Source organism: Carassius auratus, chromosome 28 (assembly GCF_003368295.1).
Source record: "Carassius auratus strain Wakin chromosome 28, ASM336829v1, whole genome shotgun sequence".
NCBI classification, from domain to species: domain Eukaryota; kingdom Metazoa; phylum Chordata; class Actinopteri; order Cypriniformes; family Cyprinidae; genus Carassius; species Carassius auratus.
In genome coordinates, this window is record NC_039270.1 from 22701963 (window position 1) to 22830426 (window position 128464).

General features: G+C 39.2%; 3 protein-coding genes across 10 annotated transcripts in view; 1 reads left to right on the forward strand and 2 right to left on the reverse strand.

Annotated features, from left to right (window-relative positions):
• The first annotated feature begins 11429 nt into the window (after positions 1-11429).
• On the forward strand, positions 11430-17213 carry LOC113047209 (apoptosis regulator BAX-like). Its single transcript, XM_026208545.1, has 6 exons — positions 11430-11633; positions 11738-11768; positions 12035-12190; positions 15948-16080; positions 16243-16335; positions 16415-17213. The coding sequence occupies exons 1-6, from the start codon at positions 11597-11599 to the stop codon at positions 16562-16564; spliced, it is 600 nt and encodes a 199-aa protein (XP_026064330.1). The 5' UTR covers positions 11430-11596; the 3' UTR covers positions 16565-17213.
• Positions 17214-58336: 41123 nt separating this feature from the next.
• On the reverse strand, positions 58337-120843 carry LOC113047187 (potassium voltage-gated channel subfamily C member 1-like). Of its 8 annotated transcripts, XM_026208504.1 has the most exons (7): positions 119854-120843; positions 113334-114018; positions 85371-86355; positions 82708-82914; positions 66567-68500; positions 64106-64985; positions 63796-63939 (listed from the first exon to the last, which is right to left on the reverse strand). In XM_026208504.1, the coding sequence occupies exons 1-5, from the start codon at positions 119913-119915 to the stop codon at positions 68337-68339; spliced, it is 2103 nt and encodes a 700-aa protein (XP_026064289.1). In that variant the 5' UTR covers positions 119916-120843; the 3' UTR covers positions 63796-63939; positions 64106-64985; positions 66567-68336. The 8 variants fall into 8 exon arrangements, with proteins under 8 accessions (XP_026064296.1, XP_026064291.1, XP_026064293.1 ...); XM_026208506.1 differs by lacking the exons at positions 63796-63939; positions 64106-64985 and adding an exon at positions 62724-62804; XM_026208508.1 differs by lacking the exons at positions 63796-63939; positions 64106-64985; positions 66567-68500 and adding exons at positions 62739-62804; positions 81334-81459.
• A 4360-nt stretch (positions 120844-125203) lies between these two features.
• LOC113047207 (protein lin-7 homolog B) overlaps positions 125204-128464 on the reverse strand; it is a 4282-nt gene continuing 1021 nt past the window's right edge. The window contains exons 3-6 of the mRNA XM_026208543.1: positions 127442-127513; positions 127149-127358; positions 126866-127029; positions 125204-125926 (exon numbers count right to left, since the gene is read on the reverse strand). Coding sequence (XP_026064328.1) covers positions 125905-125926; positions 126866-127029; positions 127149-127358; positions 127442-127513 — 468 coding nt within the window. The 3' untranslated portion in view covers positions 125204-125904. The remainder of the gene's footprint in view (positions 125927-126865; positions 127030-127148; positions 127359-127441; positions 127514-128464) is intronic.

A 128464-nucleotide genomic window follows, 5' to 3' on the forward strand; every position in this document is an offset into this window, starting at 1 on the left:
ACTGTATTTTAAATAGTTATTTTTTTGTTGTTGTTGCTAATTGTGCTGTTATCATTACATCTTAAGAAATATCTTAGGCCTTATCCTTTTCTGACAGTTTCAGGGATTAAAAAAAATCCTAAAAAACCTTATTTGTGCTGCAAATAATAATTTCAAACTCATTTGATACTGACCTCTGTCACCCTGTGACATGACATTTATTTGAATTTACATAATCTCAAGGATGTAACAGTAAAACTGTTCAGCTCACAGATGAAGACTAAGCTTTAATGCAAGCAGAACTATTTCACAAATGCTTATAGGTTAATGAAATCATAACAAAACACTTTTAAATTATTTAAGGATTTGGTAACACTTTAAAATAATGTCTCAATTGTTAACATTAGTAAATGCATTGGTAACACTTCATAATAGCTGCAATTCTTAGCTAAGCATTAGTAAATAGTCAGTTCATGCTTTATATAGCCTTCTCCCAAAATTAATATTTTAGTAAGCATTTTATAAATACAGCTATAATTAAATTGTTCATGGTTTATATGCACATTTATTTTGAGGAGATTAAAGGCTGTAATCTCCCTAAAAAAATGTAAAATAAAAAATAAAATAAATAAAATAAACAAACACAGAACTCATAAATATTTATTTCAAGATGCAATAAAAGAAAACTGTACACTTGAATTTATATATATATATAAATATATATATATATATATATATATATATATATATATATATATATATATATATATATATATATATAAATATATATATATATATATATATATATATATATATAAATATATATATATATATATATATATATATATATATATATATATATATATATATATATATATATATATATATATATATATATATACACACACACAATTGCATAAGTTTATATTTAAAAATGTTTAGCAAGTGTACAGCTAATAATAATAATAATGCATTTTATTTAGTTTTAGCTACAGACACCAAACTCGGTACTTAAATTGTTCTTATCAAGACGGACAACTTTCTAATTCACAGTCATAAGCTACGATCAACAGGAAGTCAGCTATTTTGATTTGAATGTGTATTTTTGAGATTTTACAGTTGTGAATTAATGCATACTCCTCACATGGGAAGTACACTATACACACCAAACTTTGACTACATGAAGAAACAACATCGAGGAACTTAAATTGCGAACGGATTTTGGTTAGCTTGAACGGTTTTGACGTGGTGATTTTTTGAAATGACAGTAAGAAGGGAAACATTAATTGTATTGTATGTCTAAATTGCAGCTTCCAAACACTTCAAGGCATGTTTTCATACAGAGATCAAATCATTATGAGGAAATATGCTTAGTTTCATGACTTTACAACACTGTATGGATAAAAGAAAAGAAAAAACTGTCAGACTTCTCAACTGACATGATCTCACTCTGGCCACTCCGTCTGTGTGAGGAAAGGGAGGGGGAGAGGGAGGGGGAGTGTGAGTGTGAGGGGGTTGGTGACTGTGAATCTTTGGTGACTGACAGTGTGTGTGGATTGTAGGGAGGGGCTGTCTGGCAGAGAGAGAGAGAGAGAGAGAGAGAGAGACCTAATCATTCCTTTAATAATCAGGAAAAAAAATCTATATTTTAAATTGTTATTGTTTTTGTTGTTGCTAATGGTGGTGTTTTTTTCCTTTCATTACAGGTTAAGAAATCTCTTAGGCCTTATCCTTTTCTGACAGTTTTTGGGAATTAAAAACATCCTAAGAAGCCTTATTTGTGCTGCAAGTTATAATTTCAAACTCATTTGATACTGACCTATGACAACCTGTGACATGACATGACATTTATTAATCTCATGGATGTAACAGTAAAACTCTTCAACTGACAGATTAAGCTGCAATGCAAGCAAAACTATTTCACAAATGCTTATAGGTCATTAAAATCATTACAAAACACTAATAAATTATTAAAGGGTTTGGTAACACTGTATAATAATGTCTAATTTGTTAACATTAGTAAATGCATTGGTAACACTTTATAATAACTGCACTCATTAGCTAAGCATTAGTAAATAGTTCATGATTATAAAGCCTTTTCCCTTAATAATAGTCATTATTAAGCAGGAATACATCTCTAATTACATTGTTCTTGGTTTAAAAGCACATATATTACAAAGGAGATTAAAGTTTCAGTTGTCTTATAAAATAAATCAATAAACACAACCCAGTTTGATTCAGAATTCAGAAATATTTATTTCAAGATGCAATAAAAGGAAACTGTACACTTGAAAAGGTTTTGAGCGATTCTTGAAGGACTAGCATCACCTTCACTTGTACGATGGTTTGAGGAATATATCTTCCAGATAGTACCGCCGCTCCCTATATGCAGAGTATGCAGTCTTCGTAGAGCACCAACTCCCAGAGGGGGCACCAGTTGCTCAAAAAAAACAAAACAAATATGCGCCATTCTCCCATCCGCGTTCGCGACCACTCAATAGCATTTGAGAAGAAAGACTTGTAGTCACAAAACAATTGTAATGTGTTCATATAGGTGTCAGCTACAATGCACACCTTATACATTTTTTATACATTTTAAAATAAAGTGTTACTAAAGTTATATATATTGTTCTGTGTATGTGATTTCAAAGTCTAGATTGGTCGGATTAACCCTTTAACTGCCACATCCCTTAAAACTTGATTGTCAGAGGGTTACTGTAAATGCTTATGCCCGCTGGGCACAGTTTTCCCGATGCCACCAGGGTGGCGTTGCACTGATGGCTTGAGCCCGACATCGCTGCTTGCAGCTATATTTCCTAATTATTTTGCAATTCTTTTTGTCAGTTCTTCTTGACCTGTTTTTTTCTTCTTCTTTTCTGACCTCATGACCCAGTCAGCATTTTTTGTACAATGGCCAAAACTTATCAATTTCTGTATTGCATTTGTGTTTGATATTTCTCACAGGCTTTACAGAGTTAAAACTCTTTTTTTAGCGCATTTCATCTGTAAAAGAAAACATGCCCAATAATTCTGCACACATGAAAATAAGGAATTTTTCTCTTCCAGCTTTCCTGGACTATTGTATAGCAATCATAAATGATTAAATAAAAAATAATGGTAGTTATTAAGATTGATATGGTTTGGAATTGGTAAAATGTGCTTGGAAAAAAATCACAATAAAACAATGTTTTAATGTTTAAGTTTGGAATATTAACTGACATGAATGAATGCTATATAAATATTGTTCATGTTAACATAATGTTTAGAAATGAAATATTATTGTAAAGTGTCACTAAAGTTATATATATTGTTCTGTGAATGTGATTTTAAAGTCTTGATGATTCGGATTAACCCTTTAACTGCCATATCCTTTAAAACCTCACTGCCAGAGGGATATTGTGAATGCATGTGCCCGCTGGGCACAGTTTACCTGATGCCACCGGGGTGGCGATGGCATTGGTGGCTTGAGCCCGCCATCGCTGCTTGCAGCTATATTTTTTATTTTTTATTAAACCTTCCGGGGGTTTTTGGGGGCCTTAACATGCTCAAAAACTCTTGAAAATTGGCACACACATTGGAATCTGCGGCCATCAGGACGCCGCAGAGGCTGGGACCCGGGCGTGGCACAGGGACTCTACAGCGCCCCCTGGAACACAGTCAGAAATCTTGAACCATAGCTCACACACACTAGCATGTATTTATATGAAACTCGGTACACTTATAGATCTCATTGAGCCGAACAACTTTCACACTTTATGTCATAGGCTCCGCCCAACAGGAAGTCAGCTATTCAGGGCTGTTTAAAAAAAGCATGCTCTGGAATTTGAAATACTCCTCTGAGGTTTTCAACCCGTTCGCCACGAAACTCTGTGAACATGATCTCAAGACATTGGGGATGAAAAATTGCGAGGGGATTTTTGATATCTCGAACGGTTTGCCCGTGGCGAGGCGTGGAAATTATGGCTAGAAATGAGAAACAGGAAATGTCTAATAACATCCACATACATTTCCTGAATTTGATCAAACTTCATTGGTTTGTTCGTTGTATGATACCGATCATATATATGTGACTATTAAGAGTCAACATTATAGCGCCACCAACTGGCAGCAGGAAGTGAGTCATTTTCCAAATGCTTTGAATTCAGCATCTTATTTTTACTCTATTTACTTAAAGCTTCATCAGAATAATGACAAAACACGGCCAATGTAAATCTGTTGTGGGGATATTGATATCTGATATAGTGTTGCCATAGCAACGTGTCAAACTTGAATGTTCTGTTATCGTGAGTTTGAGGCAGACAACAAGCTCAGATTTACATGAAACTCAAAACACATATCAGTATTAGTGACAGCTAGACAATGGCAAAAGCTTTTAAAAGGGCGTGAAGGAGGCACTCTATAGCGCCACCTTTTGTCAAAAGTGGGGGGGTTAGTTTTAGCTACAGACACCAAACTTGGTACATAAATTGTTCTTTTCAAGACGGACAACTTTCTAATTCACAGTCATCAGCTACGACCAACAGGAAGTCGGCTATTTTGATTTGAATATTTAAATTGAGCTCTGATTTAATGCATACTCCTCACAGGAAATGTTCACTATACTCACCAAACTTTGTCTACATGTTGAAAAAACATTGAGGAACTTAAATTGCGAACAGATTTTGTTTAGCTTGAACGGTTTTGTCGTGGTGATTTTTTGAAATGATAGTAAAAAGGGAATCATTAATTGTCTTGTATTTTTAAATTGCAGCTTCCAAACACTTAAAAAAAATTCATACAGAGATCAAATCATTCTGAGGACATATGCATAGTTTCATGACTTTACAACACTGTATGATTAAAAGAAAATTAAAAAACTGTCAGACATCTCAACTCACTCTGTCCCTCTGTTTGAGGAATGTATGTGTGCTGACTGAGTGTGTGCGTGTGTGTGTGTGTGTGTCTGTGAGTGGGGGATGGGCATGAGCTGAGTGGCAGACACAATGAGAGACAGAAAGAGAGAGAGAGAGAAAGAGAGAGAGAGAGAGACTTAATCATCTCTTTAATCACCAGAAAAAAAATGTATTTTAAATTGTTATTTTTTGTTGCTGTTGCTAACATTGCTGTTTTCATTACAGCTTAAGAAATCTCTTAGGCCTTATCCTTTTCTGACAGTTTCAGGAATTAAAAACAAAATTCTAAAAATACTTATTTGTGCTGCAAATAATAATTTCAAACTAATTTGATACTGACATATTCCATCCTGTGACATGACATGTATCTACATTTTTAAAATCTCATGGATGTAACAGTAAAACTGTTCAGTTCACAGATCAAGACTAAGCTTCTTTCACAAATGCTTATAAGTCATTAAAGGATTTTATAACACTGTAAAATAATGTCTAATTTGTTAACATTAGTAAATGCATTGGTAACACTTTATAATAACTGCACTCATTAGTAAATAGTCAGTTCATGCTTTATAAAGTCTTGTCCCAACTTAAATAGTCATTAATAAGCAGCTTATAAATACAGCTATAAATAGCTTGATCTTGGTTTATAAGCACATTTATTAAAAAGGAGAGTAAAGGGTCAGTTATCTTCCTATGAAAAATAAAAAAATGAAAATAAACAAACAAAAACACAGATTGATACAGAACTCAGAAATTTTATTGTGGATTTATGATCAAATCAGCCTGTAAATGAATCATACTCCTCCAAGAAAACACAAGTAGTTCACACCAAACTTTTTCAACATGATGCCAGTATACTGAAGATGTTAAATTGCGAATGGGTTTAAGATACCTTAAATGGTGTGGCCATACCGATTTATTAAAGTAACATAAAAAAATACAATAGTTATTTTACTATATCTTTAACATTCTTCATTCCAACTCTTCATAATTTTTTATATACGTAGAAGTCATCATTTGAAGGAAGCACAGTAAGTTTCATAGCTTTATCATGTCCAGGAGCCACCATAAAATTAAAACTATCATAACATATAAATCAAGCTTGCAATTCTTAGTACCAATCATGGCCACCAGATAGAGCTATAGGATTACTTTTAAATAATTATTGTAGAAACGAATATGATTTAAATCATTTATAGAAATCTTTCAAAGAAAAATATGTATTTTACTGATAAAATGACCCTCACTTAATTAGAATAATATGCTGAAGTATTGTGAAATACTGTCTATTAAGAATAATTCTTTATAGGCTTTATGGACAGATAAGTTTGGAGTGACTCTTGAAGGATCAGCACCACATCCTCTTTTACCACTGTTTAAAGAATTTATCTTACAGAACAGGTGCGAATGAATTTTGGATAGCTTGAATGGTTTTGTCATGGTGATTTTTTGAAATAACAGTAAAAAAGGAACCAGTAAATGTCTTTTATTTTTTTAAGTGCAGCTTCTAAACACTTCAACAAAATGTACACATAGAAGACAAGTCATGCTGAGGAAATATGCATAGTTTCATGACTATACAACACTATATGGATGAGAGAAAATTAAAAAACTACCATACATCTGATGTCACTCTGTCCCTCTGTCACTGTGGGTAATGTGTGTGTGTGTTTGTGTGTTAAGTGTGTGTGTGTTAAGTGTGTGTGCTGAGTTTGTGTGAATGTGTGAGAGAGGGGATGGGCTTGGTGTCAGAGAGAGAGAGAGAGAGAGAGAGAGAGAGAGAGAGAGAGGGAGGGAGACTTAATCATCTCTTTAATCACCAGCAGAAAAAAAAAACAATTTTGTGTTGTTGTTGTTGTTGTTGTTTTCATCATTACAGCTTAAGAAATATCTTAGGCCTCAATATCAACTGTTGCTGCTTCATATAGCCTTCTCCCAAAATTAATAGTCATTAGTAAGCATTTTATAAATACAGCTATAATTAAATTGTTCATGGTTTATATGCACATTTATTTTGAGGAGATTAAATGCTGTAATCTTCCTAAAAAAAATAAAAAAAATAAACACAGAACTCAGAAACACTTATTTCTAGATGCAATAAAAGAAAACTGTACACTAATATATATATATATATATATATATATATATATATATATATATATATATATATACAATTGCATAAGTTTATATATTTTTTTTTTTTATCAAGTCAAAAATAACAGCAAATAACAATGTCAATAAAAAAACGCAATAATATTAGAATAGCACAACATATTGTGGAATACTATATTAAGACTTTATATATAGGCTTTATGAACAGATAGGTTTTGAGAGATTCTTGAAGTACTAGCATCACCTCCTCTTGTACGACGGCTTGAGGAATATATCTTCCAGATAGTACCGCCGCTCCCTATATGCAGAATACGCAGTCTTCGTAGGGCACCAACTCCCAGAGGGGGCACCATCCCAGTAGCTCAAAATAAATAAAACATGCGCCATTCTCCCATCCGCGCTCGCGACCGCTCGGACATTTGCGGATGAATGTTCGTAATTGATGGATGGACATCTATGCCCGGGTAAAAGACATCAGCAATGCGGCACAGAGAAAAGAAAAATAAAGTAAAAAACAAAACAAAAACAGGCATAAAGTTGGCTTGACATTGGACATTCGAGAGTCTCAAATTTAGGGACCTTCTCTAAAGTTACATGTGATATTGTTATACACTTTTCTAACGTCAGTAGCATTTGAAGAGAATGACTTACAGTCATAAAACAACTGTAATTGTCCATCTAGGTGACAGCTATAATGCACCATTAAATTGAATGTTTGATATTTATTAAAACAAACTGTAAGTCATATGTAAATTATGCTACTTTTTCACATGGGCTCAAACGCAAATTTGAAGCTCAATAGCATTTGAGGAAAAAGACTTGCAGTCATAAAACAATTGTAATGTGTTCATTTAGGTGTCAGCTACGATGCACACCTTATACATTTTTTATATATATTAAAATAAAGTGTTACTAAAGTTATATATATCGTTCTGTGTATGTGATTTCAAAGTCTAGATGGGTCGGATTAACCCTTTAACTGCCATATCCCTTAAAATTTGATTGCCAGAGGGTTACTGTAAATGCTTATGCCCGCTGGGCACAGTTTTCCCGATGCCACCGGGGTGGCGTTGCACTGATGGCTTGAGCCCGCCATCGCTGCTTGCAGCTATATTTATTATTATTTTTATTTTATTTATTTATTTATTATTTATTTTTATTTTTTCCCTAAAATCCTGTCAAATGTGCACAAACTACTAGCTACTACTGAATATTGTAGAAACATAATTTTCTGTAAAGTTGCTTTGTAACCATTTGTTTTGTAAAAAGCGCTATACAAATAAACTTGAATTGAATTGAATTGAATGTAGCTGAAAGTCACCAGAAGTTACCTGCTGTAATAAAAATATCTATGAACCTTTACAATGTCACCTGACATTACCTGCTGTAAATAGTTTTTATTTATCTTAATTTTATCTTTAATCTCTGATTTGAAGGAATAAGTCATGTCAAGTTTGCAAGTTAATTCCATCTTGGTTTATTAAATATGGAAATTAAATGAAGTTTTTACAGGATGGTCAGTAGGAGGTGTCTCTTGCTTCCTGAAAACAACAAACACTGATCAACAAATCACAAATGATTTTATACAACTTATATTAAATTATCCATGTTCTAAAAAACAAATCACAGTCTGTCTCTTGTTTAAAACAACTGATTTAAAACAACTTATTTCATATAGTTAGTCTTCACCCACATCCTCTACATCACATCCCAATTACCTAATATCCTATTCTTAACCTAATTATTCTCATTCCTGCTACTTACAAAGCTGCAAGTATCTTGTGGAAAGCAGCAGGTAGCCTGCCTGAACTCATTTGAAAAGAAGATCAGGAAGCATACACTTAAAATAAAAGGTTTTTAGTCTAGCTACAGTCTTGGCACAGACTCGCTCATTGTGTGGCACATGTAACAGAACTTGCTGTGATGGAACCCAGATGAGCAGCTTACAGGTCCTCAGCCCTGTACAGAACATGGCAAACCTAAAATACATTTCAAAGATTTTACAGTTTTCTTATTTCAGAATCATTCATTATTATGATTACACTTGACATTTACCTACATTATTCATTGATCAGACTTAATGTACCCCTACCAAATCTTACCTTTACCTTACCTTTTGCATATACACTGCAGAATTAAGAGGCAAGTTGATTTTCTTATTCATATTTTTGTGGTAAAATTTACCAATTCCAAACCACACCAATCTTAACTATTAATTGTGCATTTAATCTTTTATAAGTGATATATAATATTTTTTGGCTTGATTTATTTGTAAAATAAAATCTGCCTAATCATTATGCATACCTGGAAAGCGTTTTTCACTTCCAAATTCCAGCCTCCTCCTTTTCTAATGTGTAATTGATAAACGTTCACTCCACTGTAAGGAAATTATTAAACAAAATACTTAGTCTGATGATGGTCATCAAAAACGTTAATATACTTTTAAACATTTATAACTTCATGTATGTTAACATCACACACACACAAAACTATCCAGCACCATGCTGAGAGGTTAGACTGCTCGACTGGCTGTTTGCACGTTCAATTTTAAAAAGACGAAAAAACCCTCGCTGTGTAACAGTACACGACCCACTGTCTCACTATGTAAATACTGGTAAGCCTCGGTACAGTTGTAAAAAATTAATTTTTCCTTGTTGCTCCATCAACTCCTTCTGACAGCGCAGTTAAATATATAGGTTAAATCTGGCCACTTCTTCATATCGTCTAACATTACCCACGTTAACAGCGTCGATGGATGGGACAATTTGAGGCCATTTGATCGTCGTAAGACGTTTTCATCGTGCTCCCAGTTTATAACGTAACGTTCTTTGTCATTTCGCCACAGTTACAGCTAGCTATAAACAATTGTACAACTACTATACTAGTAACCGGATGTGCCGTATCGGTTTAGCGGAAGTCGGATGACAAAATGCGGAAATGCGAAGTATTAAAAGTGGGTGGGGCGGAATAAGGTGAATAGGATGTTAAAGTTTTTTTTTTTGTTAATTATGACATCCCAGTGTGATCACACCTCAGCCCAGTTGATGGTGTAATGCACAATGATTGTAAACTACCAATAAAATTTACAGAAGAAGAAGACGTGCACTCTGTGCAACCAAAACAGCGTTTTTTAAGCCGTCATATGGCAAGAAGAATGGCGTAAAAAATGGCGTTTTTCATGTGCACTAAAACGCCGTCAAATACGGCGGTTGGCTGCAAACGCGATTAATCTATAGCATTGAGAATGAGGAGTTGTCATCATAGCACAAAGCCTCTCCCTCGATATCACAGTCTCCGCCATGTTGGCAGGATACCGGCGGCGAAACGGGATTGTAATTACATTGCATTTAGAATGCACTGCTTGACCAAAATGACAAAGAAATTAACTGCGACTGTTTCGTAAACACTAGATTGTAACGAGATGTTCAATGTATATGAACGTTTCCAACATGTTTTGATGTAGGCTAAAGCTGTGTATGTTTAGTTATGATTTGATTTTAACCCAATGACACATACTGTACCAGGTTTTTGTGTTGGGGGCTGCAAAGTGGACAAACCAGTTCTGGGTTGGCTAGGGTAATTAAATGTGTGATTGTACGATGTAAATGTCCTGGTTAGATTAAAACTATCAACACCGTGAATGCAAGGTGAATTACATCGTAAACAATATATTTCCCAATGTCCATATTTGTGCACAGAAGTAAATTGTTCAGGTCTCTGTCCTGCTGCAGGGAGCTTGTATGGGTCGATATTTTGGATGCCTGAGAGCTTCTCCAAACACCGCTGTTTTGCGCTTGGTGTGAGCTTATACCTGTAAGGTCCCCTTTCTTTCGGCTTATGTTTTTGCATTGCTTTACTTTCTTCCTTTTCTTTCTCGTATTTGTAGATCCATCTCAATCTGTTCCACCGACAAAATACATGCGCAAAAATTAAAGATCTCTGAAATGTTTAGTCGCGCCTCTGTGAAGTTCTGAAGGCATTGCCCCTGGCAACCGATAGCATATCATGCCATCATAGCCAACCGGCTCAGACCCCTCCCAAATCAACCCAAATCAGCACGTGACTCCTCACTCTCAATAGCGTAGATGAACCTTTTGGCTTGCCATACTCGCGCATTGTATTAATGTGCTTTCGCGCTACAATAATTCGTTCTCGACATTTGTAAAATAACGCCATAATATTGACTTTGTTAGCAACAGACGTAATAGATTGTGCAGGCGCATTTTTTCCAATTAAGTGGCATTTTTGCCACAAGTAAGTCTTCCCCAGCCTGTTTAACAGCATTAGTTGAGATTTTTTTTTTTCTTGTGAAAATTTGGCAAATCCAATCGAAAGCTTGTGAATGAGAATCGAATAATGAAATTTGTGTCAAAACCCAACCCATTTTGCTCCGCCCACACTGTCCAAGCCGTCTGCTTGTTTCACTTTTCATTTTTCTCAAGCCAGTGTGACGATGGCAGTAAATACGCGGAAGTGATTATTTTTTTAAACAGTAGCAGACAAAGCAGGACTTAATAAACCAGACGTTCAGGCATCTCATTGATGTAAAAGCCTACACATAGACTACAGTTTCATTGTGTTTTATTAAGTGGTCGTCAAAACTAGGAACAAGGATGAACACAGAAAAAAAAGAAGCGCTCATGTCATCAGGTAATTAACGCTAGCCTAAGTAGGAAACCTGCCTTTACCATTTCTTCTTTACGCAAACCACCACAAAATACAGTATAGTCTTTTTTTTTTCTTCTTTTTTTAAGATTACGAGTTTTCAAAGAATCTTGTACTTAGGTAAGTTTCACATATTGTCTACATGTCTACATCATACTTAAAACGAGTTAAATAGGCCTAAAAATGTTTTGCAATGTTGAACAACCTAATTTTTCATTAAAAAAATCATCTGTAATGTCACTTTACAACCAAAAGATACCTGGATTGTCATATCAGTGTTATTCGTTGTTCTATGCCTTAATAGCTGAATTATGTTTTTAGGTTACCATTAGTTTCGTTTCTTTAGAACTGAAATCAAGGATGGTTTCATAGCATGATTTTCTCAGGTCACTGAAGGATCAGGTACAGAGGGCGGGAATAGAAGCATCATCTCTTCCTGAACCACAGCCAATGAATGATGACCAGGAGCAGCTCCTTGACCAGGTTGCCACCTTAACTAGAGACATCGGCGACATTCTCGATCGGAATACATATTTCAATAAGTTAGTATCAAAAGGTCTTATTGGTTTGCAAGTGTATTGTATTGCTGTATGTAACAATTATGGAAATGCCTGTGTACACCCAAAGCAAATATAGGCCTATTAATGTGATGTGAAGTTGTTTAAGTTGTGAGACATAAATCAGAATCTAAAACTAAACTAAAGGAGCAATTTTATAATATAAAGTCAAAATTGAACGTTGCAATTACGATAAATAAAGTGAAAATGTGACAAAGTTGTAATACTTTTAAAGGGGTCCTATTATGCTCTTTTACAAAGTCTTGATTTTGTTTTGGGGGTGTACTAGAACAGGCTCTCACACTATGATGTTCGAAAAACACATTATTTTTCACATATTTTACATTATTACAACACCTCTTTGCCCAGCCTACAGAATGGTCCTGTATTAAGTGAAGGTCTGCCTTCTCACAATTTTGGTATTGTGACACGCAGATATGCTTTACAGTCATAAATGCATTCAGGATTAATTTGAGACATATTTCCAAAAGAAAACCAATTAGAGCTTTATCAAAAAAGTTGTAATGTCTCTAGAACAGACATAAGTCAAAATAATCACTATAGTAAAGGTGTAACAAAATTTATATACTTGTGGCAAAAAAATATAAATAAATAAATCCCGTGTGTTCATAGAGCTCATTAATTGTAGCGGTGCCTCAGGTGTTGAAATAAATTTGCTATACATTATACAGGTTCATGTAGGCCTACTCCGTCTGTAGTACGTATACAGTATGTGTATGCGGTCAGCAGCGAGAGCACATTAATGTAACGCGAAAGCACATTAAAATAATGCACGAGCGTGGATCTCTCTGTTCGCAAGCAGATTTCCTTTGCTCTGTCACAAAACCAGACGTGCTTGCTCAGATACACGCTGTTCTCGCACGGACAGAGTGCAAGCACTTAAAATGTATCTCCTCTCACTCAAACTGCGTCCTGTGCACTCACAACTCTCTCTATGCTCATGTGCTAGATATTAATTATTTTTGCACGTTTTTATTTCTTGCCTTTTACCACGTGCAGTGTGAATGCTCTGATCCATTAACATGGGCTCTGAAAAAAGGCGCATCACAGACAGTTTGTGAGCCTGGAGTTAGGCATATGCCCAGTCTCTGTTCTCGCGCTAGGCACGCTGCATTCTGATTGGATCTGATTGCATACTGCGGGAGGTCAGGGCTGCTGAAAATGGTGCTATAAAGCGATTTAGAAATCGCGCACGCTCAAATCGTGAGTTTTTGACGATTTCTATAATCACACAACCCTAGAATGGACTGGAAATTAATAGAAAATAGCTCTGGCTGGTACCGCTCAGCAAAACGGGAAAACCGGATCCAGGCAGAGCTTGGCAGTGGGTATACAGTCCCAGGGCCCACCTGCAATACCACCGCAGACCACAGGTTGAAAACCACTGCACTATATATCTGTGCATATATACGAAAGACATGCGGTTACATAGAAACTATTTGCTTAAACCACGCTTCTGTTTCCAAATGAACTAAACTTCCAGTTGCACTGAAATGATTCCAGACAATTAAAAATGTTTATGCTGTCCCAAACGCGAGAATGTTTGAAAGTGCAGTCTTTGTGCAGGTACAACAGTAGCCTACGTTACTGTAATGATAGGACACAGGAGACGAGAGATCCAAAAGCAGTATGTTTAATGGGTAATCCAATTTCTTGTTATATACGGCATGTATTTGTGAAAATGATTAGGCAGCCGCAGTACACACCACACAGTATAACACTGCACATTTCAAGGCACTTCAGTGGACCTGTTTTGTCAATGTTACAAATATTTTTAAAATATCAATAATAAAGTACCACAGGCTTTACTCAAGTCTTTATCACTTTATTAAAATTAAGCAAAACAAAATGTCAGATGTTTACTTTTCACAAGCCATATATCGTTCTTGTATAGGCTTGTAGTAAGCTTTTTCTTTCTCCATTAGGTTACAGAAAATGTCAGGAAACGACACCTTTGTCCATTCTTTTGGGTCGTTTGTCAGGTCACAGATACCTTACAGACAGTTCGATCCAAAATGGCTCAGTTTTTATACGTATGTTCCTCTGTCGAGTGGCAGAAATTATTTAATGTAGGCCTTCCTGAGTCTACACCATGCTTTTACAATGAGGGGAAAAGGACTGTTATCCCCCACGCTGACTCCGCCCAAACAGCTATGACACAACACCGAACAAGTCAAAGGCTTTGTGCAAATCTAAAAATATAGCACCGACTGTTCCACCTTTGTCAAGTTAAGATTTTATTTGTTCTGTTAAATGTAAAGTAGCTGTTTCAGTAGAATGATTTGCTCTGAAACCAAATTGCATAAAGTGTAAACCAACCTTAGCTGTATTAAGATACCTTTTCTGCAACCTTTGAGACTACTGGTAGACTAGTGATTGGTATATATTTGCTTACCTCAAAATTATCCCAAGATTTACAAATAGCAGAAACAATGGCTTGCTTCCATGGAGTAGGAAAAACACTATGTTCAAATGATAAATTAATTAGGTGAGAGATAACAGGAGCTAAAGTATCTTTATGAGTTTTGAGAACTTTGTGTCAAATAGATGAACATCCCTACATTTAGTATTTCTTAATGAGCTGATAACTTTATTAACCTGTGTTTCGTTAAACATGGCTAGGTTAAAACCTTGGCTATCATTGTCAGACGGTAAAATATTTCTTTGCATTTTTCCCCAGTTAATTAACACAATTAATTTTAAAAAAATATTTAAAACAGTAGTGATGGAACAATCATCTAGAATAAAATTAACTATTTTCCAAATCATTTTACTGTTTCCTTTTGCCTTTATAAAAAAAAGATCATATTAAAAAGATAATAATTTGATTGATCTACTCTAAGCTCTCGAACAACTTTATTCCACAGTCCTTTATAACAAAGCCTGTCAATATCCCTTCCTGTCTTAATAGCCATCTTTAATACAGAGTCCATGTTCTTCATCAGCTTCCATAAACTGTCGTTGAACCAAGGTATATTATTTTTATGACAGATTTTTTTCTGAACTTCTGTATTGAATTTGTCCTTTGCAGAGTTGGTCCTGTTGAGATTGTTAGAACCATACTCTACGTCCTGAGATTATAATATGTCATCTCATCCCACTTTAAACTAGCTGTTTCCTCATTGAACTCTACTAGCTTTCCTTTAGATATACAACAGAAAACATTATTATAAGTTGTTAGGTTTTAAAACCTATTTTTGGTCAGTTTCCGTGCAACCAAGGTTAAATTGTGATTAGATAACCCATTGATAAAATTATAACTCTTGATTATGCTTTCAGGTTTGTTTCTGAATATTAGGTCTAACTGTGTCTTAGAAGATTTAGCAATTCTTGTGGGTCCTTTAATTATCTGACTTAAAATAAATTTATCTGCAATAGTTTTGAGTTGTTTCCTCTTTACTTTGTCCTCCCAGTTCAAGTTAAAGTCACCCATAAGAATTATTTCTTAGTTATGATTACATTCCTTTACATTTTCTGTAAGTTGTTTATAAAATGTATCATTTACTGAGGGGGGTTTATACACACAAAGGACAAATAACAAATACCATGGTTGAACTAGTGTAGCCAAACCATGGTCAATTTATGGTTACCATGCTTTAGCTTTAGTAACCATGTTTTGTTGTTGTTGTTTTATAGTAAAATCAAAACTAATTTTGGTAGGGGAATACTTGGGTGGCGGGTGTCAGAATAAAATTTGTTGTTTTATTGTGCTTAATTTCAGGATGGTTGGTAAGCTTGCAGATGTGGCAGATATACGGAGTTTCCAGAAACTTGTAGAAAAAGTGTTTGTTGACGGCATCACCTGGGGGAAAATTATTACTCTAATCTGTGTTATTGGTAAAGCAGTTGCAAAGGTATGCATAGCTAGTTTTTTTTTCTTTGAGTCAAAAACAGTATAAAATTATAAAAGTACTGGGCACATTAAAACATTTTTGTGTTTTAGTGCTCAAACAAAAATGTATTATCTGAAGTTACACTTTGATGTATGTACGCTTGTTTTTGTTGTTCATGGAAAGATTCTTGCAAATTCAGCCCCAACCATTGTGTCTTGGACACTGGACTACTTCAGGAATTACCTACAGAACTGGATCTGCAGTAGGGGAGGATGGGTATGATTTGATAAATATGATAGCACATGTATTAACACATCAGTAATACTTATTGATTAAACCTTTTAAATACTTGCAGGTCAACAGTATCTATACTTTGGCTCGTTCCTCTTATGAGCTAGATTTTGGTTCCTCATCCAACCCAATCCCCCTTTCTTCTGGAGTAATCTTCCTCAGCGGAGCACTACTGGGTGGCTTTGTTGTCTGGAGATTAAAGAGAGGTGCCTGAGGAGGAGGAAGTGGAGGGCCGATAAAGTGAGAAAAGGAGGAATGCTGGGATTTACACATGCTACGGACCAAAACAAAGATACTTTGGTGACCAAATAAAAGAGAAATTAGGCTGTTTAGGAATATTATGCAAAATGAGAGTGGATGTGAAATATTGTGATTTTTCTTTCACCTCTGAGTCCATGTGACAAAGATGAAGAATGAGGGCACTTACAATTCATCACATCCAGAATGGGACATAGTGTAGCAATAACCAGCAATATTTCAAATATCCTAGATCTGTGCCACGATGACTGTTCACTGTCATTTTAGAGACACTGATATTAACCTCTACCTCATTTTTACTTGTGCCATTGTTTTAACTCATTGTACTCATTAACTACATTCTGTTGTCAGACTAACCCCTCTTTCACACCGCAAGTGTGAGAGATGCGCGAGCAGCGCGTCCACGCAACTACCTCGTCACTGTAGAAGCAGACTCTCGCGAGTATTCACACTGGAAGCGTCTAAGTACAGCATCACAGCAGCGGCTTCAAAGCGTGTTCGGCAGATAGTATAAACATTTCAAACAATGGGTATAATTCTTTCAACATTTGTTTTTATAACAATACACCATACTTTCACCCAAAACGATAAATTAAAAAAAGTTTAAATGGGTAAATACTAGGGGTGTAACGATACGCGTATTCGTATTGAACCGTTCGGTACGACGCTTTTGGTTCGGTACGCGGTACGCATTATGTATACCGAATGGTTCGTTGGAGTAATTAATTATATTTGGAAAAAAAAAAAAAAAAAAGAGAGAGATAGAAATATAATGATATGCGTTCAACAAGGTAGCCCAATAACCCAAACAACGTAACAGGCAACGCCCCTGACACTCCCGAAGAAGAAAAAAACACCATCTTATATGTTTATGTTAGGCTACTCAGCAGGCGCTCGCTCACTCAGTACGCGCTGAAGGCTCGTTGCAAAATAGCCAATGCGTTTAACAGACTAGAAATGAGAAGATCCCCCAATAACCAACAGGTCTGGTGTTTGGGTGCACTTTGGATTCCCTTTAAGCTATAATGGTGATGGCAAGAGAGTGGTGGATAAAAAAACAACGGTATGTCGCATCTGCAACATGACAGGGTACACCAGCGGGAATACAAAAAAAAAAAAAAAAAAAAAAAAAAAAAACACCAGCGGGAATATCTGGGATATATGCGTCAGTACTATCTGGGAAAAGACGAAAAAAAGGAGAAACATGCACGCAGCAAACTATCCCTGCAGCATTTAGACACTATAGCTTACAGGGAATCCAACCCAAACACCAGACCTGTTGGTTATTTTAGGATCTTATATTTCTGGTCTGTTAAATGCATTAGACATTTTGCAACGAGCCTTCAGCGCGTGCTGAGTGAGCGAGCGTCTTAGGGGCCGTTCACATATCGCTCCTAAAAACGCGTGGAAAACGCTAAGCACGTCTTTCTCCTCCTTTCCAAAGCGCTCGGGCAGAAGCGCTCATGAGGCGTCTGTCTTTGCTAAGCAACAATGACGTGCTCTCTCCATGAGACGCGGAAATTTCAGCGAAGGATAAATGGATTTGCAGCTCTAAAAATCGCTTGCAGTAGCTCTGCTACTAAATTTATTTCAAAATTGCAATCCATATACAACTATGATCAGCTGTTCCTTCATCTTGGCTGAGCTCTCAACCTTGTTACGGGAAAGGATGAAGCTGATTGGTTAGTTCTTGTCACATGACCCGCGGTGCGCTTGCGGCATTCTGAAAAGTTGAGATGTTTTTACATTTTGCTGTATCTAAAACGTATCGAACCGAACCGAACCGAACCGTGACATCAGTGTATCGTATCGAACCGAACCGTGAATTTTGTGAACCGTTACACCCCTAGTAAATACATAGTTGTTATACTTAATTTTGTTTTCTGGCATAATTCCCAGCCAGCAATGACATCTGGGGCCCAGATGAGGGCTTCATGGGCTGCAAATGTGGGCCCAATTATGGGCTTGCACCTGGGATCCATATTGGGGCAAGCCGGTGAAGCCCAGACGTACTAAAAATGGGACCTGTAAGGGTACTGCATGCGTCTTAATTGGGCAATTCATGTCAGAGCCACTTGTGCCCCACCTGCCTAAAGGGGTTTAAAGCTTGCACCAGGATTCAACCATGAATGCCCCTCTGGGCTTTAAGTGGGCTCTGTAAGGATCTTTAAACCGATACCGATATTTACTGATATTTAATTTTAAAGCCAATATCGGCTGATAATATCGAGCATCCTTAGTTGTCTAAATATGTGTTTCTGCCCCAAGGGACAGGTGCCTGGCACTGGACTATTATTTGTCCAGTAAGTGTTACGGTAGGCCTGCAACCTTTCTGAGTGTCCACTAATCAGCATAATTCAATACAGCTTAAACTTTGACCTATTTTGATGTTTTTTACATTTTTCATTTTCTGCACGACTAACAAAAGTGACTGATGGATTGTTTTGACAAAATATCTACATATATGCAATGTTTGTTCTTTGCTGACTAGCGTGACTTGAAATGTATTGAGTTACAATTACTCAATCTCAACATGCTTGATTAGCCTACATGTAGAGTTGCTACAAGTTACTAAAAATTGTACAGTAAGTAATTACATAACTCAATAGGCCTACATAGTTGCTTTGCGCCTTTGCCATGCAGGACCCATGTGTTCCCAGTTCAAATCCAACTTAGTACATAAATATGCCATGCAGGACCCATATATGCATTCCCAGATCAAACCCATGCCCAGTTCGTCCATGGCTATCCCTTATGGGGTCCATGTAATCAGCTCATATGTGCTTCCTATGTGGAACCCATACTTAACCCATCTGTGCCCCACTTGTCATTGCTGGCTGGGTTGTTAAAACAATAGACATTGGCATTGTTGTTTAAACTCTTAACATGCTTATTCTGTGCTTTTTGAGCACGTTTTGTGTTAAATCACATTTATTTTGTCCATCAAAAGTGTGCTTTCACTTTAACTGAGCGTGACCAGCACAGCAAAAATAGACCGGACGCCGAAACCCCCGCTGCACTGCTGTTCACGGGCTGCTCCCCACTGTCTATGGCTGCTCCTGGTCTCGGTGTGAATGCACTCATTGATTAACATGGACGCCGAAAAAAATACGCGCTGCCCGCGCACCGCTCACGCTTGCGGTGTGAAAGAGGGGTTTTACTCTTTGAATAAAACAAACTATAGAATTGTTGTGGGTCAGTGCACAATACTTTATAAACACTCTAATTAGACAAAACAATTTACTGGAAATATACAAAAAATATATAGTTAAATTTATTTACAATTAAATTCTTTACTTTCTCAATAATGTAGATTAAGAAAGCCCAATAGGAAGGGCCTGTGTTAAATAAAGTCATTCCGCCATAAAGGTACAGGAAAATTAAGATGAGCATTTGTGGTTAAAAGTATACATTTAATATATATTAAAGAATATATATATATATATATATATATATATATATATATATATATATATATATATATATATATATATATATATATATATATATTCTTGAAAATGACAGCTCTTTTCACTAGATAAGATCATTATTCCTTGGTTGGGATTGTGTAGAGTCCTTTAAAGCTGCACTTAAACGGCAACCCTTGAAGGGCTCTCATTGAAGTCCACTATTCAATGTTTTCCTTAAAAAAAAAAAAGTTATTTCTTTTCAGCTGAAGAAAGAAAGACATGAACATCTTAGATGACATGGGGGTTTGTTTTCCGTTCTGGAAGTAATCTAATCCTTTAACCCCCATAACTGTCACCCCCGTTTTTAACTTAAATAGTTGTAATTCGTGAAGTCTTTGGAATATAAACATAAGTATGGTCTCTTTTGAAAGAAGAACTTTTGATTGCTGAACTTTAATATTTTAAATATATGATTTTGAGTTTATTGTAATGAAAATGTACTAAAATTGTTGTACTCTAATAAATTCACAAAAATTAAAAAATATGTTTTAGCCTAAACATGCAAAAAAGGAAAACCCATAAGTCTAACAAAGTTCTCTTTCAAATTTCATAGTGATTTCTAAAAAAAACTGGTTTCTGTTGGACTTTTTATTGCTTTAACACAAAAAGCCACTAGTAGTCACTGATGCTCCTCTTGTGACCCCGAAAGGTCATTTAGTTACTTGAACTGAAATCTGACACCACAAAATACACTGAGACTATTTTTTTTTTTTTTGTACTTTTGTACAAACTATTCACATATGTTTAGACTTTTCTATACATAGGAAAAATGGAGCTTATGAATAAGAAAAAAAAATAATAATAGAAAACGCAATCTCAAACTATTTAGAGCTTTTCAATTATTTACAAACTTTTCACAACTTTTTAAAGCTTTTCACAACCCCTCATTCCTAAATTACAAATTGTGCTCGTCATGCCAGGAGTAGAAGTAGTCTCTTGTTGCCTGGAGACACAGGTATGCATTGCCTACACAGGTAGTGTTTTTTGGTGGCACATTCTGCATCTCCTCCTTGAATCATCACCGATTTCTGTGATGTATTTAGGCCCATGGCATGCATTGCCCAAGGGTCCTCCTGTAATTTGAGCTGCAGCAGTAGGGGCAGAAGGAGCAGGGTCATTACAGTCAGCAAGCTCCAGAACCAGGTCTTCACGGAACTCTTTTTTTTTTTGGTTCTGTGCTAGAGCCATCTGCTGATGAATGATGAACACATTCACCACCACGATATCAATGAAGTGGTAGAATAGGGCATTGTGGCGAGTGGGGCGGGGCCGAGAGGCGTGGGAACGAGGAGTGAGGCCAAGTGTAGTGATTGAAGATGAGCTGCACCTGCGCCCCACCGCCAGTATCGAGTCCCACGTAGGAGATGGAAGGATATAAAACTGGAGCGACGACCGTGAAGGACGAGAGAGGACCAGGCCTGGGACATTATTTTATGTGTTTGCTTTTTATTTTGTGCGCACCAGTCGTCCTTGAGGGGCTGGTGCGCTGGTTTGTGTTTATTTTTGAATTATTAAAGTGTTTTGATTGTGCGCCGGTTCCCGCCTCCTTCTTCCCGATGAGTACTAAGGTTATATCGTTACAGGCATGATACCACTTCCTGGTCTTTCGGAGAACAGTGTAATAGCCGATGAGGGCATCGGAGAGATCAACTCCTCCCATGTTCCTGTGTGAAAAATAATAGGACATATTTAAAATCTAAAGTCAAACATAGACAAGTAAATAAAATGTGAACACATTTACATATTTTTTTATACAACATCACTGAGTAAATTCAACTCACTTGTTATAGTCAGCCACTGCAGCAGGTATAGGAACAGTCAGCTCCGTCTATTCTTCACTTCTCGTCCTCATCCTCCTCTGTACTGTGCAGTCTCCATTTGATGAATGAACGAACAGTGTCATTTATCCACCTCATACTCCCACATGGAGGATTTCAGGAAGCCTATTTGGTGGCTGCAAATTGTCCCACAGTCCCAGATGCCCTCCTGGAGGAGGTCTCTGAACAGTGATAGGCTGGTGTAGAAATTGTTTACATTCATCTTGTAGCATGTTCCTAAGATCTTCTCATCCACCAGTGTCATCACTGAGTCCTTTACTTTGTTCTCCTTGTGTCACAAGGTATTTGCCCTCATAGATAAAAAAAAAAAAATCCCATGTGTAGCCATATGTGGAATCAGCTAAAACTAAAAGTTTGTACCCCCATTTTGTTGGCTTTTCCTTCACGTATTGTTTTGCCCAATCCTCCTCACCTTGATGCCACCATCCGTTCGTCTACCACAATGTTCTGATGAGGTTGGAAGATGGTCTTGCAGGCATCACGTATCTGCTGATAGACCAGCTTCAGTTTGCTAAGGCGATCATGGCAGGTGTTCCTTTTTTTCATGTTCTCAGCATCCTTTATTGGATCACTGAGATGCAGTGCGAGAATTTCCTGCCTGAAATGACACTTGCTGGAAAGCCAATTCTGTAGAGTCTTTACCCATTCCAGTAACCTGTCAGAGCAGGAACTTTTACCAGACCCATGTACTGTAGATTACTACTGAGAGATAGGAGTATAGATCCTTTACAGACATGTCCTGCCATGGCTTTCTTGCAGCATCTTGATTTTGTTCTGCATAGGCATTCGAATTCTGAATAACCGTCTGGCATAATGAGGGTGAAAGATACAGCTGAAATAGTTCTAGAGCACTGTACGACTCCATAGGTATCAGCTGAGACCCTGGAGTTCTAGCTGGTCGAAGCACTGTCACAGGTGGTGGATGTCTGGTTCATCTGAGGTGTGCCATTTTGCTGATGTGCCCAAAGAAACAACAGATTGTGTTTGTCTCCCTCTTCCTCTGTCGCACCCTCTGCTTGGCCCTCTTCCTCTCCCTCTTTCTCTCCTTTTTCCCCTCCCGCTCCCATTTTCTCTATCTTGATGGTTGAGGTATGTCCTCAGAGAGGATAAAGTATACCATGTGTCAAAAATTTGATTGATGAGGGTCATAAAAGCCATCTGTTCTGGACACCTGTTTGTACACCCCCTCCCCTCCCTGTACACCCCGGTGACCTAGATATGAACTTACGACCCTGAGAAGGAATTTCGGTGAGGGAGGGGTAAAATGTGTTGGGATCTATGTGCTTTTTTGTTAAACTGTGGAAAGGGGATGAAATCATGAAAATGGTATAAGGGAAGTTTTTATTAAGGTTTTAAGTACACAGTGCATTTCAAGAAAAAAGGTTATAAACACATACGAAATGGAAACGATGTAATGATTGTTTTCGTAGTTGGAAAAGTGTAAAACGTTGTTAAAGTTGTAACAAATAAAAAAGAAAAAAAAATAGGTTACTGGTTATCTAAAACAACTAAACAAGTCAAAACTATCAGATGTGTTTTCGTTAAGCAACACATGAAAAGATGTGAGAGCTTGTAAAAATTTAAAAAGATGTTTTGTTACCAGCTAGAAAAGAAAGCATTTAGCATTTGTACCTTACCTCAAACTGAAAAAGAAATGAATGTAAAGCGGCGATACAAACCAGAAAACTTGGTGTTTGTCACGATGTTATAAAAAGTTAAAAACAAAAGAAAAAAGATGGTAGGCATTACGCGGATCAAAAATAAAATCCATCAGACAAGATACTTCAAATCAAATCTATGTTGTACTTTACCACTAACTACAACTTTAAAAATCTAGACTATTACTGACAGAGAGTTAGACGAAAGAAAAAAAGATCTCACAGCAAAGTGTCAAGGCATCTCCCTTGAGCGATACTGACATCATCGCAGACACACTTAGAATGAGGCTCGGGGGAATGCTCCGGAAAAAAAACCACGCCTCCAGCGCTAGAGACTGCCCCCGCTGTAGGCGTGATAGCAGCGTCAAATAGATTTAAATGTTAAAATAATTAAACTAAGTAGTTTTTAATAAATAGACATCAGTCCTTAATTAGTGAAAACTTTAAATCCGTTTAAACATAAGATCAATTTGTACTTTTTAAATGATGTAGCTTTATGCGATTTTTATTTACTTTTAGTCTTAAAAAATACAAAATAAAAAATAATAATAAAAAACAGCATTGAAAAAGCATTATTTGTTTTTAATGTATTAAGTTAATTACTCTAATATATGACTAGTCTAAATTTAGACTATTGCCTTCTATATATCTTTTATTTTTGTCAAGCTTAATTTCTCAAGCTATGACAATTAACACACGCACAAACACACTTTACTTCTGTCCAGTTTGTAAGTTTGTGTCGCATTATCTAGCAGATAAAACAGACATATGTAGTTAAAAGTAGTCGGTTTAACAATATGACAGGGAAGAGATGTCATCTCAACATCGAAACGTGACCGTGCCGGGCATCTGGTGTCTGTGTGATTACTGGTGCCTGCATATCAGTTAGACATCAAACGACTGGTTGCCACTCAACTGTAATCTAATTAGTTTTCCGGGGTTATGGTGTTGTAAATGGTGCGCTACAGGTCAGCTAAAGTTTAAAAAATTGTATCTATTCACTGATCAAAGGGTGACAATTTAAACTTTATGGCTTAGGCCTGTGATCGTGAGGTTATCTGACATTTCATTTACTGGTCAAAAGGACGTGAAATCTTTTAACAAGTCAGACCATATAGGAATATGTAGTTTAATTCGAGTTAATTTAGTTTATTTTAGTTACATTTATAATTTTTATTAACCCCTAGATCTTTCAACCTCAACATAAATGTACCGAGAATGCAAACAAGTACACAAACACAACCACACACACACACTCTCACACACACACACTCACACACACACACACACTCACATACACACACACACACACCCACACTTTCCTTCTGCCGAGTTTGTGTCGTGTTATCTAGTAATTAAACCAGACATATGTAGTTAAAAGTAGTCGGTTGTAAGGGAAACAGGTCAATTTAGCTCAAAGGGAATCATTTAAGATTTTAAAGGGAATTTGAACAGAATCACTGTTTCACGGCTGTTCACGGAGACGCGCCTGCGGTTCAGTGAACAAGCCGTTTAACATAAAATCTGCGCTGGATACTAATATCCAAACTATAGTGAAAACACTATCAGTTAGCACAGTAACAAGATCGGCAGTTTAAGACATTAACTTGTAAGCACAAAACACAAGATACTTCTCTTTTCAATATGAATAAGGCTTTATTAGATAAATCTAAGACATATAAACTAATCTAACACATAAACACACGCACACACACATTCACACAAGTTGCAGGAAGGTCGAAAGTTAGGGAAAGATGAGTTTAAGAGAATGGAAATATGGAATCCCAAGTTAACAGCAATACGTTAAATTGCATAGACATGAACAACCATCAATCACGTAATTAGCGCTCGCATTGAGTTCCTCAATGGGGTTAAAATTATATTAGATACACCAGCACAACAAATATCTGGGAATACGTTGCCTTCGTTTGCTGTGAAAGGGACTCCAGTTGAAAGGGGTATCCCGGTGTCGCTGATTGGCTGGAAGTTCAGTAGTGAAGTGATGTCTTGGGAAGCCCGTGGTTGTTGAGCGTTGGCTGAAAGTGCAGAGTCGTGTTCGCTGGTTGAAGTTGAATGGACGTTACAAAACTTAACTCAGAACACGAAACTCTCAAACGGAAAAGAAAAGAAATAAAGTATGACGAGACTAGGTTGTTTTCTTTCTCATCGTGGCATAGTAGCAGCAGGCAGGCACGCTGGAACCGCGCTCAAAGAACATTGATGACTAACCGCATGGCTAGATGCTACAAGCTAAAGCTACAAGCTAAAAGCTAAGAGCAGGCATGACTGATAGCACGAGCAAGGCTGGAACTAAAAGCCGACATGGCTAATAGCAGCAGCTAGGGACTAAAAGCAGACTAAAAGCAAGGCATGACTGATAGCACAAGCAATGCTAGAACTAAAGCCGACATGGCTAATAAGAGCAGCTAGACTAGAACTAAAAGCAAAAATTTAATCGTATCCAAAGTATTTAAACTTTCTTGTTGGCCACCCCTCAAATGTTGCCTTGACCAATCAGATATGTTCTTGGGGTGGGTATCATAAATCATTTGTTTATCTTACCAAGCATGTGGTTCTTGCCTCACAGGGTCTAATTTTGGACATGATTCCTATAACATGATTATGATATATTTTACAAATAAATGATTGTCAGGACAATATCAAGCAAGAAAATGCGATTATTTCAATACTAGACATGACTATGTATCCTATAGTTATCAAAAGACATACACAATAAGTGATTATACATGATAGTCAAATGTGTGGGTTACACGTAAATGAATATGGAGTTAAGCAATGGAATGATTCATTCATAAGTCTTTTTTGAGTTCATTCTGGTCCATATATAATGTATAAAAAGGGTTTCTTTGCCATTCTCTGGCAAAGGACTTTTCTGTGAAGACAAAGGTTTAAAGCCCTTCCCCCTTAGGAATTTCAGTCTGGTTCTTCTGGGTGGGGGGAAGTCAATGCAAGTATTTAACTTGATCTCCTGGGTTTACATGTGATGTCCAGTGTTGCATTTCAATCACGAACAATAAATTTGACAATCTCTTCTTCGAATTCAAATTGTTAATAATTGTTCTATTGGTGTTAATGTTGAAAGCTGTTGTGTGAACAAGTTGGTTGGTTTGTTATCTTGCTTGGTTCTTGTGGCACTAGAACTGATTTATGACTTCCTGAGGAATTCAGCTCATGTTTCAATGCACACAGCTCTGATAGACTCTTTGATTTGTCTGATTCGACTCATTTCTGCTACATATATTAACGATATGACAGGTAAGAAATATCTCGTCTCAGATCGTGCATCGAAACGTGACCGTGTCAGCATCTGGAGGCTGTGTCATTTAACTGCCAAAACCCTGGCCGCTCATACATCCCGATGTTAGGATTATTATATATATTTTAATATATAAATATAGGACGATTCAAATTTATTGTAATTACATTTATTTTCAAGCATCAATGCAGGGGCTCAACACACACACACACACACACACACACACACACACTTATGAGATTTTTAATTTAAGACTTTGACTTATTAAGATCTTTGATTTCCAATGTAAAATGAAATAACTTTTAAACGCAAACGATACACAATACTTTGTGGGAGAAACACTACACAGATATCAAAGCACTGATTTCGGGTTTGTTAAAAATCTTTGCATTTCAAACAAATGAAGTTAATACCGTATCTACTCCCGTCGAGATGAAAGGGCGTCTTTACGCACCAGGATATGTGATAAAGGTCAGACGTTGTCTGCTGCAGATCAAGCCGGTAACAGATACATTCAGTCAAGTTGTAAAACCATATAGGCATAAATAAATCAACGTGTATGAGTATTAAAGATTTATGTTATTAGGGTCTCCTCTACTGAAGTTTATTATATTTTAGAGGCGTTCTCAAGAGACGCCCACACGGGATACCCAGGCTTTAAAAACTAAAAGTTTTTACATACTGATTAACTGCAAATTATCTTCAAGCCGTGCTACGTCACAATCCAACAATAACGAAACAATGGCACACAACTACCAGGGTGAGTTTTTTATTTTTATTTTATTCATTTTATTTTTATACAAATGATTTAAATATATTTTAAAGTGAATATTTGTTTAACGTATCGTAGATGATTTCTAGGTGGTTTTGAGAATCAGGACTTCGATGAAGGTTTGGATCAGATCCTTGAAGAGTTATGTAAGTATTCAGGAGAGGTGTTCAAAAAGCAACTAGCATTGTACTGTAAGAATGACGTTGTTTTGCTACGTGAAGGCTGTATTAAATACAGAAAAGAGTTTATAGAATGTACCAACGTAAATCCTTTCGGATGTATAGCATTAGCTGGCTGTGCTATGAAAGTGTTCAAAACGCTTTTTTTAACCAAAGACACAATTGCCTTAACGCCCAAAAATGCTTACATCAATCAGTACAAAGCTTACTCAAACCCTTCCATACAATGGTTGGAATACATTAAAGCCAGCAGAAACGTTGATGTTCATCACGCCTTAAATTATGGCGAAGTCAAATTTGGACCGTATCATGTGGACGGCTATTATGAGGCTGATAATGGAGATAAAATAGCTTTGGAATTTCTCGGATGTTTCTGGCACGGGCATTGTTGTTGTTTTAATCCTAACGATTTGAATCCTGTGTCAAAAACACCTTTTGGCCTGCTCAGAAGACAATCTGACAATAAGCTGAACGTTTTGCGTAATACCTACAATCTCAAGGTGCACAAGATTTGGGAATGTCAGTGGGAGGCTGCTAAACAAAACGATCCCAATGTCATTGCATTTATGAGTAATTATAATGCACCAGTGAGACTGAATCCTAGAGAAGCACTTTACGGCGGACGCACGAATGCACACCGCTTGTACCACGAGACCGTCGAGGGCGAACGCGTGTCATATCTGGATTTCACATCTCTATATCCGTATGTACAGTCGTGTAAAACCTACTCTATCGGGCACCCTGAGATCATTTTAAAAGATTTTGAACCGGTCAAATCTTATTTCGGTCTCATTAAATGCAGTGTACTGCCCCCACGTAAACTACTGCATCCAATATTACCTGCAAAATCCTCTCAGGGGAAACTACTATTTGCAGTGTGTCGCACCTGTGCTGAGACGCAGTATCAGGGTCAGTGTCAGCACAGTGATGACGAAAGAATCATTTCAGGAGTTTGGACCTCTGTCGAGCTCTCCAGGGCTATTGATAAAGGTTATTCGGTAGTCAGAATTGAGGAAGTCTGGCATTTTCCGCAGACATCAGACACTTTATTCAGCGGTTATGTTAAGACGTTTCTCAAATTCAAACAAGAGGCTTCAGGATTTCCATCACACGTAGTGAAAGATGATGAAAAGGAGTCTTACGTCAGAGATTATTTTGAGAAGGAGGGAGTTCAGCTCTACCTTGACAAAATAGCACTTAACCCCGCACGCAGAATCTATAAATAAATATTTATTGAATTCGCTTTGGGGTAGATTCGGTCTTAGGTGTAATCAAGCTACAGCGGAGCTTTTAAAGACCCTGAAGATTTCGCCCGCTATATCTTTGGAAACGGACGCGCATAACACACAATGGGCCCGAAGACATACAGTAATAATAGCAGTACAATGTGACTAACCAGAATAATCAAGGTTTTTAGTATATTTTTTATTGCTACGTGGCAAACAAGTTACCAGTAGGTTCAGTATATCTTTGGAAAACGCGTCATTAAAACACTTCTCATTCATGTCGGACACAGTGGTTTTAGTTTCAATGGTGCTATGCCGATGAAGACCCCGCCCCCGCGAGTGATGTTAATGTATTCATCGCAGCATTTACCACAGCTTACGGCTGTCTGGAGTTATATGAGCTCATGGATCAGTTAGGACCCAGTGTTTTTTATGTAGATACAGACAGCGTTATCTTTGTATCGAAAGATGGAGATTGGATGCCTAAAACAGGTGCATATCTTGGTGAGTTGACGGATGAACTTGATGATGGAGATTTCATAAGTACTTTCGCGTCAATGGGCCGAAGACATACAGTATTGTTCAAAATAATAGCAGTACAATGTGACTAACCAGAATAATCAAGGTTTTTAGTATATTTTTTATTGCTACGTGGCAAACAAGTTACCAGTAGGTTCAGTAGATTGTCAGAAAACAAACAAGACCCAGCATTCATGATATGCACGCTCTTAAGGCTGTGCAATTGGGCAATTAGTTGAAAGGGGTGTGTTAAAAAAAATAGCAGTGTCTACCTTTGACTGTACAAACTCAAAACTATTTTGTACAAACATTTTTTTTTCTGGGATTTAGCAATCCTGTGAATCACTAAACTAATATTTAGTTGTATGACCACAGTTTTTTTAAAACTGCTTGACATCTGTGTGGCATGGAGTCAACCAACTTGTGGCACCTCTCAGCTGTTATTCCACTCCATGATTATTTAACAACATTCCACAATTCATTCACATTTCTTGGTTTTGCTTCAGAAACAGCATTTTTGATATCACCCCACAAGTTCTCAATTGGATTAAGGTCTGGAGATTGGGCTGGCTACTCCATAACATTAATTTTGTTGGTTTGGAACCAAGACTTTGCCCGTTTACTAGTGTGTTTTGGGTCATTGTCTTGTTGAAACAACCATTTCAAGGGCATGTCCTCTTCAGCATAGGGCAACATGACCTCTTCAAGTATTTTAACATATGCAAACTGATCCATGATCCCTGGTATGCGATAAATAGGCCCAACACCATAGTAGGAGACACATGCCCATATCATGATGCTTGCACCTCCATGCTTCACTGTCTTCACTGTGTACTGTGGCTTGAATTCAGAGTTTGGGGGTCGTCTCACAAACTGCCTGTGGCCCTTGGACCCAAAAAGAACAATTTTACTCTCATCAGTCCACAAAATGTTCCTCCATTTCTCTTTAGGCCAGTTGATGTGTTCTTTGGCAAATTGTAACCTCTTCTGCACATGCCTTTTTTTTAACAGAGGGACTTTGCGGGGGATTCTTGAAAATAGATTAGCTTCACACAGACGTCTTCTAACTAACACAGTATTTACAGGTAACTCCAGACTGTCTTTGATCATCCTGGAGGTGATCATTGGCTGAGCCTTTGCCATTCTGGTTATTCTTCTATCCATTTTGATGGTTGTCTTCCGTTTTCTTCCACGTCTCTCTGGTTTTGCTCTCCATTTTAAGGCATTGGAGATCATTTTAGCTGAACAGCCTATCATTTTTTGCACCTCTTTATAGGTTTTCCCCTCTCTAATCAACTTTTTAATCAAAGTACGCTGTTCTTCTGAACAATGTCTTGAACGACCCATTTTCCTCAGCTTTCAAATGCATGTTCAACAAGTGTTGGCTTCATCCTTAAATAGGGGCCACCTGATTCACACCTGTTTCTTCACAAAATTGATGACCTCAGTGATTGAATGCCACACTGCTATTTTTCTGAACACACCCCTTTCAACTAATTCAACTAATTGCCCAATTGCACAGCCTTAAGAGCGTGCATATCATGAATGCTGGGTCTCATTTGTTTTCTGAGAATCTACTGAACCTACTGGTAACTTGTTTGCCACGTAGCAATAAAAAAATATACGAAAAACCTTGATTATTCTGGTTAGTCACATTGTACTGCTATTATTTTGAACAATACTGTATATCCTTTAAAACCACAAAAAATAAAGTAACTCTTAAAGCTAAAGGGGTCACGCTGCATTCTGCTAATGTGAAAATTGTAACTCTAGAAAGCATGATATGTCTGATACAGGGTTATGTAACATCACGTGACACTAGCCACCTGCTCACGCGCACAGAGACCAATGTGCGGAATAAAAAGAAGTTCACTTTGCATAATACAGCAGTATTGAAAAAGATTCAAAGTGGTTTATGACAAACGTGTGCTACTTCCTGATTACACCACACTTCCTTATGGCTACTAAGGGTATTTCTAACGCACAAAATGTGTATGTTGAAGAGGATTTTGACTTTCGTTTAGAATATCCATTCTCAGTCTTGGTGTCTGGCCCGTCAGGAAGCGGAAAGACTGTTTTTGTAAAGAATTTATTGCGTAATGCATACAAGTTGATGAATGTAAAAATTGACAGTATTGTATTTTTATACAGTTGTTGGCAACCTTTGTATGATGAACTGTTTGTCATTGTATGATATCAAATTTATTGAAGGTATTCCAAACTCTTTAACCGATGAAACTTTAATTAAGCCTATGTCCAAGTACTTATTATATGTGACGATCTGATGTGTGAAGCATTTTCAAACGCTGAACTCTCACGAGCATTGTCACACACATATGTGCATCATATACCATTTTCTATCATACTTAAATAACCCAGAATCTTGTTTTTCACGGTTAAAACCAGTAGGACTATATCGGCACTCATACTCACTATCTTATTTTGTACAACGAGTCCGAGGAGACTCGATTCAAAATAATGACATTTAGCGACGACAGGATTTACCCTGGAAATACAAAATTCCTTTATGGAGTGTTTATAAGGTATAGCCTGCCAATCAGCCCTTACGGATTCCTTTTGGATTGACTTTATTGAATTGTGCTCGTGGAGACAATTCAAAAAACTGTGGGAAGGCTAAACTTTATTCCAGCGTCTTACAGAGGTTTTTAACTATAGTAAAACAAAGTGATTTGGAGAGCAGTACTTTAACTCTTTCACTACCGAAAACGGACGCTATTCATCCCGATGAACCTGCTAATATACCTGCTACTGCACCTGCCACTGCACCTGTTAGTGCACCTGCTGCTGCACCGTCGCATGATGATGATGAAGGCGAGGATCAGCTTGTCAATGAAATCTTAAACAACGTGCCGCAAAGAAGTTTAAAAAAACATCAAACTCATTCTGAATAAAATGTCTAATGCCAAACAAGTGTCTTCATGGACAACTTCTGGGGAGTTTGTATATAAAGGGAATGTAATTGTAGGTTCACACATGTTGGATTTGGTTAAAAGTATAATGGCACCTCACACGCTCCGTGATGAATACAGACCGCGCGGTTGGGATGAATTTCTGGATGCTTTTGCAACTTTAAATATACCATTTTCCACTATCACGAATCCGCAGGTTAAACGCACGGTTGAAACCCTTAAAAGGAAATCGCCTAACCCAATGAAAAAAGGCGGTCGTAAAAAGCACACGTCAAAGACTATACCCGATCTACTGCCGCTGTTGGACAGTTGTTTAATTCACCCTCACTCGATGCTACTGCCTGGTTATCTTTTTAGTTTTTAATTTTTAATTTATTTTTGTGTGTGTGTGTGTGTGTAAATATGTTTTTAAATAATTGTTTTGTGTTATGTATTAAGATTTTGATGTTAATAAAAAAATGAAAAAAAGATGTCTGTCTATACATTGTCTTTATTTATACAGTACAAACATATTGTTGACATTCAAGATTACATAGCATTTTTATTTATTAAACATAAAATAATAACACAGTTCTAGGCGTACTAAAGGCACCTTTTACAATTTTGTACACAGTTAATACAATTAAATGTATCGCAGAGAGAAGGTTTCATTCTCTTTACAAATCGTGCAACCATATTATCATTTTTAATCAGATCATCATGGTACAGTTTAACAACGTTTTCATAATCATAACCCTTTGACATGTGATACAGAAAAAACACACAATGTTGTCCACAAGTATCGGATGTGAAGTCTTGAACCTGTTTGTTAGAGTATTGTACACAGATAGAGTTGTTTTTTAAAAAGGTTTGTATAGTCTTTGGAAAACGGGGGTCTTTTGGAGATCCTCCAAAGGTATCAAAAAAGCAGCTCACGCCATCCTCGGTTATGTAAATTGCTAACCAATGCAACCCCGGTTTTGTGGAGGGGTCAGAGTTAAAAATAAGCATAGACAGGGTTTTCTTTACGGTCACTTTGGGTAGATAATCGCTGGGGAGCACTACTAAAAAACGGTATTGTGATCAATCTTTTCCATAACAGATGTTAGTTGTACCGTATTCATTTTCCTTCCTCCTCAGTAATAATCCACTAACACCTGTCTTCGATTGGATATTTCAACAATTGAATCAAAAATCGCATATACGATAATGGTTATGGATTGTCTGAGAGGTTGTCTGAATTGTGCTTCTAGTCTAATATTTCCCGATTTAATTAGTGAAACATGATTCGAACAATCTTCATCAGGGGTCAAATTAAACGCGTAGAGCGTGTATCCGTTTAGAAAATCCTGACGATCTATTACAAGAGGTTGATTTTTAAGATGTCTTCCGGTAGCCGTCACGAGTTGATAAAAGTCCCTAACGGCTGATCCGCTCTCATATTCCGGTTTAAACGGTTTGGACGGAATTTGGACGCCGTCTTGATATAAAGCCAAAAACTCCAGGTTAAAATGTTTAAAAGCAAATGGGTTTTCATCATACGCCCCTGAAAAGGCTGAATCTTCGGTCATTGCTAAAATTATTGATTTTGGTAGTGTCCCGAGAAAAATATTTTCTTGATTAGATACGTGAGAACCGGCTGGGATAGAAAAATTCTTCACACACACGCGGTCTATGGGGTATTTAGCAGTAGTACCTAGAAGCGCCTGAGCATGCCCCAACCGGACGCCTGGTGAAACAGTAACCTTTTTGACAAAAAGAGATGCTGACACAATATTGAGTCTATAAGCAACTGCGTCATCGCGCATTAGACAGAACTCATCTTTAGCTCTTGTCATTCTTATTTTTATATCTACACCGTTCAACATTAATTTTTCTTGAAAGAAAATGTCACTATGAATGGGTGCTAGTAATTCTATCACATTACTAGCATTGGTAAATGCAGCTCTCTTCATTAACTCTGTATTTTCTCCAGCGGGGTCAGTAGCATCCATGTGCCCCGGTGTATCTTTGTAGAACAAACCGGCTGAAAAGACACTTTCGAGTGTATCTGTTCCAAAATTAATCAGAGCTTCAATCAAACATCTGTAGGGGTAGGTACTGGAACTCTGGGTTATCAGACGATCCCCCAGAGAGACATCCACCTGTGAGAATATACATGGGTGGGTGAAGTGACATGGCAGTTTTGCTGTCTTCAGTGTCAAACATGTATGAATGCAAAATATATTTGCCAAAAACCTTCTCAATATTGTGCAGAACATTATGCTTTATGTGAACATATTCAATATTAAAACGGTTCATAACTAATTTTTTCAGAATTTTCAACCAAACATAACAAAACTCATATGCTGTGACTGTCCGGCACTTGTTTCTCAAAGTGAGAACTTGAATAAAACAAAAAAAAAATAAATGCAAAAATTCTCAAAAAAATACAGACAAATAATACAGATGTCTATTTGTGAGCCTACTCTTTTCAAAATCCAAGCATAATGTTTTGAGTCAGTTCTAATCAAAAAGATTTTGTCACACAAATCAAATTCATATGGTGTGACACTATTTTGGGATATTTGAACGGACAACTGTTTTTGACACCCTTGGGAAGGAGAGGACCTTCTTCAGCAATGTTGTACAGAACTAGCAGTGTATTTCTACTGTTCAACCTGAGGTGAGTCATCATTTTTATTTTTACAATAAATCAGATCTTGTTGGCACTCTGACAAAAGTCCCACTTCCAGATGTCTTTTGGTGTGACACATTTTTTTTATAAAAATGCAAAAGAAATGTTATTATTTTGTCATAATTATATGTAAATCTATGCTGCTTTGTTATAGCTAGCATGTTGTTAGTATGCTAATGTGTAGCTACAAGACTCAAGGTTGTGCTAATGGTTCATATAATATTAAAACAATGTTTGTTTTATTGTTAAATATCAAATAAATCAATAAAATTTGAATATTGCCTTGCAGCATTTAAGAGTGGTTAAATATTTCCTGCCATATGAGTGATCAGTACTCACCAATAAGTAGGATAATACATGGTTTGCATTGACACATGGCGACATTATCATATGGTGTGACACTATATCATTTGGTGCGACATTCCAAATTGTGAAAATAACATACCTTTATTAATGATAAAACCTGAAAATGTTCATGGAATACATAGAAAATAGTATCAGCAAGAGTCACAAATATTTTTATAATTTTCTAGCAAGGTTTGTCACAATAAATAGAAAAAATGTTGAAAGACCGACGGCATAGGTCTCACATTGAGCAATGTTTTAAAAAATAATACACAAATTTAATTAATTTTCACAAAACTATAATGGATCACAGTTTAGTTATGATAAATGACTTTTGATAAAGTGAGTAACTTAAGAAAGATATAATCCATTTTCAGTTTATATACAATTATTTTCATGTCACACCATATGACGATTGTAAGCACTAATACAACAAATTGTCACATAAATTCTGATTCCAATTGAAAATTTTGAAACAACATATGCTACTATAAAGATGAGAGTTAGTAGAACAAAAGTCAACCATTTTTATGCCTGTTATTTGAATTTTTTGAAAAAACACTTTTTTATGGTACATGTCACTGACCCACATGCTCCCGGATTGTTTATTAAACCGACAGGTGATCCATCTGGTATATTAGAACCGTCGGGTCCGGTTATTTTGAGTCTAGTGTATAAAAGAGTGTTATTAAGATCCAAATAATCCTCTCCCGTGCCAGCGATAAAAAATTCTAACGGTGATGAATCGGTTATTGCGGATAGAGGTGGTATTTTGATGTAAGTATTTTTTTCAATGGACGTCTGTGTCATGGGGATCGTAATTAAGTCTAACTCTGATTTAATACACTCCTCGGACATGCGATGGAATAGAGCCATGATTAGAAAATAGTGTTCAGAAGTCTTTTGGTACGGACGGTTTTCTTTACACGTTTAGTGTGGGGACGCCTGCTACGTTTTGGGGCAACACGTTTGTTACTGCGACGTTTAGCTTTCTTCACACGGCCACTCCCCCTACGTAGACGCTCACCCGGTGGTTTAAAAGAACCTCGTGACATCACCATTAACCCGTTGCCATTTTGTCCATTATTATTATTATTGTCGTTATACGATCTTGATAGAGTGCTGGTCACAACATCGCTAGCTATATTTCTAGCAGCAGTTTTTAGATGTGGTTTTACTATACTATACTAAAACCTCTTTTCAACAGTGGTTGTGCCGTCCTAAAAAGAGATTTGAAGATGCCACCTATGCCTGCTCCGTACATAACAGAACCGCCTGCATATCCTGGTAACCCGTTACCCGCCTGGTTCCTGTAGTATGTAACATATCGCTCAGGGTCCATAGCTGCGTAATAGTTTTGCTAAAACTAAAACTTATTTCACCGGTCTGAAGTGAAGTTTAGCAACAACATTACCATAAGTGAAACGCACATGTTTGTTCTGATCGTCTTTAACCTCAATGCAGATATCTGTAATATTAGATTTATTCACAGGTACGTAATGCGGCTTGTCGAATCTAACACTGACGCTGTCGTTAGATGTACCGTCTATATGTACAGTTCTCAGTAGCGGCACGTACGAATCACCTACTGGTTGATATTCGATCATATCACTGTATATGTACATGCTATAAAATGCACCTCTTATGTCAGCTTGATGCGGTGCGTATGTGACGACAGGTACACCGTCAGAACTATTTTCGGGTGGTTGCTTTGTAGTTCCTAGAGACACACCAGAGTTTAATCCTAGAATAATAGCCAACTTCTCATAAAATATCAAAGATGTATTTGTCGGTTGTGGCAGGGGGAGGCGTGGTTTAGCGAAGTCTGCAGCGGGAGAGAGGATCAAGAGACGAGCGGTAAGTGAGTGGTTTGGGCAGAAATTATTATCACCTGTTTCTTGTTCTAGTAATTGGCGTGGAGAGGGTATAAAACGCCAGGAGAGACGGAAGCAAGTGAGAGAGAGTGGGTTCCCTATCATAGGTCACTTCGATGCTGCGGTGACGTCACCACGTATGGGAACACCTCCGGTGTGACGAATGTCTGAAGCCCTATACCATCCCGCCAATCCTATTGGCCAAATGGCGCATAGCACCACCCTACGCATGCGCACGCATGATATACCTGGGTGCAGCGCGCCATTTCGCTCAGATTTCATTCCTTCAGGAATAGCGAATCATCTGTGCCCTATCATCTCACGTTCTCCAGCGATCTCTTCGAGCAGTGTTAACTCCTCTTCGCGGACGCGATGAGTTTTCGCAAATGCAAGGAGCCATGTACCAGGTACATCACGGCGGGGGACACTCATGACAGGTGCGTAGTATGTCTTGGTTTACATCACGCACAGGCGGCGCTTAGCGGCCTTTCTTCCTGTCCCCATTGTGATGGCCTGCGGCTCAGAGTACTGCGCTCTAGGGTGGAAGTATTCTCTAATGTCGCCCTCGAGTCTAACCCCCGTCAGGTCACCTCTGCGACTGCCGAGGCACCGCACGAGGCGAGGGCCTGGGGTGACACGTGCGACATGGACTTCGTGGACAGCGCAGCGCTGGAATATTCTCCACATCGCTCGCTCTCCCCTACCCTGCTGCAGAATAAAACTTATACTGAGCCTGTCGTCTTCTCTAATGAGGATTTACTTCCCACACCGGAGGCATGCGCCGCCATCTCCTTCGGTTGTGGACGCTATGACGACGATGTTTTATCCACCGCGGCCTCGGGGTCTGAGGACTTCGCGACCGACACTAGCCCTCTTCCTCCTAGCGGACAGGAGAGGCGTGTTTCCCCCTCCTACATTGAGCTGTTGGATGTGGTTTCTCGTGCGGTGGGTAAATTGGGGCTAGACTGGGAGGTTGACAAGGCCGAGGCCCAACCTTCTTCTAAGCTGGACGACCGTTTTCTAACTAGTCGGACACCCACACAGCCCCGGAGGCCTTTACCTTTTTTCCCGGACCTCCACCAGGAGGTTTCGAGGTCCTGGAAACAGCCGTTTTCGGCGCGGATCACTAATGCTGCGGCCACGGATTTCGCCACCGTTTCTGATATGGCGAACCAGGGCTACACTATGATGCCCCCGGTGGAAGAGACTCTCGCCGAACACCTTGCGCCTAGTTCGGCCGCGGCATGGAAGTCTCGCCCCATTCTTCCTTCGAAGGCGTGTCGAGTCACGTCTAGTTTGGTGGGTAAATCCTACATGGCGGCTGGTCAAGCGGCTGCTTCACTCCACTCTATGGCGGTCCTTCAGGCCTACCAAGCGGAGTTATTGAAGGAATTGGATGAAGGTGAGGGCATCACACCGGAGGCAGTGAAAGAACTTCGCAGAGCTACGGATTTGGCGCTACGTGCTACCAAACATACCGCTCGTGCAGTGGGCCGTACTATGGCCGGTTTGATTTCGGTTGAGCGCCACCTCTGGCTTAATCTCACCGATATTAAGGAGAAGGATAAATCTTTCCTTATGGATGCCCCTGTCTCCAGGGATGGGTTGTTCGGTGAGGCTGTCACGTCAGTAGTGGAGAAGTTCAGGGCAGCGAAACAGCAATCAGCCGCTTTCCGCCAGCTGATTCCCCGCAGACCCAGGGAGGTTGAACGCCGGCAAGCGCCCGCGCGTTCTCGCTCAACCTCCTCTCACCGCCAGCGAGTAGCCTCTCGAGAGGAACCCACACCTATGGCGCCTCCTCGTAAGGATTGGGGCCCTAGGGTTTTTCCTCCGGCGCACCAGCGTCAACGTAAACGATTGAACCTGACCTCGACGGCTAAAGCCTCTCGTTCTCGGGTACCGAATAGCAGCTCCTGATCTTTTTGCTGCTTGCCAGGGACTGTGCCCTCCGCTAGAGAGCGCTGTCGGACCGCTTTCGCGCATCCTACACTCTCATTGCAGTCCCCATGCTCAAACATTGACTGTCTCGCCGCAAACAGCGCCTCGAGCAACATTGGATCGAGCTGTAATGACAGACGCTCCCTCAGACACTCTGCGCAATCCTGCTTTCGGAGTTCGAGGGACGACTCAAGGACCCTACACAAACGACCCGTTTATGATGGCTCGCCCAGCCGCCGCTTTTTCGCTAGCGGCAGAGCCCGATGTTCCATCTGTTGGCCTAATTCCTGCCGTGGACACGTTTCAGGATTATACTCAACGGAACGCAACGACTCTGGCGCATACGCTTCCCCGGTGCACGAACACCACAGGTTTTTCGTGTCCGGTCGTTTTAACGCGTATGACAGCGTTGCAGGGAGCGGAAGTTTTGAAACCGCTAATATTGTTTCGGGCCGCGTGGGAACGCTTGCCCGGCATTTCTCAATGGGTGTTACGCACAGTTTGTCACGGATACACCATTCAGTTTCGGAAAGGCCCGCCTCCTTTCCGCGGAATTCTTTCCACTACGGTGAAGTCTACGGAAATGGCGGTGCTGCGACAGGAAATGTCAGCTCTGCTGAGCAAAGGGGCTATAGAAGAAGTACACCCCTCTCAGATGGAGACAGGTTTTTACAGCCGTTATTTCGTGGTACCGAAAAAAGACGGCGGATTACGGCCCATTCTGGATTTACGCCGTCTGAATCTTGCACTCAGACCGAGCAAATTCAAGATGTTGACGGTGAAATCTATTCTGTCTCAGATCCGACTAAACGATTGGTTTATTACGATCGATCTGAAGGATGCGTATTTCCATATTCAGATCGTCAAAAGACACAGGAAGTTCCTCAGATTCGCTTTAGAGGGCAAAGCGTATCAGTACCGCGTTCTTCCCTGTGGCTTGGCTTTAGCGCCCCGTACTTTCTCAAAATGCATGGACGCAGCTCTGGCCCCGTTGCGGCTCCAGGGCGTTCGTGTGTTGAATTATTTGGACGATTGGCTGGTGCTAGCGCAATCGCGGACTCAAGCACACTCTCACCGAGATCTTGTGCTGAATCATTTAAACAGCCTGGGCTTACGAACAAATTTCAAGAAAAGTGTTTTAACTCCCTCTCAACGGATAACTTTTCTGGGAATAGATCTGGACTCTCGCGCGATGACAGCGAAGCTTTCTCTCCCGCGCGCTCAGTCGATTGCGTCATGCGTGCGGCACTTCAAAGCGGGTCGCACGGTGACCGTGAGATTGTGCCTCAGGCTCTTGGGTCTAATGGCAGCAGCATCCCCCGTGATTCGTCTGGGATTGCTTCAAATGCGCCCCTTTCAGTGGTGGACAAAAAGGCGGAATATTTCACCCCGTTGTCTCCCGCATCGCACGATTTCGGTGACACGGCGGTGTGTGATGTCGCTAAAATTTTGGATGTCAACCGAATTTCTCCTGTCAGGAGTTCGACTGGGAATGTATGCTTTCCGAGAGACTGTCACGACGGACGCGTCTTTGACTGGTTGGGGAGCTGTGTGTCGAGGGCGACCAGCCCACGGAGTATGGACAGCGCGGCTGGCACATAAACAGACTGGAATTACTGGCAGTTTTTCTGGCTCTCCAGTATTTCACGGATCTGCTGATCGGCCGTCATGTTTTGCTCAGATCAGACAACACAGCGGTTGTGTCTTATCTGAACCATCAAGGAGGATTGCACTCTCGCCCCCTGTGCAGGCTGGCGAGGCATGTTCTTCTGTGGTCTCGGGACAAATTTCTGTCGATTCGGGCCATTCATGTCCACGGACGATTGAATTTCGGAGCGGACTTGCTATCCAGACAGGCTCTGGAACAGGGAGAATGGCGATTACACCCCCAGACGGTGGATCTTTTATGGCGGATATTCGGCAAAGCGAAAGTGGATTTATTTGCGTCGAGCATGACTACGCATTGCCCGCTATGGTTCTCCCTACGCTCCCCATCGCCCCTGGGCGTGGATGCGTTAGCTCACAGCTGGCCCAGGACCAGTCTGTATGCTTTTCCTCCGATTCGTTTGATCCCAGCGGTATTATGCAGAATACGGCGGGACAGAGTGGAACAGCTGCTGCTGGTGGCTCCGCGATGGCACACGCAGCCGTGGTTTGCGGATCTGATCAGTCTGCTAGCGGGCTCTCCGTGGGAGATTCCCCTCAGACAGGATTTATTATCACAAGCACAGGGGCTGATTTGGCACCCGAGGCCAGATCTGTGGAAACTGTGGGCGTGGCCATTGAGCGGAGTGCATTAGTATGTCCCGGTCTTTCTGTTGAAACCACTGAGACTATGTTGATTTCTAGAGCAGCTTCTACGAGACGCTTATATGCTTTCAAGTGGAGACTGTTTACAGCCTGGTGTGGCAATCATAATGTGGATCCAGTTTACTGCCCAGTGGTTTCAGTGCTGGAGTTCCTCCAGGAGCGTTTTTCGGATGGCGTTACACCAGCCACTTTAAAGGTTTACGTGGCAGCCATTTCAGCTTACCACGAATACATAGGCGGTGCCTCTGTGGGGCGTCATCCATTAGTTTCTCGTTTCATACAGGGTGCGCGACGGCTGAGGCCTTTCCACCCTGTGCGAGTTCCTTCATGGGATTTATCCATTGTGTTGCTAGGTTTATCAGGGCATCCGTTTGAGCCCTTGGAGACCGTATCGGATAAATTCCTGACACTGAAGACACTTCTTCTCATGGCTTTATCCTCCCTCAAGAGAGTTGGGGATTTACAGGCTCTTTCTGTTTCACCCTCATGCATGGAATTTGGACGATTGAATTTCGGAGCGGACTTGCTATCCAGACAGGCTCTGGAACAGGGAGAATGGCGATTACACCCCCAGACGGTGGATCTTTTATGGCGGATATTCGGCAAAGCGAAAGTGGATTTATTTGCGTCGAGCATGACTACGCATTGCCCGCTATGGTTCTCCCTACGCTCCCCATCGCCCCTGGGCGTGGATGCGTTAGCTCACAGCTGGCCCAGGACCAGTCTGTATGCTTTTCCTCCGATTCGTTTGATCCCAGCGGTATTATGCAGAATACGGCGGGACAGAGTGGAACAGCTGCTGCTGGTGGCTCCGCGATGGCACACGCAGCCGTGGTTTGCGGATCTGATCAGTCTGCTAGCGGGCTCTCCGTGGGAGATTCCCCTCAGACAGGATTTATTATCACAAGCACAGGGGCTGATTTGGCACCCGAGGCCAGATCTGTGGAAACTGTGGGCGTGGCCATTGAGCGGAGTGCATTAGTATGTCCCGGTCTTTCTGTTGAAACCACTGAGACTATGTTGATTTCTAGAGCAGCTTCTACGAGACGCTTATATGCTTTCAAGTGGAGACTGTTTACAGCCTGGTGTGGCAATCATAATGTGGATCCAGTTTACTGCCCAGTGGTTTCAGTGCTGGAGTTCCTCCAGGAGCGTTTTTCGGATGGCGTTACACCAGCCACTTTAAAGGTTTACGTGGCAGCCATTTCAGCTTACCACGAATACATAGGCGGTGCCTCTGTGGGGCGTCATCCATTAGTTTCTCGTTTCATACAGGGTGCGCGACGGCTGAGGCCTTTCCACCCTGTGCGAGTTCCTTCATGGGATTTATCCATTGTGTTGCTAGGTTTATCAGGGCATCCGTTTGAGCCCTTGGAGACCGTATCGGATAAATTCCTGACACTGAAGACACTTCTTCTCATGGCTTTATCCTCCCTCAAGAGAGTTGGGGATTTACAGGCTCTTTCTGTTTCACCCTCATGCATGGAATTTGCACCGGGCTCTGTGAAGGTGCTGCTGCGGCCCAGGCCTAACTATGTTCCTAAGGTCGCATCTAACCCCTTTCGCTTTCAGCAAGTGGTTCTGGAGGCTTTTTCACCTGCTGAGGCTGGGTCAGGAGATCTAAGTCTTTGCCCTGTGAGAGCTTTAAAGACTTATGTGGATCGTACAGCCCCTTGGCGTGAATCTGACCAGCTGTTTGTCTGCTTTGGACATAAAAGTAAGGGCCATGCGGTTACAAAGCAGCGCATGTCCCATTGGCTGGTGGAGGCAATTTCTTTGGCCTATGAGGCGCGCGGACTCGCTTCGCCCTTAGGAATTAAGGCTCATTCCACTCGAGCTGTGGCTTCTTCTCAAGCTTTTCTCAGTGGCTCTTCTATGGATGATATCTGTGCTGCGGCAGGATGGTCCTCACCGAGCACTTTTATCAAGTCCTACAGTCTGGATGTGAGGATGGCCCCTGGCTCCCGGGTTCTCTCCGCTTGAGCAGATGCTTCCTCGGATCTCAGTTATCAGGTACGTCAGGCGTTTTGGTATATCGTTCCCATACGTGGTGACGTCACCGCAGCATCGAAGTGACCTATGATAGGGAACATCTCGGTTACGTATGTAACCTTGGTTCCCTGAATAGGGAACGAGATGCTGCGGTTCTGGCCGTTCCGTACCTTGATAATTCTTCATCTTCAGTCATGAAATCTGAGCGAAATGGCGCGCTGCACCCAGGTATATCATGCGTGCGCATGCGTAGGGTGGTGCTATGCGCCATTTGGCCAATAGGATTGGCGGGATGGTATAGGGCTTCAGACATTCGTCACACCGGAGGTGTTCCCATACGTGGTGACGTCACCGCAGCATCTCGTTCCCTATTCAGGGAACCAAGGTTACATACGTAACCGAGATGACTGCTGACGGAAACCGAGACCGGAAACCGGAAACCGGAAGCCGGAAAGCGAAAGCACCGAGTGAACGCAGCAAAATAGAAGTCACCATATGGTGTTAGAAAACGTTTGTTTTATTTTATGTTAAATAAATATACGTCAGAAGTCCAGCCGACCCCTTGTCCTCTTCCTTACCCACACGAACTCACAACATCGGTGCTTTTAGAAATATCCTGTTTTTGATGTGATCGTAACCAAGTGTGACTTTTGGTGGAAGGTTGGCGTTGATTTCTCTAGCCAGAAATAGTACATCTTCATAATAACCCGGCTTTAACTTATTGCACACTTTAGATACATTTTGTAGATTTTTTTCTTTAATGTAGATAATCACATCACTGTCCTCTTTGTAATGTCTCTCATCATATCCCAGTATATTAGGGTCGGTGTTAATAATAAATGCGGCATCCTCCTCATTAAAAGTGTACCAGGAAAGAGGATAATAAAATTCAATTAAACCGACTTCCCATTGGCCCTTGAGGTTCATACTTCTTGCTAGTCTCGTTTTGTAATTTGAGATACGATTGTCAGGGTAAACATCCATAGATGCATTACAAGGTAGCGTGATATAAAAGCCGCCCTCACTCATGGTGTAGTTTTTCACAAATGCTACTTATGACTCCTCGGGTTGTTACTTTAATGGATTCTGTATGTCCACGATCTCCTTTTCTGGTAACCATGAGGAAAACTTAGTAGGCCAGCCCAACCACTTGACAAGACAAAGCACTTGGCGACCACTATTTTTTCGATCTAAAATCTTTTCTATTTTAAATGATTTGTCTTGGTTCACAATGATTTTTTGTAATTCCTTTTCATAAAAGCAACCGTCGATAACATCGCCGTCATAATCTTGTAGTCTGTACACTGGAGGGTTTCGTGGTATACGAGCGGCTATAGTGAAATATTCCTCGGTGTAATTCTGTTCATAACCCTTCGAAAATACACCTCTAACTTTTGAAACTCTAACTACATCTCCTATTTTATACTTAAAGATAGGTGTTCCTTTACGTAACTTTCCATACAGATTATTGAACACATCTGTCTCATTTTCTTTATTAACGTCCAACGGTCGCATTTTAATACTTTTGTGATAACTGGCGTTATATCCTTCTATAAGATCTTATAAGATATTGTAGTAATGCTTTGAATTGATAGCCGTTAAAAACCGTGCCATTTTCGACTGAAATCGCTCAACACAAGACGCTTTCACATCACTTGCCGTAGCAAAATGATGTATGTTATACTTTTTCATCAGTTGTTGGAAATGTTTGTTGAAAAATTCTGTACCTTTATCAGTCTGTAATTTTTGAGGTATACGGTATATGAGTATAGAGGCGAATGCTTTCGTCACCTCTACACCTGACTTATTCTTCACCGGACGCACACAAGCATACTTGCTAAAAACATCTATACAAGTCAGTAAAAATTTTATATCGTCGTTTTCTTTTGAAAAAGCAGACATGTCGACAAGATCTGCTTGAAACTGTACATCTTTTCCGTACACTATCACTCTATTCCATTTGTATTTGATAGGTGCTGTCTTGTGTAATGTATAAGTGTCCTGAGATGATAGCCAATCTGATATTTCTTTATCCTTCAGAGTTACCCCGTATTCCTGTAGTACACCGCGTTTTAATCGTTCTTTACCTCCCAAAGAACCAGGGTGTGCTGGGTTGTAGTACACTTTTTTCATTAATTCAGACATCTTACCACCACTACTGTTTACACAAAACAATGACAGAGTTATTAGGTCAAAAGCTTTTTATTTACAATCGTTGCAGAAGACGAATACAAGTTCAATTTGATTGGTCCTACATTGTCTAATTATACATCATCTAGATATTGAAGGAATTTCACACACATTAAAACATTTTTCTCTATTATATGTTCAACTAGCATGTCAATAATTTTATATACATTTCTTGACAACAACATTACACACACATCGGTTACATAAGTACAAAGACATAAAATGTTACCTATTTTAAGACTTTCTTCACATTCAGGCATAAGTTCAAGAATATTTTTAACAGTCATGCGTGGGTTATACGTGTTTGTGATGCACTGAGTTGTCATAACAAACCACTCCTCCGACATACCCCTCACAGCTAACATTTGTTTTTTTAATTTCGTTAAACGTTTATTGTCCACATAACATTCACTCTCATCATCTATAATCTTATACAATAAAAAAGTTATTTCACTCTTAATTCTTTGTTTAAATATGAGTTTTTCCAGACAGTTTGTGCTGCAGAGGCTACCCATGTCCCCGCGGTTAATCAGAATCAGCAGGTGTACTCTTCTTCCAGCTTTCAACAGCGTCGTAAATGGCCTGCTCGCAAGTTTCATCCACAAGTTTCGTCCGGAGTTCGGCCACACCTTCCACTATGTACATCTCATCTCTGAGCTCACACAGAACGCCGTCGACAACCCCCTGAATTCTTTGCTGATGCGGTGTTAAACCAAACAGTTTAAAGGTTTGTGCCAGAATGAGTTTCAGATCAGGTTTACACAATTTATGCGAGAGTTGTTCAAAACATCCCAGAAAATAGTACGCAGGTGCCTCGTAGAGACATGAATGTTGTGTTTGCGAAGGATGATCGACCTGACATCCGTAACAATCTTTCTTCAGCTGCTTGTCAACCAGATGTTCCAGAATTATGGCAACCACAGCTTTAATGATATTATGTCCAATCACCCCGATGCAACCGTCGACGGTGTCCGAGACGTTTTCAGGATTCTCCGTGTCAGATGGACCAGCGTGGGGAGGTGGCGGATTGTACTTTGCGAGGAAGGCGAGGTTATGGTATCCGAGTTCTGTACAGAATTTGTTCAGCCAGGCGTCATTGTCCGTCGTTGACCACGGGGGTGATGTGTTGTCATCGCATACAAAGTGTGGTGGTGGCAAAGTATTTTCTTGAGTCATGTTGATGGTGGTGATGTCGCTCAAAGTCTATTTCCACACAGGTCCCTGACGTGCGTATTTAATGATTATAGATGGTAGGCGGGGCCACATGAATCCCTCTCCGGCTGGTCACACACCATTCAGGGTGAAACAGTTTCACTTTTATGTTGTTGTATCTGTCAAACGCCTCGCACCACATAAACATTTTGTCTATCTTTCCAAATATCTCCTCTAACGCAGGCACGTCTTTCCACTGAAACAAAAATTTAATCTTATAGTATTTAAGATGGTCCGCTTCAGATATCGGCCATGCGCGTTCAGGTAAATCCAGGAGGCGGTCGCTGCAAAGAATATATATATAATCATCAGCGTACTTGTTAATGTGATCCCCAAGCACTTTGTAACGCATTCCTGGAGTGACACCGTTCCATTCGCCTATGAATAGAGGATCATCGCCTCCATCTTTTAAATCCCGCCAGACATAATTGTAAAATAAACACCAATCTTTTACTGTGAAAAACAGATCAGGATCCTCGCTCGTGTCGTACATGACCCTTTCATCACTATCCACGGTGCTCAGTCTGACCTCGCGGTTGCTCTTGTCAAAATCGTAACTACAGATACGATTGCCGGATATATGAAACTCACGCTTAACATTGTCCAAAGGTTCGTGGAGGAAATTGGCCAGACACGGACCATGTTTTACCTTCCTCGGGGCCATCATTAGCTGTTCCATATCTAACTCGAGACTCTTCTCAGGAGTTTTAGGTAATGATGTCGTAGCCATTGTTACAGATTAGCTGTCCAATTTTTCAAATCACAAAAAACACCTTTCGTATTTTACCACTAGGTACGGATAAATTTGCTTCAACAAAATCCTCTTTTTAAACACTTGTCACACCCAAATTGACGCTGCTATCACGCCTACAGTGGGGGCAGTCTCTAGCGCTGGAGGCGTGGTTTTTTTTCCGGAGCATTCCCCCGAGCCTCATTCTAAGTGTGTCTGCAATGCTGTCAGGATCGCTCAACGGAGATGCCTTAACACTTTGCTGTGAGATCTTTTTTTCTTTCGTCTAACTCTCTGTCAGTAATAGTCTAGATTTTTAAAGTTGTAGTTAGTGGTAAAGTACAACATAGATTTGATTTGAAGTATCTTGTCTGATGGATTTTATATTTGATCCGCGTAAAACCTACCATCTTTTTTCTTTTGTTTTTAACTTTTTATAACATCGTGACAAACACCAAGTTTTCTGGTTTGTATCGCCGCTTTACATTCATTTCTTTTTCAGTTTGAGGTAAGGTACAAATGCTAAATGCTTTCTTTTCTTTATGGTAACAAAACATCTTTTTTAATTTTTACAAGCTCTCACATCTTTTCAGGTGTTGCTTAACAAAAACACATCTGCTAGTTTTGACTTGTTTAGTTGTTTTAGATAACCAGTAACCTATTTTTTTTCTTTTTTATTTGTTACAACTTTAACAACGTTTTACACTTTTCCAACTACGAAAACAATCATTACATCGTTTCCATTTCGTATGTGTTTATAACCTTTTTTCTTGAAATGCACTGTGTACTTAAAACCTTAAAAAAAACTTCCCTTATACCATTTTCACGATTTCATCCCCTTTCCACAGTTTAACAAAAAAGCACATAGATCCCAACACATTTTACCCCTCCCTCACCGAAATTCCTTCTCAGGGTCGTAAGTTCATATCTAGGTCACCGGGGTGTACAGGGAGGGGAGGGGGTGTACAAACAGGTGTCCAGAACAGATGGCTTTTATGACCCTCATCAATCAAATTTTTGACACATGGTATACTTTATTCTCTCTTTCCTCGTCTTCATCAACTAAACACCTATTGCAACAAAATAGTATATACTAAACTGAATATACAACAATGTAGTACAATCTGAATATAGTATAAAACTAATATTGTATGTGTAACAATATATACAAATTGAATAAAGTATAAAATATATATTAAAAAAAATGCACAATTCAATGCATCATACATTTAAATATATAATTAACACATAATTAGGGCACATTTGCACATAGATGGATAAAGGTTGTATAAAGAAAAAATATGCATAAACTCACCAATCTAGGGCTGAATCTGAAATTTCTTCAGGCAGAAGCATGTCTGGTTCATCATCACTTGATGGATGATTTCCCTTACGAAAGGAAAATATATTTACCAATATATTTCTTAAAATATATTGTGATATATTTGAATATATTATTTTACCTTTTTATTTTCTAATATATTATATATTTGAATACATTTAATAATATATTGATGACACATATATTATATAATATATTGCAAAATATACAAATTATTGCCGCTTTCAATATATTGCAATATATTGGAAAAAATAAATATATAAAATAATATATGCCTAATATATTACATGATATTTCCCAATATACTGCAATATATTTTTGTTTCATAAGGGTTTGTTCATCTAAACTTTTGCAAAGTTCCTCAACTTCAGCTTCTATCAATGTATAATGCCTTTTAGGTCATCGTGGATCCAACTTGTAAATGTGAGGTGAAAAATGACAGTGTAGTCTGTGTTCTGGCTTTCTACTCTGCAGATTTACAAACATTCACCAGGTTTTCCAAACAGACTTCTGAGCATGATTGGGACATGTTTGCAATCAACCATAAACTAGCTTTCTATTGGATAAAGTTTATCTTGTCATCAGTGTTCAAAGAGGTCATTTGTCAACTGATATGTTGAAATCGAAGGAGCCCTAGTGACAGCTGTAGCTCCTCTGTTTGGCTACTGCCTTGCTGTTATCATAGACAGTAAAAGAAATGGACACAGCGACCCCATTGGATTCAACGGAGAAAAATGAAGTCAATTAGAAGCATGCACTTCCTGGGGGTCGGGCATACTGTGCAGACTCAAATTGAGCTTGATGACGTAAATGTCACGTGAGCAACATGTAAGTCTTCTAATCGCGGTGCCAAGAGAAATCTGAATCACCCACCGAATCTTCCAGAGAAGGTGAGCGTAACCAGGAGCAAATTTTGGTAAGTATTCTGATTAATTATCTCCCTTGACTTTATACCAGACTAAGAACAGTTCACAAAACCCCTTATGGCAAAATTTAAATCAAGGACCGTGACTTCGCCCGGCATGGCGCAGCCGGGGCCCCACCCTGGAGCCAGGCCCGAGGTTGGGGCTCGTATGCGAGCGCCTGGTGGCCAGGCCTTCCCCCATGGGGTCCGGCCGGGCTCAGCCCGAAGGAGTGACGTGGGGCCGCCCTCCCGTGGGCTCACCACCTGCAGGAGGGAGCGTAAGGGGCCGGTGCATAGTGGATCGGGCGACAGTCATAGGCGAGACCCCCGACGACCTGATCTCTGGACACGGAATCTGGCTTTAGGGACGTGGAATGTCACCTCGTTGGCGGGGAAGGAGCCTGAGCTTGTGCGGGAGGTCGAGAGGTACCGACTAGAGATAGTCGGGCTCACCTCAACGCACAGCTTGGGCTCTGGAACCACACTTCTTGAGAGAGGCTGGACTCTCTACCACTCTGGAGTTGCCCATGGTGAGAGGCAGAGGGCTGGAGTGGGTTTGCTAATAGCCCCCCAGCTCAGCCGCCATGTGTTGGAGTTTACCCCGGTGAACGAGAGGGTTGCTTCCCTGTGCTTTCGAGTCAGGGATAGGTCTCTCACTGTCGTTTGTGCCTACGGGCCGAACGGCAGTGCGGACTACCCGGCCTTCTTGGAGTCTCTGGGAGGGGTGCTGGAAAGTGCTCCGACTGGAGACTCTGTCGTTCTACTGGGGGACTTCAACGCTCACGTGGGCAGTGACAGTGACACCTGGAGGGGCGTGATTGGGAGGAACGGCCCCACTGACCTGAACACGAGCGGTGTTCTGTTATTGGATTTCTGTGCTAACCACGGTTTGTCCATAATGAACACCATGTTCAAGCATAAGGGTGTCCATCAGTGCACGTGGCACCAGGACACCCTAAGCCGGAGGTCGATGGATGGATGGACACTCGGGTGAAGAGAGGGGCGGAGCTGTCAACTGATCACCACCTGGTGGTGAGTTGGATCCGATGGCAGGGGAGGAAGCTGGACAGACTCGGCAGACCCAAACGTACTGTGAGGGTCTGTTGGGAACGTTTGGCCGAGCCCCCTGTCAGAGAGATCTTCAACTCCCACCTCCGGCAGAGCTTCGACCGGATCCCGTGGGAGTCTGGAGATATTGAGTCCGAGTGGACCATGTTCTCCACCTCCATTGTCGCTGCGGCTCCTCTGAGCTGTGGCCGTAAGGTCTCCGGTGCCTGTCGAGACGGCAATCCCCGAACCCGGTGGTGGACACCGGAAGTAAGGGATGCTGTCAAGCTGAAGAAGGAGTCCTATCGGGCCTGGATGGCTTGTGGGACTCCGGAGGCAGCTGACAGGTACCGGCAGGCCAAGCGGACTGCAGCCCGGGTAGTCGTGGAGGCAAAAACTCGGGCCTGGGAGGAGTTCGGTGAGGCCATGGAGAAAGACTATCGGTTGGCCTCGAAGAGATTCTGGCAAACTGTTCGACGCCTCAGGAGGGGGAAGCAGTGCCCTACCAACACTGTTTACAGTAGAGATGGGCACCTGTTGACCTCAACTGGGGATATCGTCGGGAGGTGGAAGGAATACTTCGAGGATCTCCTCAATCCCACCGACTTGTGTTCCTGCCTGGGAAAGTCTATGCCAGGGTACTGGAGAGGAGAATTCGGCCGATAGTGGAACCTCGGATTCAGGAGGAACAGTGTGGTTTTCGTCCCAGTCGTGGAACACTGGACAAGCTCTATACCCTTTCCAGGGTGCTGGAGGGTTCATGGGTGTAACACTAATGAGCTGATGGTATTTCAGTCATCTGTCCATACTAGTGAATTCCTGACTCTTAACACGTTCGGAGCAAAAGACCAGAACGTGAGTAAACAAGGACCTTCGTTGTTTACATAATTCACCATTTTGGCCGCCCTGAAGTCGGCCACATCCTGCTTTACGTGACAGTTGTTTACGACAAGAAATTCCAGAGTCACGTGGACTGGCCTCAAAGGAGACACTAAACCAACCACATTCCAACATACACAAAAGGAAACCTTTCGTAAAGTTCCTTACTTTTGTAAGTACTTATTAATATGTATTTTAAATATGTTTATGGATTGCATAAAATGGTTAATCCTTGTTATGTGAAGAGTATAAGTTGCTAGCTTATACTTTAGGAAATGTTCTCCTCAGCCTGGCTCTTTCTCAAATAGTCATGTGTATGTAACCCCCACCTTTGCAGGTCGTAAAACTTTACGACCTCCCTGGACAACAGGAGAGGAGAGAAGCCAAATCTTCTCCCCAATGCATTCTATGGAATGAATTCATTACCTTTTTGTTTTTATGTTTTATAAATGTATTACGTATTCCCTTTTGGTACATTTAGATGTTTCCCATATAAATTGGGACTATCTGCAGTGTTATCATGTGTTAAGCAAATCTTTAAATATGTGTAATTCTGCATTTGAATGTAACTTCATGTTTTGATCATTTATATATATATTATGTTTAGTATTGTTCTAATCGTCATGCTCTGACAGACCCATTTATCTAGAGCAAAGTAATGAAAAATGTATGTAATCTGAATTACAAACTTGCTAGAATAATCCCTGGAATTTGGACAAGCCCTAGATCTCCAGGGGGTTGTCTCCACAGAGACAAAGGAACTTTTCCCTTCGCTTCAGATCGCGGACTTTCATTGGCTGTTTACGCGAAAAAGGGGCGTGAACCATTTCAAGCCATAAGAACGACCGAACAAGGTCCGCCCTCTTCCTCTTCTTCTCCTTCTCCGTTCTCGGACACGCTGCTCTCCTGTGCGACCAACGTTGCTTCCGCGCGGCCTTAGGACTATTCGCCTCTCCACGCCAGAGATGGGGACTCGAGTTTGAGACTCGGACTCGAGTGCGACTTAAGTCGCACAAACAGTGACTTCAGACTCGACTTGAGACTCGTCCTCGAAAGACTTCAGACTCGACTCGGACTCGAGCTCCGGGACTCGTGAACAATGTTAATTTTTAGTAAACGTAAGATGAGCTCGCTGTTAGAGTTGTGACGTTCGCGAACGAACCGATTCTTTTGAACGGCTCATAAACATGAACGATGGGAGCCGAGTCACGGCTGGAGGGGAGCCGTTCTTTCTGTCGCTCTTTTTTCCTATGCGTGTTTCAGAGCGCGTTTCACACAGATGCACACAAATGAGCTCCTCCGCGAGACAGAACAGTTATAGGGGGAGGGGCGCACCCAGCGCAGGCCAACCCTTTATAACGTGATGATATTAGTTATTAGTTGTGCACGCATCCTTCACGTGAGTACTCCAGTGGAAAAAAACCTGAGTGCCTCTGTCATTGGGTAGGAGCGGAGCCATGACGTTTTGCACAGATATTCATTGCAGCCCACTTTGTTATTGTTCATTGACTTGAAGGGGCTGATGTCCTATTTGCAAAGTTTACAGTAGTAATAGTATGTAGACATTTCCATTTTATTTATTCTAATTTTATCTACTTTAAATATTTTTGGTTCTCTATCAAAATGTTCTTGTGTGATAACAATGTTCTTGTGTGGAAGTGTTTGTAGTAAAAGCTGTTTTGCACAGAAATTCATTGCAGCCGGCTTTGTTTTTGATGTTTATTTGTGAGTAGGTATTGTATGAATAACATAAGTCAGCGTAGCTTTGTTCATTCTTAAGCCAGACAAGAGGTGTGCAGCTATACAGCCAGGACAGACAGAAGGCCATTACTGAATCCATAAATGCAAAATACAGATATTAACTTAAAAGTAAAGCATTCTTGGTGTTTTTGTCATGTTGCAATAGCCTGTTTACACTGATTATATACCAAAATCAAAGTTGATATTGTATGCTAATAGATAGAGTTGTCATAACATATTACATGCTTTGAATTCCTTATATATAGCTATGCAGTGTTCTAAGCAGCTTGGATGGGTCGCTGTACGTGATGCAACATTTATTATAACCAGAGACTTAATATAATAAAGAGACTTGAGACTTGACTTGGACTCTAGCTCAGAGACTTGAGACTTGACTTGGACTCTAGCTCAGAGACTTGAGACTTGACTTGGACTCTAGCTCAGAGACTTGAGACTTGACTTGGACTCTAGCTCAGAGACTTGTGAGCATCTCTGCTCCACGCAAGGAAGACGAATTCTGGAACATTGTTTGTTGAACCTTTCAAATACCGCGCGAGGACAGAACAAAGGACCATGTGCTCCACACTCACGCCAAGATCAAGCGCAGCGTGCACACGCGTCACATGGCCTCCGGCACACGCCCGCTGTTTTCAAAAGGACAAGCGCGCAAAGCTCACAAGCTCGACGCCGATCTCACGCCACGCACATTGGACACTTTGCAAGTATCACTTTCTCTATGGAGATTTAAATGCTGCTTTAAATTGTTTCTATGATCTGATCGTTGTTGGCTTCCAAAAGTTACTGACTATGATTTCCATACCTGAGCTCCTTATGTGATCTCATTCTATTTTCTCTCTCTCTCTCTATCTCTCTCTCTCTCTCTCTCTCTCTCTCTCTTTTATTTGGATTCCGTTATGTCTTGTATAAAGCTTACTGTTTGTATTGTCGTACGCATATTTACTCTGTGTGATTTGTAATTTGATGTATATAAAACAGTTCGTTAGATAATGGACAAGGAAGACAGGGGTGGCGAAAAATGCTCTTTATTAAATCAAAATAAAACAGGATAAACAAAAGTAAACTGCGGCTCGGCTCTCTGCCTTTAAACATATATTTTCCGCGCACACACACACTGCTCAGCTCAGCTCTCTCATAGATCCAGCCTCTCCGGTCTGCTCGGCGCTTATAAATTCTCTCTCACCAATCACTGGAATTACAAACAGGTGTTAATCATTAATCATTTGACCTCCTTATTACCGCTCGTCCCCACATTCTTTCTCCCGCTGCAGTATTTTCGGCTTCCCACGCCCACCTCGCCACATACCCCCACCGCCCGACTCAGGCCGGGAAGCACTCCGGCCTGCAGCAGCCCCCCCCCCACTCCTGGAGAGGAAGTCGGCCACCGCCATCTGGGCCCCCGGCCTGTGGATCACCTTGAATTTAAAAGGCTGTAAAGCGAGATACCAACGGGTGATCCGCGCGTTGGTATCCTTCATGCGGTGGAGCCACTGGAGGGGCGCGTGGTCCGAACAGAGAGTGAATTCCGGTCCCAGAAGGTAATAGCGCAGAGTGAGGACAGCCCATCGAATGGCTAAACATTCTTTTTCAATGGTGCTGTATCTAGTCTCTCTCTTTGAGAGCTTTCGACTTAGATACAGCACCGGCCGCTCCTCTCCTGCGACCACCTGAGACAGGACCGCACCCAACCCCCTGTCTGACGCGTCCGTCTGCAACAAAAACGGGAGATTAAAGTTAGGAGAGTGCAAGAGCGGCCCGCCGCACAGGGCAGCTTTTACCTTGGTTAGGGCCTGTTGGCACGGCTCCGTCCACTGGACCGGATCGGGTGCTTCCTTTTTGGTGAGATCAGTCAGCGGGCTGGTGAGGTCCGAATAATTAGGAATAAACCTTCTATAATATCCCGCCAGCCCCAGGAACTGTCTCACCTCCTTTTTGGTCTTGGGGCTTGGGCAAGCTGCAATTGCTGCGGTCTTGTCAATTTGGGGACGCACCTGCCCATGACCCAAGTGGAAGCCCAGATACCGTACCTCCACCCGCCCAATTGCACACTTCCGTGGGTTCGCCGTGAGTCCAGCCACCCTTAAGGATCTCAGGACCGCACGCAGATGTTCCATATGCCGCTGCCAATCATTACTGTGTATAATGATGTCGTCGAGATAGGCAGCGGCGTACGCGCAATGGGGCCGGAGAATCTTGTCCATAAGACGCTGAAAGGTGGCGGGAGCCCCGAATAACCCAAACGGAAGGGTGACAAATTGGTGCAACCCAATCGGCGTGGTGAAGGCCGTTTTTTCTTTGGATAATGGCGACAAGGGGATCTGCCAATACCCTTTTGTTAAATCCAGTGTCGAATAAAAGCGAGCCGAACCTAACCGATCAAGCAGCTCATCAACTCGGGGCATTGGATAAGCGTCGAATTTCGACACTGCATTCACCTTTCGGTAATCAACACAGAAACGGACCGAGCCATCTGTTTTAGGGACTAAAACTATCGGGCTCGCCCAGTCGCTATGCGATTCTTCTATTACTCCCAACTCCAGCATGGCCGTTAATTCATCTTGAACCACCTTTTTTTTGTGTTCCGGTAAACGATAGGGACGGCTGCGCGCCACTTCCCCGGGGACCGTTTCGATATGGTGCTGTATGAGATTCGTGCGACCCGGCAGGGGTGAAAACACGTCCGCAAAATCTGCTTGCAACTTGGCTACCTCGGCAAGCTGCCGTGGCGAGAGGTGATCTCCCCCCGGGACCAGAGCGAGCGGGTTGGTTTTGACAGCTGCTTCTGGTCCGAGATCATCCTCTGAAAATTGTCTTGCGAGTGTGTGCAAAGATACTTCCGGTTGTGCTAAATGTCAGTGGAGAGAACCGGAGAAATTCAAATATTACATTCTATATGTTTACAGGATTTATAATATCACTTCAAATGCAAATAATATATACACTGCTACTATAAATGTTACCTGAGCCAGTTCATTTGAAACATATGTTTGGGTACGGTGAATTAATTAAATACACTACTGTTCACAAAATGAAAGTTGAACTCATGGTGTGTATACACAGCTACATAATGTATTTTTATCTTAACAATTATGTAAATGTACAAATAAAAAAATTCTCGAAAATGTTTGTATTACATTGATTTTTTTTAAAATAAAATATTTACCTTGTGAGATGTGGACCGCAAATTATCTTCATAATTATCAATTTCTCAATTGTGCACATACATCAGTTTGTTTCATCATTATTTTCACAACATATTTTATTATTTTATACAGTAAAGTAATACATGACTAATTTTTATATCTGTTTATCTGATAATTAATGCAAAAGAATAACAATATGCGCTGTTCATAGACAGAAGATTCATGCTGCAGGTCTTTCACAAAACAAACATTGATAAAAACACATGAATGCAAACAGCGACCTTTTAATTAATGCAAACCTACTATAATTACAAATAAAGTTAATAAAACATGCTTTTATCAGAAATATCTGTGCATCTCGTTTGACAGTCAGAAACATTGACCTAACAGTCGGAAAAAAATCATCTTTTCGAAAATGTAAAGTATTGCATATTTAAGTGGGGTGTGTTTGAAAGAAGAAATCCCTGTCGACTGATTAACCTGACGTCGACGCTGATCCGCATAATCAACAGAAGAATAAAGCAATCTCTGTGTTGTATCTTGATGAATTTCCACACAAAGGTACGCAAAAATGTAGGGACGATGTTTCCCCATGTCTTTGATATACCACTACCCGCTGTTAAATTTGAAAATCATTAATTATATACATCAAGCCAAGTTTCATATGTAAGTTTCCCTTACAGTAAATGCGAGCATTGCAAGACCGGAAGTAGGTATGCACATTGCACACACTCGCGTCGCTTAAGGTCACCAGCGCCATCTTGTCCACCTAGCCCATTGAACATAAATTTGTGAAGGCAAGCTCAAAGACTCTACTCAGGGGCGCTGCACAAGATTCTGGGCAGTCCTAATGGAACTGCCCAGAATCTTGCCACCCTGAAAATATATATTCCACACTTTACAAGGGCCCTCTCTTCCTTTGGGGCCCTGGTAATCAGTACTGGTTTTACCCCCAGTCCGACGCCCCTGACTCTACCAACACAGCAATTAGTATATCATGCAAAACCACTCAAAAAAATTACATTTTATTACAAAATTAACATTATAATTCTCATTCAACACAGTATATATGAAATATGAATATACATATCATGTACATGTAAATATTATTTTATTAATATTTTTGGACAAAAATTAGAATGGATGTTTTATAATAAACCTTCAGCATGAAAAAAAAACCCAAAGGTTACAACCGCAGTTATGATGTAGCTTTTTTTGAGGTGCACTCTTGTCATAAATTACTCTATTACGGTCTATTGCTAATTGTTTTCACAAAACAGAGGATATCTATTCAGGAGCCTTAGACTTTTCCAACGATATATAGTTTGTCATGACATCAGGATTTAAAATATAGTTAAGTAAACGAAGCCATCCCATATACGAATGGTGACAGTTAAGATTAAGTAGCATTGTATAAAATGCATTGAAAAATAAATTGAAAAGGTAAAACCAGAAGTGTTAAAAAAGGGCAAGCACACTAATTGACATGTAAATGTGCTCTCAGATCTCAGACTAACAAGGAGAAATCACAATAAACATTTGAAGAATCACACAGGACACATGTTGAAAATTTTGGCATGAGGTTTTAACATTTTTATTGATTTTATTGAACTTTTTCTTTTTAAATTGGATTTCATTTTTCTAATTGTTTTTATTTTATTTTTTCCCTATCTGTAATGGAGAAGATTTTAATCAGGTAGGTTAGCATTCACGTTCAAACGTCCATACTTTTAATAATATAACATTTTTAAGTCTCAGTGTTCACAAACTCTGTTAAATTATTACAGTTTATTAATTTTTTTTCTTTATACATTTCAAAAATATAAAAGGTAAATAATAAACATTCCATTGAAATATATTTTATACAGTTCTTGATATTTTTTTCCCCTTTTTTGTATGACAATAAAATTGTATCCAGCATCAATCTTAGTAGCATAGAACTCATCCATTTCTTTTAGGAACCTTCTCTTTCTCACTGGCCTCTCTTTCTAACTCTCTCTCTCTTTCTCTCTTTCTTAACTTAGGGGGGTGTATGGTTAGGCTTGCGCTCAGCAGTAGACACAGCCGCTCCATTAGCTGTGATAGTGCAATGAATCCCCCCTTTAAACAAGCTACATTAAATAACTAAAGTAGAAAAGGACACGTAGTGCATATTGGGTCAAACTATACAAGAATAAATGCACAGACACATGCAGTGAAAACTGAGTTCCTGCAGGCTGTTTTTTGTCGACATCTGCTGCATCTGTTCAGCTCTGAGTCTGTGGAAGCTCTGATGAATATTCAATACAGATATATACAGATAAATATAATCTTTAAAACAATATATAAATATATAAATAAAACACAGAGTATTTCGGAATGGCTAGAGTACAGCCTTAATTTATATTTGGCATGGCTACATTTTGGAGAAATAGGGATGTGAGGGAAACCAGGAACAACATATGCTCTTTCTTCCTCTCTAATGATCTCAGAAAGAGAAGTTGCAGAGTAGAGAGCCCAGGTGAAAGAGATGATTACCTCATTCTGGCCATTCATAAATTATTCACAAGTTATGTCCTCATTGTATTCCATGCATGCAAAACAAGTCAACTTCAAACAATATGATAGAAAAACACAAGAACAAGGGATGCAAAAAAAAAGCTTCTTCCTTAAAAATAGAGAAGGAGAGGGAACAGATGAGGGGGGTGGAATGCAAACAGGAAGTTGAGAAAGCGTGAAGACTGATTCTGGCTTTGTTCTGCTCCTCTCTGATATGTTTTACATTTGGGTTTCAAGTAAAGGTATGTTGAGCTGTCAGCCATCTGGAGGGGTTGCAGTCTCATTCACGCCAAGACAAACTCTCATGGGAAGCATTTGCAGAGAGAGCATCTTCAATTGATGTGGCCGGTTTGCGTACACATTCAGGGAACAGTTTCAGGCACACAGGATTTCTTATTAGGGATGAGATGAACATGTCCTCCAATTCCTAATGACGACAATGAGGAAAGAGTGGCCCTCTAGCATTATTGCTCCAAAACACCATCCAATCGGATTTATAAACGAACAGAGAGGTACACATCATCTTAACCGGTCAGCAAATGCAATCTGGAACTGAATAGCACATATGAAACAATTCGGGTGTCCTGCAAACCCTTTGAGATGAGCGTATGCTTACATATAAACGTATAGGTTAACTCTAAAAGTGCATGAGTGTCTTCGTGCACCATGAGAAGCATGCAGAAAAGACATTGCAAATAACAAAAAACAGGCCTGATGTATTAATCGAGAAGATAGTGCACCACTAAAGAAAGCGACATGGCTACTACAGCTGCACACATCGGTCGCACCTTCAAGCTACTCTGACCAGCTGCTAACATATGAAGTAAAACTACACGGTCAGCAGATAATGCTGGCTCTTGTGGTGATGGAGCTGCATCTATGTCATTTTCCCTCCCAGGACACACAGCACCGGTAAACAGACACCAGCCAGCTGGCCTGAGCACATGGCATGTGTGTGTGTGTGTGTGTGTTTGTGTGTGTGAGCTGCTAAGGTCTTGCTTAGGTGTTGCATAGGTAGTTACTAAACTAAGCTTACATCTGACTCTGAACGATGAGCGCTGACTGAACACAGTCATGGTGTTTCAAGACAGCAAATTACACTTTAAATCAACGTAAACAACACCTAACCAGACTAACCAACTTTTGTAAAGTAACCAATGCTTGGTATGTTGTTGAAGACACCAAAAGTTTTAAACAGTCAAACAGTTACTCACACGTGTAATCTACGAGTTAAAAGCGACACTGGTGGAATCATGGCCTCCTCTCACACAGGCTAATGCTAATACTGATGCTAATATCAGAAGTCTGCTGCTAAGTTAATAAGGAAGTCCATTTTGGTATGGCATGGCTGGTTTTAGTGGGTGCTCAGCATATGCAAATCTTAAAAACTTATAAAATAAAACAAATATTAAGTGAATATAACAAAATCTTGTGGAAACCTTGCAATGCTATGTACCACCAGAAAATGAACTACAGAATAAATGTCAATATTTTCAACAAACTCAACACAACTTAAGAACTACAAAACCATGTTCAGGTTTCTGAATCAACACGGTCTCCTGAGCACCTTTGAGCTCATATGGTGGCGCTACTCTCACATTATGGCTTCCTGATTGAATAATAGTGCTTTGCGATGTACAGTAAGTGCTCAGGGTCTCGTGACACAGCAGTTCACACAACGCTAATATTCATTAGACTGATATTAAGTGGATGCAAACTCACTTTTGATGGATAAAGCTTTGATTTACCCGTGGAATGTGGATGAAATAAAAAGCGCAAACATCACAAAGCAAGCCAAAACTTTCCATCAGGATTAAACTTAAAAAGACAACTTCACCCACAGTCTTAAAATCCCCTTCCACCTTGCTTTTCAGACCCATAACCATCAAAAGAAAAGAGCCCTGTCGGAGGTCTCCAGAGGAGCTGTCGCGCCACTGCTGGAGGCTGCCATGACTGAGGGAGACTGTGAAGGGCAGAGCAAAGAGCCAGGAAAGTTCAAGTAAAGGGTGAAATGATGGACAAAGAGAAGGGAAGATGTGTGATTCGAAACCATTGAGGGAGCAGTCGTAGTTGAAGGAGTTCGTTCTAGATCACTCAGCTAGACTGAGTGGGGTTTGTTCCTCTTTTACCCAACAAAACTGTGTGAATCTTGCAATCTTATATATTTTTACATTATTCTTTTTTTTTATTATTCAAAAAAAAAATAAAGAGCCTCTCTTTTTTTAAATATATTCTTTTTTTTCATAATTTAGAAGCATTTAGCATAAAATGTTATTGTTTCCATTTGATTTCGGCATTTAGTGATTTCAAGCCCTCTAATTTGGGGTTCAGGGCTTGCAAAGTCATGCAGTTTAGTCATGCTGGTAAACAAAGTGAGAAAAAAAATGCATTTGTTTTTCCATTTTCTCTTTTTTTTCAGCTTTTGTTCAAAGTCCACCCAGTCCACTTAAAAACCCCTCTGTCCTTCAACAGGTATCATGCACTTGTTGTATTTTCTGTTCCCCACGTGAAGGTGAAGAAAGTGACCCCATCCACTGATCCATAGTCACCCATTTTTTACTGTGCAAACAAAGTGGTCCTGTCTACAGTTTCCTCTTGTTCCTCTCAGCATGATCTCTATCATCTTTCTCTCTGTTTTTTTTTATTTTATTTTTTTATTCATGCCATGCAGTTCATCTACAGTTGAACAGAAATGCTGAGACGCAGAGAGCTGAACTAAGAGAGAGAGAGAAAAGAGAGAGGCTAATGCTCTTTTCTTCATAGTGGACAAAGTCACCTTTCTGTGAGCCCTGAGAAGGACACTCTGAACAAGATTTCCAATTGGATGAATGGGGAAACTGTACGGTATAGGAATGTGGCAGGCCAATGGCGGCACTGTCTATTTTCATTTAAAGCACGTGCAAGATCTCCAAAAGGTAAAGGAGCGGAAAAAGTTTGGCTGATAAACTGTTCGATTGAAGCGTTTGATGAAACTGACTGTCAATGTGTGTTTGAATTGCATAGCGTTGAAGGGTATGATGGGTGTTTTTTCCACACATTATGTGTATCTGAGACTGGATCGAGGGTTTTTGGTCCACTTTCAGATGCAATTATCATGGTGGATCGCCCCACAAAAATAAATCACTTCAAAATTGCATCCATTTCCATCAGATCGAGCCAGGACGTACTACAGTTTGTATGACGAATCCCACCCGTTTTCCAAGGGCAGCGATCCCTGTAGGAAGAATGTGATCCACATCCTCCCAAAACGTGATATTGACAGTTTATTGCACCTACGTTGGGGGTTAAAATTAGAAATGGAGAGACTAGTGTTACAATGTTTTCTTTAAGTTGGTTTAGCGAAGCACTCCTTTCATCTCTCGTTTTCTCTCTTTCGCCGTCTCTAATCCTGCGGTGACCCTGGGGGTTGCCTCCGGACAGGTTTTGCGGTTGGGGAGCTTTATAAAAGTGGCAGTTCAGAAGCTCAGCACTGTAGGGAAGAAAAGAGAGAGGCAGAAAGAGAGGGGAATAGGAAAATGGAAGACAGAAAAATCAGTATTGCGTCACCTTAATACAAACACATAAAAAGCTAGGCTACACACTGCTAGAGGCTTTCGCAGATGCAGGTCACTTCAGACCATGCAACTTCGAGAGCCAAAGCTAAAGAAGCCAAACACTGTTTTTTTTCTTTTTGTTTGTTTTGGAGTAATGTCCATAGAACATTATTTTTATGAAGTCTCCTAAATACAAATGTAAAAAGAAACGAAACGAACCAAAAACCCAAGTGTACTCATAGCAAAGCCCATCGTAACATGCGCTCAAAAACAAAACACACAAATGCAAGACTCTAGGAATCACACTCACAAAAACAAACGCACACAAAGCTAAATAAAAGTTCCAGTCGTTGAGGGCCCCAAAATCTTGTTCTAAACCTAGGTCAATAAAATCAACAGAATCAATTTAACAATCATTGATTTTGTCAGCCCTCTAAGATGGACCAGAACCAAGCAAAAGCTCATTGTACATCAGTTAATCCTCTTCACACAAAGGATACGTCCAAAGACGACTCCCTATTCCCCATGAAGTGCCCTTATTTTGATATTTTACCAAACAGTGAAGCTGGCATAGGGAATAGAGAGCGAGTGCACCATTTCAGCACAGCGCCAAACATTAGACGAGCAGGAAAACAAAGTGTCACACAAAGAAAATCAAAACACTAAGCACACAGTCAAGCACATCACATGAAAACACGCAGTGTGTGGCACAGAACACCATACGCACATTCTTACACTGAGAAGCGTTCAGCTCCCTTCCTCCTCTCTTTGCTTTTTTCTTTCTTCCTCAAACTGTCCTCCATTTCACGATGCCTTTCTTCATTGGTTGACAATCCTCCCAAAACTGTTCCCCAAACACACAATCTGTGCATCTGACCCTCATGCTTTCATCTCCTGAATTTGGTTGCGTCCTGATTCCATATACAGTTTTTTCTTTTTTACAAATCCCTCTTATTTTTCCTGTTTCTCATAATGTCATCCGGGCATTTTTGGTTGTTATTTGGAAGCAGTATGAGTTGGGAATAAATGAAAGTGACGGATGAAATGACGAAATGAAGGGCGAGAAGGACACTGTGGAAAAGGAAGACTTGGAATGAATGCAATGTTAGGATCAAACATGATTATTTCATATTTACACAAATGCACGCATTAAGGGGGTGTTCTCATCTGCCTCTCTCTCTATTTCGAATGACATCATTTTGGAAGCACTGGTATAGACAAACAAAAAGAGATTTACCTGAGTAGTGACAGGGCAGCGTAAGTCAGAAACAGAGAGGATTTTGGATAATGTCGCAAAATCGTTTGAACTCGACCTTCTCTCCACATTTCGAATGCCTCATTTGAATCAAACGATAGTTTTTGTGCTGTTAACTCCACATGCAGGGAATTATTTACACTGTCCTCCGTGATCACATGCAGCCTCTGCTTTTACCAGGGCATTCGCTAACTAAGCTAACTAGTGGCAGGCCTGTCTCTTTCACATCGAAACCTTAGAGCTGAGATAAAGGGATTAAAGTGGAGCCATCCCATCCACTCTGTTCACACTGACTACACTTTAACAGATAGACTACACACAGCAAAACCACAAAATGCACTAGGGATGCTAAGTGCTAGCTATCTTGAATATGTGGAAACATGCATTGCTGCAGCAGGCAGACTTCTTAGCATTAGCTTCTTTCTCTTTGCTCTGATCAGTGTTCAGTGTTTTTAATCTTAAATATAACAGGTAAACATTAAAGGCTAAAATCTGTATTCTTAGCCTCTAAAGTGACAAAGGTGTGCTAATGATCAACAACAGTGAATGCTACGTCATCCCCCGTGAAACCAGCAGAGGGGGGTAGAACTAAGGTTAACGCAACAGCAAAGGGGAGAAAAACAACTAATCTGCTCTTTAATAATGCAAAACTAAGATGATTAAATAAGATTAATGATGCCATGAGATGGGAATACAAACTAAAATGCACTTGTACAGGAGCTGACACTGGTTCGGGGGCTCAGGTGTTCGTTCGGGAATGTATTTGTGAAGGAAGAAGTGGATTTTCTGTTCTAGTCTTAGTTCACAGTTACTGCTTCTTTTTGCATATATCTGATAAGCACTGGGCTTTCAGAATAGTTCTCTGTGAAAAGATGAAAAAGAATAAATCATAAAATGACAATCTGCAATGCTTTTGATGTCTAATAAAGAAAAGAAAACTTAAACAGGTTCATAGTTAGAGCACATTCAAAACCCCACATTCCATACAACAGTTGTAATAGTCTCTGCCACCCAATAGCACCTTAGCATGCAAAACTAAGCCCCGCCTCCCACAGCAATAAAGTCAGAAATGACTGATTGGTAACAAAACATCCATGGAATTATTTTCTTTGTTTCATGCAAATCATTAATATGCATGTGCATAATAAACACATCCATATGTACACACTCATATCAACAAACATGTACATAAACCTCTGTTAAAATACATTTTCTTATCAAAACACAGACTTATAATTTCCTTATTGCTCGCAATAGAAATTCATGCATGTGGAAATTACAGTAAACCTTCAAAACTGTACATAACATAAAGTCCTGAACTATACACCCTCATAAAGAGCATTAAAAAACAAGTAAGGTAATGAAAAGAGATGAAGAGGAGGAAGAGGACATGGAGGAGACACAAGGTGAGAAATAAAACAGTGTTTTGGCTGAACTTGAATGATACCGTCATTTTAGTCTTCCTCTTTCTCTCCCTCTTAGCATACCAGGTCATTTTTCTGAATTTAAGGTTATAAATAATGCATTTTTCTTTTGTTTGTTTTACAAGGTACATTCTTACATACATTTTTAATATACACCTATTAAAGGAATTAAAAATCTACGTTAGATTGCTTGCCTCACAGCCATGCAAAGACAAAATACAGTGAATGCATATTTACAAAATGAGCAAAATCAACTTTCTTAAGACTATAATCTGTTGGATTCAATGAAAAACGTGTGGTGTAGTTACTGTATTTTGTCTTTAAATGGCTAAATAACTTGCTAGTTCACAAAAAAAAAAAAAAAGAAAAAAAAATTGTCACTCATAACACTGATCTGAGAATCTCCCTTAAACACTTAAAGGAGACTGAACCCTCCAGTTACACAAGCACACGTGGTGTAGCATACATCCACCAGATGGCCCTCACTCACTTTCCTGAGGCCTTCAATGTATATGAAGCATGTACATAAAGCAGTGCAGCACACATGCAGACGACCAATGATTGGTGTTTTACTCATTAAAGCACAGTGTCACACATTAGTTTGCTGCTGGCATGCAGATGCTCCATGTAATCAACAACCTCTGTGACTTTCTTCACTCTAGCAGTGAACTTCTTTAAACAGAAAAGAAGAGAGGAGTGTAACAAGTAGTGTGGCAATAACAAAAAGACATAAAATAAAAAAAACCTAAATGCAAATAAATAAATGCTAGAATAAAATAGATATTGCTTAATCCATAAGAAAGATTACAGATGATTTGTAGTAAATTAATAAATGATTAAATATCATGAAGCTTTGAGCTGCTATTGCAGAGATATCTTCACCAGAGGTGTGTATTGCATCCGTGCACTGAAATATGCAATATGCCCCCCCCTCCATCCCAACAGTGAAATATATGGCTCATATATCTGCATTTCAGAGAGTTGATTTTGTCATCTTTTCTTTTTCTTCTTTTACTGACCGCTGTCAATCCAGCATCCATTCAATGTTCCCTCCTTTATATTGGAACGAAGGGCAGCATCCCAGAGACAGAGCAGGTAAATAAAAATGTAACAAAATAAATAAAAAGAAACAGAGAGAAAAAAAAGAAGGGGACCAAAGAGAAACCAAACTGAACTGATTTTTCTACTGCATTCAAATTAGAGGAATAACAGTAATCAGGAAAATGATTATGAGGAGGGAGGGTTATGCCAGTGATGATGATGATGATGCTGATGGTGAAAACGTCCAGCTAATTCTTGCCCTTTGTAGGGAAACTTTGAGGCTACTGTCTGGTTCTCCACAGACCCAGGATATGCAGATGAGCAGTGATGTGCGCAGTTCAGCTTGATATGTCTTCATATTAACGAGGAAATACCATAATAAGGAACGGATATATTTTAAAGACAGTTCCTTCATCCACTAGTATACAAATTAAAAAGGGTCCCGAAAAAGTGCAGAAGGTTATAGGCCCTTAATAGGAATGGCTCCTTCTTCTTATTATTATTATTTCCACCATTTGTTCAGACCACTGCTCTTTTCATTTTGTGGTACTTGGTGTTGTATATGCAGAGAGTCCAAATACAAAAACCAAAATGTTAATCGTAGATCTCCATGCAACAGCATGATGTCCTGTCCTCCCAAATTGTCAACTCAAAGCCACCGGCGCGCAACTCCAAACCCCGATCCGAATCGCAATATCCAAGTGCTCAGTAAAAAAATAGCCTATTTTAAAATAATGATCAGTTTTCGGTCTCTCTGTTCGTCGTTAATAGTTGCAAATAGTAAAGTTCGCTGGATTCATCAGGGTCAGGGTTCATCATAATAAGTCGATATTGCACAAGAATGGTTTAAGCATTTTTCTTTGCCCTAAATATAGAGCATAATTATAATAACGGTGTGAATTATACGTTAAAATATCAAGTGACAACAAATTTTGCTGTAGGAAATACATAACACTCATCATGTTCTATGGCCTGAATCACCAAAAACTCCTTCATCATGATGCATTCATTCTCTACCACAGGGCTTAATTATAAGTTCAAATCAGCATTCTGTGTGTTCATTTTCATATCCTCATATCAGTTAAAGAGGATTGTGATCTGAGTTATATTCTACTTGCCTAACTGACGTCTTTCCTAGCATGCACTTGAACTACTTGCATGTTGACCTATGACCTTCATCATATAAAGTGGATTTTTAAGACCTATTATGGTGTATCAAAGCTGATCTCAGCGACTAGTACTCAATGAATAAGCCTGCTGGATCACAGTGTCGTTTTTTACACAACCAGGCAGTGGATCAGGCAGTGACCAAGAGGAAAAGACAACTACTGTCATTCAACTACAACAGTACATTTCCTACAGGGTGCTCGTCGCTGTCTATGGACCAGTGAGGAGTTGTATCCTATTAATATTCAGTGCTTTTTTTTTTATTATTATTTATCTTCGATAATAAGGCATAATCCGCTGACGTCACAGCATATAATTGTTTTTAGTTGCCTGTCTGAAGTATATGCGATGAAGTCGTTTTAGTGCTTAAATTAAAGCTCTAAATCCCTAAACAAATTCATCCCATTCCCTCTGAGGCATGACATATTAAAAGAGTGCTGGCGACCCCCACCCTGTCCAGTCAATGGAGGAGCGGAGGTGTGAGTACTTAGCATCGTTATTGTGATTATTAATACTATTGCGGTATATTGGTGTGTGGGAGTCTTTTTTCTGCTTATTTCAATGATGTTTCCTAAGATGTGCTACAGAATGGAGGGTATGGGGGATCGGCAGCGGCGCAGGGGGCCGGGGGATTTGTAGGGTTCGTAGGGTGGGTTGTTGATGGGGGTGATGGGGGTCAGGCGCAGGGGGGCCCCCGTCATTCCAGAGATGTTATTGAGGCTGCGGGACTTCTCGTAGCCAGCAGCTACAAAACCCCAAAAATCCGGTCAATGGTCAGTGAATAGGTTACATACAGTAGAGAAAGATGAATGAATGGAATTATCATGCAAGCATTTTACAAACAAAAACATTAGATTCATGAAAAAAAAAGTTGCATTTTTTAAAAAGGGGAAAGGAAGGGAAGGGTAAAAAAAGGGAATTTTGAATAAGAGTGACAAAATGAAACCGATGTGAATGACAGACAGAAAGACAGACAGGGACAGACAGAGACAGAGACAGAGACAGAGACAGAGACAAGGACAAAACAGGAAAATGAGAGTTATGAAATGTCATCAAGTTTTCATGTCAATATTTTGTTGTTGTTGTTGTTATGGCACAGCAGTATATACATAAAAAAACTCCCTTTAGTCGCAGCCACATACAGTTTTCAGGGAGAGATAAGAGCAGATGTGTAAAAGAGCAGGTGGATGAAGCACCTGATGGCTGACTCAGACCAGTAGAGAGGTAAAGAGTTTAGCATCCAGGTGTTTGACCCAGTCTCAGACGAAACACTAGCGCTGGAGTCCAAGAGGAGCTCCGTCTAGTCAAAGCAGCCTCTCTCAGCACTGTGGGCCAGGTGAAGCTTGCGCATTTCAGACTAGATGTCTTTCCTTTATTAGCAGCAAATTTGTCTTCCTTTTACAAATGCGTGTGTTTCAGTAGATTAATAGGGACTTAAAACAGCTTCACCTGACCCCAAAGTGCCTGAAAGCTTTCCTTCCACATTCATTTCAGGCTACAGTTTTTCTTCTTTTCTCACCCAGTCCAGTGTTGTTTAATTTGGTTACAAATTCCCTTTACAGATCTTAGTGATATTCCTGGGCTATAATAATAATTTAGGTCAAATTTCAAATTATTTCAGGGGAGTTTAAAAAAAAATGGTTTACATTTATTTGTGTGTTTTCATGCTTAATTCAAAAAAGAGATAATGCAGAATATGCTCACAAAAATATTTGTTGAATGTAATTTTATGACATCAAATGACCATGATCTGTCAGCTACTTAAATCCCGAACGTTTAGTAAATGTCATTCCAAACCTGCGTGAATTTCATTTTTCTGTGGAATACAATATAAGACATTTTGAAAAATGATGTCTGTGTTCTTGTCTATATGATGAAAGTCTCAGAAGACCAGTGTTTTCTGGACACCATTGACTATCACTGTATGGGCTAAAACATGTTCAAAATGCCTTCTCTTATGCTCCACAGAAGAAATAAGTAATTTAGGTGTGAAACAACGAGGAGAATAAATCATGACCAAATTTTCCAAAGTTTGGGGTGAAATACAAAACTTTTTTTTTTTTCAAATAGCTGTTATAATATGAATACTGGTTATGATAACAGCTAAACACAGCTTACCTTTGTATAGTCTGTTTGTTTGTTTAAGAAATTGAACTGGACTCAGATATTGCTGTTTTTTGGAAAAAGCCAACACGAATGGATATGGAAGGAAGAGCTGGCACCTTACACAGTAGACAACCCCCTCCTGACACAGGAGAACTTCTCACACGGACACAAACACAGTGAGTTAGAAATCTTAACAAAAACACACCAAGAGACAAAAGCTCACAAGGAAGGAAAAACACGGGGTGTTAAGAAGGTCCTACTGTCATATAGTCGGCAGTCCTATCTCCAGTCCCTTGCGTGATGCAGTTCTGTTGGGAAGTGTGTGTGTGTGTGTGTGTGTGTGTGTGTGTGTGTGTGTGTGTGTGTGTGTGTGACTCAGAGGGCTGCTGGGACACTCAGGGTGCTGCACAGCCGCTTGTCATTCAAAATCTACACCAAAGCATCACCTATAAGAGCTGCAAAGAAAGGCAGTGGTACTGTAGGTAGATCTGGGTCATCATGTTCCTCTCACCAAACCACTTGTGCATGTCAGAAAGAGACTGTTTTTCATCATGGATTTGAGGAAATATACATACTTAACCAAATGATTTGTTGTTTATAATTAATAAAACATATAAGAGTACTCATCTACAGAGAGAAAAGAACTCATGTGTGTGTGAACGTCATGTTCTGGTTTTGTATCCGTGATGCACACACTGTACAGATAAGAACACACTTCCTTCCTCTCGCTGGTTTTTAAAAAGTGTCTTTACCTCCCTATTGGCATTTGCCTTTAATGGATGGAATTAATTAAGATCAATATGGCTAGCCAGTGTGTGTCCAACAGAAATAAGTACACCGACCGCTGGCACTCGCAGTCTTTCTTCCTCTTTCTCTCTGAACAATTACAGTGTAATGTGACGATTAAAAAAGCATTAGTAGCCCATTCGTTATATAAATAGCTGCTTTATGACAATGCCAACTTGAAAATGATTGTGTTTTGGACACAACTATGCTTTTGGATTTCAGTTCAAAGATACGTAGAACAACAGATATAGATACATAGACTGCCAGTAAAACAAAAAGCGAAACAAAATAGAACAAATCAAAGCAAAGCAAAAAGCAGACAAACTGAAACAGGGCAGGGGAAGAAAAATAAACGTTATTCAATTTATTTAAGCTATATTTATAGACATATATTTAAGAATTGAGCTTTCATGGTCATGGAAGAGCAAAAGTCAAATAATGCCAACATTTAGCCATTTTCTATATTTACTAACAGTACAATGATGCCATCTTAATCATTGACATGTCGATTAATCTCATTATCGGCCTCATAATAACACAACTCACACATGCAACACTGAAGAGGTTATGTATGTGTTGTGGACTGGTGTAATTCAAGTCTTCAGTTTGGCAGACTCTGTGCTTCTGCAATTATTTAGCATCTGTGATAGAGATGAGGCTACATCCAGTGGGACTATCACTTTATGTGCAGTTTCTTAGGATTTGAGTCAGAAGCAAGCTCTCTGAATGCTTGAAATGCAGAGTAATACATCGTAGCTTCACAGTTTAGTTTATGAGTCTAACAATCATGCTTACAAGCCCAAAGAGACTATCTCCGTATGGCCAGCCCTTGACCTGACATGGATGAAAGTCCCACTCTGGTAAGATTATGTACCTCATGTCAAACTTTAGTGACTCTACGAGGACTGTAATTGTGTGGCCTGGGCATGAGACGGAAGGTGAGGGTTAGTGTGTGGCACAAATATTAACCAGAAACTTTGCAGCAATAAAATAAAGTTTAATATACTGTGTTGAACAATTTACTCATATTTTGGTCTGTTTGCAGTAAACTGCATGTTAAAGAAAGTCCATCCTTTTTTTTTTTTTAAGTTACATCACAAAGGTCAAGTGCGAAGAAATCTGAGTTTTTCGGAGAAGACGTCAATGGTTTTTACTAGTGTGAAAATAATATTTTTTTATTAATTAATTACATTATGATGTGAATTATAGCATTACTGCATTATAGTCTATAACGCAGCCAAGTTTAGTCTGTCCGAGTTCATACACAGTATATTTGACCTGTGTGAATCTGTCCGGGTTAATATTTGCAATATCCACCAGTGGATATTTGTTCTTCCTTTAAACACTGGTAGTCAAATACATACAAGTTACATCACATCTGCATGTATGATTTAGACACAGAACTGCACATAGACACAGCACAACACGACACAACAGTACACAGAACAACACGAAACGACAATATACAAAGATTACACACAGACAAACTTTAAGAAAAGATGAACACAAAGAGACTTATTAAAGGAGGGCAGGAATATGTGATGGATGTAATGACTGCGGTGAGAAGAGAGGGAATAGTTAACATTCAGAAATTAGCACCTGCAAAAACAGTACCAGGATGGACAGAAATATAAACTTATGACATTTAACATTGTGCACATAATGGATGTTAAGGGTATTAAACATGTCACTGTTGATTGCAAAACAGTATTTGGAATTACATTAATAAAAAATAATAAACCATTTAATAAAAATAAAAAATAAAAAATGCAGCTAAAAACAACAGAAAGAAATCTAAGTGTGCAGATGTTGACATTCCATCTAAGACAGTAGGACACAGAGTGAAACAACAAATGTTGAAATAATATTCACAGAACATTCAGATCTTCTATGAAAATAGTGTCATACATGCAATTCACCACCTCTGATGGTGGATAAGACACGCTCATTCATACACAACACATCCAGTTAGATTTGAAAGACAATAAGATATACTTTAACCATTCACTAACCTTGAGTAAAAACCTTGCACTGAGCATAAACTGGTCTTGATTCACCAGAAGATGGAACATAAATGACCAAAAATCATGCAAACTATGTTTTAGTTTCTTTACTTGATCCAGTCAGGTTCAGGCTTCAGTCATACTGAAGTTAAATGCAGTGGATCTGCAGATCTCTGCATTTATGTGCATTACTTGATGGATAATTTAACATCACTTGAATAATTAATAATTTTTAATACAATTAATAATAAATACTGCTGAGACAATGATTGAACCCAGCAGTCTGGTCCATCAAAAACTAAATAATGCAGAACTTCACTATATGATTAAGAAGACGTATTAAAAAGATATGTTTGTATATATATATATACATATAAAGGGGGAGGTGCCTGTCATGACCTCACCTGATGATGAGGGTTTTTTCTTTTTTACATCACATCTCTCATACATACATACATACATACATACATACATACATATATATATATATATATATATATATATACATACACATTATCAGCCAGGCCAGCAACCTTTGATCTCACTGCTCAATTTTTACTCCACTTGCAGTCATATTCTCACAAACTCTGACAGTTGGCTGCAAGGTTTGTGGGAAATGATTCAATCATTTAAATCATTCAATCATCATTAAAAATTATTTTAAACGGACATAAGGCACTGTTTATACACACAGTGATACATGGTATGGTGAAATTGATAATGAATTGGTCTAGCTCATCAAGAGCCCTAAAGAGAGAACCCTCTGGTTCTCTGGTTACAGCAAATATTCAGAAGTGAGGTTAAATGGGAGTACAGGGGGAAATCAATCAGTCTGCAGAGAGAGAGAATGGAGAAAGAGAGAGAGAGAACGAGAGAGAAAGAGGGGTGTGACTGCAGCGCTGCAGTGCAGTACTATTTCTATGCTTTAAGACAATGGCTAGAGAGGAAGATGACCACAATGCCACTTAGTCAATGTGTTGGGGCCAACATCCAGACTCCAGCTCTTACACATTTAGCCTCACCACTAGAGTCTGTCAATGACAGGGACCAAAGATGTGTGTCAAAGCTCTCAGCGTACTCAAAATGTCACATACAAAAACACCAGCACACCAAAAGAGCACTTTAGACTGAATAAATGAATGATAAAAGGGGGGCAAAAGGAGAAACAAAAACAACAGGGGCACAACAGCAATAAAATAACCATAATAATCACATAAGTGCATCTTGGGAGTAAGTGGGCATCTGAACATTAAAGGGTTAGTTCACCCAGATAGCAAAATTATGTCATTAATAACTTACCCTCATGTTGTTTCAAACCAGTGAGACCTCCGTTTATCTTCGGGACACAGTTTAAGATATTTTAGATTTAGTCCGAGAGCTCTCAGTCCCTCCATTGAAACTGTGTGTATGGTATACTGTCCATGTCCAGAAAGATAAGAAAAACATCTTCAAAGTAGTCCATGTGACATCAGAGGGTCAGTTAGAATTTGTTAAAGCAATCGAAAATACATTTTGGTCCAAAAATAACGAAAAACTATGACTTTATTCAGCATTGTCTTCTCTTCCGTGTCTGTTGTGAGAGAGAGTTCAAATCAAAGCAGTCTGGATATCCGGTTCGCGAACGAATCATTCAGTTCAGCAAATCGAACTGAATCGTTTTAAACAGTTCACGTCTCCAATACGCATTAATCCACAAATTATTTAAGCTGTTAACTTTTTTAATGTGGCTGACACTCCCTCTGAGTTCAAACAAACTGGAGTAATTCATTTACTCAAACAGTACACTGACTGAACTGCTGTGAAGAGAGAACTGAAGATGAACACCGAGCCGAGCCAGATAACTAACAATAGACCTACTCGTTCACGAGTCAAGAACCGGTTGCATCGGTTTTTGGATAACCAGTAGTTCTTTCGGACAGTTCGATTCAATAAACCGGTTGAAGAAAACGATTCACCGGTTCTTTTGCACTCGATGTAATGGCGTCATTTGCGATGATTGCCTTTGATTCAAGCCTTCGGTTTACCCGTGCTCATAACACTAGCACAGAATCAATCACCAAAAGAATCAATTCGGTTCAGACGCTCTTTGTGTCGGTCTGCTTCACGCTGAATCACACATGCGCAGTATCATCAGCTCCTCGGTTCTCGAATCAGACGCGTCTGACAGAAACGGTTCTTGACTCGAGAACGAGTCAATGTTTTGTTCGTTATCTAGCTCGGCTCGGCGTTCATCTTCAGTTCTCTCTTCACAGCAGTTCAGTCAGTGTACTGTTTGAGTAAATGAATTACTCCGGGATATTGGTTTGTTTGAACTCAGTTCGTTCGCGAACCGGATATCCAGCTGCTTTGTTTTGAACTCTCTATCACAACAGACACAGAAGAGAAGACAATGCTGAATAAAGTCGTTGTTTTTGCTATTTTTGGACCAAAGTTTATTTTCGATGCTTCAAAAAATTCTAACTGACCCTCTGATGTCACATGGACTACTATGATGATGTTTTTCTTAACTTTCTTGACATGGACAGTAGACCGTACACACAGCTTCAATGGAGGGACTGAGAGCTCTTGGACTAAATCTAAAATATCTTAAACTGTGTCCCGAAGATAAACGGAGGTCTTACTGGTTTGAAACAACATGAGGGTAAGTTATTAATTACATAATTTTGCTATCTGGGTGAACTAACCCTTTAAGGGTTTATTTTAACCCAATTTTGTCAGGTTTTAGAAGACCAAAGCTGTACGCACTATACACTATGCACTTATACACTATGCACACGTACACTATGTACTCAACCATGTAAGTGTATGAATTATATAAGGTTATTATGGCATTAATAACCAGAGTATGTTAGCCACTCCCCCTTCACTATGTAATTAAAGCTGCGACAGTTGAGTGCATGAAGTGTCCAACATTTTACATTTGGATTTTTTTTATTTTGGTTATTTAAGTGCATCATCTGGGTATTTAAAGTTCCCATATTGTCAAAGTTGAAATTTCCTGGCTTTTTTCACTATAACTGAGGTCTAGGGGCTATTTAACTACCATATTTATTTCAAAACACTCAGTCCATAGTAAAATATAAACAACCTTGTTAAAGTAGCTAAAGTAGATTTTTCTTGAACCGTTGTGACTTCTGTAAAACAGCAATGAAATGTGTCGAAAAGGTTAACTTCAACCATGAAACCAGATCGGCCGACCTGTTACATTACACTCTTACTCAAAGGATGGGTGATGACAGGATTGTTACTATGACACTCATTGTGTCTGTCTAGCTGCACACTTCATGTTTAAGATGTATATACATTTCAATTTCAGCAGGTTACTAATTTTACAGCTACATTATAGTTCCAGCCACAATAAATCACAACAATGTATATACAATTACAAATTATTATATATAAATCATCAGTTTGTTGTTTTACACACATGGACAGACATTTTTCGTAAACGACATCATGAGATGCAAGAAACATATGGCAAGAAATCTGTAGTAGACTCGCCCATAACAACAAAGGACAATACTTTATTGAACGAGCATTTGTAGGGCACACATTTCTGTCCAGTCCACTCGTTTTATCGTGTTTATCCATAGCTGTGTCATCGGTTTGTTTGTCTGGCAGCGGCAGCAGATTATGTGATCAAATTTCTAATTTGAGGTTGAATTACTTCGATTGTAATTGTTTTATTGTATGTAAATATGTACATTTACTCTCTTTTAGGGTGACTATTACCATCTGTCTAGGGACTGCAGGTGAAAAATAGCCTTCTGGCTAACTCTGGCATATTTACAGAAATGTTTATTAATATGCATTGTCCCTGTAATAAAATAAATAAATAAATAAATCGATTCTGGCACCCAACATCAGAACAAGATGATATTTTAAGCTCCTTGCGTAGCTGAATCTGAGTGGGCAGCCTCCAGTTTCCCCTTTGTTTTGCTGCCTCCAGCTAGCGCTGTGACGTCGGCTGACCCTAGTTACCTGTGGTTGGTCTGGCCGTGCGTCACTCAGAAAACAACAGACCAATCAGAAGAGAGGCTCATGAATAGTAATTAGACAGGCTAAAATCAACCTGTTCTTAGCAGACCTCCTGAGAAAGGAGCTGTAAAAATATAATGAGACTGTTTTTAGTAATTATACTTCAAATATATAATCTTAAGGACATCAAAACCTAAAATAAAACTCCAGGAAAGTTTACAATATGGACCTTTAAAGTGCACTTTTTCTTTTTGGAATTTTCAGTGTGAATGCAGCACTAGCACTATCCATACTAAAAAAAAACATAATAGAATAGTGCACAAGTCTGTGATTTGGGACGCACATCAACAAATATCCTTTTTTTTTTTTGCCTGATCCATCTTTAACCCCTTCATTTTACATTTCGTCATGTTTCGCTTAGTCCCAGAATGCTCTCTTCCACTGTTTCCTTGGCAACAGTGGACAGGAAGGAGTGAGAGGGCAGAAGGTAGAAACAGAAAGAGGCAGAAGTTCGAGAGGGAAGAAGAAAGAAAAATACATGCTGAGGTGATTGAGAAGGAGAGCGAGGGAATGGAATCTAAAGGCACCCATATATTGAAGTTCTGTCATCATTTACTCACACTCCTATGGCTTTTTTCTTTAAATCACGATAATATTTTAGCAAAATGTCCAAGCTGCTCTTGACTATAGCTGAGTTTCAGTGAATACTAAAATTTCACTATAACTGCGTCCTGAATGACCCACTATACACTATGCACTTACACACTATGTACTTATGCACTAAGTGTATGAAATATTTAAGGTACTTATGTACTAAGTGTATGAATTATATAAGGTACTTATGCACTAAGTGTATGAATTAAATAAGGTTATTATGGCATTAATAATCAGAGTCTGATAACCCCTCCCCCTACGCTATTTAATTAAAGCTGCGACAGTTGAGTGTATACATTTTTTTTTAGGTTAAGTACATTTAAAATGCAAATTTTCTTTTTGTAATTTTTACTGTCAACACTAGTATGCGATTTGGGACGCACCTAAGGCTTCAATTGTCTTGAAATATAGAGCATTAAGGTTGGAATACACTACACTACTTTGTCTTAGATCTTATAGTTGTCAATAATTAGAATCAGTCTGCTAATTTTGGTGACAGATTTCAGAAAATAATGTAGTGTATGATGGGCAAAAAATTTTTTAGTTTCACACTATTATTCTGTCCAGTTGGAGGATATTAAACATGTTTGATTTTTAGAGACAATTTCAGAACACATTTGTTTACCCATATTGTACTGACAAATGCAGACCAACGCCGACAGACAACCGATAACAGTACGTCACTTTTGTCCTCATTTTAATCTTGACAACCTATTCACAAATTGTATGAAAGACAGCATCTTAGACATTTTGATAAAGATCTTTTTTTGTGTTCTACCGTAGAAACTCAGTCATAAGGGTTTGGGATTGGAATAACAGTGAGTAAATGAATTGTCATTTTGAGGTGAACTATTTTAAAACATCTATACCAGCAGACCACACTGAAAAGCAATGGCACAAATATAAACAGGTACAAAAACCCTCAGACTTGTTCATACAAAACATAAAAATATACACAGAGACAGGTTACAATAGTATGGAATCTATAAAGAAAAAAATAGAAATGTCCAAAGGAAACCTTTTGACCTTTCCTGACCTGTGCTCTTTTGCATTCATTGACATAATTGTCTAAAGGTATAATTGAATAGGCACTGTGGCCACAGTAAAACACATTCTGTCAGAGAGAGTGCGAAAGGGAAAAAAAGGTAAAAGAGGGAAAGAAGAAAGCAAAAATAGTTCCACATTTACCCCTGATTTTGGTCTAAATGCATGAAAACTTTGCATTGCACAGCCCTTAAAGTGTCCAGTTGCCATTGCAACAGCCCAGGTTTGTCATTACAGCCCTACGAGAACTTACCTGTGTCTGTGGTTATCAGTATATGTGTTTGCTGAGCGTTTTAGTTTTTCACGTGTCTCTTTCAAATCTATCAGACACATTTGTTTCTGCTCACCTGATGTTTAGTGTATTTGTGAGGCAGAATCATGTCCCAGATAAGTAGACTACAGGACTGTAGCACACATCCTAACTGCGTCAGAGCCCAGTGTTTCAGCACAGCCCTGCTGAGAACTTATCTACTCATGGCTGGAATACTGGCGTTGACTGTTTCTGGTCCATATAATGAAGGGTTTTCATCTGCTGGCTGTGATGAAACACTGGTCAGTAGACCCCACAGTGGAGGGCAGTTCCAGGAGAGAGAAGAAACCAGCTTGATTCAAAAAATAAACAGAAAAGGCTAATAAAACTCTGCCCTTCTCAGTGACCGTTCACCAAAACCCATAAACATTAAGGCATTCCTCTTTAGACCTCTTTCTGGCAGGAAATATAATGTTGGATGGCAATTATACAGCCCTACAAAGGCAAAACACAATATCTATACACCAACAATGGAACTGGGGAAGACGGTTTCACTTATTTGATACTCTGAGTTTAAACATAGTTGAGCCAAACCTGTTCATTACAGGAGAACTAAGAGAAGCAAGATTTTGGTCATGATGTAATGTGTAGTTGCTGTGTTTGCCTTTGAACGGCAGTATAGAGAGTGCTGAAACTCTTTACAAAGACCTGAGGGGCACTCTACTGAGGTGAAAGGTCACCGCTAGGGAGGAGGAGGAGGAAGAAGTCACAGCAACACTGAATGGATTATAGTGCACACACACGAAAACACACACGAACAGGGGAAGACAATATAACAGTGAAGCAACAAGAGCTGACATACAAACGCATGACACGACACAACCTGAGGAAGGAGATAACACAACAACAGCTCGTCAGACAAGCGCACACATCAGAAAATACAACATCTCCAAACACACACACAAATAAAAATGAACACTTTTTCATTTCATCAGATGTGTGGAAATAACACAATATCCCCCAAACACACAAACACAAAGTAAGCAGGAATCACACAAATAACCTGCTGTCACACAAGAATTAGTTCAACGCATCATATCTGTATGTGTGTGAAGGTAAGTGTGTGTGTTGAACTATACTGGCCTGAGGGTTAAAAGTGCAGCGGTAACTTGTGTTAAATCCTTAATATTTGAGCGTATAAGTGGGTAATGTATAAATGGGGTGAGAAAAAAATTGAGGAGATAATCAGAGGCAAATACAATTAGAATGATAAAAGTTCTTTTGAGGGTAAAATGAGAGAAAGCGAGTGAGAAAGATAGAGATGAGGGAGCTAGTGCCATAATGACATCACTAATGTACTGTAACAGTCTTTGAGATATATGTAGATATATAGCAGAGGTTTCTAAGCTAGTCTAAGCAAAAACTCACATTTGAGCCAAAGAGAAAGAGGCTGAGAGTCAGAAATTAAACAACTGAAAGTTACTGAAATGGTGAATAACTCAATTTTCTAAAATGGAATATGTTTCATAATATTACACTCCGGGTTGGGAAGGTTACTTTGGAAATGTAATAGCTTACAGATGTTACCCTATTTAAAATGTAATACGTAGAGTGACTATTTCAAATACAGTACTTTATAAAAAATCTAAATCAGACTTTAGCACCTCTTTTTACTTTGAGATCGTTCTGAGGTTAACTACAGATTTAAAAACATAACAAAATATAGTTTAATTGCTAAGATACTATTTTTGAAATCAAACAAGCTATGAAACACTGGCGTCTAACTGTGCCGAATATAAACGTGAAGCATATACTGTACATAAACCCAAAGAGGAAATTAAAGAGTAAAAAAGTATATGTCCTGTTCTGTGTCCTAAACTCTTAACACACTGTTGTCTCGTATTTTGGAGCAGTCGATGCATTTTGGGAACGAAATTAATTCAATCTGTTGGTGTGTAAAAAAAATTTCAGATGCAACCCACTCTGTATTCTGTAACATTTTCATAAGTAACTGTAATTTAAGTATACTTTTTTTTTCTCAGTAATTGTAATAGTTAAATTTTGTCATTAAATTAGGTAATTCCACTACATGTAACTCCCCAACGCTGATTGTGTTCTATGTACATCTTGGGTTTAGTATGAATTAAAATATATGTATCAATTATTTAAAGGGTATTCTAGAATTTATTGGTTTAAGATGTCTCATGGACTACCAATTTATTAATTTAATAATTTATTTTAGATTTGATATCATTTAGAATTATAGAACTTTATGCAGCATTTTTTATTAGGTTACAAATAATATTAAAGTCTAGAATGAATTAATTTAGGGCAAATTGAAAAAAAAAACAAAAAAAAAACATTGTATTGCCCATTAATTCAAAAGTGACACTGTCATGGCTGATCTTACTGTGTGAATTTAGTCTATGCAGATATTAAATACTTAAGTTATATCCGTGTGTATATTGTCAAACACAGTGACAGAACATATTTAAAACATCATCCCCCTCTGACTCAAAGGCATATTGTTCCTGAGTGTGTCTTAGCTATGTTTGCGTTGGTTGTTCTAATGCATGAATGTGCTAAACATATTCCTTGTACAAATTCTATATATCCTGTTGAAATGTGTGCATATAAAAAATATTTCCCTTTAAAATAGCACTGTGCTGTGTGGGATTAATTAAATATCGAGCTCTATTCATTCATCTAAATTCTACACTGCGTCATGTTTTTTTTTTTTTTTTTTTTGAGTGTTACCTCGGATTCATTATGGTTTGATCCAAGAGGAGGCAGAATTGGCATTGAGGTCCTGCTGTAGCAGTGGCCCATCCGGCTTGAACCACTCCTCTGCTGGGGGGCAGACTGGGTTGGCGCCTGCAGCTTCTAGTGTTTTTGTGGGTGGGGGGTTGTAGGATTTGGTTGTGTAGAGGAGTGTATTTGGAATATGTGGAGGTTGGTGGAAAGGTGCAGGGAGTAGGAAGGTATAGTGTAGAAAGAAAGGCAGAAGATGTCAATCATGCCATTACAAAAAAAGAGCAGATTCAAGAGGATGTGACGCAGAGTGCAGAAGATAAGGAGAAAAAGGGCAAGATGAGGGGATGGATGGAGGGAAAAAGACATGTGTAGAGACAAGCCAGGGTGGGAAGCCAGGAAGAGAAAGAAGTAAAAAAAAAAAAATGAATGAGAGCAAGAAAGAGCATTGGCAAACCAGATAGATAGATAGATAGATAGACAGAAAGACAGACAAAGACAGACAGAGAGAGAGAGAGAAAGAGAGAGGTAGCTGGTTTTGTGTTAATTGAGTCAGGAATTTTAATTTAATTCCTGAATCTGAATTTAGTTAGAAAACAGAAATCAGAATTGCAATTTGCATATAAATGTAAGAAAGTAGAGTTAAATGAAAATATTTTAAAAGCCTTGAAATTTCATTAAAAATATGTTATAAATTAAGCAAGATGGAAGAACGGAATGCATTATCTGTACTAAACTCCTCTTCCTGTCATCCCAATTTGAATTCCAGTTTAACTTCCTCTGAGATGAGGCCAAGTCGATTCAAACTCTTTAACTGAAAGAAAGACAATTCCTTTAATTCTGCACAATCCAGACTGAAAGACAGATATATCGACAGACAGAACGATAGACAGACAGAGCGATGAATAGACAGAAAGACAGCATTTGAAGAGCTTGTTTGATGTATCTGTTAATAATTTAATTTGTGCTATGATTATTTTCACTAAAAAATCCTGCTTTTATCAAAGATTAAACACATTGTACAAAGATATGAAGTGAATTATTACTGCGTGTGTGGTAAGAGCTTTGCTAATGATGAGCGGCCTTCAGAATGATTGATGTGGTGAATTATGAGGAGAAATGCATAAGAGGAAGGCAGGGAGCGATGCTGTTAGTATGGATGCTGGAGGGTCTGTTTTAATGCGTATATACCTCTGATGTACTTTGTGAAGTGCATGTTTATTTGTGTATAAAATATATATTGCTACAGTGTATGTGGTCTTTGCCCTAATATGCGATAATAAGCATCTGAACATACAACTTACCTTCCCTGAGCCTGTTCTGTGTGATGTACACTGAAAGTATGAGTAAATAACGTGTTTGTTCGTGGGTGCTGCGTACCTTTCCTGACATTGCTGTCTGTGGTGCGGAACTCTCCGGTACTGAGAAGGAAGCAGGCCCTATCGTGGGGGTAACGTTCACGCCCCGTGCATGTCCCCAGCCCACCGGTGGCCGGACTCCTGTCATCTGGCCCCAGCACCTGATCTATGGTGGGACAGTCCTCATTAGCCAGAGCTGCGTTTGCAGCATCTCCATTCTGTTTGGAGTCTGAAAGAAAGAAAGAAAGAAAGAAAGAAAGAAAGAAAGAAAGAAAATTACTATTTGTGGTACAGTGTGCATGTGATATTAGAGACAGTCACAGTAACATGAAAAGCCAAGGAAGAGGAAAGAAAAAAAAAAGTCAGGGATGAAAAGGGATAAATAAAAAGGAGCAAAAATAGATTAGCTACAAAAAGAGCAGCATCACTTGATTAAAATGGTGCAGGGAACTCAGAACATCACATACACAAACACACACAGCATGAATGAGTGTCTGAAAGAGTGAGATGTGCGCGCACACACACACACACACTCAAACAAAGAAGCTGCAGGGGCACTTGTTCTTATAGCTTCCGACACAGCTGTCAAATCTAATCTGACGTGAGTTACCGCTCAACAATTTACAGAAAGAAGCCAGGGGCAAAGCCTGCTAAAGACATGGAGAGAGATGGAAATAAAAGGGAGGATGGGGAGGCGAGGGAGAAGATGACAGAGAGCCGTGATGCAGTTGGACCTCATTGGAAGAAATTAAAAATATTTATCAGTGAAATCTGTTAAGATGAACACGTTCACAGTTGAATGGTGACAAAGGGTGATGAATGCATGTCACAAAAGTCATAGCAAAGGTCGTGACATGAGGTTCACTACAGCAGATATAACTCACTTTGTATTACAGCCATTAAATGACAACAATTGAAGAGATTATAAAAATACTTATAACACAATAAACTAAAAAAACATTTATTCCCCCCTAGTTTCTTTAGAAATCCACATGGATTATTTGTTCTGTGGAACACTAAAGGAGAAATCTAGAGCAATGTTCAAGCTGCTCTTTTCATACAACAGTAGTAAAATGGAAACCATGGCTGGATTTTGAGTAAATAGTGAGTACATTTCTATCCGTGCCTCACATAAAGCTTTAGTATTAACCCCATTCAATTTGACTGTATGAAATGGAGCAGCTCAAACGAAACATCTCCTTGTGTTTTCCACTGACAAAATGTAATCATATGGGTTGGGAATTTTGTGTGAACCTAGAAACCTCAGAATCAGAATCAGTCACAGAATCAGAGCACCTCTCACGCAAGCCAAAAGAACCACACTCACACATGGGGACGGGTGACAAACAAATGACTTTGTTATACGCTTCATACTTTTAGTTTTACACTACATAATAAAACTCCATTAACAGTACGCATGATGGATACGGTGCCAGTACTGTAGGTGTCAAGGGCATGTGGAAATGGTTTGAAGCTACAGGAGGGCACATGTGCTAAAGCGTTTCCTCACAGCAAGCGTCTCAGGATGCTCATGCTCCCTTTCATTTCCTTGGGAACTTCCAGCTGTGAGAACTCCATGCAAGAGCAAAACAAGGAGGAGGAACCGAGAACTACAGCTGTCATCCATCTAAGAGGCTGCTCGTTCCAAAAATGTTACTTTCTAATATAAACGATCTAAAGTCATCCTATTTATAAGGACGCACTGCCATCTGTCATAATCTGTATCTTTGGTGTTGAAATCATCGAAACATCGGCAGATATGTGCTGGTGATCCGAAACCTTTTGCTTATATTATAGATCAAATATAGCATATGCCAATCCGAATTTCTTAAAGAATTAAGTTCTTGTTGTACCGTAAAACATCCTTACATCAAGAATAACTTTACTTGAGAAGCTAAATATTTTGTTTACTGGATATATAAAAACATACTGCTTAGAAAAATGTGTTTCTGCAGTGAGTGTGCAAATAGACTGCTGTAAGCTCTATGTCAATCATCTACAGAAAGCTGTACTCCCTGTACTCATACTCCCTTCTCTTCTGATTGGGTGGGATGTTTTCTGGTTGTCTAAGAAACTCACTGGAACGCATGAAGTGTAATCCTGCTATCACTTTAATAACATTCCTGTTCTCTGTCAAACTCGGCCGTGACAGCACAGTTTTGCATTTTACTACTCTCAAATACTTGTGGGTATATGTGTGTAGACATTACGCAAGATTCAGTTTCAGACCCAGTTAAAAAGCTATAAGTGATGACCACAGGCATTTTGAACAAAGTGTTCTTGATGGGTGAGATGGAGCTAGTTGACATCACATACAAAAATACACTCACTTGGAAGTATTGTGCATGATGCATCAATAGCATTTTTATTTTTTCATAATATAATCATACAACTAATCCTTTTGAGGTGCGGTCACATTAGTGAAATTTAAGGCAAAATGATCGCTTGTGAACAGTGAGGCAATGTAGAAAGCACAGTAGTCACTTTGAATCTGTGTGATGAATTCAAGTGACCAACTGTGTGCAAAACGCCCAATCATGAGGTCACAATTTCACCCACTAGATTTCACAGAGCGCCTGTAAGTGTGACCGCACCTTTATTCTTGGGAATGTAACCTATGAGTGTAAAGAAACGTCACACACACAAACACGTAAACACATGGGGTACACTCACACACACACACACCTGCTCTGTTAATCTCTATGATTTCCTCCTGTGCAAGAGGACAGTCTCCTGCCATGCTTCCAGAGACCACCATACTGCCCAGCACATTACCCAAGATCCTGTGCGGTGAGGCAGTTGCCATGGCCAGGGCGTCTGGCTTGCAGTAGTTGGGCGATCCAGGCTGCGGAGCCCGAGGGATGTGCTTGTTCTTCTTCTTGGGCAGCTTCTGCTTGGCCATGGCCAGAGAGTAGTACATGCCGAAGTTGTTTACAATGACGGGCACAGGCATGGCGATGGTCAGCACGCCCGCCAGGGCACACAAGGCTCCCACTAACATACCAGACCATGTCTCTGGATACATGTCACCATAGCCCAGTGTTGTCATTGTGACCACTGCCCACCAGAAGCCGATGGGGATGTTTTTGAAGGTGGTGTGGGCGCTCGCCGTGGGGTCGGCCGGGTCGGCGCCGATGCGCTCGGCATAGTAGATCATGGTGGCGAAGATGAGCACCCCCAGAGCGAGGAAGATGATGAGGAGCAAGAATTCATTGGTGCTGGCACGGAGCGTGTGACCCAGCACTCTCAGCCCCACGAAATGACGCGTGAGCTTGAAGATTCGCAGGATTCGGACGAATCGCACCACGCGCAAAAAGCCCAGCACGTCTTTCGCGGCTTTCGAGGAGAGGCCGCTCAGCCCCACCTCCAGGTAAAAGGGCAGGATGGCTACAAAGTCGATGATGTTCAGCGAGCTCTTGAAGAACTCCGCCTTGTCCGGGCAGAAGATGACGCGGGCGAACACCTCGATGGTGAACCAGATGACGCACATGCCCTCCACGTAGGTCAGCCAGTTGTCAGTCACTACCTCAAACACAATCTCCTCCCGTGTGACGTTCCCCACCGTCACGTTCTCTGTCTTATTGTAGATGGTGTTGAAGGCCTCGTGTGTCTCCAAGCAAAATGTTGAGATGGAGATGAGGATGAACAGGAGTGAGCCGAACGCCACATACTGGAAACAGAGAGAGGAAGGCACAGAGAGAGACAGAAAGACACAAAGAGAGATGAGAAGATGAGCACATTAATATTATACAGTGACATCAGTGAGATCACTATTGGAATAAAGAACTGGTACAGTGCTTAAAGCTGAAGTGTGTAATGTCGGTGGCAGAACTGCAAAAATGACGATAATCTGATCTAAAACATCATTAACATCATGACTTTTTCCTCCTCTGCAATCTTCTGTTCTGCTGTAGATAAGGAGTCTTCAACAAGGGCTCTGACAAATATCGTTTGATAGTAAACCAAAGTTGTGTCCCAAATGACAGAATATACACTATGCCTTTTTTGAAGGTTATTTTCTCATCCAGTGTCTGATAGACATTCATCTTCTGCTAAGGAAAGCTGTGACAGTAAAGCGCATGAAACCATTCCTTTTTATTTTATAGCTATATTTTATATTTGAAGGTATTTGAAGTGAAATTTTCTTGTCGTATTCTCAGTTTGAACACACTACTCACACTATTATCAAATGGCATAGAAGAGTGCATAAGTACTTATTTTTTGTAAAACATGATCCAAGTAAACATTTCATTCTTCCTGTCACATTAAAACACACCATGTAAAATGTTAGTGTAACAATAATAGTTATTTGAATGGTTTTACAATTTAAGTACAATAGACTATGTGAATGTATCAATAAAATAAAACACGTGTTATTATAGACCAGGCTTAAACTGCAATGCTCAATTTCAACAATATGTAACAGAGTCAGTGTTTGGTCTCACAATACAACAAAAGGTCTTTGGCCTGAAAAAAGATTGAAAAACCCTTTATTCTATTCAGATTTTCTGAATCAAATGGCATGCCAGCCAGTTCTGTGCTTAGAGCCATAAGCTGTTGGCATCAGGTACACCAGCGCATGGAAAGACCCCTGAAAATAAAATAGTCTACATGACAGAATAAGCACTTTAACATCCAGAGGCTGCTGTGATGCAGTTTGGACCACTGCAGATGTCCTTCACAATCAGAAGGAGGTGTACTACAGATAGAGGGCGCCAAATACTACAACAAAACAGCACAAGTGCTCTAAGAATAGTGGGAATGGTGTGAATGCAGCAGTCTCATTGACACGCTACACTGAGGAAACACCACAGGGGGAGAAAAGATGGGGGAAAGCAGACTTTGTGAGTAAGACGAGGAGAATGGATGATGGAGGCAGAAAAAATGAGAAGAGATGGTACGTATACAAAGACCTGTAATTGAAGGGGATAGAGGGAGAGAAAAAAGAAATGTATATTTAGAAATAGAAGAGCATAAGGAAATGGAAGGGATGAGAAAAGAGGAAGGGAGGGCTGGTGTGTGCTGTGCGTGGTCACCATTCTGAAAACAGACATGTCATGTTGGCTCTCGTGCAGATAGATGTGCATTGATTGGCTAGTGCACGTCTCTTGTTAAAGCCCACAGCCTCTTTTCCTATCACCTGCCATCAATATAATCGGTTTATCTCCATCCATCTCAGTGCCAGCATCCATACTATGATTTTTTTTTAACGTAGCCCGACATTACAGCCATTTATTTGGAAGTGTAGGTGTGTGTGTGTGTGTGTGAGAAACACTGCTGCTGCTGCTGCCATTCCCCCTCTGCAGTGCTCACATTATTCTCCCCACTCCCCGCTCCTCATTTCTCCCCCTCCTCTCTGTCAGTCCACACGTGCCCCTCCTCCCTTTACTGGGGTAAACCAGTCCTTTTACAGACGAATATCGGTCCACCTCCTTTTCTGGCTCCTCTGCACTGACAGTCCACCTACACGGTTATCATTTTATCCTGTGGCTTTTCTGCTAGTTGCCCAGATGTCCCTCACATTTCATAATGACACGTCAGACATTTACACTACATTTTTTTTTTTTCATGATCAGTATTTTCTAAATGCATTTCAATGAAAAGCAAAACGATTAAAAAAAATTCTTTGTAAATATCACTACATTTTCTTCGAATAAGAACGAAACTTACTAACAGGGTTAAAAAATTATCTGTAAAGAAGATTATCTTTGTTTCTATTTTATTTGTTGAAGTTTCAATGAAACGAGTGAAATCAATAATGGGAAAAGAAAAAAAATAAGGGAGGGGACATTTGAGCTGTGGCTGTTGTGCTAAAATGATTTAAATATTATATTTTGATGAAACATTACAAAGCAAAAAATAAATAAATACATAGGTGAATTGTACACAATGAGACCTATGATATGCATTTACAAAAGAGATGAATGAAACAGGTGAATTTTCATATTGACTTTATTAATTTATCTTATTGGTAAATTTGTCTTATTCTAAAAATGTTTGCATTTGAAAATTTGACAAATATAGTCTACTAATTATGAAAAACATTTTTTCAGTCTAGATACACAGACAAACCACATTCAGTGCCCATAAAAACAATAACACACGAAGAAAACAGACACAGACACAAACAGTTACTTAACCATTTGAATTAAGACACCTAAAAAACATTTTCAGGACATCTCTCAAATAGCTGCAGTCAGGTCAATCCTCCCATGATGAACGAGGAGCAGTCAAATGAAGGACTGAGGCATCCTGGGAGAATTAACTAATTCCCCAACCCGATTAGCATGAACTAATTTAACGAACCCATCTTGTCGTGCCCTCAAAATCCTGATGAGGGACCCGTTTGTGTGTCAAGCAGACACACTACCACGCACACTGTCACCACTACTCCACACGCTCTGCTCCAGATGGTAAAAATAAGATATCATTCTAATTTGACAAGAAATCAGTTTTTTGTCATAATCTGGAGAGGAAAGTATAGGAAAATGTTGGAGCAGAGCAAAGTACATCATACATCATGAATTTAACTCTTTATATATATATATATATATATATATATATATATATATATATATATATATACATATACATATATATATATATATACACATATATGTACACATATATACATATATAGTGTTAGCAGTGCAAAAGGTTGTGGGTTCAATTCCCAGGGAACACACATACTGGTAAAATAAATGTGTAGCCTGATTGCACTGTAAGTCGCTTTGGATAAAAGCGTCTACTAAATGCATAAATGTGAATGTAGATGTAGAGTTAAATTGATTCATTGATATTCATTTTGCCAACATCTGAATACAGTATCTGACAGTTTTCAAGCCAACTGGTGTTCGCGACTCATTTGCATAAAGTTAAAATACTCTCAACTTTGGCAGACACTCAACACACATCATCAAATGTCACTGTTGTTTAAGTTAAAACTGGCCAACTCTTCGTAAATGATAACTTTGGCTGCGTTTACACTTGACATTAACATGCGACCTGTAGGCCTATCCAGATGTAGTCCACATACACATTAAAAAGACAAGTGTAATGGAATCCAAAGTAAAGTTATCCGATCAGCGTGTCCTGGTCCAGAGGATTGTGATCAGATCTCAGTACAATGTGAACGCAATCCAGCCATCGTGTCTGCATTAGCAGGTCAACATCACGCAAAAATCTACCCCATCTCTCACGACCTGTCCGAAAAAAAAGACAGAGAACTTATACACTCCTCTTTGATTTGTAAAATGTCCCGCGACTGAAAATGCTTTTCAAAAGAAAACCCACCACTTCAAGTTGACTTTGCACCGGGCCATTCTCTGCAGACTTATTTAAATATTGCATGGGAAGACAGATCCGATCGGTAATCCAGATAGAAAAGTAAGTCGATGTTGCCAAGTGTCGGATCATCAGTCTGATTGACTGATGATTGGCTCACGCTGATCACATGTTAGTGCCAAGTGTAAACGCAGCCAATCAGATCGCTTCCACACTGCAGAGCACTGTATGAGCGAACAGCCCTTTATTCTTAAAAGACACGAAACCTCAGCACTTATGCAAGAACAGAACTGAGTTTTTCTGAATCTGTCTCCACAGTTGTGGAACGACGTCTAAGAGCATCACTGTTTAAAGATTTAGACTGGAGGATGAATAAGGACTCTAGCAGGAGAGACTCTCCTGGAATGAAGTAACTCTTCACCATAATGCCTTAATGCCACTTCTGGGAGTGTGGACACGCTCCTAATGGCTGTTTGCTGCCCACAGTTCTGCTCTTGTTCCTGTATTCCATTACGAGATACTCTGATGCGACGGACATGTTTGTGCCCGATCATGACCAGCTTTTTCTGTAAGATAGGTTGAGTGAAATATGACCCCTTATGACGGTGCCTGCTGATTCCATGCTGTCAAAACTTCTAAAAACATGCTGAAACATACCAGACAAAAAATGAAGACAGGTGTCTTTATTGCATGCAAGCATCTAAACGTCCTAAGACCAGACTCCTGTGTACAAGACAAAATATCAGAACCATAGGAGAATGAGAATGGATTTTACACATTGTAATGAGTGTACAGTATAACCATAACTTTCCCCAGCACACCAGTCAAGACGATCATCTAGGTTTAACATCGAATTTCACCCTCTACTGGACCCTACATCAGTTCTGCTAAGACTTTAGATGACTGTCAGAAAATGAATGTGCTAGTGGCTGCCACCATGAACTATACACTCATAACCTGTGTGCTTTCTTTCATATAATTCTCACACACACACTCAGGGTGTACTTATCCAGAGTCAGCAAAAGGGCTGGCAAAATCACTCTGGACCCCTCACATCCAGCACACTCCCTCCTTGTCATCTGGTCGACGCTACAGAGCACTGAGCACCAGAACAACCAGACAAAGGAACAGTTTCTTCCCTCAGGCAATCCATCCAATGAAGACTTGATAATGACTGTGGAACACACTACACTATTTATATTTATATACACATACACTTATTTATCTAACACACATACTTAGTGCACATTTAAATTTTGCATATAATATACCTGTACATAACTGCTTTTTGTAATATATCTGCCATACATATATTGTCATTCCTTACCTACTTATTTGTATTTTTTATTCTTTTATTATGTGTTTTTTGTTCTGTCGCTGTCATTCTGTTCACGAAAACAAATTCCCCATAATAAAGCTCATTCTGATTCAGTTTTTGACACACACACACACACACACACACAAAACGACTTTGCATACAGAAAGCTATTAGGAGCTTTTAATGTAATTTTGTACATATATAATGTAATTATTAATCATTGTGAGATAAAGATATTTCAACCTTAAATTCTCATTACTATAATGCATCTAATATTGTCTTTCTTAATATTTTTTTTACTTTTAATATAAAAAAGATCAGAAAAATCCTACCAAATGCATAAATACGTTGAAATTACTATATATATATATATATATATATATATATATATATATATATATATATATATATATATATATATACACATATATATATTATGTTACTGTTTACATTAAAATGAGACTCTGCAATAAATAAAACATATAGCGTAAGATCATCAACTGATTCCCAATTATTTCAAGAACTAATTGCATATTTATGAGAAATATTTTCTTTTCTGTGCTCTTAATATAGGAGTACGTTCAACACAACAAGACCAAGTGAAAGCCCACACTCCATTTAGGATTAGCACAATCATCATCTTTCCCCAGAAACTGTTCCAGGAAGCTCAGGAGAACCCTCACCATTACTTTGCTTGAGAACGGTCGAGTAAGTAAGTAAAGCGAGCTATTCCAAGAGGAGCATTTAAGTGTTGCTTTTCCCAGAGACACTGTGTCAGCTCTGTGGGAAATGCCTGCTAGATTTCTGGAGGAATTGCCTGCAGAGCAAATACTAAAAAACATACTCCAGCAAATCAGAAGGCCTGATGAGATCAAAAACCAATGCATCATGTCTTACAAACACAACATTTTGTTGTATGGTGCAGAACACTGTACAGAACACAGCACTGCACCTTCTTTGAAGCACGAAAGGACAAAGATTTGGTCTCAGAATCCTCTAACACTGTTGTGGTGTTTGCGTGTGCTGCATAGTGTCGTTGAAACAGCTCACACTGAGTCAGTGCATTAGTTCCTTCAAAATTCCCTCTAATAATATTCAAAACCTACACTAGTTATATAATATAGGCTACATGTTGATTCTGATGGACGACAGCACTAGGCAGCCACACTGAGTTTACTGTGCAAGTTAAAACCCACTACAAGTCACTGTACTGTCCTGGAGTTCAAAGGTCCGAGACCTTCAATATGAATGTCACAAATTTGTACAATTGAGAAGTGACCTAGTAATAGGGGGCTAGAGAAACATAATACAGTTGCCAGTCATGTCTTATGTTCAGTTTAAACAGAACATGCTCTCACAAAATAACTCCTGCCGGCACTGAGACTTGAGCCTGCAACCCTCAGGGTTACAAGTCCACCTCTCTAACCGTTAGGCCACAGCTGCCCAAAACTAGCTCCTGCTCAGGACTAGCTTAGGACCAGCAGCCGAACTTCAAAACATACCTACCCAGCATATGCTGTTTTTTTTTTTTTCAACAAAGTTAAAAAATGGCACTTAAACATAGCTCACGTTTACATATAAACCTATTTAAAAGCAGCCCAGAGCCACGTGTTCTGTATGAACTGACCCTTAGTATGGTTAGGTTCACAGTTAACTTAACACAATTACATTTTCAGGACGCAAAACCAATTTTTCTGTAATCTGTGCTGTGTGTCAACAGAGTCGTTTGCCACACTTTACAATACGAGTGTTTGAATACAGCCATAGTGTACAATCATACATTTTACAATGTAACTTTTACTTGTTTTACATTTTTTAAATCCCAAAGCTTTTTATTTGTTTAAAGTTTACATTTTAAATCCCTGATTTATAATGTGGTCTCATGACTTTTGGATCACACTCATATCAACCTCAAACACTGGAGCACAGCACTCCACATCTCGTCTTAGCTTGCATGCTGCTGCATTACCACTGCACCACCACAGATAAGGAAGGAACCACTGAAATGAAGGGAAATGGCCTTCTCCATAGAATTCAAAGCTTAAACCACAGCAGAATAATATTTTTTTCTATCATTAATAAATCATCTACAGTTGGTGTTTATGAATATACATAGGCTGTGGGCTAAAAATAGAGAATAGAGAGAGTATTGGAAACAGAAGGCAGAGTCTCGAGTAAAAGGAGCAATCTGGCCACGAGCGCACAAGTTTAAAGAGCAGATGACTGGAGAGGAGATCGGAAGTAGATACAAGAGACGTGGCAGATGTCGTAGTTTAAAGAACCAGAACTCTATTCCATCTTTCACATCCCTTTTAATATGCATCTATAAAATGATCTGATCTTCTCTGATCTCTAAGGAGAAAATCCCTCCTTTATATCCCAGCCATCTCTGTTTCCTCATTCTCTTCACCCGCCGCCTTCATCTTGCTGTTCTTTTCTCTGTCCACATCTTTCATTAGACATGGAGTGACCTAATTTTTATTAGCACTGTGCAGTACACCAAAAATATTACAGACCACACTGTCTCACACACACATCACAGTTTGTAGGACTCACATTCTCGTACTCTCTTTGTTTTTTGTATCTTTTCTCTGTCCATTCCTCTGTTCCTGTCTTCTCTCACCATAAATAATGAACAGAGGTGCAAATACCAATATTAATCACTTAACATTAGTCAAATTCCTGACCTCTTAGGCAAAAGACCATTTGGTACAGTTTCCAAAAATGGCGTCTTTTTCTTTTTGTCGTCTTGAAAGCACTTTTTTCCTTTAATTGTTTTGTATAGATTTTATACTTTACTCTTGTCCCAGAAGCAGTTTTTCAATTTCTAACTATGCAATTCTCTCATAAAAATATGACAAGGAGTGGAATCAACAGACAATTTATATATACACAAAAAGACAAATTACTACTAATTACTACTGAGTAAATATCACTTGTGAACAAAGTGCATGTCATTTATGCATCAATTTTGTTACATTAAGCAAAAATGGTAAAAATACTGTTTCATTGTGTAGATTTGGATACATATAATGCTAGGGGCAAACTAAACCATAGAAAGACAAAAGGAGTCTATCATTTTATTCTAAAAATGTTTCAAATGTCCTTCCACCGCCACTTCCACCTCAGAATATGTATGAAAACACTAAAAATAAAATTCAGATGTATTTTCCACAAAGTCAAAGACACTCCCTGCTGCACGTGTTTCGCCTCTAAAAATGGTATAGTATAAGCATGTTTGTCGTTCAAAGATTTAGAGAGGATTAACAAAAAGGCGAATAGGGAAGTGCAAGCGTAATGCAACAGTGCAGAGAAGTACAGTAGGATTAAGAGGAAAAGAAGCAGCATTACAGACAGAAGATTACAACACACTATTAGCATCAATTAAATGGGATGTATAAAGCCCTACAGACAGGTCCATACTAATCAGAGCCCGGTGATGCATACATGACCTAGCTATGCCACAGAGAGAGTGATACTAAGACAGGAAAAGAGAAAGAGTGTGTGAGAGAAAGAAACTAGCAGAAGCAGGACAGGAAGAGAGGGAGTGAGTACATCAGAATTCACCAGGAATAGATCAGAACAGGGCTAAATAAGAATGTTAATTCAGAAAGGAGAACAAGCAGGGAAAAAAACCTGCTTTTATCATGCACACGATGGGAAAAATGAAAGCAGAATTCAGATCCCAAATGTACAACACACTATTGAGTCAGCTCACCTGCTTTTTCTCGACTTTGTACAAATGAGTGCTCTAGCAGCCATAAAAATAATGTCATTGTTAAATTTTCAGACAACATTGCTATTTTAGGGTTTACTGCACATGGATGCGAGTCCCATTGTGTAATTGTGATGAAATAAGCAATTCTGTACAGTCCCAGCTAACAGGAAACAATCCGTGTTAGTTACAAACAAATTTTCTTTCATTAAATTTAAAGGGATAGTTCACCAAAAAACCCATGATTTACTCAAACTCAAGCCACCCAAGGTGTATGTGACCTTCTTCTTTCCGGCAAATACAATCATCTGAAAGAAGCTTTGTAAGCTTTATTATACCAGTGAATGGGGGTCAAGATTTTGAAGCCCATTAAAGTGCATTCATCCATCATAAAATGTACTCCACCTGGCTCGAGGGGTGAATAAATGCTTTCTGAAGCAAATCGATGTATTTTTGTAAACAAAAATATGAATATTTAAAACTTTATAAGCCGTTATCCCTAACTTCTGCTAACTGTTGTACTCATGTACACAACAGAGCGGATGATGAGGGACGTAGGCGGAGCATAAACTCTGGTAAGAATACACTTTTTGGGCTTTGAAATCTCTACCCCTATTGACTGCCATTATAAAGCTTGGAAGAGCCAGGAAATATTTTTACTATAACTCTGATTGTAATTGTCTGAAAGAAGAATGTCATGTACACATATAGGATGGCTTGAGGGTGAGTAAATCATGGAGTATTTGTCATTTTTGGATGAATTATCCCATTAATAGACCATTCGTTCAAAGTTATCTAAATACATGTTAGAACAAAAACACTATTTATTGTTATTATTGTGTTATTCATTGAATCTTTCCCTAAAACATTTGAGTTGCAAATTCATCCAACATGTTTCAAATGTTATTACTTAAGTTCCCATAATGTTTGCAAAATGATCTAATGAAATGTTCCCTTAATGTTCAGATTATCCAGAAAAGTACTATTTAAACATTTTTTTTTTTTTAAATGACACTGAACATTCAAAAATGATGTTTTCATAACTTAATACAAACATTAGAAAAATACACATTTATTAGCTGTGGTGACTACTTAATGTTTGATGAAATTAAATGAAGATAAAGTCACCATTATTGGCAGTAGCCTTAAAATGCTGTTTTATATTTACTGAGAAATGGGCCAATTCATATTCCAAAACAATTTTCCATACACTGCTATGTACGTAAATACCCCAACACAGTGAACAAAGAGTATTTTCAACAAAACGGAGAGAGACAGTAAAACAGGCACAGACAGTTCTGTGTGGAACGTATTTAACTCTACAAATGTTTGACTTTCAGTTATATGAATGGGACACCTTATATAGATAGAAATATAGAAATATAAGAAAATGGAGAAGCTTTATCCATTAAAACTCTAGCATTAAAATGATTTATACACTGTTAGTTCATTTAACACAAATAGCAGATACATATGAAGAAACCTTTTTTTTTTTTATGACCAAAATAAGCTTTCATGATCTGAAACATCTGTTCTACTCAAAACAGAATCTGTTTTCTTGTGCACCATACAGTAAATAGCATGTAAGTGTGAATATAATCACTGAGTGTAATGGTCCGTACGCTCCCTCAGGTCGCATAGCAGTTGTCTGATTCTGCTCAGTTTCAGCAGAGACTGGGAAGTGTCCAAGATCAGTGTACATGATGCTGCAAGCCACAAGTTCTGCATTAACTGCAGAGATATTAGAGTATCAGAGAGAGAGAGAAAGAGAGAGAGAGAGATGGAACTAGATGCTGGCAATGCAGAGGACGCTTGTACGGCAGGGTTCGTATGAAACAGCGCCCTCTTTACGTGAGAGGTGAAAGTGCAGGTCTCTGAGGTCTGGTATGGGAAAACTGAGGAAATGCTGATCTCCCCACACGGTGCTCATGTTTCTGCCTGTGGTTGCTCCCTGCACCCCAGGTCTGTTCTATTCATATCCGGCAGCGCTGTGTGTGAGAGCGAGAGAAAGAAAGAAAGAAAGAAAGAAAGAGAAATCCTGCGCGAACCTAATCTGCTATATGCCAGTGCACTGCAGCATTTGCCTGATGCAACTGCGCATATGAACAAGAATACTGTGGATCACATATACAAAACACAAGAGCACACACACAGGTGAAGACATATTAGGAATCATTACGCGGGAAACAGACACCTCTGTCACACAGGGTCATGTCCACCATTATCACAACACCTTGCTAGTGGCAGATTCAACAACACCACCAGCTGTGCAACATTCAGCAAGACGGTTAAAAAGCTTAGACCCAGTACACGCTACAGGGGACAGTGAGTGTATTTTTCCATATCAAGATATTGGTACCCTAAATGATGATTTTCGTGCCTGAAATTGTCTGTTGGTATTTGTGACAGAATAAATAGCTGCTTAGTTTTAGAAAATCACTGTTAACCTAAACACATTGACCATTCGAAATTTCCATTACACACTTCACTGAGAAAATATCACAGCATATAATTTTGACTGAATATGTTGCTTTAGGCAACCATGAGACCTTATGGCAAACAATATGCAACAGAAACTAATACATGTTAAAAACGAAACTCTTAAAATCTGAGAAACTTCACAAAACATGTCATATTAGGGAAAAAAAATACAGTTTTAAAGTATGAAATTATTTAGACTTGCATTTAAAAATCAAAAACAGCAGCATTTGAAATTCTTCAAAATTTCAAATCAAAACTACGTATCAAAGCACCTTTAAATAAACTTGTCTGAGGTTTAATGGACTTGATGTCTATTTATATTACTTGTCTTTAACGTGACAGAAAAGGACACTTACTTTTAGAAATGCATTGTTCACCTACTAGCACAGTCCTTTCAAAAACATTTTCCAAACCATTCAGTTTATTCAATAAAAAGATGGCAAAAACACACACATTTCTGAATATTTCTGCATACCCTCTTTACTTGATGGACTCACGTTTATAATACCTTAACATATGGAAAAACTATTAATAATGAAATGCAAACATGTAAGCATGTATAGTTTGGATAACAAAATAAATAGACAAAAAAAAAGGAGAAAATGCTTAATGTAAAATAAAACCCACTTTCATTCGATCAAACGAATACAATATTTATCTTAGTATTTATTTGTTCGGCTGGTAAATCACTCGTCTGGTTTTGTTCAGGCATTTACAAAATGGTTCATTTTCGTATGTAGCCTAAAGGTGCAATTCACATATACTCTGAATATTGCTTGCTCTGTGACAAATTGGTTTTGTTCCTCTACTGTAAGTCGGATTGGTTAAAAGTGCATGAAATGCAAGTATACATTTGTTGACAATGGACATCTGACCTTTTATAAACCACAAATTTCCCCCAAAATGTTTACAATTGTACCTTAAGTCACAATAATATTGTTATATGTGGTGTATATTATTAGGTTCTTATTATTATTTCACTTCTGCATGAATAAATGTAGTACTTTTTAATAAACACATTTGGTACGACGTTGACTTCTCCAATAAAAAGTCTGGATCCTGAAGCAAAACCTGTCGAGAATCCCTGATCGAATCAAGCACAAACACATCATAAACACGCACACAAGCGCCTCTCGGGGGGTAATCGGCACCACTCAGTGCTTGCGGCTGATCACTGCATTGAATCAGCATGAAAAAAATCAATAGGATCATTTAAATGAAAAACAAAGAGTGGTGGAGAGGATTTCATTAGAAATCAATTGATAAATCCATCGACTAAAAGCATCTCATTTAATATGTCAAAAAAAAAATGTGCAGCATTCTTCTATACGCATACCAGAGGACAAGCAGTGGCTTACCGGACAGAATAACATATTTGGCTAAGCAAGCATGTTAGCGAGGCAGAAAGGGAAAGGTAGAGATGGAGGAAGGGGAAAGCGTTCTGGAGCGTCACAGTAATGTATCGCCTCGAGCCCTCTCCCTCTTTTGCCTTACTGCACCATAATGACAAGAACCAATGGATACCCAAGGTGGAAAACCGATGGAGGAGGGGCCCGAGAAGAGAAATGGGTGGGAGAAAGTGAAAGAGATGGGAGAGTGGGAATGCCGAAACGGTCGCCTGCTAAAGAGAAGCCATCCATAATGCAAAAGCAACCTATAACCGGCATCAAACCCACTTGGAGTGTGTGTGTGGAGATGCATAAAGGGGTTAGGGGGTGTGATGATGGAAACAACAGAAGGGCGCAATGCTGATGAAAAGGAGAGACGGAGGGATGTGAAGTGCAGAGAAGGGAACGGGGGATACGGGAGGAGGGGGAGAAGCGAGTGGCGGCTGTGTAAGGAGCAGCACTGATTGGTTGGGGATTCTGTGCAGTGGCTGGTGCTGGTGGAGCTTTGTAAAAATGACACGGACACCTGCCAGATCCTCCTCCTCCTCTTTCCTGCAGCACACAGCCAAGGCCGTATAGCGCTAGGCTGCCAAGCTGAGATCCCCCCTATATCGTCAGCGGGAGGCTCTGGTGCAGGGATGCTGGGAGCACCATCTCACACAACAAGCCAGCACTTACACACACCTACACGGCACGATGATATAACAGCTACTACTGGACGGATGAGAAAGAGGGTTTAGGGAAATAACTGGCAAGCGCGAGGTTGCACCGTAGCATATGTGTGGACTCATACTGTAAATGTTGCTTCAGCTCACCATGAGAGATTATGGCTATGTCAAGCAATTCCATGACAGATTATGATTATGATAATTGAGCTATATACTGTAAAAATGTGGAAACACTTCATAATAAGGTTCAGTTTGTTCCATTTTTGTTTAAAGTAAAATAAATATTAATCAAAGTTACACCTCTTATCTGTTCTAAAATCACTTGTTTCTTGATACTTACTGTTATACTGATCTACACTGGATAATAATAATAATAATACATGTTCATTATGTAATTATAATACATGTTATGACTATTTGATGTAAACTTATTTGTCAGGTTGATTAAGTCCATTTTTTTATATTTATTTATTTTGAAAAAAAACTTTCAAAAAATGTATGCGTGGTGTGCGTGTGTGTGTGTGTGTGTGTGTGTGTGTGTGTGCGTGCGTGTGTGTGAAATCCCATGAACTCCGTCACAACAACTCAAAAATGTTAATCATTATTATAGGTTTATGAAAGTGTATTCGGGTGATGTTTGGAAGATTTTACATAGCTTAAATATAAATAATTTAATATATGATATACAAAATATATTTTTTCCAGTCTTCATGCCATTCTTAACTCAAAATAAATATTTAATGTATTCATAATTTCCTATTACTGATAATCCATGGTTGCTATGGTCAAGTTGATTTGTTAGGCATTAAACTTTAAAAACATTACTTTGCTACAACATTTATCACATTCTCATGAGTTAATACTATGTGAATCAAACATGTCATTCATACCTAATGAATTAGCTAATGTTACTGAACAGAACCTTATCGTTAAAGAGTTACCAAAAATGTTTTGTCAAAAAGCATCAAGTGTATAAGCATAACAGTTTCAAGTCGAAAACATTTCAGTATTAAAATGACAGAATCAAATAGCCTGCTTTGTTACAAAATAAACATAATTTTTCAAAGCCATGTAGATATTTATCAGGCAGCTAAATACTGTAGTCCGTATTCACTTCTTAGAGCTTTAAGTTTTGTCTGGGTGATTTTCAGAAGCTGATGTAGGGTAAAACTCTATAAGGCATCTCCTGTTAGCACAAAACATGACTGTCTCTCGCTGTGAGGTGTACGTGTGTGATGTCATTCTCTACAGAGGCTGTCCTCATAACACTGCTCATATTGATCCCTCGCTGTCAGCTCAAATGTGTACATGTGTGAGGATGTGAGAGAGCGTGTATGTGTGACAGTGTTTGATTAGAAGGACAATGTGATTGAATGAGGGAAAAAATTAAGACAAGAGAAAAAGTGGACAGAGAGCGAGAGAGTACTGCCACAACAGCCATCTGGGATAAGAGCAGGACAAGCTGTGCTCCACCCTCAACCCACCTCCATGTCCCTCTCTCTCTCAAGATCTGGCAGGACACCAGGGTGGGGAGAAGGCCAGAGCCCTGGAACCCCAAGGAATCAGCATCTGGCACCTTTACCAGCCAGAGACAGAGAGAAATATGTTTGAAAGAGAGAGATAGAGAGAGAGAGAGAGAGAGAGAGAGAGAATATGTTTGAAAGAGAGCAAGAGAGAAAGTAGTTTTTGTCTTAAATACATCTACATCTTTCCAATATGTTTTAAAGTAGATTCATCTAAATTTATATATATATATTTTTTTTTTTTTTTCTTTTTAGTAAAACCATTCAAATATAGTTCTTCATAACCATTTTGCTCCTTTTTCGCACGAACTAAAATATTCCATAATTGGTTTCTAACTGCATCTACCAGGAACAGTATAAAGTTTAACAAACAAGAAAAATGTTACTCTTAAATCATTACTTCTTCTGGTGTTCATCTTTAAAAGTGTCTTTCTTCTTCTAGTACCTCACCCTGACTGGATGGGCCACATTTCTGAAGGTCCAGTCTGACACCAAAAACGCAATTAAGTCTTATTCTGTGTCTTTGTTAACTAAAACTGTAAAAAAGAAAAAAAAACATGTTTAAACTGAAGAGAAGCTGCAATTAAAAATATATTATATGAAGAACTTGACAATTGAAAAAATAAATAAAAAAATGACAGTTAGAAATGTTGTCTTGGTTAATAATTTAAATAAAGTAAGTTGAAGTACTAAAATTGGTAAATAAAACTGAAAAGTAACAAAAATATCATAATAAAAAAATTAATATATACAAAAAAATAACATAAAACAACATTACTAAAACTTAAAGTAAACAAAATGATCTTATTCTCAATCTTATTTTTCAATTCTCATTATGAAGTGAGGCCAGTCTTCTTTATTTATGGTGGGTTTTCACCATACATTGATCTTTTTAAGTTCTCAAAACATACACACAAAAAACACAAAAATATGACAGCTTGATGTAGCAGTTAGTGTATGTGCTTCAGAAACAGTGTCGTGGCAATTATGCAGAAGATTGTTGTCTGATTTCCCCCTTTACTGCTCCACTCTCTACAGTCAAGACAACAACAAAAAAGTTAACAAAATGAAGAAAAGTATAGTGACTTTGAGCTTAAAAATAAAACTATCTGGCATGCCTTATGAGTGCAGGGTTCTAGAGTTGGGTCCAGTAACAGACAGTAGCAATCACCAGCACAGAGGTCACGCTGTGTGTGTACTACTCTGGATCCCCCGATAACCAACACACGGACACAAGTAATGATAGAGGACAGAGGCTAAAGAAGATTTAACAAGACGTTAATGGCAGCATACAGTGACTTGGTAAGTACATATAACTTGGAACAAATAAAGGCTAAAGGGGAGCCCATGGTCCAAGTGAACAGAAAAACAAACAAACTGAAGACCTGAAGACATATCTTTCACTCAAAGCAAACACTTACTGCACAGAAACAAGAAAAATAAACACATTTAAAGTATGGTGTGAACATAAAAGTAATCTTCTTCTTTTTTTTATGTCAGGCTTTTTTTGTGCTTTTTTTAATTAGTTCTAAATTCTTATAATTTTCTTGTCCATATCTTTAATTGTACAGATTAAATGATTCTTGTTTGATTTAAAGCAAATACTGAACTGATGTTCAAGTGTTTACAAAGCAGAAACCAATCTGATATTCATTATAACACTGGTCAATATAATTCAACCCTCTTATGTTACATTAATATGTATCTTGGCGAACATGCTTCATTCAGCCGAGGCACGGATTAATATTGCATACAGTCAGATGTTATTATGTCTCTCATACACACACACACACACACACACACACAGCTCAGCACTTTAGATCAATTACAGTCAGTGACTGACAGGATGGAGTGAAAAGCAGCAGACACAGCGACTCTTACAGACACAGACATAATCAAACAATCCACCTGATTACTTCCAGTGAGGTCCAAAAGTCTAAGAGCACTAGTGAAAATGCATTTTGCATTCATGCAAAATATGTTATTGCAAATTCTATCAGAATAACACTTTAAGTGAAACTTTCAGAACATCTTAAGAGTTTAGTTTGTGCTCCTTGGCAGCACTCGAGCTGCATCAATTCCACAAGTTCCAATAAAACCTGATGAGCATGTTCTCCAAAACAAAGATTAAAAGTGCATCTTGTACAAAATCCTTGTATCCGTATAGTATAGAGTGCATGTGTGTGTGAGTAAACATCCTCACACGTCTGTGGTGTGAGTGTGGATATTGACAGCTCAGCGAGAGTAAAAGATGAACCTTTGAGACTGAAGATGAGTGTATTGCGTAACAGTAGTTGATGTAGTGTGATCGAGCTAGCTCGGGGATACAGACAAAGACAGAGTGAAAGAGAGACAATACACTATTGAGTGTTTTGTTTGCCAACGACTCATTGGATCTCATTGATAAAAACACTGAGGTTCTCGGCCTAATGGAGAACAAGAGAGTGACTCAACCTCCCACCAGATTCACACTTTCTATCTTTCTCTTTCTAATATCCATTCATAACATACATTCCCCAGGAGCCTTTAGAGACATGCTGATGCCACAACATGTAGAGAAGAGAATAGAGTAATAATATTTAGGAAAAAAAACTAAATTTAAACTACACACACACACACACACACACGTATATAAAAATATATTTGTATCTCTCTCCCTTTCTCTCTCTCATATATATTTTTAATCTCTCTCCATTAGCATATTTTATTATTGTATTATTTTTTTATATTTGTTATTCACTTTATTGTGAAAATGACTTGTCTTTTGTCATATTAGAAATTTGGCTTAAAGGACCTACTAATAGGCTCTTTGTCTAAAACTGCCCGTGTACTACACATCTGAAGTATTGACAAAGAAAGCACACATGCAAAACTCCCGGACATACACAGAAAGCACACACTCCTTGCTTCTTTTGCACACAGACTCGCTCTATCGAAGTGAATCAGAGGAAGTCAGAAGTACAGCATTTTTCCTCTGCTTGGTATTCGATTCCTGATAACTGCAGCACACTACGCACATTTGTCCTTGCAAATTTTCCGTCTCCCTTCCTCTCCATCATTGCGCTCCCCGTAATCACTCCTTCCCGATCTCTCCCCTCTCTCCCTGTCTGAGCTGTATTTTGGCAGTGTTCTCCTTCTGTCTGTACTCTAGTCTGTGCCGTTAGCTGGGATGACAGAGTGCCTTTCCCTTTGTCCTTAGTCCAAGTGAGAGCCCCACTCTGAGAAAATGCTAAAAGCTAGCATGCAGTGGCTAGTGCCAAAAGCACAGAGATGCACAAACTTCTCTTTGCTGTATGCCTACACAACTATGGCTGAAAAATACCCAGATGTAGAAGTGCACATATAAACACCTTTGATTTGCACATGCAGCAATTTCAAGTCAAAATTCATTATTTTAGAATTCTTTCACACACCACAAGACATGATTTTCCTACATACCTCAACTCGCCTAAGCTAGTCTGCTGGTATTGGTTTCTGAAGCGGGTTGGGGAATGTTTCAGATGGTCAGACTTCCTTAGTTTCATTAAACATCAGCAAGCTGTCTTAAATAGCTACTGTTATTGTTATTTTAACCTTATAAAAAAAAAAAAAGAACTGTTCACCTCTATATGTTAAAATCATGTCCAGCCACATTAGATGAACTCAAGTGGAGCAATAAAAGATGACATCTTAAGACATGATCATCACATGACCGGCCAAATTCTACTTATTTTAACTTAGTAATGCTCATGAGATTTATTATGAAATTCAATTAATGATGGCTTATAGCGAATCGTGCAGCGGTTCTCAAGCTTTCTGGCCATAAGGCCCTCTGTAAATCAAGGCACTATTCAAATCCAGGGTTCCAGGGTGTGGAAATGTTGCCATAATAACAGACCAGTGTGTAAAACTCTTGGACATATTTTAAAGATTCTATGCCCTGAACTTTAAATATTTCACATACTTTTGAGAATCCAGTGTTTAGTTGATCCTGATAAGCGCTCATCGTCACAGTCGTAAACATTTCTTAAAGGGGTTTGGCATTACGGATCTTTGTTTCCAAGTGGAACGTTAAAGAATGCGACATCTGGTTGGAATGGTTGTGAACCACAAGAGTAGAGCTTTTCTACAATAGACAATGTTTGCTTGTGTGACATGCTACATCCTATAGAAGCCAGTTCCACCACTGAATGAAAAATAAAAGGTAAATGCGACTTTTTATCTCACAATTCTGACTTTTTCCCCTCAGAAATGCGGGATATAAATGTGCAATTGTGAGTTATAAAGTCAGAGTTGCGGGAAATAAACTTGCAATTGCTAAAAATAGAGCCAAAATTGAGAGACTTTTTTCCCCCTCCAATCTGCAAATTTATATCTCTCAGTTCTGATTTTGTTTTTCTCAGAATTATGAAATATAAGATGAAACTTTAAAAAAGTATCATGCAAAAAAGTCAAAACTGAGAGAGACAAAGTCGCAATTCCCTTTTTTACTTTTTGTTTAGTGGCAGATCAGGCGTCTATAGCATCCACAACACTAGCTTGTGAGTATACATTCAAAGGCAAACAGCCTGTGAAACATGAAAAAAAAAACTGCTGCGTGCACCTGTAAGAAAATATTTGATGCATTTCAGCTTACAACTGTCGGCCATCTTTATTCTTTCACTGTCCAGAGCCAGTTTACCCTTTTTCTGTCTTTCGTCTATCATTTCTTTTTCTCTGCTTCGGCTCTCCATTTACCATCTTATCTTTGCTCTCATTCAGTCTTACTCCCTCATTTCTCATTTGCAATTCCCCTCTCCCTTTCCTGCTTCTCCATCTAGCATGCTGCAGTATTACCAGCATCAGCATCTTATGAGTGCTGCTCTTTTTCTCCTCGGTTCCAGTGCGCTCACACAGACACACGAGCATGCAATCTAGCCACATCCATGGGGAAAAGGCTTATCTAAAACTGGCAGAAAAAAGAAATGGCTTCATACTAATAGTCTTGTGTGTGTGTGAGTGTGTGTGTGCACACGTGAGTGTGTGTGTGCACACGTGTGTGCACGTGCAATGGAATGGGAGCATCTTATTGGGATTAACATGACAGAACAAGAATATAGTATATAAAGTAAATATGGTGGCATGATACATTACAGCACCATGGTTTCTTCCTTCCTTCATTCCCTTATTCTTTCTGTCCCTTTCCCTTCCTAACACCCTTTCTTATTTCCTGTCACAGATCAGTTTCTCCTGCCCTGTGCAAAAATGAAGTCTTGTGGGAGTGTACCTGAGAAAACGCAAGGGATTTGGTGGGAAATGGAGAGGGGGAGGGGGGTGGAGAGAAAGAGAGAAATAGTCTGTATGTGTGTTAACACATATATGGTGTTTGCATGAGAGACTGAAGAGTCCCCCTTGTGACTGTTATGAATATAATTTCAAGTGCCATGAGCACAGACATCCAAATAGATGTTGTCACTCTGGGAGAGCGTGTTGGATTTTTTTGGTCGTTCCAAACATGTAGGACTTTCTTTGAAACATTTTGAAATATGTCCTTCTGTCCTCTCAAAGAAAGTCAGTGGCATCCAGTGTTGTTTTGTATTTTAATGGCTTTCAAATGATGGGGGGACAACATTTTGAATGAATATTCCACAGAAATGTTCCTCAGAAAAAATATAAAGTTATATCTTAACTTTAGCTTTTTGCCTTTTAACAGTTATGATTCCAAATTGTTTTTATATCTTTTTAAACACAATAAAAAAACGATTCAGAAACAAAAAGACAAGAAACTGTACAAAGATTAGTATAAAAAATCCAAGATGGTGGAAAAGATGAGAAAACTGCAGTCAATTTTTTACATGAATGTGGCTTCCAATACCAGCCACTTCTGTTTTAGCTGATATTGCAAACTAGTTATTGTTATTATATTAATTGCTACCTTTTTTAACCTTTTTATTTATTTATTTTTTACACGTGTAGAGTTTACTGCACTTTGTTATTACTCTTGGTTACACTAGTTATTTACCTATATCAGCTAATGAATAAGACATCTTGCTGATTCTCAGTAAAAAGTTTGATAAACAACAAATCTACAGAAAAAAATATTAAATAAAACTAACTGTCTATAGAACTAAAAAGTACAGTATATAAAAGAATAAAGGCCTATAGTAGAGTCAATAAATGGATTGTTTTACCTAATATTTGTATTTGCCTTGTTTTTTTTTGTTTTTTTTGACAAACTCCGTTAAAATGGAACGATAAGAATAATTCAGCATTTGACCTGTAAACTAGGCAGCTGCTAGACACATTAAAAATGATGTCTGTGGGTCAGAAGCATTAACGTCCCGCTGGACCCACATGGACCTCTGGGAGGTGTGTATTGCTGAAATACAAGGCTTTTCTTCTCTGTTTTTTTAGCTGCCTGTCCCCATGTGACCGATGAGTGCTCAAGGGAACAAGGGATTTGCCCAGGTAACAAAAAAGCTCAAGTGGTGCAGAGTTTGACCAAATTGAGGCATTCTGGACATCCTTTGATTATTTTAGCAGTATAAAGGTCTTGCTATGAAAAAAACCTTAAAGTAGGTGGTTTCACACTGATAAGTCGTTGGCTCTGGCATCGGTTGGTCTTCAACACCTATTTAAAATGCAAAGTAGGAGCGCTGCACCGCATAAAGCACCACATAGGTACAAGCTCACTGGCTGACTAGACTTCAGGGTGGATGCCCGGCTCACTGGGATGTGGATGTAGTCTAGTTTAGAAAAGGCTGAAGTATACAAAATGCCTCGAGCCAGGAAAAGCTGCCTTGTAAAAGCAAATACACTGCAACTCGGACGGACTCATTCACCGGCGAGCTGGACAGCAGCCAGTGAAGGAGGGGGTGAAAGCACACTGTCTGTGACTGTAGACTCAAGCACATCCAGTGCTCTCTATCCCTCATTCACCAATTTATTGGTCTCAGCGTGACTGGTTCAATAAGCTTTATTATCATGCACTTGATAATGCTGCTGCAATGTGTGGCCAGAAGACATGTGCGGTACAAATACTGCATAAAAACCAAGTCACCCTGGTGGTTCAGTTCAGCTTTCGCTGCCAGGTCAGGATTGTGCAAATGAACAGTACAAGAGAAAGAAGAGACCTGCTTGTTACTGAGAGGAGCGAGATCTTGTCCCACATCTCCCTCATTTTCTTCCTATATTTAGAGATGTAGTAAAAGTAGAAGAAGGGAAACAGTGGGGGAAGATTGGAGGTGTGTTCACTGATGCCAAAAGCAGTCTCATCTGAAAAGAAGCATTTACAGCCAGACAAACTCTGGTTACAAATGAGCGTGATCATTACCGGGAACACAAAAGGTAATTGATACTTTTAAGGAACTGATAAACACAAGCCCATTTTAGAAAAAAAAGCTTGCGGTTAGGAGGAAAGCATCCGTAGGAATCCGATCACACTCGATGTGTTGTACATAGAGGGATGCTGTGGTCCATGTGGCCCTTGAGGATGCACTTCAAACGTCTTTGCATTGAATGAATCAAATGTTGTACAGGAAGCAAGGAGTAATTTTCATTTGCCAATACACGCAAGGAGCGACACACTTTTCAAATAGTTTCAGGTCCCTGGAGTTCTGACATGTCATTTTTTCCAGTTGTTTTTGGCACAGCTATTCAGCATTGTTGCTAACGGTTTACAAACACCTGGTGGGGAGACAGTACTATACACTAAGGGTCTGGAACATTTGTGCTATTAGGAAATCCAGCGCGAGTCCTGAAAAAAAAATATATAACAAAATCTTCCCTCAATTCACTCACTCGTTCGCTCGTTCATTCTTTCAAAGTTATTGACAAAGGATTGTAGGCCAGTGTTTGTGGATATGTTACACTTAAAATTATGTTTTTTTTTTTATATTAATACTGGGAATTAAATGTGTACTTGTTTTGATTAGAACATTAGAGAACAGAAATATTGGCAATGCATACCTTTTCCTCCAGGTTTTCCACAAAATCAATCCATCCATCCATCCATCCATCCATCCATCTATCTATCTATCTATCTATCTATCTATCTATCTATCTATCCATCTATCCATCTACATATCTATCTATCTATCCATTCATCCATCCATCCATCCATCCATCCATCCATCTATCTATCTATCCATCCATCCATCAATCTATCTATCCATTGTCTATTAATTTGTCATTTAGATAAGGATGACCTAATGTTTTCAGTTATGCTACAAATAAAAATGGGATATTATTCATACTTGGAAGAAATTATTGGTTTAAGGTGAACAGCTGTTGTTAAGACACTTACTTTGATTAGAATGAAAATAGATTGAATAGTACTGGCAACAAACATAGGCGTGCAGGTCGATATGATACACAAAAATGCTGTCTAAGTAGGGAACTCACTAGGGTTTGAGACACAGCCATCGATTGAGGGTTGAATTTACTAAAACATTACGCATGGAAAAGCAATTATTAAGTGATCAGTATTATGAAAAATGCTAAGTGTCAAAACAAACGTACATTTCTAAATCCATACCTGTTGTTTACTTGAGGCGAGGTGAATTATGACGTTAATTAAAGGTTTTCTGCATGTATAATATTTACGTGTGGGATCAAAATACAAAGAGCACTATTTTGACTACGGGCTGTTGCTAAGAAACACTGCTAGAGCTCTGTAGTTCATTTAATAGTTGTTCATCCTTATCGAATAGGATTTTGCATGTGAATGACTATGGACCCGCAGGTTGTTATCCATCCGCTCATACAACATGCTCTTGACTACAAGCTTGAGATCCTAAACCAACACTAAAGCAATTCCAATCATTCTGCATACTGTGCATTTGCTCCTCTTGTAATTGTCTTTGAGGATGCTTTATTTTTGTGGTCTCTGTTGCTTCTTTTTGAATTAACCTGCCATACAATTCCAGTGTATAGAATGTTTTTTCTCCTCTCCAGGTGATGCACCTTCTGTTCTAGTTCATCACACATAAATTACAAATCTTTACGCTACAGAGACAATTGTCACTTAGATAAGTGGGTTTCTAGCTAGAGCTCAGGGACCCTAGGAAGCCACAAAAGTGTGTCAAATAAAATGTGTATATTAAATTAATTTACCTTTATTACAGAAAAAAAACTGAATACTGTCCAAAAAAAAACTGTAAATAAAAGAAAGTAAATACTTTTCAGATAATATTTTATAATTATTTATTTTAACTTAAAATAAAACAATTTATTTTCCACGATATAAGTTTCTAAACTTAATTATGGGTAGAAAATAAAATAAAATAAAATACACTGCTGATTACTAGTACAACTTAAGTAAATATTTTAGAGATATTTTTTTTCACAATATAAATTGTTTTTTTTATTCATCAATATCTATGTGTCTTGTATGTTTTAGGAAGGGACCCCTTGCAATCCATTCATCATATTTGGTAGTTTATGGGATCAGAAAGTTAGAAAACACCTGAATAAACTGGGTCAAAGACGAAAAAGTGTTTAAGCATAAAAAAAAGTGTAATACTGCTTTAAACTGTTGTAGTTAGTGTAGAGATACAGCTCCCAGTATTGCCTTCATAGATCAACTCAAAAACTCATGCTATTTATATTTATATACTGCCTGACGCCACAGTCTTTTGAAAGTCAGCTTGTGCTTTAAAGACACCTTCACCATCATAACAAATGCTTGAAATGAAAACTGACTCGATTAAAGATGTAACCAAAAATGTAGATAACACACACCTTGCATGCATTTGCATACTTTTAGATTTATAAAAAGAGACTAACAGCATTACTTCCACACACAAACAAATGCACAGACTCTGCCTCTGTTGCTGTTATTCGGTTGCTCTGCAGCAGAAATCAACACGCAGTAAGCTAGTATGAGACGCCGCAGTGTTACGCTATAGCACAGCGAGAGAAAGGGACATGGAGGTTGTAAGTGATGATTAGCAATCCGGCACGAGGCCCTGCACCCATACAGCAGCCCACTAATAAAACACCAAGTGTGTCACGGTTGATAAAAGACCTCCGTTCAGTGACGACGCAGTAAAATGATGATGGCATCTCTCCCTCCCCTTGAGATCTGTGAGAAGAGATGGCTAACGTACAATCGGAGACACTTCAAACGCATTAAGAGCAAATTCTGCAATCACATGCAACCCAAAATGCAATCAAAAACTGATCGGTAAAAAGGAACCCTGGGTTCATTTCAAGAAAGCAAGTGTGTATCGACTGCTCGTGACTATGATCTATTGACCCAGATGTGCCACGGGAGATAAATATCTTAAATAACCAGCCTGCACTGATAAAGGAGATAAATGGTTGCTGTTCACTAGCTTGTGAATGACATACTGAGAGGCAAAGGGTGAACTGTGTTTCATGTGCTCTCTTAACCAACAAGGGTCAGTAAGTGACTTTGGTTTCCTAACATTGCTATAGATTTGTAGATAAATAACAAACAAGATTATTGTCTGAAAGGGAAACCAACTGATTACTTGCTTAAGAAGACAAGGGAAAACGTTTGGTGCATCTAATCAGGCTGCAATGAGTGAGCGAGTGAGTAAGTGTAGTGTGGCCAAGCATGGTGACCCATACTCTGAATCTGTGCTCTGTATTTCACCCATCCAAGTGCACACACACAGCAGTGAACACACACACTGTGAAAATACACCCGGGGCATATTGCTGTGGTGCACGGCAAGCAGTTGGGGGTTCTGTGCCTTGCTCATGGGTCTCACCTCAGTCGTGGTATTGAGGGTGGAGAGAGGCCTGGATATTCACTCCCCACATCTACAATTCCCATCGGACCTGAGACTCAAACCCACATCCTACAGGTTACAAGTCTGACTCTCTAACTATTAGGCCACAACTACCCCCAATCTGTAAAAAAGTCTCTGAATTCATATGACCTTATTATGCTTATTATCCCAAAATTGGGATCCCAAGTATGGCACCCAGAAAAATACAAATAAAAACCTACTTTAATATTCAGGTCTGGATGTGAGATGGATGTAGAGATTATCAGGTAATTGTGGTGCCAGTCACACACAGGGCTTCTGCTGAGTAAGCATGACACTGATTCAGTTAAAAGAAAGACCCATGGGAAACGCAGTAGTTCCCGGGATATCGTGAAGATCCTGTGCTCCCAAAGTGGATAAATACCTAAGTAGCCTACAAATTGACACCAGTAACTTGCTTTTGTAAGCCAGAATGTTCTCAAATACCATGCATGGTTAAACCTATAGCATTTAAGGGTCACATGATTTTTGTTTTGCAAAAATTAGCTATTTTGGATTAAATATGCAAAATAGCTAAAAAGTTTATTAACATGAAAACATTCTAACTATCAGGCACAATTGTTTAAAGCAGGAACAAGTGGGAAAAACGTTCTTCTAACATAATAAATAAATAAATAAATATATGGATTCACAGTTTGCAAGGAATTGCAGTTCATAGACACAGATCAGTATTTCACACCTCAAGGTAAATGCCCTGTGAAGTTCAGTATCGTCGGGGTCTGCCTGGTACCATTCTGCAGTGTGGACAACAACGATATATATATATATATATATATATATATATATATATATATATATCAACAATTTGCGCCTGCGCAATGACTGGCGGCACAAATATGAATGCGTGTCTCATAATTAAGAGTTCACTTTTGCGATAATTAGGCCTACTGTCTGACTGATAATTATTCATCTTGCGAGACGCTTATTCATCAAATAAATGGACATTAAATATTGATTTGAGTGGAAAACATTGCTTACTTGAGTGGAAAACATTGGTCACACCACGATTGAACACGACCACAGCTATGCAGGAAAATGTCAATATTAAGAAATATTTATTTTCAACATTTAAGGGAGGCTATAATTACATTAGAAGCAGACGCAAAAATGAAAGTTTGCGTCAGAGTACCGAGGAAGAGACTGCGCATGCTGAGAGCTCCACACGCAGTATTCACCGGCAAATAATGCGCGTGGAGACAGTGACAGACAGCGAGACAAAATACTGCATTTATCAGAGAGAGGGACAAAGAAACGCTCCACATTACGAACCCTATTCTTTTTTCTCTCCGAACACAGCTATCAAACTTTCCAAAAGTTTACAACTTGTGCCAAGTTCGACAGTGATTGGACTATTGCGACTTAGAAGTAGATCATAAATCCAGGTGCACGAGAACTATCCAGTCAAATACTAGCTGAGCATGTATCACAAAGTCGATTACGTGAGCTCCAAACTGCTACAGACGCGTTTAATAAAGCAGACTAACAAGATGTCGGTGCACTCACTCACTCACTCACCCTGGCGTATTTGGAGGAGTAGGGGTCCTCAAACAGCGCCCAGATGCGGGGCTGCCAGGTACTCCACCAGCTGCGGTTGCGGCCATCCTCCTGCAGACACAACCTCTTCAAATCCCCGTCCGCACCACCCGTGAGCGCCGGGTCGTCCTCTGGCGGCTCCGGTTCGGGCGTTTCGAAGCTGTCCAGCGCTTCCTCGGCGTCCCGATGCTGTCGGTAGTTCATCCAGCAGCAAGCCTCCACATCCGTCTCGTCGATACCCCAGAACGCGAGCTCCTCCTCGAAGAGAGGACCGCAGACATCGTTGGGACAATGCAACTTCCCTGTGCGGTAATAGTTGAGGATGAAAGCAAAGGTGTTGGGGTGGCGGTCAAAGAAGAACTCGTCTGATTTGGGGTCATAGTCAAAGTTACTGAACGCATCTGGCTCCGTGAGCCAGGACAAGCGCGTCCCAGGCAGCGTCTTCAGTGTGCTGCGGTACGTCTCGTGTCGAATCCCCCCGCAGTTTATCACTATTTTCTCGCTGTCTGACGGACAAGTCATGTCTGCGCTGTAACATGCTTTGTTGGACGACTTGTTCCCACCCTTGCGCCCTTTGAAAGAGGAGACACACACCGAACTGAGCATAGAGGAGCAGGGGGAGGGAGAGGAGGAGAGAGAACCGAGCGGGGAGGGGGGGAGGAGGAGCCTGCAGTGGAAGAACAGAAGAGAAGAGAAAATTAGTGATGCTCAAATTTTTATACAGTATCAGACTGGTCAAAATAACCTGTCTTTAACTCATCATCATCATCATCCTTAGTTCTTGCATCAGTTACTAATGGCTCTGTAAAACCACAGGCAAAATTGTACAAAAGCTCTCAGGGGTGGTACCTTTTCAAAAGGTATTATATGCTTAGAGATTCTTTATCTGAATCTATAAATCCATGAAGAATCTTTAACAACCATGGATATTATTTGAATGTCCTTCACACAAATAATAAAAAAGGTTATTTTAAGAAATGCTCACTGAATGGTTCTTTGGGGAACCCAAACTGCCCTTCTATGGTCTTACTACAAAACCTCCTTTGGGAACCTTTCCCATTTAGGGGTAAACGTATACAAACGTGTGCCTTTTAAATGGTGCTGCCCCGGTTTTATAACTTTTTTTAGAGTATATGTGTTGAAACACAAAGTCAATCCAGATTTTTTTCCAAATCCTATTGAAATTTTGAAGAAAATGCAAATATAAGACCATCGTCTGTCGAATATCATAAACTTAAGGTCCTTTATGGTATAGTCTACTCACTAGACTTGGAAAAGAGAGGGACTGTCCATAAAACTGTGTCAAAATGAAGGCCCTAGCCAACATACAAAATCAGATGAATGATGATGCAGGTATATGGGATAAGCATTTTAATGAAGGAGTGAGTTCAATATACTTCAAGGGTCCCAAAATAAACAGGAAAGAGACCCCTCCTCCTCTGCAATGCCCACCCATCTTTCCTTTTCCAGCTTTTGCCATCACTCAGCCCTCATGTCCCTCAATTCACTGAAACACTCTGCTCAATTACAGCGAAGGGAGATGAAAATGACTGAATGTTTCACAGCCACCCCCTCCCCACATCATACTCTCAACGTATCCAATAGAAAGAGGGAGAGGAAGAAAATGAGAGCGAGACGAAGGGTGGGAGGAAGAAGGAGAAAAGCTAAAGGCAGAACGATTATTTGCTGAGCTACACAAAATAGGGAGAAAAGACTGCAGAGCATTAACTCTTACACTGTCTCTATCTGGGCAGTGCTAATGTTTTTCAGACCATTCAGTACACTCGGTATACAGTATTAACCTTGGTTATAGGTGTAAAATCCATAAAATGTTAATTGTTTAAATGTGTGCAATCATTAAATTTGCCTAAAAAGGGTTAGTTCTGCATAACCTCTCATATGCACATTCATGTTCAATTACACTAAGCAAGAGCTTTAAAACTGAATATTTCTACATCATAGCTATAGTGAAACAAATGAGTCTTGCCTCTCTTTTTTTCCAATCAAAATGTCCCATTTTGGAAATATGGAGCAGGGAGGCTATTATCTTTTTCTCTTGGGGTCGCTGTACACTGTGGTAACATGCCATTTGTAGCTGATTTAACCTGTAAAAATGACTTTTGTTAGTGCGACCTCATATAGGCACATTGACTCTGTCATGTTAAATAAGGGTTTTAAAACTACTTGAAGCTCTTTTTTACTATTGCCTAGGAAAACATTTTTTACAGTGGACAAGGGTCCGATTTCACTGACAAATGTTTTGCTGTGTCTCTTTTAGTTTTCACAATAACTCTCCCATATCTGTTCCTCTTGTTTGGCTGTGCTGCATGGCTGCTCCGTATATATCTGTCAAACTGTCTTCCCTCATTACTTATCCACTCTTATCCATTCTCCTCAGCTCACTCTTCCTCCTGCATTCCCTTATGTCCCCCTGTGATTAATTGTTGAAACAAAGATCACAGGAATATGAGAACTGTAGGAAGGAGAGAGGCTGAATCATATGAAACAATGTAATTGAGTTCTGCTTTCAGCACCATGGACAGCACATGCATTTCAGTTAATCATTTAATTAAAGCAGAATAAGCATTGGAAATGAAAATGAGCAGAACAATTTTTTATAACAGACATACACTGAAGAGTCATAAATAAAATACATAAAAAACTAATAATAATAATCATAATATAAAGTAATTAAAAATAATAATGTAAAAACTCAGCCCACAACTCTGCTGGTGTTACACTCCTTTTACAATCTATATTCTTAGAGTAGTTCTCATAATTATACATGACTAAATCCTCAAAAGTGGAAACACTTTGCTTCTGCTACATCATCAAAACCTCACTATGTTTGTCTGGGCCGCCCAACATATCGATATTAGTCAAACCGGTGCCATTTTATTAAATGTGTCAAATTTGTATAGTCAAGTGAAATAAATAACTATAAGGAACACTAAAGGAGTAAATAAATAAAATGATGAATAGTAAAACTGAAACTGAGAGGAAACTAGGGGTAAAGTTGTGCTGACAGAGCATCAAAAAAAGGGCTCTAACTGAAAAGGGAAATCATTGTTTAATGTGTGTGCCTGGATGGGGGGGGGGGTCATTAAAGTGTGTATGTCCATTGGGATGGGGGTTGGTTGTAAGGACAGATACGCCTATAAAAGACAACAGCACTATATCGACAGAGAGCACAGGGAGAGGAAAAAAGGAGAGAACAGATTACGGCCACTGAGGGAAATGTGAAGGAGTGACTGCAGTACAGGTAAATGAAGCTCCATTCATAAATTATTCAATTTCCAGAAACAATGCCAAAGAGAAATTATATATACATGCATTTTTATGAGAATAAGAACTGAGCCACATCTATGCTCTTTTTCTTTTATTGTACAGTATGCTGCTGTAGTGCGTCTGCATTGTACCTTCACTCTAACTCCCTTTCTCTCTGTCTGGTGCAGTGTAGCTTCTTTGGATTTTTCTGCTTGCTATCCCACTGCAGTTGAAGCTCGGCGGTGCTCAAAGGCCACCTAGAGGACTCATTGGGGAACTGCACAGCTCAAAATACTGCAGTACCCCCTCCTCTTCAAGCTTTCTCCCCGACTGAGGTATGGATGCCTCATGCAAACCATCTGTCGATGCACTGCATACAGGTTTGTGTCCCTTTTTACACCGTACACCCTTTTAATTAACTGAAATCACTTAACAAATGCAATTCAATCGCTCATCTATATGAACTGACCATGTATTATCTCATAGTTTTCTGATCTTAGTGATAAAGGCTTTTTGAAATCCTTCCTCGTTCTGTCTCTCCCTTGTGTGTGTGCACTAGGCTACTCTCAGCCGAGCTGCTCATATCACAATCTCTTGTAGAATATCACTACAAGAAAATAAATTAACAGAGCAAGGATGCACACACAAAGACACCTTAAAGAAATGTCACATCACAATTAATGACCTTTAAATGAAATTAAGCTGTGCAAAGACAAGCTACAAAGCATTGGCACATATAATATATCCTCAGAAGGTCATCAGTCAGACTTTGACCTCTGCTTTGAAACTAATCATAGCTCTGTTTTCAGCCCTTCTCAAAAGGCCCATTCTTTATTTTCAGTCAAGAGAGTGAGAAAGAGATTCAGAATGGGGCTTAGAGGACTCATCTTACAGTGACAGCATTGAGACGTGCATGACTATATTCCCATATCTAGCACTAACAGTGTTCTTAAGATAGTTATAACCCCACTCCCTCCTCCAGCCTCGGCTCTCTTTAAAACCTAATTAATAAAAGTGCCCTCTCTGGTTAATTACCATCCCTTTATAGTCCCACATTAAGTACTCAGGGAATGAAGCCGGAGAGAGATGGGATATAATTGTGTTAAGCCAAATCACACATGAACTTGATGGAAACTATTCTTAGCGGTGGGAAAGAATGGAGTAGGGTGACAAAAAAAAGAACTAAAAAACAAAGAGGGCAAAAGAGGTCAAAACGGGGTCATCTCTGGTGATGTGTAAGGGTCGTACTGTTCATGGAAAGGCATCAGCAGGAGGAAGAGTAAATGGTTTGAAATAAGGCACTGCCAATGGGATGTGAGTGGGCAAAGGAGGGAGGGGGAAAGGGAGGGACTAAAAGCTGAGAGAAACAAACCGAAAAAGTTTAACCGGTGTATGTGATTAGAAGAGGAAGTGTAATGGAAGAGGAAAACAAGTTAACAAAAGTATTGATTATAGATCAGTAGACTAGTTCTTAACAAGTTCCTGGCCGATTGCCTAAACTGCTTAGTCTAGTCTTAGTAAGTCATGTAATGGTTTTTTTCTTCTAGACTAGTCATAACTTTTTAAAATCAGTCACAAAAAAGTAGACTGCTCTAATTTGAATTGAAAAGTAAGACTGGTTCCCCCTTGGCTATACCTGCTAGTTGGTCAAACTAGTTCTTAAGACACAGTCTTCACATAGTGACTATGCTTATGCAACTGGGCTCTCAGATTATATATTAGACAGTCAAAAGTAAACAATTTGGTTATCCAACCTACACTTTCTATTATCTATGTTTAGCCTTGTTTTATGTTATTATTCCAAGACCCTACTGGAACTCATTTTTTTCGAGATCCCCTGTTTTTAGAGTATTAGCAAGAGATAGGGGTCATTGTATGATAAAAAAGAGCCCTATCTACGGTCAACACAAACTTTCTAGAGTATTGTTGACATTTGATTGTAGAGAACCTTGCCATTGGGTAGGAAGTGGAAAAAAAAGAAAGAAACTCAATCAGTGCATGGAACGAGAACACGAGTTCCCTATAACATGGGCATACACTTGACTACTACTCTGTTTCAGGGTCGCCGTGATTTTGCCAGTAAGACATGTACCTGGACCAACATCTTTTGATGACCCTGGGTCTACATTATTGTCCAAAAATATAGACTTAACCCCATCCAAACCTCTATACCTAACCTTACCCATAATTTAATCCCAAAATCAGTGGGAAATGATAGCTGATTAACATTGTGTAGAAGCACCTAACTCTGGTTGTAAGCCTAAAACAGATATTTTCTGATTGTTCTGTTTGGTTTCTTGGAATGCTGTTCTAGGATCAACAAGGACGTTGATCAAGGAACATGTTCCTTGATGAAATTATGCTTGCCCTGTTTCGGGGGGGGGGGGGGGAGGGGGTAGTGGGCAAACAAGTACAAGTGGGATTTGATATTTACGTTAACACTGAGAAAAGACACATTCCATCACCTATCAAGGTGACATTTGACTGTAAAGAAAAAATCAGACACCAATTAACTGTGGGACATAAAACGTCCATGTATCTGTTGGACTGACAACTCAAAATAATGGAACACACCAGAAATACCTTATGTTACAAATAAAATTATGAAGGGGTTTAAGTTGTGTGCGAATTACTGAGTGACCTTTAGGGGGTCTCCTTTTTCTGTCAGTAACTAACGTCTCACAGCTAGTTGTCAACTAATAGACAGTTTGAACAAAACACAAGGTTGGTGTGACCGATTTATAATAGTGTACATTTATGATTATGTGACAAGTCATTTTGTTTGGATTTGTACCGTCCGATACTAATCTAAAGCGTTTCGATGGGTGTACCGTTGCCATAGTTACATCACCAGAATTCTATTTGCGAACGTCTATTTAGCATATTCTGACTACAATTTGTTATGTGACTTTTATTCTTAGCAAAACGCTGTAATACCGTACAAATGCTTATATGTGATAAATGAACACCACTCTTCCCTTTTTCCAAATCTTAATTATGGGGCTTAGACTAAATCCCTCCCATAATTCGCACAGGGGTTTAAGTGGCAAAAACAAAGTAGACCTGACTACTACTTGTTGAGTTCGTTGACTGGCAGAGGCAGAGGGTAGGAAGGCCTGCTTTGCATCAGTACACCGGGCACAGTCAGAAACACTCAGAACATACGTGATATTTTATCACTTGTACACAAAATCACGACACAGACACAGCACAGACACCTATATCACATACTTACTCGCTTTGGGTCTGGCTCTGTTCGCGTGCGTGCAGTGTGCGTGTCACTGAACACACACACATGAACACACAAACTGCACAAAAACGCTACGTGCAATTGCCTGTTTTCTGACTGAACTGAGGGATCCTCTTGGCGTAGGTCCAAGTGACTGTGCAGAAACCTAAGATTTAGTTTTTTTTTTTTTATAAAATGGCTACAGTTATGAATAATGCAATATAAGCTATTCTCGCTACAACACCTGCTAGTTGAAAACAACGCAACTGTGCTATAGTGCGTAGTTCAGTTCCTCTGGTGATACAGAAGACTAGCCTACGAAAAACAGAATAAATCACCTAAGTTGCACCTCTGATATCCTTGTTCCTCAAATAAATTATTCTCGTTATTTACACAGGTTTTACAGGTCTGATATCAAAAAATATTTTCCTGGTAAATAAGCATTTCTATTTCTTGAAGCTCGTGTTAACCTTTTACTTTTATTCCCTACACGAAACAAGTCTATTCATCCAAGCGAAACGTGCAGCGGGGAAACACCTCTCCCTCTCTCTCTCTCTGTTTAAATCTTCATGCACTCACTCCATTAACAGTCTATCCCTTTCTTCTCAGTTTTAGCATCCTTTCTTCCGTGTCATCACCCGTTCCCGTTGTCCAGGGTTAAGAAGACCGAAAGCAGGTCTTTAGTTGCAGACTGAGATGTCTGTTTGAATTGATTTATGCCGAACAAGCAGCTTGCCGGGCACGACTACAAATGTTATTCCTTGAGCTGCCTCTCTTATTTCTTCCGTTCGTTTGTTCCCCTCCCTTTTTTTCTGTCGATGTTTTTGTTTGGTAAATCTGTATTTCCATGCAATTTATTCCTTAATCTAATGGTGACATGGGATCCCTCGGTGCTGTTCCCTCCCTTCAGCTCTTTAAAGGAAAGGTGGCAGCTGGTGCCCCCTCCCCAAACCCCACCCTGTGCCATTTAACCATATACACGCCAAGAAACAAACCTGTCGCTATTTCCGGCATTCATACGTGATTTTTAAAAAGTTCTTAAAAAAAAAAAACAATATCCCAAACACATTCATTAACCCATCCCTTAATAATGCAGAATTATATTTTAGAAATAAATAAATGAATAAATAGGGCTATTAATAGCTAGATGTTTATTTAAAATATTATACAAGAAATTATACAGAAAGTGAAATAAATGGCACAAAGATTAGCTCTACTTACATGTCGACCTGTTGGCCAGCAGGAATGTTTCTTTTGCCTCGGTCATTGTGTTCCCAGGGGCCATAAATTACCAGTGTAAATCTATAACCCTGATCTCAGTCCATACTGATACATGTCTCCTTCTCATGGGTGTTCCAAAACAAGACGGCGGGATTTGTGTCTGTGTGAAAATGGCAACAACACTACACCAATTAGGATAAGCACCAGGTCAGGTCCCAGAATTCTGCATAGGCAGACTCAACATCCAAAGGAAACCAGATAATGCAAGCTGGGCAAAAGTGGGCAGATATCGAAGAAAAAATATCCTGAAGGGACACGCCTAAAAATGGAAACTTCTAACATTTAGTCTGCATTAAAAATTGCAGGCTAGATTGTAGAATGTTCTAATCAAATTACACCATGAGAAAACCTGAAGACCATAAGAAGTCATAGATGTCTAGACATGGTCAATAATGATTTTTCTTTCTGATCTTTTAACTATCCCTTAGCTATTTGATTTGCTTTTAATAGTTCTTTGAAAGATAAATCTAGCCTTCTCTGTTTCATAATCTTTGCCTTCACCTGTTAACTTAATTTTTATTTATCCAGCTCCCATATATGGCCTATCATCAGTCTTGCTTGCTCTCTCGCTCTCTCTTTGGCAAGCTGCCGGAGAAAGAGCTGGGGAGGAGAGTCAAATGTCGCAAGAGCAAGTATAGGTGGAGGGAAACTGGCTGGGACAAAATTCAGACTATATTGCAACATTCTTACTTATTCTCTATATTTTACCCATTACCCCAACCTCTCTGTTTTGTTTTAGGTTCTCTTTATGAGATCACGAGCAGAGAAGGTAGTGTTTAAGCACACACTACTGTGCAACCCTCTAGAGTTGTCTAGGTGTGCAGCCAACTGCCTCCTCAGCGATATTTCTGTCTCTTCCTGGTCTTCCCTCTTTACTTGCAGCATTTTTCCCCTGGGATTTTAAGCACACTTCCTGTAATCTTCAGAATAAAATGCACTAAATAATTTCATATATAGTCAATTACAGCACACTGGGAAAAAATTACTAACCTTCATGTTGTGCCAAACCTTTATGACTTTTTTTTCTTCTGTGGAACATAAGACACTATTTTTAATATAAGGTCAACAATTTCAGTATATGGCCAAAAAAGCTGAATGATCTTCAAAATATCTCCACTTGTGTTCCACAGAATAAAGTCAGTCATACAAATTTCAAATGACATGAGCATGAAAGCAAAGAATTTTCATTTTTGAATGAACCAACCATTTAAGGATAAAAGAACACATACATACTGGAAACACACTCCAGATCAATAAATCAATGCTTCCACCAATCACTTCTAACATATTTTTGTTCTCCATTTATTACTGAGCGACAAAAGAAAAGCATGGAAATTAAGCAATATTGACTAAACCATTTTTTTAAGTTTAGATCAATTATAGCAAAACTGAAAATCAAACCACCCCCCTAGTTTGTCTATTTTCTTATACCATAGACATCTTATTTCCTCCATATGTCTGATTCTCAGTACTAGAAACACACCTCTACAACCATCTTCTTGCCATTTCATCCTACGCTGTTCAACACCAGTGGCTTGCGATGTTGGGGGAGGCACAGGTACAGACTACTGTTCCCCTTGTGGGGCACAGGCAGAAGTGTGTGAGGCAGTCGAGGTTCACATGATAGAGTGGATGGAGCTTTGTGAGCAGGAAGTCGACTGTGAGCTCCGCTCTTGGTAAGGTTTCTATTAAAGGTAGCTGCATCCAGGACAGAGCGAGGAGACAAATCTGACCTGGAAGAAGAAAAAAAAAGGGTTATCAATAACAGAGGAAAATGGCAAGAAAAAGCACAAGACTCTCAGACTAGTTTTAATACACTGCATGCACATACTAGTGCTCTGAAGTCTATTAACTTCTCGCCTTATCTCTATGCTGACCATCCACTTAGCTCATATATTACTTTGTCAATAGAAAACACATTTGGTGGGTCCTCTGAGACTAAAGCTCTTCATTCCATAGCATAAGGAAATGCCTTTGCATATTCCATACCATTGCTGTGTCAGTAAAAGAGCTAAAACACAGGAAGAAGGTTTAAGTGCTCTTAAAACAATCTCACCAGGCCAGAAGGTGAGATGAGCGATGCTTCACTAAATCATTTCAATAAAGCCTACAGCAAGCCAACATGAAAAACAAAGCATCTGTCTAATGCTGCAAATTCAAAGCTGGATGAACCTAAGCTAATCAAAAAGGGATAGTTCATTCAAAAATGTAAATTCTGTCATCATTTATTGCCGTCATGTTGTTCTAAACTTATGACTTTCTTCTAGTATGGAACATAAAAGAAGAATGTTTTAACAGGCTGTGTTTACAGAATGAAAGAGGATGGGGCCCAACACAATACTGTATGCACAAATAATAAAAAAATTTAGTTCAATGAAGAAAGAACATCATGCAGGTTGGGAATGATAGGAGTAAATTAAATAATGATCTTTTTTTAACTATTTTTTACATCATCTCAAAAAATGGTTTGCAATCAGTTCTAAACCCTAAACATACTGTTGTTAAAGTGTCCGTTTGCAAAGACATTTTATAGATTTGTTGGATTCTGTGTAGTGTGTGTTACATGCACTAGAATTCTAAATAATCAAGCAATGCAAGATATACATTCTGCTGCTATACACAGTTAAAAGTCAGGAACTACTTGGAGCTGCACATATTTCACTATAGGCCATTCAGATTTACATCACCCCTGATGTTCTGGTGCTTTCTTGAACAAAAAGCCTAACAAAATGCTTTGCTCTAATGGCATCTAGAAGTAGATTGCTCAAATTATACATTACCTTCGACTTACATCTTGGGACGGAATCACGTCAGTAAACCCTTTGATCTCCCTCATCACTTTTTAGAATCCACCACTGCTGACCTCAGATCTCAGAATTCACATTTAACCCATCAGTGTATTCGCAGCGCCCTCTGGTGGTGGAGAGTTACCCTTTTAAAGTACTTGAAGTCGGCCGTGGTTGTACGGTAACGTTACTGGTTCTTGCACAAACGCCATTTGAGCCGTTTCGAGCTTTCTGTTCAGTGCCTGAGAAGTGCGAGTCATTCCATCAGCCTAGAAGCTCCGGTGGAGAATGGAGATAAAACTATAGTCAGTGGAGCGCTACTGAATCCTCATGGCTAGAGCCATCCATTAAGATACTTTACTTGAATTAGCATTTATATATATATATATATATATATATATATATATATATATATATATATATATATATATATATACACATATACCCCCCCCCTTTGATTAATAAATGATTCGTAAAGATGTGTGAATAGGGTAAATTCAGGTCTTTCGGTACACTTTTTTGCCATAGATTACTCCTCATAACGGTACAAATCATTAATAAATGTTTATGATGTAATGTACCGTTTACAGCCTGTTCCATGTCATTTTCATTGTAATTTTCTCACATTTTTATTTTTTTTCTAAAGAAAAGGATGGACAAGTAGACATCTTTCCTGAGCCTCTTTATCTCAACTGCATAATGCTAAAGTGTTCAGCCGGAGGTTCATGTGCTGCAAACTGACCCGTCCTGCATTTTACTGATAAGATAAGAGACCACTCTCACTGTTGGCCAGTCTCTGAGCTGCAGAGGATCGAACAGACACATATGAATGATATACAAAAAGGCAGTAAGTTCCAAATACCTAGCAAAATCTCCAAAGACACTCACACACACCTCACCCTCTGGGCCAGCTCGCTGAGGAAGTGTGTGGTCTAGTGCCCAGGGGCTTTAAAGAGGATTTCATTGTACAGAGATCCGTTCAGTGACATTCATGCTCAATATGTGAGGTGAGAGAGAAGTGAGCAGAGGCAGGACCTTTGTTCTGACACTGGAGGAAGAGGGGCATTCTTGGTTGGCAACCAAGTTTTGAGGTTTCTCGCGTCTACCTTACCTTGCAAGTTTTAAAGTAAAAACGGAAAAGGCTGCCGATGCGTATCCAATGGTTGTGCTGGTTTGGACATTTCGTCCCTGGTTTGCTTCATACACTCCCTCGCAAAATATTTTGTCAAAGCTTTGCTGATCATGTTAAATGTTTACAATCGGTGGGCATAAATGAACTCACAAGACTATTCAATTAATTGTTGGTTTTAATGCATGAATAAATGTATTAATAAACTCAAAAATTCAAGCATTGAACACAGGCACTATGGCTGGCAGCACAAAGCCACTCATAGTGACGACCCTATTTGAGTATGGCATGCTTTGTACAGAGCGATTTGTTCATTCAGGAAGTGTCTTCTGCAATTACAGTGTTTGTGTCTCCTGATGTAGCTCACACAGAGCAGAACACGTAATACAAGAATACTTACAGAACTGGGATGCATAGCTTTAACTCTGTTGTCAATGCATGTTGTCTGAAAACACAGGCTCGATTCGGGAATGAATGAATAATATTCTAAGTAGGAGCCATCATGCCATTCAGTTCAGCAATAATCCTACGGAAAAAGACAAAGTCTTAGAAGTACACACACAGTGTATTTGCACTAGCCAACCCATTTTTAAAGTTCTCTTCTGTGCTAACAGACACACACAACCCCCGAGAACATCACAGGGTGCAGGGTCCACATAAGAACACAGATGCACTATACGGTCTCTCCCATTACATGGCCAGGGAAAATAGTACATTTGAGGTCTACAGGTTTTGAGATAGTTCCACTAACATAAATAGCTAAGGGTAGTCTACAGTGATCTCCTCTGGGTCTTCTGTCATCCTATAGGAGCAGAGAGGATGGGAGAATGGATCGTATGGTCGATCAGAGGTTGAGACTGGTCAACCCCTGGAGTCCAAAGACCTGTCGGTGAAAAGACAACAGACAAAATTTTAAAACACAGATTACTAACGCATTCAGTAGAATATTGCATATTTCATTAAAGACATTTAAAGGGATAGTTCACCCAAAAATGAAAATGATGTCATTAATTACTCACCCTCATATCATTCAAACCCGTAAGACCTTCGTTTTTCTCCGTTAAAAACATATTTTGATGAAATCCGAGAGCTTTCTGACCCACCATAGACAGCCATTCAGCTACTACATTCAAGGCTCAGAAATGTAGAAAGGACATTGATATAATAGTCCATGTGACATCAGTGGTTCAACTGTAATTTAATGAAGCTACGAGAATACTTTAACTATAAACTTTAATCTACACTTTCTTCTCTTCCATGTCAGTCGGCACACGTTCACGAGAGTACCATGATGTATAAGTGCACTTTGTCGTAGCTTCATAACTTTACAGTTGAACCACTGGTGTCACATGGACTATTATATCTATGTCTTACTGCGTTTCTGGGCCATAAAATGTTTCAGTTGTGTTGCTGTCTATGGAGGGTCAGAAAGCTCTCGGATTTCATCAAAAATATCTTTTGATTTGTGTTCAAAAGATAAACTAAGGTCTTAGAGGTTTGGAACGACATGAGGGTTGAGTAAATCATGACAGAATTTTCTTTTTTTGGTGAACTATCCCTTTAACATGAAGATTACAATTTTATTTGATTAATTTTAACAGTCCGTTGTACAAACGGTCTACTGTATTAAACACAGAATAGATGTGGTGAGATACACTACCATTCAGAAAGATCTGAAGGAAATGAGTGCTTATTCAGCAAGGATATATTGAACAAAACTAAAATGTCTTCTGATTAATGATGGGCTGAGAGAGATGATGAGAAAAGGAAAGAACAACAGAGAAAAGGAATGAAAGGAAAAGAACTTAAGTGGCACACTCACGAGTAGCTGGTATGTTGCTGGCGTCTCCTGGCACTTCTCATCTTCTCAAATCTGGCTTCCATCTCTTCGAGGACCTTAGGGGTGTAACGCACCACCAGCTTCACCGAACCCTGCGCAGCCTTTAGCAGCTCTACAGCTTTCTCATGATGTTCTCCCTCCACACTCTACACACAATGAAGGAATAAAGGACGTTTTGGCATCTGTTATTCTGGCTAAACACAGCTCTGCTCAAAGCAATGTCATGGTCACAGACAGAAATCTAAATCGTAAAGTCCCCACATACCACTCCATTAACAGAGAGCAGCTGGTCTCCTCTCTTCAGACCACCCTGTCGGTCAGCAACACCCCCTGGGATGACCCTGGAGATGTAGATGGGAGAGTTTTGTTCCTTTCCACCCATGATGTTGAACCCGAGCCCCTCGTCTGTTTTAGGGAGTTCGACCACTCTTGGGTGTGCATGGCCTTCACTGGCTGCGAACGCTGCAACTGTGGCCTGGAAAAAAACAACGAAGTGTCTTCTTCAGTATATAATTATTCTCGATCAATATAGTTGCAATTTGTTTGGTGAAAAGTTACCTTTGCAGTGGCTTGTGCTCGGACCTCTGGCCCACCTACAATGTCCAGTGTATCATAAAGCTGCTCATAGACCTTAAAAAAGGGAAAAAATGTTTGTACTTTACAGTTAGTTAGGTAAGATTAACACATTAAGATTTATCACATTACACAATGCTTGGCAGATCATTGATTAATATACATTCAAATGCCATAAAACTTTGACTCATATTTTCAAGTGCATACATAACTCAGTTAACATAAACTGCTGATGTCTTTTAACAATATAAAATTGTTCATTGTTGACTTCATATGAAATGATAATGTACAATCTGTTGGTTATTATTGCTAAATAAAGCCCTGTAGTATCACACAAGAACTTGCGCTATGGGTTTATTTTGTGACAATGAATGTGAATGTCCATTATCTTGCTTATTACACAGCAGTTGATTACCAAATACATATATAAAATAAATGGGCATGATATGTTGATTTTAGTGAAAATAATTTATATGCATTCTATATAAGAGGAAAGATACCTAATCCTATATTTAAGCTCTCATACAAAAACCAAGTGTGTAGTTTTATCAGTCAATCCTATGTAAGCTTTGTGAAGTAGAAGGCACATTTTAGTGGAATAAATCAAAGTAGACATACTGATCAAAATCTTGTCTTTCCTATAATATGTTATCTCTCAGCTACGCAAAAGAGCAGGGCATCTGAAGGACATGTGAAAGCTGAATGAGTCTGACAAGAATATCTGTGCAAGTTGTGAACAGACTGGACTCTGCCATTGAAACCCATTACTACAAATCAAGGAGTGAGTTATGGAGACTGAAGTGAGATGCTGTCTCAAGAGACAAGAAAGTGAGTCATCCAGGAGGAACAGTGCAGCACAATTCACTCTACGAGAAAAGACCAAACACGTGCGGAGGAGGCAGACGACAAGTGCTGTCTGATGTGCTGACACATTTCACTTCAAACCTTAATTTTTTTACCTAGCTATTTATGTTCCATTGGTGTTCTGTACAAGTACAAGAAAAAAAA

Bases quoted from the DNA above. Each gene is read 5' to 3' on its own strand.
- LOC113047187 (XM_026208506.1), bottom strand. From the start codon at position 119,915: ATGTGTGTGTGTTCAGTGACACGCACACTGCACGCACGCGAACAGAGC. The intron at 114,019-119,853 runs GTAAGTATGTGA...CTTCCACTGCAG, and splicing joins CAGAGCCAGACCCAAAGCGA to GCTCCTCCTCCCCCCCTCCC. The intron at 86,356-113,333 runs GTGAGTGAGTGA...CTCTGTTTCCAG, and splicing joins ACTCCTCCAAATACGCCAGG to TATGTGGCGTTCGGCTCACT.
- LOC113047209 (XM_026208545.1), top strand. From the start codon at position 11,597: ATGAACACAGAAAAAAAAGAAGCGCTCATGTCATCAG. The intron at 12,191-15,947 runs GTTAGTATCAAA...GCTTAATTTCAG, and splicing joins CGGAATACATATTTCAATAA to GATGGTTGGTAAGCTTGCAG. The intron at 16,081-16,242 runs GTATGCATAGCT...GTTCATGGAAAG, and splicing joins TTGGTAAAGCAGTTGCAAAG to ATTCTTGCAAATTCAGCCCC.